Source organism: Nipponia nippon, unplaced genomic scaffold, assembly GCF_047370975.1.
Source record: "Nipponia nippon isolate SJK-2023a ecotype South Korea unplaced genomic scaffold, ASM4737097v1 scaffold_4, whole genome shotgun sequence".
Taxonomy (NCBI): Eukaryota; Metazoa; Chordata; class Aves; order Pelecaniformes; family Threskiornithidae; genus Nipponia; species Nipponia nippon.
Window position 1 is genome coordinate 49,737,884 of NW_028262358.1, and position 144,179 is coordinate 49,882,062.

Consider the following 144,179-nt stretch of genomic DNA (forward strand, 5'->3'; position numbering starts at 1 on the left):
CAGGTTGCCCGCGCCAGATGAGGGGAGAGGTGCTAATGAAAGTTGCAGCCTGGAGGGAGCCGGGGGAAAAAGGAGAGGGCCCAGTAGTGGGGAGAGAAGCACTGGGCAGTGCCTGAACACAGAAGAAGCCATAGGCTAGATGTAACCTGTCACTGGGGTATTTGAAATAAAATGCTCAGAAGTTGACAGGCAAAACACCTGTTTGTCACTTCATATACTTTGCCTAGCTAAACCAGTCCCTGAAGTTCTCCAACAAGTCCCTAACTATCTTTTCCTAATAACCTTCTCCCTTTTTATTATTATCTTTGAAGAAAGGTTCTGCATAGACCTTGATTGCCAAACTCATTATTGCAAGTTATCAGTTTCCCTCTGTATTTATGTGGAACAGTGAAAGCGTATTTGATGGGATTTTGCAGCCTTACAGGTTACTTTAGGAGTCTTGCTCCAGCCAAGTGAGGCATATACTTGCCTTGCTTTCTTCCTACAGCAGCAGCTGGAGTTTGCTTCCATGGAGCTTGGGTGAACTTTGGCTTGGGATAAGTAAATAATGCTATTGCTGTTGCAGTTTGCAAATGCCCAAATAAATTGTACATTTCTCTGATACCATATGTTTAACTGCAAAGGTAGTAGATATTTCCATGTAGTTTTATCTTGCCATGATATTTCCTTCTAAGTGGCAGAAGAATTAAAAATGATGAGCAGAGAGTATCTTGCTGGCTTTTGTCTTGTGTGCTTTACAGTTCTCTCTAAAGCATTACAAACTTCTCTGGCTATTTAGAAGGTGATGTGCTTGGTGTAACAACACAGAATTAAGCTTCAGAAAAACACATGACAGCTATTGTGAAATTGTGAGGCTGTAAAAATGCAGCTAGGCAGCTCCATTTATATTACTTATATGGCTTAAGATTAAAATTTCACATAGTTAATTAGGAAATTTAAATAAAATGGATGGTTTATTAAAGTGCTGAACATGGGACACTATTAGAAATTGAGGAATCCTAAGTTCAAATTGTTTTCATTCAGACATCTACATTTGGATATGACTCCTTAAAATGAGTTGCTCAATGCTTTAAAAATGTTGGTGCTTTGAAAACATTGTTAGCTGGCTTGATAGATGAGTAAGGAGGTTATTATTTCTATCATGTCCTCTGAGCAAAACCACCCCACTCTCTATTGACATCCTAGGGATAGAAGCACAGGCAGCTCATAAAGATATAACTGTTTGTATAATGCTTACCTGGAAAATAGTGACTATTCATTTTGGGTATTACTATGGTAAATTAAATTCTTTTCTTCAAGAAAGAAAAGAAAGTGAAATCACATTGTTCCTATAATAATGGGAAAGAAGATTCAAACCTGGTGACTGGTTTTGCAGGTCTGGGGAAAAAAATCTCAGCAGCCCAATAAATTGTATGTTTTATTATTTGGTATTCCTCACATAAAAAGAACACAAATGAAAAGGCCTGACCTTTTCACGGGCAGCAGCAGAGCTCTGACAATAGTCAATACTTAGAGCTAATAGTTGTGCAATTTAAGATCTGCTGTATAATGATATATTTGTAAACAATTTTTTTTTGTCTTTTCCTAGAGCAACGTGAGTAGCAAACTACTGGCAGTAGGTATAAAAATAAAGTATTGCTTTCCTGATGGTTGTTATGCTCAGTCTCATAATTAGAGTTGTGCGGAACTATCCAGGGAAGATGCTGATAAGGGAGCCAAGAAAATAACAGGCAGAAGAGGGGAGCAGACAGTCATTGCCTTCCTGGTGGCCTGAGCACTGCACTAAGCAACCCATGTGCCGCTCTTCGTTGATGCTCTTCTGACACAAAACATAATACGGAATTTTCGGAAAATGTGGTGGTGGTGGGAGACTATGGGAGACACTTTAAAAGCAAAAAAATATGGGAACTGAAATGAAACATTATGTGTTGATGTAACTAGGTATCTAGCAATGTCCAGATGGACTGTCAAGCCTGGAGAAATTCAAAACTGCATTTCAAAATAGAAATCTCCCCCTTCCTCCTGGTTAACCCACTTTTCAATGTTTCATTTTTTTTGAATGATCACAACGCAAACAAGTTTTCATTTTATTTTAGTTTAGTTTAGTTTTTAATTACGTGCCTTCCAGTTTCCCTATAGGTAGAAGTCGGCAGCAGCTATTTCAGTACCTGCACATCTGGTGCCTCATAAAGGGATGTGCCAGAACCATCAGAAATGTTTAAAACAGTGCTTAGACCAAACACCCGCTATCAATTCAGGTGTAGAGAGAGAAAGAACCCAATTAGAAATAACTATGGGACCAAAATCTAGCAGATGTTCAATTACCCTTGCTACCTACCTTGCAACAGACTGAAGGTGCAGTTGGTGTTGTATACATGCATCGTTTCAGGACTGGTGTTGAATTTCCATGTGTAGTGCCATCTGCGCTAACACTCAGTGGTCCTGCCACTCCCCTACAGCTATCCTGTTTGGGATGCCTTGTTGCATGGGGTATATTTTTGTGCAGTTTGCATATGCCTACAGCAACATGCTTCACAAATAAAATGTGGATTATGTTGGTAGGGCTGGGCGAAAGGTACTGTGCTCCTACCAGCATTTGTCAGCTGAGCAGAAATTTTTTTTTTTTCTCCTGTCCTCAGAAAGGCTTACATGTTACCAATTTAAGTTATCCTTAAACAGTGCAGAAACATGGCTTTGGCTGCTGACACCTGCAAAGTGCAGTGCTAGGTAAGGCTGTCTCTGGAATACCTGAAAGGTATGAGTGTCGCTCTACTAAAAATGAGGAGAGGAGCTCCAGCACAAGGCATCCATGCACCTCCCGCCTTCAGTTGGACTCTAGGTCATTCCAAGGAATGATTTCAGTACTTGGTCATTAACTTAATCTAGTGACAAATTAAAAAGCATGTTCTATCCTGCTAGGATAAAAAAATTACTTTTTTATCCCTGCATAGCTGCAACTGAGAGAAACAGAAATTAATATTGCTCCTAAATGGGGATCTAGGCTGGAGAGATGCCATACTCACAGGGTAAGGGTAAAAATTTGTTTGCTTTTGACAGGAGATAGGCTTTAAATTTACTTCCTAAGCTGATGGGTTATGAAATGGAGTTCTGCAAAGCTAGCAGACAGGAATTAATTTTTATTGCTAAAATTGTGTGCGTGATGTTGGAAAAACAACCAGTTTACAAGAGTGCCCTGTCAGCGGAGTGGAACATTTGGCAACGAACTAGTTACAGCTTTTTCCTCCTCAAAAGGCTAAAGAAAAGATGACTCTTGCCTCCTGGAGAAAAGTTGTAGAATGACGAATAAGTGAAACAAATGAGAGTCCACAGTGTCTCTTTTAGGAGATGTAATATTTTTAAGTAATTTTGAAAGAAAATGCTTCATTTTTGTCATATTTTAATATTCCTGAGCCCAGGGTGATAAGACACATCAATCTCAGCTCTAACTATCATAACCTTGGAAAAGTTTCCTTTTAGTTTGGGAGAGTTGAGGAGAATTGTAAAAGCACCTTGAGGGAGTGCAAAAGTCTCTTAGAAGCTGGGAAGGATGGCAGGTTTCTCCTATTCATGAAAGAGTCAATGTTCAATGATGATGGCTGTCGGTAAGATGTCATTCTTCTGGGCTGCCCTTTTCATTGCCCACCATCGTCTGAGTCCCTTGGAGAACTGGTGTGTGAAAAGAAGTGATTCAACTTCACAAAAGGATGAGGAAACTCGTTCAGTTTTAATACAAACGGTACCAAATCTTCCCTTGACCTTGGTGTTGTCCTAGCTATGTGGCTTGTCACAAATTCAGTTGTATATCAATGCATCTGTTTCTCTGCTCTGTATGTTTAGATCCCCCAGAATTCATGTGTGGGTTCAGAGGGGCAACCACGTGGCACAGCTTCTAAGGTATGGCCATCATTTGACCTTACATCTCATTATTTTTGCTGTGTTCAGTTTTGCTCAGAATAGGGTGGTGTGTTGTGCGCTCTCACATCAGTTTTTGCATTCTTCCTTGCTTTGCCATGACTTTATATGGGCAGCAACTAGAAAAACATATTAATATGAGAAAAAACACAGCTCTTCAAAAGGAAAAGTTTCTTCACATGCAGAAACAAACATCAGTGAAAAGAGTTGCAAACCTGGTGTTTCCAGATTAATTAGTGGCAAAGATGCCCTCAGAAGGGACGAGTGGGAAGGTAAGGGCTTGCTAGTGAAACTTCTGATACAATTTTGCTACCGTTCATCAGTGCTTTCTTTAATTTGATGAGCTTTTCCAAGAAAAAATACCAAAATTTAGCACTTTGCATATGGTGTTTTGCAGATGAACTTGAAATGTGCCGAGTAACCACAGCTGAAGGTGGTGGGAGTTGTACAAGCTCAGCATCTTTTGGGATCTGGCTCTGTGTACACATTCACTGTGCAAACAGCTAATCAAGTTTCAAGAGTGATAGAAAAGTTTATTCTCCTTCTTCCAAAAGCAGTTTATTTCCTAGGATCTATTGAGTCAAATGCTGTATTTATGATGTTCAGTTCCTCACTTAATCAAAACTAAACACTTAATTTTACACTTTATACCTCCAAAAAGGAGGGTGAATAATTTATAACGAATAATTTTATGAATTTGGCCTTTTTCTGTTCATGAATTATCCACAAGAGATCATGACTTCTCAGAGGTACTTCCACTCAGAATGATTCACTGAATGATTCTTGGTCTGCAGCAGTTTGTTGTGAGGTTTGATATTTAACGTTCCAGCTGTTCTGATTGGACTCATTGACACATAATTGCCAACTCAATGTGTATATGTCCTAAAAGGATGCTTCCAGGCTGACTCATTGCAAACTACTTCAGCACTTTTTATAACTTGATTTTTTTTTTGTTTGCTGTTTTTCAGAAAACTACTGTCAGCAAGCTTATTTTTGGAGTCATTGAATGCAAAAGAACCATAACTTAGATGAAATCATCTGTTAGTGATCTTGATGGCATGCATAATAAGGCTGGGAAATAGCTAATGCTTTAAAAGCTTGCGTGCCTCTCAGTAGGACAGTGCATCGTAGCAAAGTCCTTTGGCAACGTTTGAAGCCGAGGCAGAGCAGACCTTTCAGCATCTTTAATACAGCACTTGTGACCATCTAGGTCAATATCTAGAAGGTCAATGAGTGTTCTCATCAAAGCTGTTCTTTAAATGAGTCTTCTTCCTATAGGCGTCTGCATACTTAGGATTGCCTGTGTTTACTATGTTAGCTCCTTTTAGTTACTAGTTATGACATCGTAATCCAAACATCAATATATAGTGTTTGGCCGTCTTTGAGGGACTAATAAGGGCTTTGGCAGATGTCAAACTTTCAAGATAAATGGATAGCTGTTAATCCACGTATTTTGGCTTTTTATAATAAGAACAGTATAGACAGTATATTCAGGAGCATGTAAACGTATTTGTATTTTTACTGGCATTCTTTAAGTCTTACCCTGTAACAAACCATTGATATAAACCAGGTTGCTCAGTTATATAGACAGATTTCTTCTTCGCTCCTCAATCCTGTTTGTGATATGAGAATATGTCTTAACAAGACTGCCAGAGCAGCACAGTTGGTGATACGGAGAGCAGTTAATATAAGAGTCTTAATTTGTTGATAAGCTCCGGAGAAACAGATAATCACCCATGTAGTTGTTGAAGATGTAATTACATATAATTTATATCCCTTATGGAAATGGGAAGGTTTGCTTCCCTTTACATAAACAAAGTTTATGTCAGACATTTTCTTTTTAGAGTCTCAGCGTGTACCTGGACTATGTGTATGTAAGCAAGTAGCATGAAAACTAGAAAATTATGCAGGTACCTCAGTGTCTCACGACTTGAGGCCAAAGATTTTGACAGATCCTATAGGACCCATTTGGATTTAGATATATTGTGTACATGCCTTCATTTATTGGTTAGCCTTTTGATAGGCTATATGTTTGAGCACTATACAAAGATTCTGTTATGTACTCCATATTAATCCTAAACTGTATTCCAGATCATGATGTTGGCAGGCTTTCTGTCCTCTCTTTTTATACACATGTAAAGTACTATCAGGAAAACCTGTGGATATAGATTTATGCAAAACAGCTGAGCAGGGTAGGGGATATTGGGGGAGGTGTGGACCAGACAACCTCCTGCAGCCCATTACTTTATGATTCAGTTAAACTAATCCAATTTAAGTAGAAAGTTGAAAACAAGGAATCAGATCCTCCATTGGTACAAGGCATCATGGTTCCCAATTCCTCTCCATTCTGGAAAAGCAGGAAAGGTTTTTAGCTCATATGCAAGAGAAAATGTCACAGCTCTGATGATAGTTTTGTCATTGCAGATATCAACTGTTGGACCAAAAGCCTCCTTCTAAACTCTAAATGTACTGTGACTGTTTTAGTGTGATTGTCCGTGTTTAGAGCATAGGATTTCCTGGGATGGGAGCTATTTGAAAGCACTGAGGTGTGCGCATGTTTTTGCGTATGACTGCATGCATGTAAATGAGGAGGTCAGAGAGAATGAATTTGTTGTGTCCACAGGGCAAAACAGACACCTTTGAAATTGAAGACCAAGGAGCTTTTAACCAGTATTAGAGAACAACTGATGTGTGACAAAGTTAATATATCTTATTTAAGATGGGAAGATATATTATTATTAAAACATTATCTTCAATAGACAGCTAATGGAAAGTAACATGTACAGACTTTCAATCAACCCCCTGTCACTCCCAATACACGCGCTCATATGCATAGATGTGTGCACACACATCAAAGGAAAGCCTGAAGACTAAGACCATGACTGTAACTAGTGGGCTTTGGGTTGCACACAGGGAAATAATGAAACTTGGCTATTTTATGTAAAAAAATCAAAGTTTTTCCAAAGCATATGAATGGAATAGACCAGTCTGCCAAAACATCTAAGAGAACCATCTCTACAGAGCTATTATTTCTCCTTTTTATTATCTGCAGACAATTTCCACTGTGCATAAAATAGCCTGACTCAGGAGCATCAGATCAGAGATCACCTTTTTTGCACCCAGCTGCTGAAGCTGTTGTAGTACTCTGGAGGCATACATTTAACCAAAGTAACAGGGCAGTGATCACTGCAGAGATCTGGGACTTCCTTCTTTCTTCATTCAAAGAACTAAAGTTGCTATTGTTATAGTGACATTGAACTAATTCTTTGCTACAGAAAGAACACTAAGTAAGATAAAAAAGTCATTTCTCCTTTTATGGAAGGGTCTGATCCAAAGCAGTTCAGTAAATTTTTTAAGTGGCTATGACTTCAACAAACTTGAAGGGTCTGAGAGTGCCCGAGTCATCTCATGGAAGTGTATAATAGGGCCTGGCAGCAGTAGTTTTTTATTGTTTATAAGCTCTAATAAAATCTGGAAAGCAAATGTCAGAAGCATAAATAAAATCATATGCAAATGTACTGGTGATAATATCAGGACTTTAAGAATAACACTGTAAATATTCAAGTAGTTAGATACTAACTTATCCTCATAACACATCTGTGCATTGGGTGGGAAACATTTGTTGCAGTTTAACTCCAGCCAGCAACAAAGCACCACACAGTCATTCATTCAGTTCCCCCTGCACTCCACGGTGGGATGGGAGAGAGAATCGGAAGGGTAAAAGTCAGAAAACTTGTGGGTTGAGATAAAGACAGTTTAATAGGCAAAGTAAAAGCTGTGCATGCAAGCAAAGCAAAACAAGGAATTCATTCCCTACTTCCCATCAGCAGGCAGGTGTTCAGCCATCTTCAGGAAAGCAGGCCTCCATCATGCGTAACAGTTACTTAGGAAGACAAATGCCATCACTCCAAATGTCCCCCCCCTTCCTTCTTCTTCCTCCAGCTTTATACGCTGAGCATGACATCATATGGTGTGGACTATCCCTTTGGTCAGTTGGGGTCAGCTGTCCTGGCTGTGTCCCCTCCCAGCTTCTTGTGCACCCCCAGCCTGCTCGCTGGTGGGGTGGTGTGAGAGGCAGAAAAGGCCTTGACTCTGTGTAAGCCCTGCTCAGCAGTAATGAAAACACCCTTGTGTTATCAATACTGTTTTCAGCACAAATCCCAAACATAGCCCCACACAAGTTACTATGGAAAAAATTAACTCTATCCCAGCCAAAATGAGCACAACATTACATCTGTTAGGGATGGGGACACTGGAGGAGAAACCAGAGGTGATTGGCGCAGAGGGTGGGTTGTGAAGTTTTTCTGTTACTAACCCTTCGTTAGTTCTGGGTCACTTTGCCTACAGCTGTGGAGTGTGTATGTTCACTATGTTCTGGCATTCAGACTTTATGTAGGAAAGTTACCTTGACAAAGGCAGGTTTTTCAAGCTGCTATAAAAGCCCAGGTTCTGGTGGGTGAGTTGTAAGGTGATATTCCAGGATGTAATTGCTCAAATTATGTTTTCGTTGCTCTCACAAGTAACCACAAGCTGTTCTAGTATGGACTTCTGGCTGTCGCTACTACTTTTAGTATCCTGCCATGTATGGAAAGGATTATGAAGTAGAAGTACTTACTAAATATTTTCTGCCCTTCTTACTTAACAAAGTTACTTTGGTTTAAATTGATTGATGCAATTAAATTGTACTTTGGGCCTATACTGGATTAGAAATCAAGAAAATTGGTTGAAAAAACAGAGTGAGGAGGGAGAACCCACTTAAAAATCAACTTCTTGCATTTCCCCCAGCAGGGCTAGCAGCTGTCAGAGGCTGCAGGATCTGCATGGAGTGGATGTGCTCTGTGTACAGAAGTGACCACCATGTCGGAGGGGGCCCTGAAACGCTCTGGCTACCGTTTGGCCCCACTCTCTTGCTGAATGTGACCATATTCTTTGCTTAGGTAGAGTTTGGGTCAACTTCTGTGAAAGGTCAGGCATGAGATGCTTTTGGTCTGTGTTTGAAGCTTAGGCAATTCCATAAAAATGAAGAAGGAAGCTAGGGTTACTTTCCATCCTTAAAGTCTTGCTGCAGAATTGGAAATTAAATGATGTGCTGAGGCATTCCTAGCTGCAAATATTTGAAAGACCTTTGGAGGAAGATAGGTATTCAGTTAGCTTGGGCAAGAATCACAGAGGCTCATGGACTTGAAGGTTCATACATATTTTCTGACTGAATGCTGGCACTTAGCAAGCATGGACCATTCTCATATAATAGCTGCCATTTTTGAATTCTCAGTGAAAAACCTGTTATTACTACTTTTGTCCACGGAATACCTTGGAAGAGCAGTGAAAGACTTGTATTGTAGACAGGTATGTATTTCTAAGCCTTTCAAGTTGGGAAGCCTGTGGTTGGAGCGTTGTGTCTCAAGAGCCAAGGCCAAGAGCCTGAAAACCTTGTCCAGGGAGAAATCTTTAGATTTGTTAAAGAACTGGAAGAGAAATGGTGCTTATTTATGTATTCTTATTATTTTTGACATTGTTAGGAGAAAACAAACTGCTGAGTAGCAATTTAGAGATGTAAAGGACATTTAGTACTTATACACATGAAGTCCTGAGTTGGAGTAGCTTTGAAATACATTTTAATGTGTGGGTTTTTTTAAAATATTATAATGATTTCTGGTAAACTTCTCACAGACAAGTCCATTAAAGAAGGATTTAGATGAAGACACTGTGGGTTTTGATCAGCACAGGTAATGATTAGGGAATGGCCTATCCACGAAACAACGTGAGTATGTGGCAGAAGACATAGGAGGAAGGCTGAAGCACTAGGAAGTGTTGTGTAGTGCCTCCAGAGTTGAGACAAGGCTTCTGGACTCTGTGTAAAGTGGAACTTAACCAGTGCAGGTTGAAGTGGCAGCAGTTTCCAAGAAGAGAAAAAATGCAGTGGGGCCTGCAAGAAGGAAACTGTAATGATCAAGATGAGAGAATTACAAATGAACAAATATTCCAGTGGAAAGAAAAGAACAGAAAAAAATATTTTCAGGGTTGCAAGGAAGAACAACATCATTTGACTGAATAAACCTTTTCTGAACAATGATGTGCCCTGAGATTGCGGGTTTATTTTGCATGAAGTCCATGCTCAAGAGAGCCCAGCCGCATTTCTGCCTCTTCAGTATTTACCATAAATGCCTACTCAAATCATCTCCCAGAATGTTCCAGCAAAACTTTTTTTTATTCCCTGTTTTTCCTGTATTTCTTCCCCAAAACTCTTGTTGTCCAATTTATACTAGTAGATAAGAAGTGTTTCCCTGTCTCTTCAGGTATCTCTGCCTCCTAGTTACTGGGTTTTAAAATATATCACAAAACAGTTTGTGAGAAGTAGGGGTAGATGTTGCATGGGACTAACTGATATGTTTTTCCTAGTCGAATGATTCTGGAGCTTGCATCTAGAGTACAGGCAGAAATAATAGTTTGATGAACTCTACTCCTCTTGTCAGTGGACACTGACTTTTTTTTTTCCTTCATCTGTTGTAATGTTTCATCAAAATAGCAGTTGGCAAAATCTGCTGCACTATTTGCAAGAAATAAAAAAAGATGTCAAAGCTTGTTAAGGTCATTGAGCAAAACTGTGTAGATTTTAGGATTATATAGCTCTAAGTATTATGGAATTATTAATTTAAAAATCTATATATGAATAAAGCATCTGGTGAATGAATAAGAGTAATTTCTCTCACATGGATAATTTAAATACCAGCTGTCTCCATCCTAAACCATATTTTCTCATAAAAGCTTTTAAAGAGTCTGTCTGATGGTTGTGAAATTCCAGGATTTATGGACAGTGTAGGGTCTGCCTATACAAGGATCTGAATCTTGGCTCATAATTGAAAGCCACCTCCAATGAATGGTTCAAAACAAGTGCAAAAGACCCCCAGGAGAAAACAAACAATTAACTTTACAGACTGACTTCTCTTAAATGTCTTGTCAAAACTGTAAAAGCTGCATTTTAATGTGGGGGATAAGCTTGAAAGGGATAAAACAAAATGTGAAAATATTCCTTTAATTATCTGCTGGACAGGTGGGAGAATCTGCCAGTCTCTGAGATCATATCCTTAAAATAAATCAATATACTTGATAAATTGCTGTCTTCTTTTATGATCGCTTTACCTGTACTCTTCATCCTTACAGATTTTCTTTCTGATATTAGTGACAGTCTAGACAACTGACCACGAGCTACTTTTGAATAGTACTCCAACCTTCCTTAGCTACTTTTTAACACACTTCAGTGGTGCTCTCTTCTTTATTCTAACACACAAAGTTTCACTTTCCATATTGGCTGTTTTTCCCAATTTGGCTGTTTTCAGAAAATGTACTTAAAAGAGAAGGAAAATCTTCAGCTAAAACCAGGGCTCTTTGTGGATGTGGCCTTTCTGAGATCCTTGTTGGATGATGTAAGCTGGCAGTCTCTGAGAGCTTCTTCATTCAGCTCCTGGGGCATGACTTTCTTGCAGTGCTTTCTGAATGCAAGAAAATACAGCTGGTCAGAAAACAAAATTCTCTTTGTCTGGGAAGTCCCATCAACATTTAGAAAATTTGTTTGGAAATATGGTGGAATTTGAGTTCTACAAAACCTCCTCTTCTATTTTTTTTTAGGTGAGTATACTGACGCAATATAAAAATAAACCGTGTTATTCAGTATTTACCATAGCAGTAACAGTGACTATGACTGTGATATGACTATGTTGCATCAGTAAAAGCCACTGTATCAATTTATATCTATTATCATCACCAGTTAGGTTCCAACCTCTTCTCCTTCTGTTTCCTCAACTGCTTGATCTTTTCAGCTGAGAAGATCTCATGGCTGAGTTCATCATGCTTTGAACAATGTCAAGTTCACTGTTGCCATTTGAACCTAGAATTGTTAGGTCCATGCATGCAGTTTATCAAAACTGACACACTGCAAAATCAGGTGTGTTTCTAGTAAACTGAAAAAAAAAACCTTACAGATTTCCTGCTGAAATACCCTGTTTCAGGATTAACATTTTTTTCACTTTATCCCGCATATTTTTGTTTTATATTTTAAAGAAATAGCTAATACTAAAATTTTCAATGAAATGACTAATTGATGTATGCTTTTTCCCAGATTTTTTCTTTGCAGTACATGTAGAAAATTTCCATTCTCATTCAGAACAAAGCCAAATATTGCAATCACAAGAATCTACTTTCAAATTATAACTATTATATAACATTAGAAAAATGTAGTGAAATGTGATCAGAGACAGAATGTATTTTGGGATTTTCTGTCATGACTTGAAGATAATAGGCATCAGAGGTAGAGCCACTCACAAAATCTGTGGTTTCAATTCGGCCTGCTTCCAGCTACATGCAAATTTATGCTTTATTTCTCTTATTTCTCTTCTAATTCTGAATGGGGAACAGGAAAAAAATAATCCCAGAGGGGCTTCAAAAAGATTCTTAAGATTTTAGGAAAAGTAAAGTCCTGATTGATTCTCTTAACCACACTGAACACAGAACTTCCAACATATGCCTTTGTATTTGCAGATCATGTGTGTTACAGCAGCGTTGAGTTTCTGCCCTAAGATACTGATTTGATATTTTAGCATGTAGCTCAGCAGTACTTGTTACTCCAAGTGTGAGTATTCAACGTTAGGAAAGAAAATAAACTAATTTTCTTAAAATGTAGTGTTTTAATTGAATGCACCAAAATATTATGAACCGTAATTCCACTGAATTTTTCTAAGTGCTTTCTGCAAAATGGTATGACGACATTTGCATTTTACAAGGAAAGTGCATTAGCTACTTTTATATGGGAAAGAGAGGTTAATTCAATTCCGGACCGTAATGGAGGTTAAATGTAAAGCTTTAATGTTCTGGAGTTCATCCCAAAATAATAATTCTGCTAATGAAATAACTCATTTGTAATTCAACCAGACAAAATGGAAGCATTTTTGAAGCTGTGTCTACAAGAATTGATTGTTTAACACTTATGAGCCAGCTTAAATCTCAGCACTCTTTGGACAATGAAGCATATTTTAGAATTGTGAGGGTGTTTAGATATCCTCCTAAACAGCATATATTTAAAAGCATGTCCTCAAATTACTTTCTAGTGCTGAATTATCATTTTTTGATGGACCACTTACAGATCTAATATGTTCCCTAAAAGTACATGGTATGATGACTAGCTAAAGCTGAACAATCTTTCCTGAAGTAATTCTGATTGAATGGGTTATTACAAAAAATATGCATTGCAGATTTAGCTCTTTTTTCTGTTCACAAATCATTTGTGAACAATTTCTGAGCACAGAAGCATGTACATTATTCACAAATTCTTATTGGATAGTTTGGATTGAAAAATAGTCAGACTATAGATTGTGATCCTTTGAGGTATTCAATAGCTAGATTGTTTTGTGTCACGTAGTTTTTGATAGCATATCTAAATTGTGGAAGGCAGCTAGTAGGTAGCAAATCCTGTCGTTCATGTATGCAAGCCCTGGCTCTCATGTTACGGGTATTTGGTTGAAAAACTCTCCTTCCTCAAAAATGTGAAAAAAATGTTGTCCACAAAGTTGCAAACAACTGCTGGTTTATGGCGGAAGTATAAGCATACCGGAATTTGACAGTTTTTTAATATAAAAAAGAATACATGTATCTGCAATGTCTGTCCTCAAGGCAAACCCCAAATCCCCAAATTTGGCATAATAAGTCTTTTTCTTCCTCCCTCTACTCACCTCCACATGTCAAAAAACCCTCAAACCAAGACCAGTGAAACAAAACCAAAACAAACAGAGGCCAATGCAGGTTATAAATCGAAGGTCTAGACTGATGTCTCTAGAAAAAAAAATATTTTTGGACAAATCTCAAGACAATGGTGGTTTCATCAATGAAAAATGCTCACCATCTTAATAAATGTCAGGTGCACCTCAAGGGAAACAATTTATTGCATAGGCAAATCTGGGATCGTAATATATACACCACCCAGGCCACAGCACTCCTTGCCCGCGTTGCTGGTGGTGTTCCAGGGAAGCAGGAGTCAAGCTGGGATTTTGGAGGGGAGCATATGTCCGTGCCCTGCTCTCATGGCTGCAGCTTATCCTGGGTGAGTAACTGGGGGTCAGACACTGGTAGCTGACTTCCCAATTTCTGTTCTCTGGTTTGTGAAAGATTAAAGAAATATGGGGATTTAAAACAAATTGCCTGCAAATGTTCAGCTGCTCTTCTAAATTTTCTGCAGCCTGGGGTTTTTTTTCCTTCCTGTAGCCTGTCAGATATTTCTTTGACCAAACACTATTTCTTTGCTTCCAAATCCCAGCTCTCCCTCTGTTCTTAGTCCTTTCAATAGTAGTATTAGTGGTGATATATAGCTGTGATACATCACTTGGTCTAGTAAAACACAGAACTTCTCCCTATAAGCCTTGCCTCACTTGAATGATATTCAGAGTCTTAGGTTTTAAAGGCAGAAGAACTCCTTAGATGGTTCAGCCTCCAAAGGAGATTTCATGTACCTGAACTGGATCTAACTTGTGCCTACACATTTTAGAGTGCCTGATTAATCACCTTTCCAATGTTTAAGTCTAAACACTCTGCCTAGTCAACAGAGAGCAATGGAGGCTTCTTTCCAGAAGTGGGTCCCCTCTGCCTAGCTGTAGGCATCTGAGTTAGGTGGACAACCTCTTTCCAAGAGCCTTTCAAAGATGATTAGATTTTTTTTTTCTTTGATAGAGGATGTGTCCACCTTTCCTATATTAGGAAGACTGATTTATTAGGCTTGATTTTATACATAAATTTAGGCATGAACTAAAATACTTATGCTAGATGAACCACTTTGTACCTTGATGAAATGAGCAGCTTTCTGTACTTCTCATCATTCAAAATTCAATAACCTACTAGAGGTAAAGCAAGGAGGTCTGATCTTAGTAGCTGTCCCGATCCAATGTTGGGGGAGGTTTCGATACGATCCCAAGGATGAGATTAAGACGCTGGAATCGGTCAGATGTCATACAACCTTTTACTTTTATTTGAGGGGAGAAGAGAACGGAGGGAGGAGGGAGGGCAAGGGAAGAGGGGAAAAGAATAGGGGAGAGAGAAAGAAAGAGGAGGAGGAGTTTATCGCCACGACCTCGAGTCCTGATGATCTTTTGCTGGGTCTCCGGTGGCCTCAGGCTTCGTCAGGGACCGAAGGGGGTCGGGGGTGGGGTGGGGGGAAGGAGGCTTCAGGGTGCACCAACAGAAGATGGGGTCACTCACGCGCCGCTGCGCGGCACGTGTGCTCCTTATATAGGGGCTCACGCATGCGCGGATCACAAATGCGTACGTGCGGCTCGCCACGGATGTGCTGTCCCTGCCTCTGCTCTTTTCGCGCCTTTTTTGTCCCCGCCTCGGCTCTTTTCGCGCCTTTAGTCTGTGCGCAGGCGCACGAGGTTGTTTTCCTCACAGCTGTGGAGAAGATGGTTTTTTCGAAGCGCGACGCTGGATGGCGCTATAGCGGCAATGTCGAGACAAAACCCACGTTTTTCTATCGGTCCTTTACAGTAGCCGTGGGGCTAGAGCAGGTTTCAAGCCTCTTCTTCTTCCTGACAGCAGCACAGGATCTCTGTTCCCCCCAAACAGTGGCTGATCAACTGGCACCCTCCATGGGCAGCAGCAGATGGCAGAAATCTCCCTCCTGCAGAAACAAAGCAGAGCTGGGCATTTGCCATTGGAGAAGCAGGGGAGCGAGGATGGGAAGGCTGCTGCCCAAGCCAGAGAGCCGGCCTTTTTTAAGAAAAGAGCTGCAGACCAAATAGAAATTTCCTATGGATCTAATTCCCAGGTTGGCTATTAGCTGAACACACTGATTTAAAAAATAACTTCTCTGTCAGAGCAATGTGTTCCACAAAGGCATCTACTCATGATCTGACGACATCAAAAGATGAAGATGGACTTTCTTTTATATTTTTCCCAGTGTCTAATTGCTCTTGCAATTATTAATTGGTGCATGATTTCATATTTGGCTTAATTTCTAACTTTGCTTCTTGTTATATCTGTCTTTGTTAGATTAAAGAACCCTTTAGCACTTCCTATTTTCTCCCTTTGAAAGTATTTAGACACTGCAATCAAGTATCTCTCAGCCTGCCCTCTCAAAAGCTAAACAGCTTGGGCTGTTAAAGTTTTTCACTTTAACACATTTTCTTCAGCTCTCAAAGTCAATTTTTTTATGACCTTTTTCTTCACCTTCTTCTGTTTTCTAATGTCCTTCTCAAAATTTGGCCACTAAAGCTGTTGGCAGCATGCCAATACCAGTCCTACTTCTGCTGCTAACATGTCCAGAGATTATAATAGCCCATTTTCCTACAACATTGCCCAAGGCACATGTATTGAATTGCTTATCAGCTATCCCTGCAAAAGCCATTTTGGAGTGACTTCTTTTCCTGATGCTGATCCTCACCACTCTGGGGTGGCACATGCAGTATTCCTTTTAGCCATATTATTTTGTGCTTAATATTTAAGCACGTTTTGTTTGAGTAATTTCAAGTCCTCTTGTGATTGCTATTAATGATTCCACCAATCTTTGTCTTAGATAAAGACTTAATCGAGTGTCACTGATTTTATTTTTATTCCAGTTCATTAATGAAAATGTGGAATAGAATCAGACCTATTTCTAGTCATAGCAAGACTCCTTTGAAAAAACTCCCATCAGCAAATATCCACCATCTGACAAATACTTCTTAGCCCAACCTAGCACTTACCTCATCTAATGCGTGCCATATTCCATAGTGTCAATTTTAATCTGAATGTTCTATAGTGCTACAACAAATCCTACAAAAAAATCCAAGAATCTTGGTCTCTGAACCTATCTTTATTGATCAAACAAACTCCCCTCAAAGGAGGAAATCAGGTTTCTTTGGTGTGATTTTCTATAAAGTGATTTTTATTGTCGTTAATTCTTTATTTCTCTATCCTAATTCTGTATCAGTTGAATCGAATTTCATTTTTTCTGTAATTTTACTTGGGGTTGATGTCTGGCTAGTCAGTCTACCCAGCTCACCACTGCTGAATGGTTTTCTTGTACAGATTTCATCAAGCTGAAAGTAATACCAAGAAAATTTAGGGGGTTTTTTTTATTTATTTAATTTTTTTAGTATGTACTCTTTAACACTCCTCTTGGTGACCAGTATCTTGCAGAGTACTGCTTTAGTCCCCTTCTTTCCAAATACAGAACAGGAATATTTTGAACACTCCGAGTTTCTAATGGTCAATGCTACCATTTTCACCTAGGAAATACTACCACCTCTTTGTGGTGCTTCTCTTTGTTTTCAACAAGCACAGACTGTGGGGAGCTGCCAAATCCATTTGCTTGACAGAGGCGATGCTGCCACAGACCCAGGTCCCCAGGGCCAGCTGGGGGATGCTGAGCACATATTCCTGACGGGCACGCGCACAGGTCCTGTTCCCTCTGGCCGATTGGGATGAAAGCTCCTTACCAGAAAAAACCCTACGCGTATGCAAGCATGAGTACAAGGTGGATCCCTCCAGTGGCTCGTATCAGACACTCAGCCTGTCCACTGCTTTCCCCTTGCCACACACACACACATGCACAGAAGGGTCTTTCCAGCAGCTGGCTTGGACGTCCTGGCCCATCCAGTAGCCGATGTGCAGACTCAGTGGTCTCTCCCATGTCCAGCCCAGGCTCACGGCCACCTCCCATCCTGGTGACTGGCTGGCCCAGGTGGAGGTGGGCAGCACTGGCACAGGCACAGCACATAGGCCCTTTGGTCTTTCCAGCTGCTAGCCCTAGGCATGCGGGCCCCTCTGGCCCCTGGTCCCACTCCAGTTGCTGCACTCAGACTCCATCCACATGCACAGAAAAGCTCCCTCTCCCAAGAGAAAAGCTGGAAACAGTGCTCAGGGAGGAGATGGAACAGACGGCTCAGAGGCAGGCACAGCTGGACAAGCTGCTGACCAGCAGCCTGTTTGCACACAACCAGCCCCTTTTGTCCCCTTTTCCCTCTGTTTGCCCACACTTGTTCCCCCAAACCACAGTGATCCTTCCCTCTTTCCCTTTTAGGTCCTTGCCCTAAACATCCCAAAACAGGACTTATGCACTCCCCAAATGGTCCTCCCCAGCATCCTACCATAAGTCCATGCATCTGTAGGTCCCTCAGCCAATAAGGTGACCCGGGGAGAGCCTCACCTGATGGTTCATCAGGGGGATCGTGGGCTGGTGCCTCTCCCGGGACAGCCTCAGGAGGAGACAGGGCAGGAGGCTCTGGTTTGGTATTGGGGCCCCCAAGCCATTGCTCCTCTGTGCTTTTGGAGCTGAGCCTTAATCCCATAACCTAGCACAAAATACTTCTGATTGCATTAGTGTTGATAGATATGGTTTCAGTACTGTCTCTTTATTCTTCTTCACCTACTTTCTGGAGTTGCTAGCGTGATTTATACCAACTGGTATCTATTTACATGTGTGCTGTCATTTGCTATCTATTTGCTAGGTATCTTTTCATACATGTAGTGTCCCAAGTTTTTGGTCAAGTTTTCTTTACTGTGGAAGTGACGTTTTTGACTAATTATTTGTCAGGAGCTTAGATTTTCACTTGTGTTGTTGGAAGGCCCTTTTAGTTGTGTTTGTACTTTTCCTCAGCTTTTGGAAATTAATGCTTTGCAAGTACTGCCTGTCTATCCATCTGCCTGTCTACAAAGCCCTTTGAGACTGTCCTCTCGTTGCCCATGTTGAATGTAATTGGATTGCTACCATTGATCTTTAGATAACTGCCAACTTCCAGTCTAATGATTCAGTCATCTGCTTTGTTATAAAATAGTTGCCTCATGTTGGGCAGAGCATGCTTTGGTTTTAGAATAGAGATAAGCGTTATATCAGAAGCTCTAATGATGATTTACTATTAGCTGATTGAAACCTACAGCATGCATCAGCCAAGCTGAAGCCTCCAAAAAGATATCACTTTCTCTACATTACTGACAAGTATTTAAGGATTAGTTCATCCTGTTCTGTGGTTTGATTTGGTGGTCTGCAACAACCTCTCATCAGAATCCCCTCTTGGGTTTTGTTAGTGAACTCATTGATCCATGTATGTTCAAGGTCCTGCTGTTCTGAGTTATCAATAACTCTAAAGCAAGTAATTGCCTGCTAAAATGAGCACCCTTCCAACCTGTTTTTCTTACATAGCCTTTCCCAAACAGGTTATAGGTTGTGATTTTAGCATTCTAGACATGAAAATAGTCCCACCAGGTTTCAATAATGTCAATTGTATTGAATTTCTTCTCATCAACAACAATTTTCAATTATTTTTCTTACTATCTGGATTTCTAGTGATGGTATAAAAGTAAGAGAAATTTTTATTTATTTTCATTTTCTTTGCCACATTACTTCAAAATGTTTGGAATATATTGGATTTAGATTGTATGAATTATTTTCTGAACATCTTTCTTTGCTGTCTAGTCTTCAGACGTTTTTGAATCTTCCAGATAGTATCTAACAAGCAAATTATTTACCTTACCTATGTGAAACAGGCCATTTCCTTAATATGGCTTTTTCTTCCAGGGGAATGCATCCTGCTACTCCACGAAATCCAGACTGTCTGCTTCATACTTCCTGTGCACCTAACAATCTTCTCAAGCATTTTCTACCTTTTTTCACTCCTATGATTAGAAATATCTCAGAAAAGATCACTTGAGCCTATCTCTTTATGACCTTTTTTCCAAGACATGGACAACTTTCCTAATAATATGTGTAATTGGACTGATGCCAACAAATTTCCTCCTTCTAGTCCTCCTTACCTTTGAATCAACATGTCACTTTTCTCAATATGATGATGCTGATGAGATCTGTTTTCATTTCAGAGTTGATAGCGCAATACAAGTACAGTCAAGTACAAACGTTCCCATGTTCTGTCTCTTCATCAAGATGCCTAGATAGTTTGATTCAGAGCATTTGATAAGCTTACAATATCTATGAATTAGGTTGAGTGCTTCCAGGGAATCTTTCTTTTTCTTGATAAAAGAACTAATAGACGTGCTCTTGCTTTCTATAGTATGCCCTAAAAATATTAAATGTCTTTTATGAGATAATAGCTGATTTGAAAAGAACAAGAAGACATGTGCAGTTAAGAGGACCACAAGAAATTTCACAACACAGAAGATAAAAGAAGGCAGAGGAACTAAATGGGAGAGGGAGCGTGGTTTCTCCTGTGAAACTGGGAAAAAAACAAACAAACAAGCAAAGGTCTGAGATAGTTATTTATCTACAATTATATTAATTAATCAGTGGAGATATGATTAATATGACCCCATGCAGATTGCTGTATTGGAGATATTGGCATCCAGATCAGACATCCTAGGCTCCCTCTATGATCAGTGGAGATAAATAGGTACTTCTAGTACTTGATTCCTGTTGTCTTAAAGCAAAAGTCTGTATTTCATGAGGTGAGCTGAGCCTTAAAAACACCCATTTCTCTTCACAACTACCTTAGTTGTAAACACAGGGGTTCTAAAAGTAGATGAGATTAATCCTACCCTAGCTGATTAATGTCAAAACACTCAATTTTGGGAAACAGTCGTGCTAGCTAAACACCTCTTCCTTAAACATTTAAGTTGCCTGGGACTTTCCCCAACAGCCTCACAAAAGTACAGGTTGCTCAGCTGCTGAGAAGATTTATTAGTGCTATGGTATATCTTTGCCTGTTTTCCAAATGATCATAAAGTTACTGATTTAAAATAATGAATTGCATGGTTATCTCATGCATAACTTATATTTTATTGATTTGTCATAATGCAAATTGCAGATTTAGATTATTAACAAATTTCTGGTTTGTATTGACTACATTTATTTTTCTAAGCGAACAAAAATGTCCATAGGAAAGCCTTCAGACTTAAATTCTTCTAAAGAATTTATAGTCCCTAATTTTACTGTAATTTAAATTTTAGTTTCTGGATTTTACCTGTTTCTAGCCCATAGGTGAACCATGTTCTGTGCCAGCTTACTTATTAATTTATAAACATGAAGCAGGCAATGTAGCAGAGACAAAGAATGCACATTAAAGTAATATCTCAGAGCAGTATCACTTCTAGCTGGGGAATTCAGTGTTCGAGTTGTTACAACTTCTTTCTGCAAAACTCTCAGAGCTCTTTCTCTTCAAGCAGCTTTTTCCACCTGGTACTGCATGAAGGGTTGCTTCTGTTTTGAGTCAGTGAGTTCCTCTTCTTTCTTGAGAGTTAAAAAAGAACCCTTAGCCTGGCTTAGGCAACTCAGTTTAAATACAGGACAAATTAGATTGCCTGTGGAGACCGGTCACTCAGTTTTCTAAAGCATCTCATGGGGAAGAGAACACAGCATCTGTCAGCAGCCTGAAATGCCGTAAGCATGGGTTGAGAAAAGGCTCTTGGAAAGACTGTGAGAATGAAAAGAACATTATAACATGCCAGCAAAGCTGGTTCATTCTATTAGGCTTGCCTCAAGCTAACCATGCTCTGTTGACTTTCAATGTGTTTATGTTACTCTGTTGGACCACCCTTGGGGGCTACCGTGGTGACAATGCTTCAAGCATCTGCTTCAGGGAAACCTTTTAGGTACTTCCTGAACACCTGAGCTAAGGCCATCCTAGTCATTACAGGGGACACTTGTGCTTATAACTGTAGGCTCACCAACTCTTGTTCATCTCCCAGATTCACCTGTACCTGCCAGCCCACACAGGGCTGGGAAGCTCATATGCACAGCTTTAGCCTCCTGAATGACTTTATGGGGTACAGTGTGCCTCCTTTTGTCCTTCTGGATTTCTGGATCCAAGCCCACCAGCAGGACCCAAAGATGGCTTGGTTTACTCCTGAAAAAAGCAAGACAAAGGAAAGAAATAACAGAGTAAGGGTTGGGACAAACAAAGGTGGAGGGAGAGAGGGGTCTTGGAACAGGTACCAGCCACACTAATAATGCTCTCTTCTTTTCCTTTTCAGCTCTTCTCCTCCTCCATCCTTAAGAATTAATCCTCATCCAGAAATTATGGAAGCACTGAAGAGGAACCAGTGTCTGGGATCCAATACAAGGGATGAAGAGAACATCAAGTTTATTGCGAACTTTCTATATGAAGAGTACCCTGCTCCAGTACTGGCTCAAATGGGGCTCTGCATGTCTCTAACATTTTGCCCCACTGCATGATACTGTGATTAAACAGAAGAGGCCATGAAGGGCCTGTTTTGCAGATAACCCTGCACGGAAGTGGCAGGTTCATCCCACCATCTTAAGAGCAGCATGATGCCAGAGAGCCCTGAGTTAGGGACCTGCTGGACTTTAGTCTGACTCTAGCCTGTGATGATGGTGGAGCGGGCAGACAGACTTTCTCATTATTCATTAGCCCTGTCTTGAGACTCCTCTTCCTTGCTTGGCTATCATTTTCCTGCATGACACTATAATGACACAGCAAGTGTCAATCAGAAACACCCTCTATGGCCAGACAGTGTGACCTTAGCTGCCCTGTCCTTCCTGGAAGGAATTCCTAGTAGGAATTACTCAGTTAGACACTTCTCTGCTTGATTGTGGGAAATGTTTTAGGATAAAGAAACTTGGTTACAGCATGCAGACTGCTAGGATAGGTGTTGATTGACTGGGTTACACATATTTGCAGTGTGTGTCATCTTGACTAACTAAATAGTTGAGTCAGGTCTGAGGACGTGCATCCAGTCTATCAGATGGAGCATCTGCCGAGCATCCTGTGACTGCTCCTGAGCCAGCAGGCCTGGGAGGTGCTTTCTGACAGGACAAGGTAAATGCTATTACAGTAGATTGAGAAAGACTGTGCATATATAAATATAGACTTTAGAGATTGTGGGGGGGGGCGGTGTGTGTGTGTACGTACCCACTAGTGTCTTCAGTCTGCGCATGATTTTTTCAGGTTTTTTAGCTGTGTGGCTCTCCTCCTGGCTGGCAGAGAACCTTTGGACAGTGAATATTCTTTCCTGGGTTTTAGTAGGGAACCTTAACTGATAAGAGCAGAAGGAGAAACACTCTCCCTGAGAGAGGTGAAATATGAATTAGGTATCCATCAGACAAGAGTTCAAGGTGAGCTGAGCACGTGCAGACTGTAGTACTGAGGACTGGAAGGGACTCACTGATTGCAGTCCACTGTAATCATGTAACAGCTCTGAAATGGTCATTCTGCCTTATACTAGAGACCACAGTTTTCTCTAACACACTTGAAAACTTCAGAAGACCACTAACTGCTGTAGGATCCATATTCCTCACACAACATGTGAAAGAAAAACACTCATTTCCGCTGTCCTTGGCCCTTCCAGTAGTGGGAAACTTGTTTTCTTTGAATTTTCCTCTTCATCCTTGCCTTCACCTTCCTGCCTCCCTCCCTCTGCCCCACAAACAACAGTGTTTCCTCACTGTGGTTCCTTGGCTGTTATCTTTATGATGTATGTAAAGAGAAGTGCTGCCAGTACAGTGAAATGGAAGCTGCACCTTGCCATAGAAGGGACATGTTTGGGTCACTTTTGAACAGGAAAAATGCAGATTCAGTTGCTTGTGGAGAGCAGTGTTAAGATTCTTACCTCCAAACGTGACTTCCTCTGCTCTGCACTGTGTTGAAGTGTTTGGGAGGAAGATGAGGCTCCATTACTTTTTTCTTCTCCATCTGTAAGCCTATCAGCTCTGTAACAAGGTAGAAAGGAAAGAGATGGACAACATTGTGATTTGGGGATGTGGTTACAAGCAATTAGTTATCACTGTGGATGCACTAATTGTGGATTGGCGCACAAGGATCTGCACAGTTAAGAACCTTCCAACTCCGTTTCCTCAGATGTCTGAGATTCAGGCTTGAGGTGTGTTAGGCTAACCTAACACAACACAAAATGCGTGAAGTTGATGTACAGGAATGAACATAAATAACTCCACTTTCTAGAGAACTGCCACTCCAGTGAGAGATGCCTCTTTGTGCTCACTTAAGTGCAATGGATTTTCAGCCCTGTTCCATTTATTCCTTGTCATCCCATTGTGCAGACTGCAGCCAACAAGCTGACTTTGGGATGGGAAAGCAAATCCTACCCATTTTTCAGCTTGCTCCCATTTGCTTCCTCAATGTATACTATGCGTGCAGAAGAGTGAAGCTTTTACGCGATTGGCCAAATTCTGCTATAGACGGCCACAGAAGTCACTGGAGGCTTACTTATCTCTGCGTAGCTGAGACTAGAATTTGAGCTATTGGATATGTTTTTTACTAGGACCAATTAACTAAGTTGAACCTTTCTGAAGTAGAGTGATTTTACAATACAGGGTTTACCTAGTAGTGAAGAGCCGTTCTTTTGTTAAGAGGTTCTGTTCATATTGAATTTTTGAGTTATATGTCTCACAAGATTAGTAACACAAGAATGACACCTTTGGCGTTCACACATAACTAGCTCAAATCTAGTTCTTGTTAACTACCAGGTGTTTTACTGTAGGTTGTTACTAGATAAAAACTGTTCAGAGGGCAATGTGGGAAAAAAAATAATAATAAAAAGGTGGATCTCTATTTGTCTCATTCCTTCAAGGACAGATGCCTGCGTTGTATGACCCAGCATTACAAGTGCATTCATTAGAAGACAAAGCCAGATTTAATAAGCATAGAAACTCCTGTGGCTGGAGATAACCTCCTAGATCAGGACTTAGGAGCATATGAAAATCAATGAAAGGGACAGTGTTTTTTATTGTTAGAAAAAAGGTAAAACACCAACAGTGCTCTGAATTCTGCTGTTGTGTGATTTTCCTGCTGCTGAGGAGTGAAATAGAAGCAATATCCCACTTCTGGAACAGCCTGTACAAGAACTCTCCAGCCCCACCAACTAGAAGGTCAAACACTAATGTTCCCTGGCTGACGGACGCAGAATTACTCCACAGAAAGGAATTGGTGCTGTCACTACCCGTGTTTTCCTGCTTGGTCAGTGATCTGACTCTCACAAATGCTACATTCATTTAAGTGAGACTGTGCAGGAAGGTGTCTTTCCCTTCGGGTGAGCTGTTCTTGCACTTAACAGATGAGGCTTCTCTGGGGTGAGTTTCCCTGAGAATGGAATGTCCCTGGCTTCTCCCAGGCAAGAGGCCAGGACTCAGGATAAGATAGGTGTGAAGCTCAGGGGAGCATCTTCTGGAGTAGTGTGCAAGGCATGGGGAAGAGCTCATATTGCAGGGATGGTGTTTAGCTGAGCTTTTCTTAGGTGTTGGGTGAGGTCTGGGAGAGGGTTTGTGTCTGCCTGCACACTCTGAAGCAGTGTGTGGACAGGAGTTTGAAAGAAGCCCAAAACGGCTCTTAGAAGGATCAGTGTTACCTGCATGTCTGAGGGCACTGATGTCTTTGCTGAGAAGAATTAACATGAGGTGTTACCTGAAAAGGTGCTAACTGCAGGTCTTGGAGCTTAGCACAAAATGTGCTGGCTACCCGTGTATAGCTTTTCTGTGCCGTACATAAATACTTTGCTAAGGAAGTTTTAGTTTCTGACTAATATTCCCCTTTGATCTCTGACTAATATTCTGCATACAGATCTATTCTTTCTTCATCAAATTTTATCATTACCAGAGGCAGGTACTGATTATGCTGTGTCTGTTTTTATCTCCACACTTAATTCATCATATACTGTATTAGTTTCTTATATTTGCCATTTATATTCCATTGTGCGTGGTAATTCAGGCTTTCTTTTATATAACATGAATAGCTGTGAATGTAGGCTCTATGGACTTTTGCAGTGCAAGAGTAAAACCTAATTTCTTTTCTATATAGCATGCCCTTTCTGAATTTCACATGAGAAATACTTGCTCCTGAGCTATCCAAATGAGAATACTTTGGCCTGGGCCGCTGTGGCAGGTCACTTATTCATGCTACTTGTCAGCAACACATTGATGAAAGCCGAAATGCATTGCCTTCTCATTTGTTTTTAACCTTAATGAAAACTTGTGTAGAAAAGGTATGCTAGCATAGCAATGAGGAATGAGTCACTACCATCCTCTGCTATCCAGAAACGAAATGTCAGTGCAGCTGCTCAATCTTCATTTCTTTACATAACCAAAGGCCAGTCAGGTCTTAAAATTTTCTTTTCTATAGAACCTCTACCTCTCCAGAGCCTCCTTTTTATATGCATGGGTGTGTTGGGATTATGTGGCTTGAATTTCAGCAGAACTGCACGAAACTTTAATTCTTGCTCCCCTTTCCGCCGCTTACTTCCTCTCTGAGTCACACAGGCTAATTTATTATTGTGAAGGTAAATGGGTTGTTTTCACCTGACTATTCATAAAGGCATATTATGCCAAAAGGAGCAAAGTCAGTCACATAAGAAATAACCAGCTTTTCCATTTCTGCATAAATACAGGTATTCATGTTGAAGCAAAGAGGGCATAAGTCATTCTGGCAGCTGAGACATGCAATATACTGTGTGTGCTTATTGACAAAAGTATTTAAAAAAAAACCAAAAACCTAGTTTCCATAGCAACTGCCACACTACATAATTCTAAAGTTAAAGGGACCTGGGTTTACCAAGACAGGACAGCTGAGGTACCTCGGGTACTTTTAGTGAAAGTGGTGTGGATACACAGCTCCCCTTTCCAACTGTGGATCTTAAAGTACTGCACAAACCTGGTGTCAGACTTGAGTTGTGGTTGTCACACTGGCAACCTCAACTTCCTCTGCCCAGGGCTGTGGAGTGGGTATGACAGCATCCCCGTAAGCATTTTCTTACTTAGATTAACCGTCCTGATCTTCAGAGCACCGCAATGAAGATCTCTGGCTTCTTTATGTCTTTCTTAAATCTCTTAAAGTCTAAGTGTGAGGGTTTTTGCAGGGCTGGTGACACTTTTTAATTTTTTTATTCTAGTTATACATTAATTTGTGGGAGGAGGAAAAAGGTCTGTGTGTTTAGAGACTATGTGTATTTTTATAAATTGTAAAAACAATTAAGCTGCAGCTCCCACCTTCTCAGATTCCCAGCACAGGTAACATATTAATTTGTTTTACCAATGAAGTAGGCTGCAGCAGAGGTGTTAATTGCTCCTTGTCATACAGTGGATCACCAATGGCAATAAAGTCTTCTTGAGTGCTGAAGCAAAGTTGTCTGCTCTAACTTTTGAATACCTCATGCTTATTATAAATTTTCCAACTTTTTCCTTCAATATCTTGGACCTCCAGACATCAGGGCTTTACAACAGCATTAGTCATGGTAAGCATAAGTCAACCAACCTGGGTTTTATAATTCAAAAATCTTCCGCAGTTTCTTTTCAGTTCTATTTCATCTTTGGTATTTCATGCAAAATATAAATATCTTATACAATAGGGGAAAAGAAAGTAGATTTTGATAACAAAAAGATGTTTCCTACCTGTTCAGAATAATTCCAGTATTGTGAACTGGCATTAAAGAAGTTTATTTAAAAAAAAAAAAAAAAAAAAAAAAAAAAAGAGGAGAAAAGTACTCTAAACAAACAAAAACCTGATTTAAGGTCTGTTACAACTCAAAAAAAATTACTTCAAAGGGTTGAATTAGGCCCATGCAATTCTTTTTTTCCTCAAAAGTTGCATGTGAAATGTCTAACTGAAGACGTGACCCAGGGCTTTGAGTAGCTTTTATTTTATTCTTAAGCAAAAGAGGCTGTAGGTATTGCAAGTCAGATGCTGTACGCCTCTTGAAGATTGTGCTACTTTTCTGCATATAGGAAAAAATATGCATATATCTGTGCAGAAGTGTTTTTTCATATTAAAACAGATCCTGCAGGCCAAATCGTTTCAAGCTTTTTGGAATAAATCTTTAAATATTTCTTCTCTCTCCCTTAATATTGTAGGATTCATTTATTTATTTATTTTCTAGTGTTATCATTGCTTGTGAGAAATAAACCTGCAGACAGTATCCTTAATTTAGAAAATATTTAAATGCTAGCAATCACCGCTTATGCAATAAGGTTAAATAATGAAATAAAACTCATAAATATAATGATGTACTTAGGTTTTCAAATGTTTTCGAATGAAGTTATCTAGTGGGTGTCAGAGCAAGGGGACCAGCAAATGACCACTGCCAGCAATGGAATGAGGTTAATAACAGAACTGGGTGGGGAAACTTTTTGGAAAAATCCATCTAGTCAGAAAATAAGGATGTATTGAAACTGAATATATTTTCAGGAAGTTACTAGTTTTGGTGAAAACTGTGCTGGGAAAGAATTAACCCTGGGTTTACTAAACTTTCTGCTTGGAGAGAATCAGTCAGTTGGCCCTCAAATGGGACGGGGGAAACCCAGGTTTCAAGGCCTTTCATGTCACTAAGACATTTTGGATGGTTTCTTTCCAGTTCTTCACAGAAGAAACCCACCTCCTTAAAATCATTTCAGAGGCTTCAGTGTTTTGCCAACATTAAAATGAAAATACTTGTCACCCTAACATTTTTTTGAGGATGCCAAACTCTTTCCCTGTAAGTACTAGGATAACACTGGGGGTGTTCCTGAGGTCAATGGCAGTACTGGTTGGGTTAAGGACCCAGAGGATGGGGTTACTACTGACTGACCAGCGCATCATCACTAGGAATTTCAGTACCCGGAGGAAATATACCCCATGCCTCTGTATAAATACCTTCTTTCTAAATACCTGATAACTTACATTCATCTTGATGAGACAATGACATTTGTAGAGCAGCTTCCATCTTGGTATTTCAAACAGGGGCCAAATATTCCCCACTGTCACCAGAGAGATGAGGGAATTACTCCTGCCTTCCCTTTTATCTAGAACAATATAGGGGACTGATGATGTCTGAAATATAACATTGACCTATGGCCTCATGCTTACTAGAAACAAGGTTTTGAAATGTCTGACTTTAGTTTTGCTGGGAAAAAATACAACCATGTAGCAGTCTATAACCATAAACCAACTTCGATATGATATTGCAGCAACAGTGTACTCCGAAGTGAGGGCTGGCTGGAAGGGGAAATTAAATTGCACATGAATGTACAAATTTGCATCTGGATAGATAGAAGCTGGGAGAATTGTGATGGGTGGTAGTTATGGGAAGATTGTTCAGGTGGGTGTGTGGCTGTGGTGGGACAGGAAGGAGGAAATGAAGACCAGTTGAATGAGCTAATCACATGAAGCAGAATTGGTGGGAACTCAGCTGGTAAATATTCTGGGGCTGCATTACACTGTTCCAGAGGGGCCAAAAAGAGTCAAAACATTTTTTTCTGATTTTTCTAGAAAAATTGCATTTAAATGAAAAATGGCTTATTCCTGCTACTTTGATGAGAAAATAGTAGAAATAGGAAGTTGTGGTGTTGTCTGTCTTACTGCAGGAAATATTTAGTCTTACAAGCATGCACATTGTTAGACAAAAGTTATGTTAAAATAGTGTTTAAGGAGAATGTATGAAATATTTCAAATAAACATATATTACAGATACACTCTAATTATTCTCAAATCAAGTATTCAAAATTCAAGACATTTTTAAGAATGAGATTAACCTTAAAAAGAAATCCAAATGTGTGAAGGTGAAGTACCCAAATAGCTTTAATGATGCTACAAAGGAAGATTGTGTTCATGTTGTCAAGGGAAAGAAAAGGATCATAAATTGAGCTGGAGAAAAAGTGAAATAATGTCTTTAAAACATCATTTTTCTCCTATCTGGGTCTTAAGCACTTAACTGTCACAATTATATTCATGCTTGTTTCATGATGTCACAACCTTGCCATATGCACACATTCGCACATGTCTGAAGAATATGGAACAGCAAATAAACACCAATTAACAAGTGAGTTAATTAGTAGTGAATAGGTAATTGTCCAATTTAACTCCTGCTGCTTATAAATCATCAGAATGTATTTTGAACACAATTTTTACTTGGAAACACTTGGAAACTTACTTAATAAAGCACATTTCAGCCTACGGGGTGTTTCTGGGCTATTTCTGTGGACTGTCATCAACCATTTGCTCATGAGTAATTGACCTTTTAAAATTGTATCCTATTCTTTTTCCTTCATGATTAAATGACAAGAGAGCTCAAAAAGGGAAGGCAAATAAGATTTCACTGTGACCCTTCCTTGGGTTTGGCATATACCTTTTTGTAAGCAAATATTTATTGCAAGCGTACGAGACCTGTTCCTGTGAATGCATCAGTTATACAAGGTATTTGTTAAAGTCAGTGAATATCTAGTTTTTATTTTAAGGACAATTAGGAGAAATCTCTCAAAACATCTTTACACTTATGAATAGTAGTTCAAGAAAGCTTTGATATGTTACTTTCAAGCTCTCCAAGAAAATAGTATGTAATTTAGAGAATTTATTTTAGTGGGAGGGGGCACGTATCTATATTTTTAAGGGAGTAATGTTCAATGTTGGATATAAAATGTGAGTTAACATCTTGGGACTTGCAGTGGTTCCATTTATCAGAGACACTGTCCTCAAATATTTAAGCATGTGCCTCTGCTTGAGGAGGGACTGGAGGGAAAAACAGAAAATTGCCAATTAGAGATCATTTTGGGGGAAGTGAAAGACTCCTGAGGTTACAGAAAGCCTGATGGAGAGCTGGAGTCTGGGAAAACAAGACTGAGGACTTAGGAGAAAAGCCTGAACTCTGATTAGGAAGGAATCTGAAGAGGAAAAAGATTTCCTTCACCTGACAATGTGAAAAGGGCACTTTTAGGTGAAAAAAAAAAATTGGGCTTTTAATTCCAGTAATAAACTAAGAAGTCATTAACCAAGCATGCATGGGAACTGGTTTATACAGAAGCCTTGCAAATGCATCCATCATAATTACCCTTGGGGTTGCTGAGAGAAAGAATAAGGGAGCAGAGGAAGGGGAGGCCCGATATGAGTGTTGCCAATGGGCTCAAGAAGAGCAATAGAGAGACCTGAGAGAGTAACACTCCTGTAGATGTTGATAGGAACCAGTGCTGAGATAAGGTAAGCTTTCAGGGGTTGTACTTAAACTGGGCTATCAGCAACATTTTACATGGCATAAAGGATCTGTCTGTGTGCCTGATATGACAAGATAAAAGGGCAGCAGGCTGATTTAATTTCTCTATTTTTAGTTGGGAAAATACCCCAAGAGATGCCTTATCTTCAAATAAGGAGTGCAGTTAAGTTTATATGTGAGTATACGGGTGCATTTAAGGTACTGTTTTTAAATGAGCACTGTCCTCACCGCAGGCTTGTGATTCTGAGCAGGCCAAAACTTCCACGTGGGATACCCGTGCACAGACCACACAGTTTGGTCTCACCAGGGTTTGTCTCATCATTTTGTGTCCGAAAGGATGCAGATACTTCTCAGACACCCATGCTTTCTGTCAGAATCAGACCCACTGTCCTCTACTGCATTTTAACCTCCCTATCACAATTGTTGGCATGGAGGAGGCTTTCATCTTTATAAAGCAGGCATGTGTTGGAAGTAGGAAAACAATTCTTTGGCAAAATTGAAAGCAGGACACTGAATACTCTGGCTGATGTGAGTGTACACAGGTATAATGGCTAATCCAAAAGCAGTATTAAGCCTATGAAGTGGTGAAGCCAGCAGTGCCAGTATGAAATTGCACAGCACACTTCTCAATATTGGAATTGATCTTTAATGTAATTAAAGCTGCTGTTATAGGAACTCAGTGAATGAGCTGGTTTTTTGTTATTTCTTTGGTAACGCCTCACATTATTTAATTGTCAGGTATGACTGACAACAAGGAGGATAAATGTTACATTTTTTTATAACTATCTATTTGTATTGTATTGAGGAAACAAAGATATGACCTTTTTAACTGATCTAAGTGAAACCCAGCTCATCATTCTTCTGGACAGAGGGGAATGAAATATCATCCTTGCTCAGTTTCATAAAAGGTACAGACTATCACCAACGTTCCCATATTGAAATGTGACATTTGTTTGGAAGTAATGAAGATTAGGTCACATTTTTCCATAGCAAAATCAAGGAATTTTAATGTGACCCTTTAGAGATCACTTTTCCTCTAGAAAAATCACAGCTGCTGTGGAGTTATGAGGTTGCAATGTGACATGGTACATGGGCAGCACAGCTATATCTCAGTAGTACAACTGTGCATAAACAAATGTTTTACAATAAGCAGACACTAATGGATGCCGGTTTTAAATACTACCGAAATTCCTATGGAAAGGCTCATTATGTCTATGTGAATGGCAAAAGAATTCCTAGTGATGGATGGCAGAACTATGAATGTTAAGGAAACAATGGTGTTTTGCTCCTATTTTGTAAAGTACTGGGCAACAGTCACAAGTGTTCACTGTGTCAGCTTTTTCTAGATACCTGTTCCTGAACAGCAGCAATTTGTTATGACAGCCTTTGCTATTCAGCGGGACTACAAAGAATCAGTCATTTGTCAATATGCATTCATACAATTACATACTGATGCATTCACTTAAAGTAAATTGTGTGGTGCAGCTGACAATTAATCTGCTACTTGATACACTAAGTACTCCACACAGAGCCTATTGCTGCAGCTCCCTGGATGTTAAAAGAAACATTATCTTTTGGACTAATACACATACACTTTGCTTCCCACTGTGGCATGTATTTCAGAAAATGGTATTGAAAATAATTGGTGTTCCCATACAGATGCATGTTACTCTGTCACAAAGCTGCTGCTTTGGTAGGACTGTTTGTAAGAAGATGGCCAATCTGGGAAAGAAGATACAGAAACAGTCTCTACTCTTTACTGTTACTCATTGAGATAACTTGACCTCAGGGCTCACAAGAGTTTGTTCTATTTGGTGTGTTTCCTCCTCAAAAAGAGCTGCTTTTTTTTCAGGGAACAAAAGGTTTGTGCACAGTGTTCTTGCTTCAACAAGTTCAGGACAGGGCTTACAAATGAACAGCTTGACACAACACATGTGCCTGGTTAGACGTAAATACAAAATTCTGAGACTAGCAGAGCCTACAAGCAAGGTGTAAAAAGCAATTTGCTGACCTGTGAGTTTCTCAGTCCATTTGGATCCTTTTTTGCCTTCTTGGCATAAGGACACAGCTATAGAGACGTGTAACCTCTGCTAATTTAGACATCTTCTAGAAAAAGACCAGATCTTAGATATATGTTTGCCTTGTGGACGCTTGAATGTTTTGTACAATCCTAACACAAGTACAGTGACCAGGAAAGGTGTAGTGGAGCATCAGGTAAACCTTTCATTTTTTCATTCATTACTGTAATATAGTTTTAATGGAAAAACTTCACCTTTAAATAACTGATGCCTTTACAGTTGACTTTAATGGTGCCACTGGAATGTCATTTCTGTGCTGTGTCATTAATACTGCAGGTTAAATAGAGTGGGCCTTCCACAGCTGGCTTTGCAGTTGCACTTAAAATAAAAACACATTATATATGTAATTACAAATGCTCAGCATTATTACAGGTTACTAGAAGCATGCATCTGTGGAATGCAGAGGGACAGCTTTATATAGGAAGGATTACAGGTAGAGTTGCAGCATATGTACAGTATTAATAAAAATTCTTCAAAGGCAGAGGCTCTGCAAAGGTTATAGAAAGTTATCACACTATCTTTAATAGCACTTTGTGGTAAAGCTTCTGTACAATCAAAGGGATGGCTATAGCAAAACTGTAGCACTATATAATAATGAAAAGCATACAATAGGAGCAAGGAAGAACTGTGTGCCACAGCCAGTGCCATAAATCCCTTTTTGATAGGGTTCTTAAGGTAGGCGAGAGCAGAGATGTTCATTCAGAAAATGCATGTCATGAAGTTCTTGTCGCTTCATCCATCCACAAGATCTTAGAAGCAAGTTTAAGTTTTCTATGGCGTAAAAAAGGTACACAAAAAGGGGGAGATGATGCCAAATTTGTGAAGCACAGAGGTAATGCCAGAAGTACACAAATACACCATGCTGCCAACTGTTCACTAAAGCTGAACTTAAAGAAATACAGCATAGTGTATTGTGGCCTACCAATCTCTAGCTGATATCCAAGAGCTTATCAAGTTTACAGTTGGACTTGATATCTTAAAGGTCTTTTCCAACCTAAATGATTCTATGATTCTATGATTCTAAGTTGTAGTGGTGACTATATCAAATGACAGCCTATAGTGAAATGACCCATTTTTTTAAAATATATCTATGGTTGGGCTTTGCTCTTGATGCTTTCTCTGTGGACCTAGATCGAGGCAGAAGTTTGTTTTTTTCACTGTGCACTGGTTCATAGTCTCATTCCCTATTTAGTTAGATGAGGAGTTGTCATTTATAATATTCCTAGAAACTGAGTTAAGAGGAAAACAGCTAATAATAGCTAGGAACAGAAGACTGGCAGGGCCACATCAGGGAGATACTGTGTCTCCGTAGTGTCTTGTTTTAAGCAGACTGCAAGCATATGTGAATTCTGAGGGTTTAATGCTCTGCTGTCCTGTGGAATTGGGGAAATGGAAATGTGAAGAGTGTATATGTACTCTTATGAGGGTTTTAAACCTTAATCTCCAGTCAAATAATAAGGAACAACGTGATTCTGGAGATTCCTGATTTGTGTGAGGCTTCCCATGTGTAAGAGGAAGAAACTATTACAGCAGAGGGGAGAAAACAGCTGAAGGGGTAAAAAGGACATTGCTCCCCTGATCCTCCGAGAGTTCAGTTTGCAGATTTGAATCTATTAGAAATATTAAAAATAGGTATGCTGTACAATCTGTTAAGAAAGATAACATTAGAGCACTTTAACTGCAGCAAGTATACGGGTCACACATCGATGTGCTTTCTTGTTTCTTTATTTTTATAGAATCACTGGTTCATCACTGAGAGGAATTAATGCTAAACTAGACCCTATTGCAAGGTTTCCTATAATAGGTGGGCATTTTACAGATTCAGTAAGACCTCGTCTGTGTCCTGGTACACCTGCAGATCTTTATAATGTGTTTTTCAGGCTCTGTTGATTATTTCCAGGTTATATTCAGTAATAAGCACTGACTGAGTGTCTTTTTTCAAAAGAAATAGGCTCCTATGTAAAGGAAGGAGGATTTATTTCAGATGCCAGGTAATAACATTATTCCAGAAGAAAAAAAATTTTTTTTTTTACAAGGTTTCCTCATGAATGAAAACAGCGAAATAGTAAACATTGAAGCACTCTATGACATTTTAACTGTCTGTATTATACCGACATCAGTAACAGTCTACTTTAGTTAAGATCACAAAACAGTTTCCCTTCTAAGCCTTTGTGATTCAGTGGGTTTCTTTCACCCTATTGTAGCTTATCAGAAAGTTGCTTCTTTTTGTGTAACTTTGTTCATGTGTTGCAAGAGCTTCCAATGAGTCTCTCAGCACAAGCCATACTGAATGCTGAATTATTCACTTCGCTCCTCAGAACCCTGAGCACCTCCAGCTTGGTCAGGATATCTGTCAAAATGTTACAGGGAAACCTGTGAGCTGGGAAGAGGGACATTCTTTATTCTTCCAGCAAAATGTTCTGTTAAAGTGTGTGTAGAAGGGATAAAAAGCACACAGTTATCTTCTGAATTTTGTTCGTTGCTCTCTACTGAATGGCTGTGAAGACATCTACTGACCTCGGAATGCTTTGTGAAGCTAAGGTACACTGCCTTCAGAAGAAAAAGCAAGAACCAAACTGAAGAAACCATCTGCCTTCAAATTAAAGTTAGCAAATGTTTTTTTGTTAAGCAAACAAAAGGCCTCCCCAAGCAAAGAAAAAAGAAAAAAAATAACACAACCCCAACAAAAACCAAACAATCAAGCAATCAAAAATATAAATGGAAAATATCCTCAAAATGTTTAGTTTATTTAAGGATTTCAAATAAATAAATAACTTTTTTTTGAGTAAATTTCAAAACAATGTTAAGAATACCATGGGGATAAGGGAAATCTGTTTTCTGCTATTTTCATTTGAAACTTTTTCTAATATGAACTGGAAAAGAGTTTAATTTCTGACGTGTCACTTGCTATTTTAGGTTTCTAAACTTTTAGATGTCAGAGATGTACCATGTCATGGATTCTGTGTCAAATTCCTATTTGGACTGTTAGAATTGAAATTTTATTTCCCTAAAACTCCTGCAAACATTTGATTGCTTTTATCAAACAAAATTTAGTTTCCTTTGTACAGTAGCATAACAGGTTGAGGTATATAATGCAATAATGATATTATTTCTTTTTTATTATTCTTTCTTATGGAGGAAACTCCAGCACCAGTTACTTGAGCCATATATCAACTTCGGAATGATGGCAGGGTGAGCTGCATTTATGCTCGTTTTAGTTGCAGCTGTGGATAATGATTATGGGCCCCATTTCTCTTTGATTTAATTCCCCCTAGTTCAATGGCTTTATGTCAGGTGTTCATGGATTTACTGTCGGACTCTGCATATTTATGTGACTCATATTAGAAGGGTCCATTGTGCCAGAAAGTAGTGATTTTGCCAAATCTTAGAAAAATATGACGTCATTTTTCTTATGATTATATAACATTATATTAAGGGCTACGGGTTTTATATATGCAAGTGTATACCAAAACATTTCCCTGCTGAAGACAAAAATTTTTAGAAGTCAGTGGAAGATCATGTAAGATTGTTATCAGAACAACTTTACCAAAGGAGAAAAGGTACATTATTGAATAATAAGATTCTGCCAAATATGATAGAAACAGAATAGGAAAAATGTTATCCCCCTTGCAATGCAAGTAGGAGATGTTTCTTCTTATTCAATGACTTTCTGATCATCTATATGAATAGTAAAACTATGGCAGTAAGTGATGATTCTTGAACTTCTGGCATTATTTATGGTTTGGCTGGGGTCTTGAAATGACATGTGATAATCTAAAAGCTGGTGAAAAAAATAACTTTGATGTTTTGAGAGTAGATGTTAATTGTGGGCACAAATCTGAGTGCTTCTTTTTGATATAATAGTAGCTATGAGCCAATAAACTAAGAAAAGGGTAAGCTCCCCCGTATTACCAATTGCTGATTATGATTCCATAATTTATGGTGCTGAATCATTTCTGTAGCATAGTGAATAGAAAGCACAACCACCTGCAATAGATTATGTTGATCCATTTTGCTGACAGATGTGAGAGAGCATCATTGCTCATTAGATGGTAAGCTTAATTGGTTTTCTCCAGAATTACATAGACAATATTCTCTTAATCTTTCCACACACAGGGTACTTAATTTCAAAATTCCTGAATTATTGTTTAATTGTTAACATTTTTTTCAGATAGTGGTTATTCTCTGGGGTTGATTTATAATAAAAATGTGGCTTTGTCCTTTATGTGGGAGGGAATTATGGATGAAAAGGTCGTATGGGACATACCCACCGTGACCTTCCTCCTCCACTTGGAGTCAGTACACTTTTTGCCTGAGAACTGAAATTTTGAAGACAAGCAGTTGATGAGAAAACTCCAGGCAGGAGGAGGGAGATGGAGAGAAGGATCAAACCTGGGTCCAGAGCATTCAATGACAGGCAACTAGAATCAGTGACCTGAGATTTCCCATCTCAATTGCACAGGTTTCTGAAGTGTTAAACCCCATGTTTTCCCCCCTTTTGGTGTTAGGTTCCTAGGTCTTCTAGGCTCCAGGATGAGCAGAGACTCTTTTAATGCTCAGGTCCTTCTCTTCCCCTCTGAAATGTTGGCCCATGGTGAATGGGTTCCACTTGCTGCTGACTGGAGGCAGGAAGGAAAATCCCTGTCGATGTGCTGTAGAAGATGCCAGATGGCCAAGGTCACAGCTGTAGGGCTCACAATTGCAATCGTCCAGGGCTGCCTGTGAGCCTCTGGCCCTGCCCACCTCTCTGCTTAGCTGATGTAGCAGCACATCACCTACATGCTTCACATCCCACTCCATGGAGCAGCTCAGAAGTGGCAGTGCTCAGGGCTGTGCTGGGATGATGTCCCTCAAGGTCAGTGTGAGGGAAGAAAGGGACTTACAGGTAGGATATGCCTTCCTGTCTTGACCCTGTGGTGACAATAAGAACATGGAACTCGAAGGGACATCCTGAACCATCAAAGCCGTTCTCCTGACACCAAAAGCACTGCATTAGATCGGCTATAACAAATGGATTCAGCTACTTCTTAAAACCAGTGATGCAAGTTGCTCTTGCTCTGCTTAATGGGAAGCTTTTGCAGAACCTCACAAACTGAGCCAAATAGTCCCTGAAATGCCAGTTGAAGTGTATTCTATACTATTGGGAAATTGCGTAGTCTATGTCTCTGCTGTTAGTGATGACTGATCTTACTGCTGCTCTTTCTTTTTCAAAGGACCCTGGGATCCTTTTAGAAGACCATTTTCTCAAGAAACACATCCTGTGCCATGTTTCTCAGGGAGACATGTCCACCCCATGAGCCTGTTTCTTACTTTTGCAAGTGGGGTGTTACAACAGTATCGTTTGCACCTGGTGGTATTTTATTCCTACTTTATAGAGGTCCCAGTGAAGATCCATTGTAGTAGGAGTCAGTTTCTTCTGCAGTATTTTCTGGAGCAATAGGTGTAGTGTATGTAAAATGACATGAATTTCCTGATGACTCTTTAACAGTTTGAATTAATTCCATATCACTATGGAAGCTTCTATAAAAGATGATTTTCTGAAAAGAATTCCTTGGCTGTGCTTCCAAAGCAAGTCCTGAGAAATTTCAGCTCTCTTGTGTGCTGGTCACCAGTTAACTTCAATGGAAGATTTGCTTTTAAATCCTCAAGGCTGCTTTGAACATGCACCTTCTACCTCCCCTGTCTTCTCCTCTCCACATCCAACCCATGTTTCTCTGTCAAGAAAAAAGTAGCTCCAATTTAGACAATAAGTCTGTACTTGTCATGGAATTAGTTCCTTGAGTTCTTTGACACCAAGTTGGGAAAAATCCTTCCAAGCTGTAGAAAGATGTGAAAAAAAATTGTTAGAGAGAGCGCGTTTCCAAATAGAAATGGGTAATTGCTGCAATGCAAATGAACTGACACTGTAGTTAGCTTTTTGAAGCAGGGAATGGTTTAGTCTCTTCCAGGCTTCTCTCTGGATGTTGAATTTGGCAATGGCCGAAATGCAGGAAGAGGAAACAGGAAAAGGAGGAACATTTATGCTTTCTTAAAAAATCAGGATAAGAGATTTGGATCATATATAAAAACACTTATCAGTGCTTTTCCCCAGTTTATTGTTACATGATCTGACTAGATCAGAGACTATTTTGGTGGGCAGATTAGGAAATACATAGATAGTGTTATCAGGAATAAAGGAGACAAATAATTTAAAATATCACAGTCCTCAGGAGAAGTAATCATGGAAAAAGCCCAGTTGGTGTGCACTGGAGAGAGAGAGGTGTCTTGGGCTTTTTTCAAAGCTTCATACCTGGGCCCACCCTGACTGAGCTCTAGCAAAATGCCAGGAGTTTGCCATAATAAGAGTCCAAGGTTGCCTTTAAAAAAGGAAAATGAAACAGAACAGCCAAATGAGAAATGTTCCATTACTATAAAAGGATATTGGCTATAAATACAGTTCAAGCTGATCCTCCAAATAGTGATGGATAAATCTCAGAACAGGGGAGGCCTCACATTTTAGGCGAGCAAAACCAAGCCCTTCAGCTTATCAGGATCTTATAAGTCATGACTGTCTCAAAAAGAAAGGGCAGTCCAAAGAGCCCCAGAAAGCCTTGTTAATTTTTTTACATTACAAGCCTGCAAACAAGGATTGGTACTAGAAAATGCCTGAGTAATTGAATTGGTTAGACTAGTACCTTTCCGCCAGCTGGCCTGGCAGGATACAGAATTTTGCGGAACAGCTTGCCATGCCATTTGCAGGCCTGCTCTCTACAGATGTCAACACCTTAGGTGAAATCAATGTATCAGCTTAGAAACTGTGTAATATGTATCCATAGTGTCTGGCCATAAAGGTATCTGAAGGAAATCTAAAACTTTTCAAAATGACCATACTTCCCACATGAAGGACTGTCCAGGGGACCAGACTAAAGTTAGTATGAGATAAAATCCCCAAACTGCTTTTAATGAGGGGCCTTAGCACCAATTGCTTTGATTTATGGATCAATCCTATTATACCAAGTTATTTGATAATGTATGTAGACGTAGCCAGAGCTGATAGGTGCAGTTCATATGGAACATCAATATTAGGTTCCGCTAGTCACCCACTGGCAGGAAAACAGATTTCTGAGGTCACATGCTCATTTCCCTTGTTCTAAGAGACTACACTGTCTTGATGTTATTAATGGTTGAATTTGAGGACAAGTGTTAATTATTTGGATAAAATCCATGCCTGTATAACTGAAGCTGACTTTTGAGTGTTGGTGAGTAAACCTTGCAAAATGACTGACAACACCTTTTTCCTGAACAAACATCTGAACAGAGTACTGTAGCTCACTACGATGAATCTTGTTAATTAGTATCAGGAAAAAAAAAATCACAGCCATATAATGGACATAACACTGCCAGCCTGAAATACGAGGTTTTTTAGGTACATTAAAATATAAAATTAATTGAAAACAGTAAAACATCTTGGGATCTTGATACTTTTTTTCCTGCTTCCAAGTCATTAGGGTCCATTTACTTCACAGTTACTATCTTTTCTCTACAGTTATGGGGCTTAAAATTATTGTTATCTTTTTTTTATTTTTTTTTTAAAAAGGTGATGTTCTATCATTTGTGTTTTCAAAACAAATGCTGAGGAAAAGGCCAAAATCCTGACAACACTGGAGCCAACTCAGCAGCATCATATGGTCTCCCAGTGACTCAGACTGGACCAGCGCCCTGACCTCATATCCCAGCTACAGCAAGCTATGGTAAGCAAAAACCCCTCTCCAGTGTAAGTAAGTTTGTTCAAGCCAGTGACTCCCACTGGTTACTTGAGAAGGAAAAGGGGCAGATTGTGTAAATAGCCCTCTTGAGATAAAGGCTGGAAAACTTCTTTGTGTGGGAGCAGTCTGCACAGACTGAAGTCAAGAGCAGCACTTGCAGTAGGCATGAGCAAGAACACCTATTGGAAAGGCAGGCTGCAGTCACAAAGCTAGAATGTGAAGATTTCTCAGGATGAAGGATTAGTTTTAATGTAGAATAATTTCTATTACCACCCAGCTGCTGAACATGAAACCTCCTGCTGCCTCTTTCCTACACAAAGGTTCAGGCAGAATTATCCTGGCCATTTTCAAACCCCCAGAGGTGCCTGCAGGGCTTTGGTGAGGATGCTGGTGCTATTTGTGTCAGCACAGGAGAGACAAAGGCTGCCCCACTACCCCAGAAGGCTCTATTAAGCCCATTTACTTGCCAGGATACTTGAATTAGGTATAAGTGCTAGATGACTTGCTGGTGAGCAGACCCAGGGTCCCCAATCATTCTCCCTGATAGGGAGATGGGGGACAGTTGACATCTCATCAGTCAGCTCTCAAAGCTGGGATTTGGAGAAGCAGGTCACTGGCCCACTATATCCCACTTCTGCAGCTTTACCAGGGAGCTTGGTGGCCAGGAGACGTGGTCTGCACAGCTGAGGGTAGTTCGAGGATTTACACCCTGGAGGACACACCTTCCTTTTTCTGTAGAAATATGTGTGGGAAAGGGCTAGTATTTTTTTGGGAGAAGAGAGTCAGCTAGGGGTTGTGTAGTAAGTAATTCATGTTGACTTGTGTCCTTATATGTGTGTACTATATGTTGTATTTATTTTAACTGGAAGAGTTGTGTTCCCCCTAAAGTTGAGCTGTGATTTTGCTCAACAGCAAAATAGGGGGAAAAAGTATCACTTCAGGTTTAAGGGTATTAAAACCCTGGAATTACCTGAAATAACCATGGTAACAAGCTCTGAAGTAATGGCAGTTGCTCTTATTACCATAGAAACAGGACTTAAAAAGTGGAAATTACCTATAATTTATCTCTGTTGCTTACAGTGACAATAATATAACATGTATTTTGTGAAAAATACACACATGTTTTGCCTATAGTAACTGTCAAGAAGTTATTCAAAAATTATTTAAAGATATTCAAAAGGTTCCATTTATTACTTTGTTGCCATGGTTATTTCTTGTTATTAGTCCCCACAAGAGTGAGATACCAAAAAAATGGACAATTTGAATAAAATGTAAAATTTTGTAGGTATTAATATAACACAAACAAAAGATAAAGTCAGGTTGTGTTAGTCTTAAATAGGCCAAAAATGTCTGTTGTAGTTCTTTATAAATAATAATTTTATATCTGACCAGCTGCGTATTTGTACTGTGCATCTGTTGAAATGGCAGTAGGTGTAGCAGACCACAAATTGCTGGTACAAGCCCCAGAGAGGTACAGGCCCTTTGCTTGGCCCTTGGACACTTGTGGGTAGAGATGGGAAGAGAGTGGAGTGTGTGGTAAAGTGGAGAAGTGAAAGTGAAGTACAAAGCCAGGGTAAGATGTGGCATTTCCTTGTTCCTATGCTTTTTGGGGTAGTTGGTGAAAGCTGAAAAGGAAGATGTTGCGGTGATTCATCTGGCAGCTTGAAGTCATGCTTCATACCTCTCTCTTCGGCTTGTGATGGCAGAAGAAGCTAGGACCCCAAGAGCCACAGTCATTCAGACATTAGGCTGATTTAGAAAACTGAAAGAATAATTTAACCTATTATTCTGTTCCCTTTGTCTGTCTTACCTGCTTCAGAATGCAGACTCTTGCTTCTTGGTAGTCTGAGATGCTAGAGCCAAGTTCTCAGAGTTGTTTGACTTGGGTTAGGTGCTCTGCTTGTGTCATGGTTTAACCCCAGCCAGCAGCAAAGCACCACACAGCCACTCTCTCACTCCGCCCTGTCACCCCCCTTCCCCCCGCCCGGATGGGGGAGAGAATCAGAAGGGTAAAAGTGAGGAAAACTCGTGGGTTGAGATAAAGACAGTTTAATAGGTAAAGCAAAAGCCACATACACAAGGAAAGCAAAGCAAGGAGTTCATTCCCTACTTCCCATCAGCAGGCAGGTGTTCAGCCATGCTGGCTCCATCATGTGTAACAGTTACTTGGGAAGACAAAATGCCATTGCTCCAAACGTCCCACCCCTTTCCTTCTTCCTCCAGTTTTATATGCTGAGTATGACATCATATGGTATGGAATATCTCTTTGGTCAGCTGGGATCAGCTGTCCTGGCTGTGTCCCCTCTCAACTTCTTGTGCACCCCCAGCCTACTTGCTGGTGGGGTGGTGCGAGAGGCAGAAAAGGCCTTGACTCTGTGTAAGCACTGCTCAGTAATAACGAAAACACCCTTGTGTTATCAACACTGTTTTCAGTACAAATCCAAAACATAGCCCCATACTAGCTACTATGAAGAAAATTAACTCTACCCCAGCCAAAACCAGCACAGCATGGCTGGGAAGGTTTAAATCAGAAACACATTTTCTTCCTAAGCTTTTATGCATGTGGATTATCAATTTTAGTAATGTGTATTTAGTTTCATTTACAGTAGGGATGGTGAGATCCGCTATTTATATCAGCAGAGGGTAAATTTGGCACTCTCCTTGCCTTTGTTGGCTGAAGTAAGAGCAAGGTGAGTGTGTGCAAATCTGGCAAGGCTGCATGGCAATAGAACATGTGGGCAGAGGTTGGTGCGGACAGTGAGGAAGGAGGACCACTGTGTGTGCACATCCTTGTAAGATGGGGAAGTTTCAGCTTCAGAAACTGATGACTTGTTTCTCTATCAGCAGAGCCCTGTTCTACAGGGGAACTCTTAACTGAAAAAGCTGAACGTAGCCAATGCCTCTGGACTGCTGTAACAGCAGGGATTGAGGTGGAGTAGTGAATGAAGAAAGCCTATTCTTGTTGTGCAGTCTTGGGCATAAGGAATCAGACTTGATAGAGGTCATGTTGTACACAAGGTCTCTATAGTATGGATAGCTCTTCTTCAAAAGAAACAAAACCCAGACCACAACCCACCCCCCCCAACCAAAACAAAACCACCAACCAAACAACACCACCTGCCCCAACCATTTAATGTCATTGGGTATTAAGCAGGAATTTATAGTCATGACATACAAGGTGCTTGTTAGCTATGCTAGTGCTGAGCTTACATTACTGAATAATAAGGGACTACTGATAATTAACACTATATAAATCTTAATAACAATAGATGGTTCGAACAGCAAGATTTCACTCTTTCTATTAATGTCTACAGATCTGGGGCTAGATTTAATTGAACTGCTAAGGGAAGGAGCATTGGCAATTATTAAAATTATTTAAACACAATTAAACAATGCCATTAAATAACTATACAGCAGCAAACAGTAGGAAAAAAATAGTGACCAAAACACATTTTCATGTCAGAATGAAAGATTCAGCTTTGATAATTCCGCTAGCATTTTATAAACTGCTTGTATTTATGTAGTAATGAAAAAATATAAACCTGCACGTATTTCATTGCAGAGGAAATAAATGAAGCCGAGTCTGAGAAGGCTTGTGTTTAATCAAGAAATGTGTAACATTTGGCTGTAGTGAATTAGCCATTTGTCTTACTAATGCAAAGCCTCAAGAGAGCTAGAGAGACAGTGGACAAATTCAGTGGCTTTGCGTGTGTGACCTCTAGGGACCTTGGTAAAAATTCTGCACGGATACAAAAAGATCTGGTTTCAGTTAGCGTGATCCTGAGGTTGCAACCACACCTCCCTTAACCCTCTGTATCATTAGCATATCAGTCAAAGACCAATGTATGATTTGGGTCAGAAGAAAATGAATAAAGCACAATGAGGTTTTGTTGTAGGGTGATTTGTCGTATGGCTTCCGCAGATAAGAAATCCACGTTAGCACTTATCAGAGTTGCAGCATATCTCATAATCCCTAGTCTCTCCTCTGCGTGTTTAGCAGGGCTTGCTTTGCTGTAGGGCTTGTCTTTGTGTAAAAAGGTGGGGTAAGGGAAGGGAATATTTGCTGGGATTCAGTATCTGAACACTCAGAAAACTTTTTTTTCTTCCAAAAGTGAATATTTTGATTAACTCATTTCTTCTTTCATTAACACAAATTGTATTGATTAAATCACTTTTGAAAAGGGCATTAATATTTGAAGTCTTCTTAGATAGGAAGGCTGCAGTGATATTAATCTTTTCATTTATATAATGCCTGTTAAATTATCAGTATTCCACTCCATCAAGCTTTCTAGAAATCCATGTGTGCTGTTCATGTGTTCTGGCAGTATCAGTTCTTTTTTGACTGAATTAAGAGCCTGTGAATTCAGTCTTGTGAATTCTGCCTACCTGATTTTGGTAGGAAGGGCATTTCTACCCAGATGTGTATCCTTGTCTTTGCTGCTGCAGCTGGCACAGCTCTGGTCAGAGGTTGCCTTTTGATTTAAATTAACAAGTTACTTTAGCAACCGTATATCTTTAGGATGGAAATGCAGCTATTACTGTGCCTTTACTGCAGCCAGTGAGAATAAAGAGATCTGGAGACCAGGTAAAATTTGGATGATGGACTTGTTAATGTTTCAAGTGTACGAGCCACGAAATGCTCAAGCTTTTGTCTATGAAGCTTCTGGCTGTGTGTAGAGTGGAATTACTGAAGAGTTGTGAGTTTTGAGGACTGTGGGAAGGTGTTGGATATAAAGGAGTGTCCTGTTTGTGAGGTTGCTGGCATTGTGGGGAATAATTACAGGACCATGGATACAAGATACACTTTTGCCTTCCTTGAATGGCGCATTCTGTAGCATGGCTGCAGAATTGCTAGATGCTTCAGGTCCTGGAATAAACTATAAGATTCATTGCCTCTTCATGTTTGTATTAAAGAGACTACCTGCTAAATTCATAAAAGGTCTGCTGGCACATTGGGGAGCACTTCTAAATTGTGTGTGTTGTAGCCATGTGGTGCTGGAATACAGCATTGCCATTGATAGTAGCAAGACATAAGCTCTGTACTGAATTTGCATGGCCACAGGACTGACCTTTGGCAGACTTGCTTGACTTTCTTGACTTGCCTGCAGCTTTGTTGTACTTGGTTTAGCTGTGGCAGTAGTTTCTTTAACTGACCAGGTGTCTGGATAACTTTTTTAACTTTTGTTATCTTTCTATGGTACAAGCTTTTATATAAATAGCATTAACAAGCAGTTATTCTGAGTAGAATCAGAAATTTATGACTCTAATGTAATGATGTAGTGTAAAGAAGAGGCCTTGACAATTGGAGATGCAGGATGTGCTGTAGAGGAGTACCACCATGGAATAATAAGAGATGTACCTTGACTAGGGAGACCCAACAGATATTAACAACTTGCCAATCATTGGTGAAAAAATGCAGTCCTGGAGCTGGACAAAACTGACTTTAAGGGTAACAAAGAGAACAAAGAAGTAGTATCTAACATATGTAAAAGGTATCATATATAGTAAACTTAGAGGTGACGTGGAGCTGCAGACTGATGAAGAAGGAGTAAAGGCATAAAACTGTGTTACCAGGCATATAAAAAGGACCCCAAGTGAATCCTAGAGTGATGAAGAAAAAAACCACCAACATAAACATTATATTCCTCCTGGTGAAAGACTCCAGATGCTCATAGGTTGCTGTAACCCCTTTTTCCCCACTTCTGTCAACCCTAGGGTGAAAACACCAACTTTAAGACTCAGAGAAGCAGTGGAGGGTTAGCATAACACTAGGAAATGGGGTACAGACTAAGAACTTTGTGTAAAACAGTGTTAAGAATGTTACAACTATTATTGAGGCTTTTTCTGTGTGATAACGGTATCCTTTCCTTTTTTGTAGCAACCAGTTCTGGACTGACAGTGTTCAGACTTAAAATTTCAATTACATTAACAATGAATTCTTGGCTTTAAACATAGGATGTGTTTCCTCGTTATCCAAAAACATGAATTTGAGTATGACAGTATGTCCTTCCTGCTCTCAGAAGTATGGACAAAAAGCTTAGTTTTAAACCTGTGGACAGATTTTTCAAATACCTGGGGGTGCTCCTTTCTAACTGTGGCTATCCAGAACCTCAGTTCCCCATTTAGCCTGCAGAAGGTGACTTTAATTACTTCTCTTCAGACCCTGCTGCCATCAAACTAGTTTCCTTACTTAAGTGCCTTAAATAATGTGAATATGCCCTTTAGGAGGCACAAAGCTGCACAATGGAAGCCTGCATGAATCTCTGTGTGGAAAATTAAGTCTTTAATCTGTGAGTGTATTTTTCATGTTATCTGCTTAAAATTTATTTCCTTGGGGCAAAGACTTAGAGTACTAGTTTGCATTATTTCTAGTACTGCTGACTGATAGGAGTCTTAAGCACAATCACCATGCAAATATGTTAATCTGAATGGGGGTGACTTTTGTTTGTTGGAAGGAAAAGACACAGTGACTACAACTTGTTAGTACTGTCTCAGAGCTAATGATACTGATCTTTGTTACAAAATAATCTCTTAAAAAGTACTGTAATTAAAACTGAGTGGGTATTTGAAATAATCTACTCTAAGTAGAGTTCTGTTAAAATACCAGTGATTACGAGAATAATTAATAAAAAAAAAAGGGATTTTCTATTGGCACCTTTGAGAAGCTGCAGTAATCTGTTGTACAAATCTTGTTCTCATGGGAGGCCAGGAAGCAAAGAAAACAAGCTCTTTACAGATGGAGGAAATAACAGGCTGACTAACCTCATTCAGATGCTGTGACCTGACTGGTACCCACAGTGATCTCCGAAACAGTATCCCAGTGTTCAACATAGGTTTCCAAACCTTTTGACCCTTTGGTGACTCCCATCTTCTGAGTAACCTCCAGAAGACCATGGTCTGTCAAAACTCTTGGACTGATATTTGGGTTGCTAAGAACAAGCTTTAGAAAAACCTGAATGAAGCCTGGAGGTTTGTGGCTCCTTAGCTGACTGGGGCCAAGACTCGGGTCTGAGCCAGCCTTCAGCATCAATGCCCTGGGGGGGGATGGGGGTGTCAGTGCCAGAACATTTTACGCGGATAGAGAGACCAGTGCAGAGCTTTTAATCCTGTGCTACTAGAAACTGAGGGCCTGCACACCACAAAAAAAGTAAAACTGAAACACAGCAATTGAAAGGAGATTCCCAGAAAGCTCATGATAAAAGGAAAGGGGCAAAGAAAATCAAAGACGATGAGAACTGAAAGCAAAACAAGAACTTAAAATGTGAAGATCTGGGCCCATTCTTATATACAGTGATAAAGCAGCAGCACAGCTGTTCTGGTAATGAACCTTATTCAAATTCAAAATTTGGATCATCCTAAAATGATGTGTCTCAGATGGACATATCTTCCTTGCCTCGGTTTGATCTTCTCATTTAACTCCTATTGCTTTGCATAAAGGAAAAAAAAAAAATCTGGAGGAGAGTTAAAATCGCAGGAGGAAGGAGAAGAGGAAACACACTACTGTGAACAAATCCTTACTTCTGTAATAAAGCCTCTTTTCAGGCAAGCAGCAAATGTGGTACAGATGGATACACAGCAGTATAGTGGAGGTCTGTGGCCCTGGTGAAAGGCAAGATAGGTGTTTGAATTATATACTTGCTTGATATAACCATTTTCACTCCTATTCTGTAAAGAAGTATTGAGAAGAGGAAAGTTCCTCTTGGACAAAACAAACATTGCCTGCAAGGGATGTTTTCACGTGTGCTTACATATGTCTGGCCCCCACAGGCTGCGTAGTGAAAACCGGAATGGCATAATGTAGAATAACCTCAAATGTTTTCTATATTCTGTGTTTTTCTGGCTCTACCAGAATCTTGCTAAAAACAAGTGTCTCACTATTTGGTATTTCCAGGAACTGGAGATGCTTCTAACAGGTTTGGGAATTCCCAGGTGTCTTCAGTTCTGTCCTCAAGTTTAGGTCAATCCACAAGGTACAAAAGCATATACTGGACCTTAATATGGAGATAAGCAACTACCTCACACTGAAGTCATTGAGATTACTTTTGTGGCTAATGTGAAGCACGGGCATTGGCTTTTTTGACCACGCCCTCTGTCTCCATCTTTGCATGTAGTTGTGGATAAACCGAAGTCCTTGCAAGTTTCCCAAAATAAAATTGTGTCAATATTTTGAGTGTCACGTTGTAACATGCTGTTAAAACTTGTTAGCAACCTTAAAACAACACAAAACAACCCGCTGTGTTAAAAATGTAGTGTACTGGCCCTTCATGTGGCTAAAAATAAGCATTTTGAAAGAGATTATTCCATAGGACAAATAGTCATTACATATGATTTAATTATCCTTTTTTTTCCTAACTTCAAACATGGAAAAGAACAAAAAATGTTTATTGCATAATGTAGGGCCATGAAGATGAAGTGACTGGAGCATCTCTCCTATGAGGAAAGTCTGAGAGAGCTGGGAATGTTTAGCCTGGAGAAGAGAAGGCTCAGCAGGATCTGATCAAAGTATATAAATACCTGAAGGGAGGGTACAAAGAAGATGGAGCCAGGCTCTTTTCAGTGATGCCTAGTGACAGGGCAAGAGGCAATGGGCACAAACTGAAACACAGGAGGCTGTCTCTGAACATCAGGAAACACTTTTTTTACTGTGAGGGTGACTGAGCACAGAACAGGTTGCCTAGAGAGGTTGTGGAGTCTCCACCCTTGGAGATATTAAAAAAGCTGTCTAGACACAGTTCTGGGCAACTGGCTCTAGGTGGCCCTGCTTGAGCAGGGAGGTTGGACCAGATGACCTCCAGAGGTCCCTTCCAACCTCAGTCATCCTGTGATTCTGTGGTTCTCCTGTATTTACAATATTTTAGATGTGTTTGGAGAGCAAAGACAGGACATTCAGGTAGAAAAAACAATTTTTCTTCCAGTTCCTACTACTCAGGATTGTTCTGATTGAGTGCAAAAGCACTGCTTTGCCAGGAAGCGGCAGACTCTCACCAAGCATCTCTTCATATCACAAGTTAGGAGTGAAGGGTCTGAACTCTGAAGTTCCTCCTGCCTTGTTTGCATCAGGTTCCTTATCAACATAAAATTTTCCTCTAATGGGGCTTTTGTCTAGCAAGGAAAAAAGGGGAAGTGAAGATATGAAAGAGGCAAACCAGAAGTAGTGGGGGTGGCATTTATGTTTTCCGCAAACAGTATTTGCTTTTTCCAGTAACAAAGAATGAGGACTCTTGATGAAAAATGGTTGAAAGGAGATAGCTTCCTCTGCAAATGTCAAGTGAACATATTTCTGTAGGATTCTTTGGAGATGGAAGTTCTGCAGAGTACTTTAATTTTAAGATTGTGACATTTGGGAGTGGGGAGGGTGAGGGTTTTTGATGGTTTGTTTTGGGTTTTTATTGGTATGTGTGGTTGTGTTAGTGTAAGATGTTTCCCACTAGATTGGGGCTAGGCAAAATACCTGTAAAAAAATAAGATATCAGAAATTCCTGTCCCTTGTGAGTAAAACAAGGAAAACAATGGAAAAAAAAAACAAAAAACAAAAAACAACTGTTTCTAGATGTAAGCTCAATCAAATGGTCTCAGGCCAATATCTTGTTCAACATTTGTTTCATTTGCACAGATGAAAATTGGGTTAGTCTGTAGGAATCACGCATTGGGTCCCACTTTGGGGCAACCTGTTCTGTGTGTCTTCTCTTTTGTTACTGAACCTGAACAGCAACTCCTCTCCAGCCGCAGATCCTATAATCATTGTGTGGCTGTTGTGTCAACCTACAAGTTTACAATCTGGTTGCTAAATAAGTGCAGCAAAAAATACTTTCTGCCTCCATATGGAAAGGCATGCAATGTCATACACTTCTCTGAGAACTACCTTTGCCACCTGGACACAAAATATCAGCTTAAGTGGCTTGTTTGGTTGACTCCATTCCAGTGTTTTCTGTGAGAACAGAGAAAGCAGTGGTAGTTCTGCTGGGCATTGTTAGATAAAGCTAAAAGGGCAAATTTAAGTTAAAGGAGTTGATCCAGCTCTCTGTTCACTTTGGAAACAGAATCTGAACTTCAAAAATCTGAATAAAATCCCCTCTTTGATTCTGTTTTTGGGGCATTTAAATAATTTCACTCTTCCCATTGCATCTCTGAGCTCAAGTGCCTTCTCAGGTGTCCCTGGTGCCTGCATTGTCCCCTCTGATCCTCCACTGATGGACAGCATTTAGGTTATGCTGAACTAGAGCAAGTGATGTCCCGGGTGACAGGCTGACCCTAGAGGTGGTGGCAGCTCTGGGCTGAGCCCCAAGGACACTGCAAACCAGCAGCAGTTGTCGCCTTATGGCCCCTTCCTCATCCTTGCTTTGTTTTCAGAGATTGATTTGACCAGAGCTTGCCTTACCCTTAACGGGGTGACTCACTGCTGGTATCCCCATATGTCCATAGTCATTCTCTCAGCTGACTTTTTAAGCAGCAGATGGTTTACATAGTTGCTGCATCCGTATACCAGATTTTTTACTACCTTAATGTTGCACATTATCTGTGGAAATCTGGTAAGTGAGGATGATGATCTCTAGTGATAATTGAAATTGAACTTCTGTGACTCTTGCTGCAACTGTGGTATGTATCTAACTTCCAGGTTATTTTTGCCTTATGTTGTTTTCTGTCCCTGTTCTATTTCACCAGAAGCACAGGGCTTTAAAACCAGATTTTTCTCACTGCTATTTTCTGTGACTCCAGCAGGAGCAAGATCAAAATAAACAAGAACAGAATTATTTTCTTTGCAAAAACAAAAGAAAGCCCTTTATAGAATTCAAGTAATAAGCATCATAGTGCTGAAAACTTTGACATCTTATTGGTCACTCAATTTCCCATACTTTAGCTGTGGGTGCATTGTGCCTCAGGTTCTCTTTTCGGTTTATTACATGGCAGGGAACGTCACCTAGATCTCATGTCCCCTTTCTGATTAAATATCGTGAAGAATGGCCCATGCTTGTATTTAACTGTACTACAAGTCTGTTGCAATGAATACAAGATGGACGTGGACTTGTCTTGAAATCTTGAAACTTGAGGGTGTGCTATATCAGAATGTGAACACTATAATTTACTGTTTGTACGATACAATGTGAAACTCATCCAAAGCACTGATGGTCTTTTCAAAGAGCTCAGATCAGATTGTCCTTCTTGCCCTTACCATTCCAAATACCTCTGTTTAGAAAATCACTGTTTTCTTCCATGAGATTATCTTTTAGCAATGTAGGCTACTAGACAGATATGAATTCAAAATATGACTTCCATCTCCTGGAGCATTTTGAAGTAGTGTCCCCAGCTGGGTACTGGGAATAAATATAGAAATAAGATTATCTTTCACAACACATAGTTTTGGTCTTATGGAATTAGTCCGTTTAGAAGTCAGTGTGACTGATTCCAAAATTATGTAAAATATTTTTGTATTTAAAAATAAAATGTTTTGATAGGTTCCATTAGAAAGGTTCTGAGACTGGATATGTTTCTTAAACTTTTTAAATTCTGTGAATAAATATTTTCTGAAGTTCCCTTGGAAAAAGCTGCTTGGCTGGCATAGGTTTTTTTCTTTAACTCAAGTTTGGCTAATAGAGCTGTATGTGGCTTGCCAGTGTGTCAGATTCATGTCTGTGCTTGTTTACAAATTTATGAGATGCTGTAGCTATGTGTGGTTCTACTCATTGTTATAGAGTAACCTGTTTAAACAGCCACCTATTAAACCTTTTAATGTAAAAGCAAATTTGTTATAAAAGAGGCACATTAACTATAGAGCTATAGTTTCCTTTCAAATTGCAATATTTTAAGTGACCTTCTGTTTAGTATGTCTCTTCAGTACTTTTTTTAAAAAACCTGTATTTTAAAACACAATAAAATACTATTAAGTATTCTGAGCAACAGAATTACAGCAGAGCTTTTGCATTTTTAGTGAGGTTGAATTTGGCTTTACAGCAATAAGATTGAAGCCATCTGAAATTCAAACCAGGTTAAGTAGATAAGTGGGAGTCAATGTGACAATAGGTTGGAGCTGGTTGGGATCAAGTAGATGACTGAGACCCTTCTATCTCTGAGTTTCAACAAGTCGATGAATTTCTATAAGAGTGCTTTGAGGTGTGAGGAGAGGATGGAAGCTGGCAGAGATGAATCTATGAATACTATTTCTAGAATTTTGCTTGTCCCTGTGCAGTGTCTCTGAAATGGAGACCAGCATCCTCCAGTTTTCTCCCACTCCCCCAGGTAAACAGAAAAAACTGTTATCCAGTATAGGCTTCTGTCCATTTCTTGCAAAGTTTGAGCCAGTAAGAAGGCATGTGCAAGCAGGCATTAAGGACATTGTCCTACAAATACAGGATAACTGTGTGTTTTAACCTCTATATTACACAAAGGAGTTTTTACATCAGTGAAAAACAAAAAAACAAACAAATCAACCACCAAACCAAAAAAACAACAACAACAACAACAAAAAAACACCAAACCAAAAAAAACGCACAGCTGTTGATAGCACCAATTATGGAATAGTCTGTAACAAAGTGTTGGATTTTTGGATCAAAAGGAGTCATGTAAAGAGACAGAGTTTACTTGTTTGTTTTTCCCCTGGACCTTTGGGGAGAGGGTGTTGACCAATAATTGAGAGCATTTAATCAGTGAAATACATCTGAGAACAGGTTCATCTTGGACTCTGATCTGGTTGTTACAGTTTTATTTGGCATTTTCCCACCTGGCATCTAGATTCTAGAGGACCAAAATTGGGGCCTTTGTTCCACGTTAACTAGAGAGAGGTTACTGATGACTTTTTAATACTTTTTAAAAAGAAAACAGCAAGCCACAGACCAAAAATATTTCAGCTGTAGAAGTATATATCTGAAGGAGGTGAAATTTCCTTGTGAGTTGATTTTTAGGCTTGACTAATACTATTTGTACACTTTGGTGAAAATGGCTACATTTTCCAAAAAATGAACAGTATTTTATCTTGGACAATTACTCTTATGCTTTCAGTGCAAACTCACAAGAAACAATGTAATGTTATGAACACTCTTTCACTTAGCATATTTATTCATTCCTTAAATGCCCATGAAAAAGTCTACTTGAAAAAGCAAAGTTTTGAAGCTCTAGCCAGGTATAAACTGTGGCCAAAACAGGTTCTTAGATCTTAGAACTAAATAGCCATTATTTATCATAACTCAGCCGAAGTAGTTCTTGATTATTTTCTGGGATCTATTTTAGTCTAAATTTTTTCTGTTTTGGTTTTTTTGTTTTGTTTTGTTTTGTTTTGTTTTTTTTATCTACAGACTACCATGGCTAAGACCCATTAACTGTCTTGATTTTCTGCTCCTGGCATAGAAGTTGTCTGCTGTGCTCTTCAGATCAAGGAGTTACTGGAATCTCATTTTATGTAGTAAGTAGTCCATTTCATTTCCACTGGTGAAACTGAAATCTTGTTTATAAACTGATGTCATTCCATGAGTTTTTTTAAATTCATTTTGAAAAACTGACTTAAACAGGAGGAATTTTAGTATGGTTTATAGGAAATTTAAACAAACTGGATATGTAATATCAATTACAATATTCAGCATAATTCTGGTTTCAATAGTTTAGAGGTCTGGATTTTTTTAACTCCTAATTAATTAAGAAAAAATATTATTTATTTTATTTTTTTTTAAATAAAGAAAATCTTTAAAATGTGGGGTCTTTGAATCTAACAGATGTGGACAACTCTTGGCCTGTGTTAGCAATATGAGTTCTATGTTTATAACTTTTTAGAGTTGCTTTGTTACATTTAGGGAAATTTGTAGTGCATAAAATAAAATTTTTTTCTCTTTAGATGAATCTGGCTGTAGCTCTGTTTTCCAGGTAGGGCTTTGTGGAAGCATTACCATGCAATATATCATAACCTTCTTTCCATCCATCTTAATGTTCTCTTATAGTTGTTTATCAATGTGGAAATTCTTTGAAGCAGCACTACCTTAATGAAAAGAAATTTTAATATATAGAGAACTTATTTTTAAAGTATTCCTAGCCCAAACCTTGAATTTTTACTGTGGTTGTTTCAAAATGTTTAAAAGTTTGTCTCCTATTTCCATGCTTACTGCTTGAAAGGGTTCTAAATTCCTGATACTTTCAGGTCATCAGTCCTTACTTCCAGAAAGTGGCATAACAGGCCATAAGCAAGCATAACAGGCAGAAGTTATGCCCCTTCCCTGTGTTATTTTGAATTTGATATGTTTTCAATAAAATGTGTTAAGTTTTTTTTGTCCAGGCATATGTCGCTGTATGTGTATAGAAGTAGATGTTGCTTTAATGCAAATCTTGTTGCTTAATTCTTTAGGCAATTTTTTTCTTCCTTCCTTGTGTCTCAGCCTCAGTTTTGGCAAGCAAAACCCAGTCTAAGACAAGAGTGCTTAGTAGTAGCATGTTCTACCTTTGGCCACCTGCCTTGCACCTCTGAATTGCAGGAAGGGAAGAACTCAAGTGCCTTCTATAGAAAGCTGCTAGAGCTAAAGCCATGGGAAATTGAGGTACAAAGTGAACTCCGTATTGAAAGTTTATTCACCGCTGCCTCTCTAATGAGTGCTATGTTTTGGAAGTCTATAGAAATAAGAACTTTAGTCTGCTGCCATTGGCCTAATTAATCACAGAAGACTGCTAACAATGATGCAAAGAGTCATTGCTAGCAGGAAAAGCAGTCTGCACCAATTAGGAATTTGCCTAATTGAATTCTCGTAGTTGTAGAGAGAGTCTGAGTGGATGAAGAAGGTTGTGTGTTTGGCTTGTCAAGTCACTAACTTGTGCTGAAATGTATCAACAGATCCTGCTTGTGGTGGGCGCTGTTGAAGTATTTAATTTAAAGTGAAAAACAAACACAAAACCAGAGTAAATGTTTTTAATAGACTGAAATGATAGCATTGTATTAGCTTCCTATGATGACAGAGTAAAATGAAATCGGTGATTAACATGTGTAGATGGAATTCTTTATATAGGAAAAAAACCATCTCTCCCCACACCTGTTTCCTCCTTGCACCTTTCCCTAAAGAACAGGTCACTTTTTCCTAATGATGATGAATAAATTTTCCAAAATGACAACTGAATTGGTGTAGAGTAATCCAGGATATTACTTCTTATTTTTGTGTTTTTGTAATCTTCTATCTAGAGAAATGTCTCTGTGTGGGGTACCTACAGTAAGTTATAGAGAGTGACTGAAAATAAAGTGGAACATTATTTAGATAACCAGGCATGAAATATCAGTACTTCTAGCATCTCCAAAACTCCAAGCACACTGCAGTCCATTTCTCAAAGCAGAAAACCTTTACACCTCCCCACACAAATTCCTTTCTGTCTTTTGTTGATATGTATCTGTGTCTCTCCAAAGACCTTTCCCAATCCAAAAATTAATCTATGGGACAGCCTAGGATTTTCTCAGGGGATGCTGCTGCAGGCAGTCACCCTCCATTTGCAAGAGAAGGTGACTGAGCTTCCTCTTGTGGGGAGGAAGAGAAGACCTGGGATGTATCCCTAGGTAAAAATTTACGAGGAAAGAATTTGTTGATGCTTGAACTAAAATTTCCTATTAAAAATATGTGGGCTGACAAAAGTGGCAGAAGAAAGTTTAAAGCAGGAAAGGCATCTGTATTTTGTTCAGCAACTGAGAAACAGGTTGTCCTAATCAGAGAAGGAAATTTTGTAACCTCTCCTTTGGACCTCATTAGGAAACTAATTTTTGGGAGTTTTCTGAAGGGAATTTGTTGCAGATTTTGAGTGTTCAAACAAGTTCGCTAACACAGTGGGGATGAGGCTGCTTTATTTGCCCAATAAGGGAATGGAGTATTAATTTCTCATGTGCATTAAATCCTCCCACTGTATGATATTTGGGGCATAGGACACGGTCTTGCCAAGCTAGACTGTTCCCTCAGCAGAGAATAAGGCACCGGGAAGATGAGTCTTATATGCAAAAAGATGTGATGTTCTCTTTAGGCTAGCTAACGCAATTTTATTTGCTAAATTGTCACTCTTTGTCTGAAGGAAGACATAGCCCTGAGATAGAATGACTAGAGACTTTGTATAGGTTTAATTAGCGCTCTAAGCATAAAAAATATTAAGCACACCTGAATACTGATAACTGCAAATAAATAATTTGATCAATGAAAATGTCTAAAGGAGACTTGTTTCCTGCAGGATAAACCAGCTTCATCAGGGATCTCATGTATTTATACTGCCCACTAGGAGATACAGGTACTCTAATGTACCTTTTTTTTTTGTAGCAAATTTCTTTCTGTTTGGGTGGGGCTTTGTCTCTACTCTTGTGCCCTAAAACAGCTGGGGGACAAAACCTGCCCCTGTATTTTAAGATTGGGATCAGTGGGTACCCTTAAGTCTTCTGAGATGTATACTGCAGGACCGATACTGTCTTTCTGACAGTGTCCTCTGGTACAAATCCTTGGAAGTGAAGTGCATGGCAATAAATGGTTCAAAGGCAATAAAAGGCATATCCCATACTTGCGTAGGAAGGATAATTACAGCCATTTTAAGAACTGCCTGAATGTTTCAGAGTGGTGACTCATCCCTAGGTTCTCCTGCACAGCCAGTATATTTTTCTATCACAGCTATCTTGCAACCAGGACATTATAATTCTGTTTATATTTGTGTATGCCTATCCTCTGTATGGCTTAGCTTGCCTTAACTGTGTGTAAATACTGCTGAGTAAATAACAAATGAAAGGTGAGCCTGAAAAGACACTGTTCAATTAGTCATTAAAAAGCTCAGACATCTGGGGTAGAATTTTCATGAATCTCTTTTCCAAGAGACTTTCAGTGAAGGGTGAATGTCAGTCACCTAGCATGCTGATTTGATAATAGTTTGGATGCATTTCAGATACTTGTCTGTAAATTAGACTGGAAATGTTGAATTTGGAAGGAAGGGGAAATGGATTATTTCAGGATGTTTATGAGTACCTCTAGTTATGTTCTGGTTTAACGATAATGTAAATCAGTCTTTTCTTGTGACAATATGGTGACTCCTCTCCCCCCTGCCCCCCAAATATACTGGAGGTAACAAGAAAAAGGAATCCACTGAATATTTTGATCTTTCTGAAATGGATTTTGTTGCTTTTTGAAAAAAGGTTTTGTTGTAGAGAGAGGTGCAAGCACGTATATGTGTCTATTTCCCTCCACCCTTCTCTTTTCAAACAGTCCCAATAGCTTTCAACATACAACACTAGATTTATGCAGATATAATTCCTCTGACTCCCCAGTAATGTTCCTCCCAATATCTTCTGAGATGTCTGAGAAGAGGATTGAATGTTAGTATTCCTGAATTAAAGTAATTGCTTTGTTACTGGTTCTCGCTCAACATGAACTGGCTTTGCAGTCATGTGCATCTAATGCTAGTAATGCCTTCCCAGCATCTCCTTAAACTGCTTGTCTGATGCTTCTCCAGCAATGCTTTGCTATGCAGCATTTTCTGAGCAAGACACTTCTGTTGCTCCATTTTTACAGCCCCTGTACAGCAAACCCTGGATATTATTAACTTTTAGTCATTACAAATGCTCCAGAATAATCACAAAGATGGATCGGACCTTTCATTTGCCTGAACAAAACTGTAGCTACAGATGTTCCTAGATTATGTCAGTGTTGAAACATAGGTTTGATTATTTTTTTTTAATGTAAACATTGCAGCTTTGTTTAGTATCCAGTTACAAACTCAGGAGCTAATTAATGGTAGTAGAAGTCCTTTGGCATAGCAGTAGTGTTATCTGAGATTAGTTGGATCTGTTTATGCTTTCTTATTGTGGATTTTTCTTCTCCCTGTTTTTGGAGCAAAACTGAGGCTCCATAGCAAAGTGGTCTGGGAGGAATGGCTTGCTGCTACCACTGAAATCACTTGATAAATAGAGCGATAGAGGGCTTCAGGGGAGTACTCTGTCACTTTCAAGAGGAATAAAGTGTGTTTAATTAAAGTAATCTCTGTTTAGATTAAAATAAATCATTTTAATGCCAAGGGTGGGTTTTTTAATGACTATGGGATGCCATTCAAAGGAGAGGCAGGAAGCTGTTATAGTACTTGGAACTCTATTTCCTAGACTCTTATGATCGATCACTTAGAAGATGTGCTCTGCCAAGAAAATGATGTTTATTAAACAGTATTCCACAGCATACCAGTAATTAATAGGAGATGTGGCACTGGGGAAAGAGCAACAATTCTAGACAGAGAAGTTCAAAAAGACGGAAACTTTCCAATGCATCAGAGGATTGACTTTTTTAAAGTGACTACCCATGGACTGTAGGTTGCCAAGTCCAGTCAGCACTGTAATAGTTGCCAAGAAAAGTGTCCTGCAGTTAGACAGCCTCAAAATATTAGGTCTACAGATAACATTTAGGAGTATAACTGCTCTTAATGAGCTTGGAAAAGATTAATGATTCTGCCTCCAGTTGTGAGGGCAGTTTTACTGGTGCTTCAGTCTCTCACTTTTAATTTCCTTTCTTCTCTGCAATTTTTTTTTGACAGTAGCTTGTCTAACACATTCTGATATCCCCACTTATTTCTATGCCTTATCTTGTACAGGAGAACCTAAAACTATGAGCCCTGCAGTGGTGGGAGCATCTATTGTCTCAGAGCCTTCTCCCACGTACAGCTGAACATTTCCTGCACTGAAATGCAGCGGGGAAAACAGCTGAAGAGCTCCGCAGAGCTGATGAGGTGATAGGTGCTGCTGGGGATGGGAGAGATGTGGCACAATTTATAGCAGAAACAAGCTCTGAAGGACTGGTTTCTCCTGGAAAGGGTGTTGGTGCATGCTGTCATGTAATGAGGAGCTGGAACTTAAATTTCTACAGGGATACACAACTTGGAGTTAAGTGTCTTGGCTTCCCATGTTCAAGGAATGTAGGCAACAAAAGAAAAGGAGACTGGCACCTGATGATAATACTTATTAGGACTTGCCAGGAAGGCATGACTCTTGGTTTTGTGACTCGAGGTCTTTTGTTTGTTTGTTTTTTCTTCCCCCTCCACTCCAGGCAGGACTTAATCTGTTAACTTTTGTAGCATGTATATGCCCTAAAATGTTGCATCTAGCTGGTGAACTAGAAGGGTTTTTCATCCAGGTAATGTCCCTGTTGAGGCTGGGTCCTGCACAGTTCTGCACTGCTGTTGTGAAATAAACACAGAGATGCTGCTTCTTGTGTTCTATGAAGAGCTTTTAGGACAGGTACTGTTTTGTAAAGGTTTGGCAACTCTCATTGGCTTCATTTGGCACTGAAGAGGACATTTTCCTCTTGGCATGCAGCATCCCCTGGCAAAATGTTACAGTGAACAAAGCTGAACCACTGGGACAAATGTCTTCCACTCTGAGGTGCGCGTTCTGCTAATTTTCAATCCCTGATTTGGAGACACAACACCAAGCTGAGTTTGGCTGGGCTCCTAATGTGCTCACTATCTCTGAGAATTAGGTTATTACATGTCAAACAGCTGCACATGATTTGTCTCAAGTGCTCTGTGTCCAGGTGTGGGTTAGTTTTTGGTGGTAGTTGTAGCAAAAGTAAGTGGTTTTGGGTTTGGTTTTGTTTGGTTTTTTTTTAATAAAGAGGCTAGGGCAGTGGGGCTGGTGTGTAGATTATTTTTCATATGGCGACTTCCTTGGTTGTGCTCTTCCCTTTCTCCTGAGCATCCCAAGCTGCACAAGGGGTAAGATGCCGGAAACACAGAAGTACCTGAAAGAGTAATCAGTTACACTAATACCTGTGACTAGATCTCCTTCATGAAGGAGTGGCCTAACACACGTAATCTGAGGAACCACTGTAGTGCGGAGTCAGCTGGTATCCCCTTGAATTGTGGGTGAGAAGACTTAATGGTTAGAAGCCTCCAAGGAGATATGTATTGATATTTGGCAGGTTCTGCAGAACCACAAATTAAGAGTAGAGAAATCTGCTTATTGTCTCTTGCATAAGAATAATATGTGGATGGGTCCTTTCTCTTCTAGTGAAGAGCTGTGAAGTCTAGTGATCTCCCCACTAATTCTGATTGTATTAATCAGCTGCATATTTCACCACTCTTCCTCAGGCAGGAATAAATCTCTCATACATCTACAGTAAAATCATTCTTTATAGAGATATTGTAGGAAGAGCTTACATCCTGAAGGATAAGTTAGAGTTTAAAAAATTCACTCTTATTTAGTGGAAAACATTTGCAATTCTGACATTCCAGTGTTAAAGCCAAAATGGCAGATGTGGTGGCTGACCGCTTTCATCTGAAGCTCTCTCTGTTTTTGCCTTTACAGTCAAGCCCTCCAAGATGATCAATTCACAGTAATTTGTTTTCTACAGATTGGTCCCCTCTTTTCCAAAGCTTAAGCCAGTTTCATAGTTTTGGGCTTAAAAAGAATGTGTGCTGGACTTCTCTATATTAGTTCCCTCAGGGGGTTCCTTGGTAGCAGGAAACAAGTGTCATGGCAACTGAAAGGAAAGCCTCTCTTGAAGCTGCCAGCCCAGCATGCTTCTCCATACATGGCTCTTGCCATTCTGAACTGCCATTAAGAAAAGTGCTCCTTGGGTTTCTGTTTATTTGTTTTCTCCCCTGCAGCAGTCTTCAGAAGCTTTCTTCAATCACTGCTACTTGCTCACTCAAATTGTAAAAATCTTAAAGTTAAAAAATGGAGGTGAAATGAGAGATGTATGCAAATCTTAAAAGTTATGGTCATGGCCTGGTAGAAAAAATAGAAAGCAGGATTTTCTGGAAATCAGTAGGAAATATTGTTTTACTTCTCAATTCAACAAAAATATTAGCAACTTAGTCTAAAAACTTTTTATTTGCTCATGAACTTTCCCCATTTTGCTCAGGCAGAAGTTGAACCAGTATGAATTCTTTCAATTTCTTAAAAATTTTCTTTAATGTGAGTCCTTGTTTGAGTGCCAATCCATTCATCTTTGTTTCTTTAACTATTTTGCAAGAAAATGTTCAAACACTAGAGTTGAAAGCAAGACTGTAGAGCAAGTCAACACAGACAATCTTAACTAGGGCTTACAACAGTACAGAAATAATGGAATAATACCAAACTAACATGCTGACAACCATTTCTGTAGCTCTTTGTGTCAGTCTGCATCATGATGTTTGAGTTGCCTGTTAAACAACTGAGGTCCAGAGCAGAAGTGGGTTTGTGTGGGCTGTTTGCATCTGTTAGATTATAACTTGAAAAAATATCACCTTCAAAGCAACCTTGCTAATGTGCTGATGGTTCATAGAGCTAAGAGGAAGGCATAGCTGAAAAACTGATGTTAACCTAAGTGCAATGAATTCTGAGTCAAGTGAATAAACAATCAAGCAGGCTAGAAGCACAATGAAAAGTTGTTGCTTGATCATGCAGTTCTTCTGAGTTTAAAACCATGTTAGAGTGCTGTTTACAGTCACAGGAGACTGACAGAAAATTTGTTTTGTTCAGCATGGTTGGAAGCAGCTGTGAACACTTCACAGAATTGACTGCTGAGTTGGAGGGCCTTCGTCTTGTCAGCAAAATTTTTGGATGCTTCTACAACTTCAAGATCTGCCTGCTGCAATAAGCTGCAAATCTGCTCACTTTTGGTCAAATGCTTTTGTAATGGTGAGCAAGATTAGGATGAACTGAGCTTCTGTTTTGATATTCAGCAACTGGATGCATGCAGACCATCCCCTGTCTGCCCATCTTGTGGTTCTTCCCAGGGTGAACTACAGAATCACTGAGGTGGGAAGGCATTTCTGGAAATCATGTGGTCCACTCCCCCCACCCCACTGGCTTAGAGCGGGGTTAACTACAGGAGGTTGCTCAGGGCTATGTCCAGTTTGGTTTTGAATATCTCCAAGGATGGACATTCCACAACCTCTTTCCACAACTTGTTCTGGTGTTTGATCACTCTCAGAGTAAAAAAAGAGTTTTCTTAGGTTTAAACGGGATTTCCTGTATTTCAGTTTGTGCCCATTGCCTCTTCTCCTGTCACTGAGAACTACTGAGAAGAGTCTGGCTCTGTCTTCTTACTCCCACATCAGGTATTTATTATACATTGATCCCCCTGAGCCTTCTCTTCTCCAGGATGAACAGTCCTAGCTCTCTCAGGCTCTACTTGTATATCAGATGCTCCAAGCCTTTAACCATCTTCATGGCCATTCACTGGACTTCTTGCAGTATGTCCAGGTATCTCTTGCACTGGGGAGCCCAGAATCAGACCCAGTAATCCAAACATGTCTTATCCATGCTGAGTAGAGAGGAAGGATCACCTCCCTCAGCCTGCTGGTAATGATGTTTCCCTAATTCAGCTCAGGGTATTGTTGGCCTTCTTTACTGCAAGGGCACATTGCTGGTTCATGTCCCACTTGTCCTTTATTACACCTAGACCCTACCTGCAAAGCTGCTTTTCAGCTGTGCCATGTGCTGGTGCATGGGGTTGTTCCTCCCTAGGTGCAGGACTTCACTTTTTCATATGTTGAACTGCATGAGGTTTCTGTTGGCTTCCTTCTCCAGTCTGTTGACACCCTTCTGCATGGCAGCACAACAGCCCGATGTATCAACCACTCCTCCTAGTTTTGTATCATCTGAAAATTTGCTGAAGTTGCACTCTTTCCAATCATTAATGGGACATCTCATGAAGATGTTAAACTGTATTGTTCTCAGTATCTATCTCTGGGGAACACCAAGCGACTGCCTCCAACTGAACTTTGGTACCACTGATGACAATACTGTGAGCTCAGCAGTTCAGTCAGTTTTCTGTTCATTTATCTAGTCCCTAATTCACCAGTTTGTCTATGAGGATGTTATGGGAGATAATGTCAAAGCCTTACTAAATTTGATATAAGCAACATCCATTACATCCCATCCCCCCTGCCTCCTTATCCACCAAGCCAGTCACCTTGTTGTAGGTTGTTGGGTTGGTTAAGCATGATTTTTCCCTTTGTAAATCCTTGCTGACTACTCCTCATCACTTTCATGTGTTTGGAAATGGTTTCCAGGAGGATTTGCTCCATCACCTTGCCAGGACTGAGGTGAAACTGACTGGCCTGTAATTCCCTTCTTGTCCATAGCAGTGACACTTGTTTTTCTCCAGTCCTCGGGAACATTCCCCATTTCCCATGACCTTTTGAAGATATTTGGGGGTAGCCTCACAATGACGTTGGCCAGCTCCCTCAACACTCATGGGTACAGTCCATCAAGTCCCTTGGACTTGTGCACATCCAGCTTGTTTAAGTATTCACAAACCTAATCCTTGTCCACCAAGGGTAAGTCTTCTGTGTCCTCATAAATTTGTCGGTAAGACTGGCATTTCAGAGAAATTGATATCCTTTACCTTTTTACTGGTATCCAGTATCCAAGTTTGATGTCCATTAAGCTGATGAGACTTTCCATTTGGATCAAGCAGCATTCAGCTGGATGCTCTGAGATTTCAGAAACGCGTTTCGATGAGAGACGTAATGAATACATTCACACTTCTTCCTCACACCACTCCCCAGAAAGCTCTCCAGAGCAATGATTTTTAGGTGCCCTCCATTCAGTTTAGGTTTTCTGGGCAGGTGTGGTGGTTGTGGAGCATTGATGATTGAGTTTGAAGGCTGAAGGATTCTAAATAAAGCTAAACTAAGGCAGTAGAAGAATGGAATTTGGAGAAAAAAAATAAATTAAATAGGGGCGGGGTATGTGAAATCTAAGTATTGCCAGTTACAAAAAGGAGGACAGAGTACTCTGACACAAAGAATCTGTAGAAAAAGAAATGAAAATTCACTGGACAGGAAGGTTATCTACTTTTTAATTTTTTTTTTTTTTTTGCCATTACTGCTCAGTTGGTGAGCAAGAAGTTAACTTAAATGTGTGAGCTGGAAAGTCTTATTAAAGCTCTGTCTGCAGAATTAACAAAGTGTAATACTGTTAAATCTGTAGTTTACTGTGAAAAGTGGCACTTCTACATGCTAAACTCTAAATCCAGATTAGAAGCTGCTCATGAATAGTGAACAAATCCTTCTAAAAGCATCCTACCCTGTTTTACTTGTCTGGAATTAAGCGGGTAAATTAATCTTAAAATTTTACATAATTTCTGCTTCTGTGACTAGAGGGCAGATTGTATGATGGTAAACCATTGCAATTGCATTTTTGCATGTTTTTTCTAATGTGTTATTTTGGTAGTGATTGTATACCTCTATTCATCTATTATGATCTTGAGTTTGTTGCTGTCTGTGTTTATTTTTGGTTCTGTGTGTAGCAGTAGATCTCTACCAGTTTTATGAGTGGTTTTGTGTGAATCAAGGCTTATCAAAACTGCATCAGGACTTTGGTTTAGGCTTTGGTTTATAGTAGTAATAATAATAATAATATATTTCCTACTACTGATGCTATTAGTAAATCGTACCTACCAGATGGTCTGACTACGCTTGCCTCCTATTTACTTGTTCAATTTGCCATGTTTTGTCTGGAGCTGGGAATCCTCTTTGAGCTGCTGTTAAATTATTGAAACAACTGAACATAATGCAGCAGCAATAACAAGCTCAATGGTAATTCAGCAAGTGACAGGCTCTCTGTCCACATCTCCTGTGTTTAGTTAGTTTTTTCCCTCCTTTTTACTTTATTCTTTGGTCCAGCTGTCATGTGAGAAATAGTTTAGACTGGTGGTTGGAGCATGGACATGGAGTAACTGGACACAGACTCCTGACACTGCTGAAATCTTCTTGGTATGGCCTTGAGTCTACCATTTGACTCTGATTTTTCCACTTGGAAAAAAAAATTTTTAAAAAGTAGTATAGGTGTTTGCTTAGCATATAATAACTAGTGTAACTCATGTTCAGCTTGTACTACAGTCATGGAATTCTTTAAAAACCTACACTAAAATTTTTTTGGGGCAAAATTAATTTAGGATGAAAGGAGGTTAGTAGTCTATTCTTTAGGTAGACTTATGTAGAGTTATGCTTCCCTTCCCTTCCTTCAGGAGGCCAGTGAGGCTGCTGTGCTGTAATGTCAGTCAAGGAGCGGCACTTGGACCCCCAGACAAAGATGAGCATTTTCTTCTGTTTCTCTAGTATGCTGCTAAAGTAATCTTCATCTCTCACCTGAGTTAGCTGGTACTCTTTTCCTTCTCCCCTGCTGCTTCCCAAAGTCCTTCCCAGTCTCTGTTTAACAGTGTACTTTTAACCAGTTCAAGGGTGTTGCTCATGCTCTGACATAGCTTTCTACCTAAAATTATCTTCTTTGAAACAACCAAGGGTAAGAACACTTTGATTTATTATTTACAGGAGTGTGTATTTGTAGGTGTGCTGATGAAAAGCTCTTTTGAGATGATGGAAAAATGTTAACTTCCAAACTGAGTGTTGCCTTTGCTAATATAAGTACAAACACACACACAGAGCTTCAGAAAGTATACTTTTGTATTGTTTCATTAATTAAATGTGCAAAAAAAATTTTTTTTAAAATTCTCTTGGGGAAAAGAGATGTGGGTAGAGCCAGATAGGAGAGCTGCTTCACTTAGTGCACATCTAAATTATTCTTAGGTACCAAGGTGATGCCTGAATTTTACTTCATTTCTTATAGCGTATACGGCTTTATAATAATTACAGTAGCTGAGAGTATGGCAAATGCTGCATGTATTGTAAAGTGCAGAATACAAAAGTAATAACAAAATCTCCTCAAAATTAAAATATCCCCTTTTCATGAGCCATGTGAAATACTGTATTCAGCTGTGGTATTCCTCCATCTCAAAGTCTGTGTGGGGAAACAGACACATAATAATTTTTCAAAAATACTTAATGCTTACGTTGAGACAAATTGAATGTAGGCATATGGTGATGGGCCAAGGCATGCAACCGTCATGGGGGAGGGACAAAATCTGTTCCTCCATCATTTGACTCAAGTGAGGGCTACTTCTGCTGGTGTCAGTCTTGGGTGCTGCCACCCTCTTAGTTCTGTCTGCTCCATCTCTTTTCTTCTAATAATCTGCAATGATGCAGCCCGCTGGGCTGGGGCAAAAGGGCAGTCTCAAACTTCTGTCCCTCTGTTTTGTGCCTTAATGAGACAATCCTCTTCCCATGGTTGACAATGGAAATATGCAGTGGTTTAAGTGTGCGGCTTTGCTTTGTGGCTGTCTTTCTTTCCCTGTCAAATATTTGTTATTCGTAGCAGAGTTGCAGTCAACATAAAGTGCTCTGCATCATGAACAATTAAAACCATGTTATATTTGAACCACAAATCCTGACTGTGAAATTGTCCATGACAGGCTACAATGGGCATACCTCTTATGCAGTAGTAACTAATTAGGTCTACTTTCTTTTTTCTTTTTTTTTTTTTAAATGGTGACTGGAATGGCATTCTCTGAAAGTCAGAGATGCTGCTGTGAAGTGCTTCGCTTTACTCTCATAATCCACATCATCCTTTAATAAGATGGCTTCACATCTAATGAGAACTCTTGACTACAAATCTCATTAACCCCCTCTCTACCTCAGCTGCTTATTAGCATTCTCCTCCTGTATGTTTGCTTGTTGAAATACAGAAGTGATGGAAGACATTGCAAGGGAGTGGAAGATGGTGTAGAAATGCTGTAGTGAGCTTTTTTGGAAAGATCCTGACTGAGGGAGAAAAAAAATAACAGATGTCATATCTCACTGTATCTTTCAAAACAGAGGAGTTGTCAGTGCCCTGATTTATTTTAAAAGGCAGAAAATTACCTGAGCTACAGAAATGTGCTGCCGACACAAGCTACACTCAGAATAGACTATCATGGGATGGATTAATGAAAAAAATGTTACTGGACAACTTACAGTACAGCCACCAACCTGAAAAATAAAATTAGGCATGTAAGAACATGTGCAGGATGGAAGGGGACTATAAGTGACTTTATGTGGCTGGAGAAAAGAACAACCTCAAACATAATGTCCTGTGGTGGGGGAACAGGGGAGAACCAAAAGCTCTTGATCCCTGGGAAGACTGGATATCCGTATACCCCATGCTTGTATTCTTACTTATCGCATCTTTAACAAGGTATTATGCAATGATGATGGACCATTCAGGGCCTCATACATTATGTATCTGGCTCTAGTAAATGGTGAGTTGGGATGCTAAGTGATACTACAAACGTTTGAGCCCTGGAATTTGATATGCTACAGTGTGTTTCATCTGTTTTCTTTGGCTATCAAGGGCACTATCCGTTGTCCACTATATAAGTCTCTTTGGTGGTCTACCAAGGGCTCTCTGCATTAGCCAAATCAATTTTCCGTATTGCTTGGCAGAAAATCAAGGTGGAACTCTACCAGATCTGTGTGGGACAAATATATGAACTCTGAGGATGAAAAGAAAAATCCTTGTAGGAACAGAGTTGAAAGGTAAAGGTAAAGTGCTCCCTCCATTGGATTGTATAATGTCAGTGCTCCTCTTTAATATTAATCATTTTTTTTTCCCTTCTTATTGAAATCTGTGGTTTCTTGTATTATTGATATGGCTGATGGGGGCTATGCAGTAGCTTGTATGGCCTGTGAGGAGACAGACTGCTCTCCTGAACAGAGAGTCTCAAGGAAGCGGGTCTGTTCCCAGATGTGGTGCAGATGTATAGCACATGTAATCATGTACAACATCTTAATAGGTCTGTGTTTGCCCACCTGTGAAATGGGCACAATATTCCTTAACAAGAGCTCTTTGGAAGTAAATGTAAAAAAACCTTGCAGTATACTAGTAAGAGGAGAGAAATGATGAGCCCTGAGTGGCAGTACTTATAAAAATATTTTCTTAGCTTTGTAGCTATCCTTAATTGTTGCACAAGTTTTCCTCGACCAGCCTTTATTTTTTTTATTATGTCTTTCTTCATTTATTTATAAGCATTTCTTTATGCTCATCACCATTAATTAAATAGCAACTATCTGTTGCCAAGAATCAATTTATCCAGCAGCAATTTATCCTGACTAAAGCAGAAAAAAAAATTAGGAGTGGAAGTTGTATTTTTAAGCACCAGATGATTTAGTTTCAGAGGTCTTGATCAAATTAAATGGAGGATCAAATTAAGTGCCAACTGGTGACTAAATTATACTGAAGACACTGTACTTGCAACAACTAGTTTTCCCCATGCAAATGCTTATGAAGTGAAAATGGATAGTTATTCACAGCTGTAGCAGCTGTGTCCCATATTTTTGACTCTTTCATCTGACTCTCAGTCACTTTAGAGGAAATATTGCTTCTCCAGGAGACATATTCAAACTGCATGTTCCCCTAGTGCAGCAATTCGGTCTCCTTCCAAGAAACGCCATACAAGTAATGCAGTCACCCTGATTCCTAACCATGAGGCAGTAACTTAAAGAAAACAAGCACAGCAGAACTGCCTATGAATGGGGACACAAGCTATACAACTGTCAGGACACAAAACACAAACAGCTCAGCAGAAGCATTGTATAGTTCTTCCTATGAAATACTGCAAGAACCTCTTGTTTACATTCTTAATATACATGGTTTTAAAGCAATGCAATTTTTTTTGTCAAATAGCTCAACATTCTTCATTCAAAAATGTAATTGATTTAAGTATTGTATGGAGTTCTGTACCTTTGCTAAGAGAGGGAATAAGCAGGAGATAATGAAGTGTCGTCTCATAATGTGAGATATTAAAACCAAAGCTACAAATGGAGAATAAAACATTTTATTGAGAAGTACATTAATGTTGACACTGTTGCTTTTCTGCTCGAGTTGCCCATGAGGCACCTCAGGCTAAATGCCATCCTTGGTGCACCTCCATTTCCTTTGTGCAGTTATATAGGGTCAGGCATAGCTAGTAATTAGCAGTTTCTGGGATGAAGTCTAATCAATAAGTCCTGACAGCCATTTTGCGCCAATCACTTTAGACAACTCTAGTTTATGCTCTATAAACCCTTACTGAAGAAAACAGCCACAGCCTACTCTAAATCCTCTCCTTTTGGAGGGCTGCAAGCAGCACTTCTCTGTGAGTCTAGTGGCAGATTTGTATCTTCAAAGATGTGAGGAGTGTGAAAGCTCCCTTCTAGTCTCCCATGCCTTCTCATCTGTCTGTGCAAGCAGCAAGTCTTTCTATTAATCCTGTGAATCAGCTGGGTCAGTGTTTTCAGTCTCCAAAGGTATCTTTTGTGCTTTGATCTGCTGATTACTCAAGGAAGAGTATCTTGCTTGTAAAATGGCTGGGATGGAAATTCTTTTGCAGTGTTAGTGTGCCCCTTGTTTTTAACTGTCTCTTAGAAAGTCAAAGATAACATGTTTATCAGGAGAGAGCATGCCATTTCTACAAAGAAACCTTGAGTAACTCAGCATTGGTTTGAGGGCTTAAGCCTAAGATATGCTAGAGTGAGATTGACCCAGAAGTTTGCCTACCAGATGAGTCCAATGCCCAGTGGGATTGGAGATTTGGGTCTAACATGGTCAGAGTCCACACTGGGAGTTCATCCAGTGATCACGAAGTTTTCTTCCTCTTCACCCACTCTTTCTTGGCTGTCCTGGCATGCATACAGTGCTATTAGAACAAGCAGCCAGCACATATAAGGTTGGTTGTTTGATCAAGGAGGTTTCAGATAGGAGCCACTGTTTCCTTCTGACATAATGTGTGTGCTGTTTGGACCCTACATGTGGTGTTTAACAAGAGCTCTGGTGAGAATGGCTATTAGGGTAAATAGAGAGTAAGGCTGAATCACTGCTTATTTGCAGTTGATGGTGTATTGATTTAAGGAAAAGAATGTTGAATTTATTGTACGAGATGACAGCATAAAAGCAGGATGGAAGATGAATGTTAGCAAAACTAATGGGATGTGTAATGGCTTAGGAAAGAAAACAGTGAGAAGAGGGAGGTGATAAGCTTTCAGGTACAGGGTAACTTGGTTATGTTCTCCCTTGGTTTACTGTGATAGTTAATCATAGTTTGGGATGTTCTTGGGCTATTTGTGATGGATCTTATAGTAATTGGTCATGAAAATTGTAAAATATAAAAGGGGTAACATTAAAAAAAATGATGGCAAGTCTGCTATTGTTACATCCTTCTGGATTTTGGATTCTAGTCTTTGTCCCAGCTTTTAAAAGAATATGTACTGTAGCAAGTAGACTTATTTAATGGAAAATTCTTTCTTTACTAAGCTGTTCTTATGCATTGCTTAGCTCTATAATGCAAGTTAGAACATGTAGTACCGATAACTACCACAGTGTGTTGCAGAGTTTTACTTTCTCAAGAGAGAGCAACAAGGGGATAACGCCTTTCACCTGTGGACAGCTGCTGTTTTATAGTAGCTTTCAGTGGCCTGTGTAGTACAGCTATGAAAAGGTTTCAGTCCTTTTCCTAGGAAGAGAGATCAAATGTTTAGGGGTTTTCATCTCCCTCACCAAAATTGTCTGACTGCAGCCATGAAAGGACAGTCAAATTTCATTCTTGTGCTGTCACACCCTTGCTGACTAAATGAATGTGATCACTCTCTCCAGGCACCTGGGATAGCCAGAGGGTTAAATCATAGCAAAGGCATTTTTTTTCCCCTAATTTCTTAGATTTTTTGGCCTTGCTTCTGAAATGTTGGCAATAGATAGCCTATGATTTTTCAAATTGCCCACTCTCAGCAGACATCCTGATTTAAGATGGCCAGCTGTTCATCATTACTCAGGGCACTCATTAAAGACCAAATCTGCTGGACTCATCATTACACTCGAGTTATGGAGTGCAATGTAAATCAGAGTTAATGCAAATGCTTAAACTTCTGTTAAAGGTCTTAGATTTGAATCTTTTTTTTTTCAGTTTAAATAATAAATTTTATAATGTGTTAAGATTTATACAAAGTAAACAATGATTTATTATGATTTTACTGAAGATTAGCATCAAATTAACTCTTAGTTTACAGTTATAGTAATTTTAACAGTTATTCAATTACAGTGACTTGAGGGATACTAGCAAAATGACGGTGTATTATGCTGCTTATATTATTATTGATTACAGATTTTTATAGTAAGAAATCAGCAAAAGCTTACCATATGGAATAATACCACTATATTAGTATATACATTACGGAAGTGCTGTTGTTATGTCTGTAATGTTAATGGTAAAGCTAAAGGTTGTGATTATTTGTCATGCAGTTGTGTGGTGTGTTGACCCTCGCTGGATGCCAGTGGCCCACCAAAGGCACTCTATCACTCCCCTCCTCCGCTGGACGGGGAGAGAAAAATATAACTAAAGGCTTGTGGGTCAAGATAAGGACAGGGAGAGATCACTCCCTGGTTAACGTCATGGGCAAAACAGACCTGACTTGGGGAAATTAGTTTAATTTGTTACTGACCCAATCAGAGTAAGGTAATGAGAAAATAAAAACTAAATCTCAAAACTCCTTCCCCCTACCTTTCCCTTCTTCTTGGACTTAACTTTACTCCCAATTTTTCTACCTCCTCCCCACTGGCGGCACAAGGGGACAAGGAATGGGGGTTGTGGTCAGTTCATCACATGTTGTTTCTGCCACTCCTTCCTCCTCAGGGGAAGGACTCCTCACACTCTTCCCCTGCTCCAGCGTGGGAGACAGTCCTCCACAAAATTCTCCAACATGGCTCCTTCCCACAAGCTGCAGTTCTTCACAAACTGCTCCAAGGTGGGCCCCTTCTACGGGTCCACAGGTCCTGCCAGGAGCCTGCTCCAGTGCGGGCTTCCCATGGGGTCACAGCCTAGCATTGGCTCAGCAGGGGAAGCTCCTAGCAGCTTCTCACAGAAGCCACCCCTATAGCCCCTCTGCTACCAAAACCTTGCCACGCAAACCCTATACAAGTTGCCATCTTGTTAAGTTTGCAGTAGTGGAACAAGGCAGTAGGCAACATCTTGGTGCTCCAGGGAGATCAGGGTATTTTTGTTAATGCTGGACTGCACAGAGAACAGTGGGCATGAAATGGTTCATCACTTCACACTGTTTTATGGCAGTGATACCAGGATGGTACAAATGTAAAAGGATGCTGTTAGATGAAACTTGGCCTGAATTTGCTGCTCGGATTTTGTGAAGTGTTAGAAAAACTTGTATTAGAAAACTGTATTTGACTGACATTTTGCATTAAAACAAAAAATCAGTAAGCTTTATTTTATGTGTTCCCAGACCAAGTACTACAAGTATAACACTTGTGCTGATGTGCCTGAATGCCACATTGTCAAAGATGCAGTCTGACTCTCTCTTTTTTTGTTCACACTGCATAAACTGTCAATGGGAAAAGGAATAGCAATAGGAGCAGTTTAATATTCTGGGTTTTTTTGTTTCTGTGTTAATTAAACTAACTGCTCAGTTATCTTCATTGTTCCCTGAATACATCCCTAATTCTAGTCTGAACATGACCAGACAAAGCTTCAAGATTCTGTGGATCTCATAATTTCTTTGCTAAATTAAAATGCCTTCTATCAAATTTCTATTCTGTGTATATGTTGGTATACAGTGAAACAAAGTTTAATATTCTCTCTGGTTAAATAGCCTGAGCTCCTTTGATTGTTCATTATAAAGCAAGTTTTCCAGGCCTTTAGTCATTCTTTAAGACATTTTTAAAACACTCTTATTTTGCCATTTTTCTTTTTGCTAAATAGATGCCAGATCTGAACTCTTCTATAGCGCTTATCACAATGGCACATAGGACGTGGCTCTTTCCTCTGTATTTCAGAGCAGATTAGCTAAAGTGGCTTCTTTCACAGCAAGTTTCATGGTAATGTTTCCTGGGATACCTCAGTCTCTTGAACTGCAGCAAAGGACTCTGGATGACTAACCCGGGAATAGAAGCTGCGTGTGGCTATACCCATTACCTGGCCCAGAAGTCTGTATTCTTAGAAATAATCCAATGCTTGGAGCATGTGGGAGGGGAACTGCTTGGGATGATCCAAATGGCTTGGGGTTCCTGTCTCATCTCCTTTTTTGGGGGTGTATAATCTGTAAATTTATTGGTTGTAATCCTGGATGTTTCTCTCCTCCTCTGAGCCTTTGATTTAATATTTAGAAAACAGCTTAGGTCTCAGAACACATCTCCAGAAATGCTGCTGTTCAATGGTGGCTCCACAAAAAAAAGAAAAAAAAAAAACCAAAAAACAAAACAAAAAAAAAAACAAAAAACAAAAAACAAACCAAAACAAAAAAAACCAAACCCCCCCAAAAAACAACAAAAAAACCAAAAAACATTTTAAGGTCTGTTACTTTGGGAGGCTTGAATTTGTGTAATGCGTGCCATGCTGATCTTGCATAATTATAATTCATTAAGGTCAAATCTAATACTTTACAGAAATCTATTACATTAACAAGTTTACCCTCCTATCAGCAAAAGCTTGTTTGAAAGCAAGATTTAGTTTTCATAAGTCCACGTTCATTGTCTTTGATTACATTGCATTCCTTTTAATGCCTAACTGTGCCATAAATTAGTCATTTCATTATTTTGTTGGGATTGGTGCCAGGTCTACTGATTGCTGATGTTAAACCAGTCAGCCCATTTGCCTTTGTGTAAAGTATTGTTCCATCACTACTTTATTTTCTTGTACTGCTGATCTTTTTTAGGGCTCCAGAAGCTGTTGAAAATCTACTTTAGTGGTTCAGGTTGCTTCTCAGCCAGCTCTTTTTGTATGATTGCAGGTGGTTTTTGAATTTTTTTGTTTTGTTTTCCTGAGGACTTTATTTTTGAAATGTTAAACTGGTATTTACGTTCCAACAGTAACTGAAGATGATGCAGAAAAGTACTTTGTTATCTTTAGAGGATGCAAACACTTTCCACTTTTCCTTCACAAAATTCAGGAGAATGATATTTAATATGTCTGCCCTTTTTTTATATTATCATACATAACTTGCTAGTAATCCATATGTACTATTACTGAGATCCATTTTTGTTCTTGCTGTGCTTAAAAACCTTCGAGTGCTAGTCAGAGAGTTACCTTTAAGTCTATTGTTTCCTGTATAAAATTTCTAGTCTTTCTAGTTTCTAATTCACATTCACTGTTATAATGCAGTCATCTTCTCTGTGTGATTGCATGTATTTATTGTCAGATTTTTCCTGTCTCTCTAAAAGAGACTCAGTACATACGACTTTCATTCATAACAGAAGGATTGTGACTTTCAGGGACATCTCGTAGTTGTTTTAAATGGTTCTTAACTATTTTAACTTAACTATAATTTGCATTTTTTTCCTTCTGTAAGATGACTAGACTCTGATGTTTTTCGGCTTGGCAAGTAGATATGTTTACAGCCATTATGCTTAGATTAGTAGTTTCACTTTTACACCTGTATACAACAGGATAGTGCCATCTGACTGTATATAAGCAATGGTTCATTCACTTGTTTTGGGAATGCTTCCTCTGTTCAGGTGACGGCTGATGTAGAATGACCATGTGTTGAATGTGGAATATTTGTGAGTCAAAATTTTTAATGTAAAACAAGTATAAACTGCAGAATATATTAGTACTGATATTCCGAGACCTCTGGTATTTGAGGCTAATGGTTCGACTTGTTTTCCTCTTTGCAACAGATAATTATCCCACAGGGAAAGGTTGTGCTACACTCCAGTATGCAATGATGGTCTGTAGCAGATCCCACCTAGTATCTTAGACGGTGATCATTAATCTGTAAAAGTTTGGGAGCTCTTGCTTCAGAGGTGCGATGGACTTGAAGAAAAGGGGTGCTCCCCATTTTTCTTTACCCAGCTGATTTCTACCGATTACCTTTAAATAATGAATTTTTTAGAACATTCCAGTCTTAATTCACTGATTTTTAATTCTAACTAGTCTGGGTCTATGTACACGAGGAACTCTCATTTCTGTAAATGGGTCCTTCACTGGTAGTATAGTCATAATTTCCTCATTTTCAGGCCATATCATGAGTGCAGTGTCCCACTGTGGGCAATTTCCAAAACATCTTGTGGCACTTGCTTTTCTTCCAAGAAGTTCCCTGATGTGTGTATCTGTATTTCTTGAGTAATACATAGTAACATAGGCTCAGAGAGGAAACAGTATTAATCCCAAAGGCAAAAGCCCCACTGATAGAGTGGGAAGAGTGGATTTATCGGCTTTCAATATGCTTTTAGTGTTTGTCCTTGCAGGTTTTCTGTGTGCAAACAATAAGAGGAAATCCAGGAGACTATATTTGTTCAAGTAGATGCTGATTCAGCCAAGGACTTAAGCATGTGCCTCATGCTCAGGATGCAAGAAGGCTCATCTCTATTCAAAAAAGCTTTTGTGTCACCACTTAAAGATAGGCACGTGCTCAAGTGCTTCACTGAAATAGAAATGTAATTATTTTCTGTGCATTGACTTAAACACTTTGCTTAGACTGGCATTTTTTCATGTCTTCAGTAATCTGTTCCCGATTCCTAAATAAACCCCTCTGTCCTTTTCAATAAAGGGCTTAATACTGAGTTTTACAATGCACATACCTGTGTTTCTGTGTTTGCAACAGTGAACTTCAATGACAGGTGGAGAGCTAGGGTGGGGGAATTGGTTAAAAACACCCTTGCTTGCCTTCCTTCTACCTGCTTAATCAAGTATAGTATTAGACTTGATGGATTTTCTATATCAATGCTAGAAAATACCTTTCTTATATTAAAAATGCTGCCTTTAGAAAATATTGTTTGTCTGGTTTGTTTGGTTGGGGGTTTTGTTTGTTTGGTTTTGTTTGTTTGGTTTTTATGGTTTGGTTTTTTTACTTTTTTTTTTTCCTTTTGCTAGTAGGGTTTGATACCATGTTTGTGTGGCTGTCCTCAGTGGATTATTTTGGGAGAAAGGAACTGTACTAACACAGTAGGAAGCCTTTGCTTACTTGCTGAGGCTTGTATGCAACAGGGCAGCACTTCTGTTTATTCGCATGGCAGACAAAAAAAATGAAAAATAGTATTTTTTCAAAGCCCACCTAAGGTGATGTGCGTGTGAAAATCCCATTAATATCTTTTTAGATGGATTTCAGAAATGCTAGGTGTTTTGGGGAAATAATTTGTAGGAAGTAATGGAAATGGAGTTTTGCAGTGAAGAAAATAGGAATATTTGGGGCTTTTTCTGATTTGCTATTATGTGAAGGGCAGTGTAATTGAAAAGAAAATATGTGGGAGTATCACTTGGACAGTTACAGTGGAGGGCATGGAAAAAATTTCTTTTTTTTTTTTTTAATCGATAAAGATACACCAGAAGTTCAAATCTTCCAGAGACCAGTAGAAATAAACAGAAGTAAACCCATCACTTATTGTGGGGTGTCTACCCAGTACCTCAGGATGCTATTACTGGGCTCTCCATTAATTGCTAATCTCTAATGCTCACTGCAATATAACACTTTTAAAATGTCCCATGCAGTGTGACATGAATCAAGTTAATCAAGAAAATGGCATTGCACAGTGAAAATATGTTTGCTTGGCAAGCAGGCATTTCACCAGGCTTGACAAACAAAGTGGTAAGTCTGTGACTACTGGCCAAGTGCTTCTGCTTTATGAGCTCCCTTCTGAGAGGCTTTTCCCCTGAAAGGTCCACATTCATTGGATTCTAGAAACAGTCCTTCTTGAATTTTTGAGGTGTTGTTCTGCCAAAAGTCACACCATTGTCCAAAACTTTCTGGGCTATGTTAACGGTATTGGCTCCTTGGACAAGGTTCTGCTGTTGAAAAATGATACGTGAGCTACAACCTCTTGTTTTAGTATAGAAATAGAGAGACAGTGTGGAAGACAGCTTTGTTCCTACAAGAGTCTTAAAAGAAAAATGTCAACTTCTTATGAAACATTTTCCCCAAGGACAATTTCAATGCTGAAGTTCATATGACATCTTAGAGAGTTAATGTGTTCTCTTTTTTTCTCCCCTCCTGCCCTCCCCACCCCCCCGGAGATTTTATGTGGGCAGATATAATATAGACACTTTTTATAGTTTAAGACTTCACAGAAGTGAAATGTTGTCTGGACACGTAGGGATTCGTTTTGTTTTTCTGGTTTTTAGCATGTAATCCATACTAGGTGCATAGCTCCCATTGTTGTTAGGAAGGGCTTATGGGCCTAATTCCTTGTGCTCTGCATGTGCTTCTGCTCCTTCACATTTTAAAACAGATAGGTTGACTCATTCTTTACCCACACATTCTGGTCTCAGCCCGTTTGATCCCTGTGTGTATCTGTGGTTCCTCATAGCCAAAAATACTACTAGCGCCCTCATGACTGAGTGGTAGCACACTCATAACCTTTGCTTGTGTCTAGGTACAGGCTCATCTAAAGGCAAGTTATTGTCTTTTCTCTCAACTGCTATTTGTTATGAGCCTATACCCTGAACTAAAGTGTATGCCTGTATCATCTCAAGTTGCTTTGCAGAGACATTCATATCTTCTTGACTTTCCACTAATTTCTGCATCTGCCCCTATAATATGTGGGCTTGCCTGTGCTAACACCACCACTGTGCGCAAGCAGCAGAAGCATCTAAATTTGAGGAACTTAGAGCTATGGGACTGGCCTGGGGGAAGGGAGAGGACAACAGTAAATCCATTAAATATTATCAGGGATGGATTGTATCTTGTCTTTGCCTTCCCCTGTGTTGATCTTCATTTAAATCTAGCAAGGAAAGATAGGCAGAGCTGTGACGCTGTTAGAGATGGCAGTGCCGCTATTGAAGATATCCTAACCCCATTTGACATAGTTTGGAGGGCTCAAAATATAACTAGAAAAACCAGACATAGACCATGAAATGTAATTTTGATTAGCAGTAACATTAAAATGATACTCCTTCTGAGGTATTAAGCCTATACATTCGGTTTCTGCTTCAAGGTGCTCCCTCATCTCCCTGCAAAAGTCTTGTGCTTGTTTTTTTCAATTACTTGTATTTTTTTGGTGTGTGCAAGGGACCACCCAGGAATATTCTGTTCTTCTGGGACAGGAACCCCTTCCAGCTCTGAGGAGAGATGACGAAGTCAGCTCTGATGCCACATTGGCTACCCTTTACCAATGAGAGGAAAAGAGGAGAAATAGCTAGAAGTGTGTTTTCTTTCCCAAACCTCCCTCCACCCCCCAACCTGCTGGAGTTCTGAAGGTATTTACTCATCAAACAACCTTGGATTGACTCAATTTCCACCATAGGGGAATGGAGGTCTTAAGGTACAGTGAGGTGGAGGTCAGACTCAGCCACCTGACTGCAAACACCTCAGTTCTCCTCACCTTGTTATTCCTGGTCTGAATAATTGCCAGCCTGCTTGTCAATAAGTGGTGATGCTTTATAAGGCATTTTAGGTGTGTAAGAGGGGGTGAAAGAGACTGAGGGCAAATGACACCTCCAATTCTTTCACTGGGAAGGAGCTGGGTTGATGAGAAGACTATTTCTTCTGATCCTGGTTACTGTGCTGCTTAGAGGCTGCATGTGTGCCTTAGCCTTTATGCTCACATCTCAGCATCCCACTAACTATGCAGAACCACAATGAAGAAAAATCCCCTTCTTTCTCCAGGACACGTTTCCTCTGAAAGGCCATGAGTAGTGGTTTTTGGTTTTGGTGTTATGTTGTTGCTTGGGGTTGTTTTTTTTTTTGTTTTTGGTTGGGGTTTTTTGTTTGTTTGGTTGTTTTTTTTTGGTGGTTTGTTGGTTTTGGGTTTTGGTTGTTTTTTTTGTTTGGTTGGTTTTTGTTGGGGTTTTTTGGGTTTTTTTTGTTTGGTTGGTTTTTTTTAGTTTGGGGCTGTGGGTTTTTTGACACTAAGGAAAGCTAAGAAAACCCAGCTTGAATTTGGGTTTCTCTGCCTAGGGCCCAAAACCTGTTCTCATTTATACCGGCAGAAGAGCACACACGAGTTTTGGAGTTCTTAACCTATTAGTCAGGTGTTCTGCTCCATGCCACAGCAGGTAAGGTTTGGACCTAGATTTTTGTTTTTGTTTGATGCATTATTTTTGCCAGCCAAGCTCGCTCTCTGCATCAGTCAGCGAGAAAATGAGGAGCTTGAATTTGTTGGGGCGGGAAAAATAATCTTTAGCATATCTTCTAATCAGGTAATGAGAAACCCATCAATTTTCACTGAATTCAGTTATATTCAGTTATATTTGTTCAGTTATATTTAATTATAAATATAACAATATTTATTATTAAATATAACAATATTTATTCAGTTATATTTGCAGCACACTGCAAAATTGTAATTTGGCCATGGACATTAAAAATTATTCCTCAATCATAAAAGACTAGAAAACAGCATGTGTTACATAGTGCCTTCCCTTTAACTCCATATAATAAGATTGTAGCTCTTTCTCACTGTGCAGGGCTTCTCTCTTGAGATCTCTGATTGAAGAGAAGGCATTCGACCATTTCCTTGTGAAATGTTGTCATTGCAACAGGTTCCAACTCAAGTCAGATTATTAGACTGGAGAGATAATCAGTATGTGCATTGTTATTTCACAGTCATCTGTCTGAGACTTAAAATACTGTGTAGTTTATAAATTAGTTGGGAGGGTGGGGGGAGTGTCTACCCATGCCAAAGCTAAGCTTATGTGGTTCTGCTAACACAGCACTTCACAAATTACACAGTGCAGGACACAAGGCTGGATGGACCATAAACTTTAAGGGCCCTCAGTGGGATATGTTTGTTTTAGACTCTTAATTATGGCAAATTTTTTCCCGACGATACAATGAGTTTAGAAATACAGATAGTTGTGTGCTTGGTGTTCTGGATGGGAGCACACTGTGTAGCTATCTAAAATGAGAGCTAGCTGGATGCTGAAATTGCAAAATAACAGATATTGTAGGCATTAGAGATGATCCAAATGAGAACTGATGTCTCCCAACTAAGCATGGACTAACAGGTAGGGTTAGGGCAATAAACATCTACAGATATCTGGAGGGTGTCCACACTAAGCAGAAAGGGAAGTGTTGTTTGGGTTGGTCCAAGAAATATAATGAATTGAAATTTGGCAAAGGAAAAGGCAAGCTGAATATTGCAGAGGATAAGGGGACAAAAATCCCTGAAACAACAAAATTCTCTTAAAGAAACTGGCATCAGTTTTCCCTTTATTTTGAGGTATCTGGCTGCTGGGCTATCTAGTTCATCAGAAAGAGCCTTTGTTTGGGTTCTGGCTTCTTCATTTAAGTCTAATTATTCTAACTGTAGAGTAATGTTTAGAGTAACTAATGCCATTGAATGTTTCCAAACAGTTATATATATATAAGCTTTCACTGTACCTATTTTTGGGGGGCCTGTAGTTAGTAGATGGGTGTCTAGTCACAGAAAAGATACCTCCTGAGGAGTGAATGGGAGGATGTTGCCAGTCCTTTACTGTTCCTTAAGCACTCCACAGAGTCCAATGTGGCTTGAAGAGTTTTTCTTTATAATGTCAAGCCCACCCCTGCTCCCCTTCTCTCTGGTTCTCAGCTTCTTGTCCAGGTAGTCTGCAGTGGATCTGAAGGCTGAGAACAGGTGCTGTGCTCAGAGAAAATACTGCTGCCCACTCCCTCCCTCTTGATAAATACCCTCTCCTAAAGGGTGTCTGCATGTAAGTGATGCATAAATAAAATTGTTGAAGCTTGGGCTGCAAGTTACCTGCTTGTTTTCATGTTCTGCTGAAGTCCTGTGGCTTCTCCTTGTTGTCTTTGCTCTCTCAGGATGGGAAAATCAACGCTTGAGGAGGTGAGGCTGTTGCTGCAGCTAGTTGTTGCTGTGCAAGTGAGGAAATATTGTTTCTGCCTTCTGTAGTTACTGCCCCACAGGTATTTTACTATTTCTGCTGCTGGAATAGGTGCTGGGTACTCCGCTGCCAGAGAAAGGTATATGCTGTTCTGTACTGCTTGTTTGAAGGCTCTCCTCAGGCACCAGATCCTGAATGAGACAGTCAAAGAGCCAAGAACATATATCTTGGGAGCTTGAGGTCAAGGGCTCCTCTGTGGGAAAAAAGTTGCAACAGATCGTGGGTGGGGTTTTTTTGCTTGGTTTTTTTTGTTTGTTTGTTTTTTTTCTGTGCATGGAGCAAAACTGAGGTGTATGCAATAAGCTCTGTTCGTCTGGAAAAAGTAAGGTCATTCTGGCTGCTCTTAAAGGTCAAGCAAGATAACACGGATAAGTATAAAGTGTTTAGCCTGACTTCAGTCTGGGACAAACCAATGAAACTATTGAAATGGGCTCCCTTTAATGAAGAATTAAATGTTGGAATATATGTTCTGTAAGCTGACATGCTGAGCTGGGAGTGCACGTAGAGGGAATTTCTTCTATTCTGGAAGTGGGAGACACAAAGAGGATGCTGGAGAGCTGGTCTTGTCAGGCAACAACAGACTTATCAAAATGAATTTATGAAATTTGACTGCTATTGCTAAGAGTGGGGAAGAGTGGGAGATAAGATTATTGAGCTGGTACCACATGGCAAATTATATAGGACCATAGAAATGCAGCTGTAAGTGACTTGTGAACTGATAAACTGACAGATATCAAAATCCCCAACAAGGGGGACCATCACCGAGTAGAGGCTTTTCAAATGAGGCTGTGAAAATGCCAGTACTCAGTCCAGACCTGCCTGTTTCAGCACTTTCATTGGCGGTCTTAGAAAGTAAACAAGAAACTGCTGCTGAACTGGGGAGCCATCAGAAATGCTCACTGGGAGAGAGAGAGATGAAAGACTTTGGTTTATCAGAAAATTGTCTTGGGAACACTTACAGTGTAGTACATAAAAACAGAGGGGAAAAAATGGGTTCTGAAATATATTTAACCTAGTGAGGGAAAAGGCAAAGACAGAACTAGTGGCTGAAAGTTTAAGGCCAGCAAATTTAAAATGGAAAATCAGTGTGTGCACAAAAAATGCTAGTGAGAGAGACTGACCACTGGAACAAATTACCGTGAGTGAAAAAGGACTTTCTGGCTCTGTCTTCACATCAAAACTGTCTGGAAGATATATTTTTAACCAAACAGAGTTTACTGGTCTTAGGGGTATGTGGGCAGACTATTGGTTTTAGATATGAAGGTGGCCAGAGTACATAATTTTAACAGTTTTCTTCTGGTTTTAACATCTTTGAAACTATAAACCTGAAAGTATAAACCACTGCCTGCAGTTGTTTAAATTCAGTACAAACCTCTGCTACCTGCTTTTTGCCTCTCCAAAGTGAAGGGGGAAGTGACTATGCTTTGCGGTAAAATCCCAGCAATTCAAATAGCACAATAGTGTTGTGCAACAAGCAGAAGTAGCACATAATATGGAGCTTTCTTACCAGTACTCTGGTGTCTGCATTGATACATGCAGCTACAAGGTTTGGTTTCATGTTAACAGTTCCCAGTTTCTGGGTTCAGAGTTTCTAACTCTGAGGATTCTGCTGTGTCTTTGGGGGGTCTGAAGAAGGTTTTTGCAGAATGTTCTCAGCTTTCCACAGGAAGAAGTGGAACAATAATGATGTGGTATTAATATGAGAAACTCTTTTTCTATTCTTTCTCCCGCCTGTTATCATTACAGACAAACCAAGTCTACTATAAGGCAATGTAGTTTTAATCACTGTGCTTATAATGATGCACCAGAAACTTGTTGAGTAGGTCACAGTATGCTTCCTTAGAATGAGGATTAACTGTTCTTCTAACAGTAAGGAGCTACAATGTCCTTTTCTACAGAAACCTTTTTCTTTTGGAGACACAGTGTAATAGGTAGGACATAGTTGGTATGAAATAGTATATCCCCAACAAAAACAAATGCCTCTCTTCCTCCATCTGTTTTTAGAGTATGGCTGTATTTTAAAAATAATTCAGCTTACAGCATGGTGTTGCTTGTAAATTGCAATAGTTTGTTTCTGAATATCTGCAAGAGAAGACAAACCTGTACAGCCTCTGTTTAGAAAACTGTCTTGACTCTTGTATACTAGAGAGTTTATTTGGTGTGTTCAAAATACCTTGCAAAAATAGGCTGCCTTCTGAGATTCAGAAAACACAAAATTCCAGGGCTGACTACAGATTTCTGGATTTTCCAATTAAAGTGTTCTCACAGCCTTGGGAAGAAAAAAAAAAAAGTACATGGGAACATATGCATTCACATGTCTCTCTTCCTGCCATCATAAAGGCTTTGACAGAATTAAGTGAACCATAGTGAAAGTATACCATGGAAGCATCTGGTCTGTGGTTTCAGCTGAATGCCCTTCATTTCATTGTCTGTTTGCTTGTGTGTGATGAATTTCATGGACTGGCTCAGGTTGTTCGCACTGCCTTGCAGGCAAAGGATGTTACCCTCAGCACAGCGCTCAATGTCCTTCACAACAGATTGACTTCCCTGGAGAAACACAAGTGTCATTCAAGCAGAGATGATACAATGAAAAGCACATTCTCATGGTTTTGTGAATTGAAAGAGATTGCCCCATTTCTAGTACAAATGAACATTTCAAATAAAAACATGGCATTGAGAGACCCAGCCAAGAATAGATTATGGATTCTTGGGTTATATGCAACTTTTAGGCAAATTAAAGTAAGCTGGCTAGAAATCTTTGTATGATCCTTGCAAGAATGAAAGTGAAACTAAATATCTGTTCTCTCTCTAATTAGCACATTATCTTTTGTATTTGAATGTCAAGAGAACAAAAAAATGCAAAACTTAATGGAAAGGAGGAATGAAAAAACTAGAAAAAACTTAAGATAAAATCCGGGACTTCTCCAAAATTTCAGATGTGTATAACACTGAACTTTCAACATTTCTCTGTGTGTGGTCAGTTCTCCAGTTATATTGAATGAAAACTCTGTGAAACTCTTGTTACTCTAAACATGTTTGTTTGGATCTTCTGTGAAAATGAGGATCACAAGCAGAACAAACATGAAACTAAAGGAAACAGAAATACCATTATGGCCCTATAAGAAATTGATCTGATGGCAGCTCTCCCTCTGAGGTTCTGTCTGGTCTTCCCTCTCTCTTCCTATCACTTAATAAGAGAAAATGCATATGTCTTGACAAATGAAATACTCTGCTCCTTCTATTTTGTGAAAGTAACAGAGAGAAAAAATTCTGAGGGCAGTGGAAAAGCAGTTGTAAAGCTGTCATTAACCCCTGGCAAAGGTATTTGTACCCTGGTGGGCCACTTCTTAACGTACCACAATTTATTGTAGAAGAGAAAGCCAATGTGGAATATGGGAGCTGCAAATAAAGGAAGGTGAGTTTGTGTATGCAAGTGGGTTCAGCCAAAGCAATTAGACAGAAGACATCTGTGATTGTGACAGGGAAGTATAAACATTTAAACAATTAAAGATAAAGAAGCTATGAGCTTTTGTTGTTTTGTGTAACTAAGCAAGAATGCCTTATCTATTAAGTCTACGTGTGTAAAACTTAAATTCAAGGAAGGGTTTTTATTCTTTACATTCTACTGTCCTTTATAAGACAAAACAATTTTCCCCCCTCAAAATAAATAATTCTTTATTAGAAAGCTCTGTTGCATGTGTGTTCATTAAAGGAATACAAGTCGTCTTAACCTCTGAAAAGAAATACTGATGTTAATGTTTGTACGTTGTGGTCCATTTTAACTCAGCGTTAGACTTGAGAGACAGTCCTTCCCCAAGTAGTTGAGGGACCATCAAGATAGCCAGCCAGAAGGCTGGGTATAGAGGACCTGAAACATCAGAGAGGAGATTGCAACTGAAGGGAGCTGATGATCCAAAAAAAAGGCCAAAGAAACAAGATTTGTGCTTCTGTTTAGGAAATTCCAGATTCACTTTTTTCCTGATGCAGACCAAGGCGCAAAAAAAACCCAAACAAACCACAAAACAAACAAAAAAAACCACCCAAAACCTAAACAAACAACAAAACAAAAATCAAACAATCCATTGTACTCAGTTGCCATGTACTCAGTTGCCAGCTTGACAGCTAGAGAACTTGTAGGCTGAAGAACATGGCCATTGAGCAACCCATGTTATTGGGATGCTCTAGAAGCAGGATGTTCAGGCTGGTGTTTATTGCATCGGCACTTATAACAGTTGTGGTATCCAGGAAAGCTTAGACTTCACTGAATCAACACCTTCAAGTAGAAACTTGGCATTAGAGAATCTGAACCAGGGGTGACTGTTTGTTCCCATGAGCCAGGTAGATCCGATATGGGATGCAAGTAAGTATCCATCCATATTTGAATACACTGCAGATACTACCGCAGAGTAATTCTCCTAGTGGCTTCTTGTACACATCAAATATGAAAGATAATGGAGCATAATACAAATGATTAAATGAGCTATTCTATTTCTGTTTTGTGGTTTCTTTCCTGCCAGATAGTGGAAGCAAGAGGAAAAGTAGTCTTTGTTGAATCCAGGAAACAAGGTAAGACCAGTTGATTGGGTGCTTGGTGCTTGAGGTGTTTGGAATGTGATGATTTACAGTGAAGTCTATAACAAGTGAAGTCTGTCTTTGACCACACATGCTATGCATGCAAGGGCATGTATGTTCATGAACAAGGCTATGAAAATGTACCTACTTTTAATGCTTAGTTCAGATTAGATCTCCCTGTGAGGAAGGATGGGTTTCAGGTATCCATCCAGATCCTTCCTTCACCTTTACAAGAGCAATTTCCTTTTCATGGTGTCAGCAAGACACATCTTCCTCATCCATGTGGATTCTCCCTTTTGCAATCTGGGATGTGTGTCCTTTTCTTGATATGTGAAATCTTACTCTAAGTTTTGGACTAAATCCTTCTTGAAAGATTCTTGAGGCTCAAGTGGTCAGTTATCTTCCTCATCCTCTGCACAGATACTTTTTTTTTATTTCCAGGTAGGAGAGAGACAAAATGCTAAGTTCCCAAACCTTATTTTCTTTAGCTGGAAATATGGGGGACTCTGCAAAGAAAGGTGTTCATTTAAGAGAATTGCCCAAGTCTGCAGCCTCAAAGACTTGAATAAGCTTTCAAAATAGGTTTACATATACCAAGAAATATTAATGAATTTACTCTTCCTGGAGTCTTACATTAAAAGAAGTGCATACAAAGAATGCAAAATGTGTTTGATTGTGTTGAATAAGCATACGCATTAGGAGATGGTTTTTTTTGTAGTCTGCTAAATGTGGGTAGCAGCAGTAGTGAATGATAGATGAAATATCTATCCTTGGTGTACTTTAAAACTACAGAAAAACAGTGCTATATAAACTTTAGTTTGCTGTACTCATAAAAGCTCATTAACAATAAAGACATCATGAAGTGCAGCTTTACTTTTAGTGGAATGAAATGCCCATTTTCATAGATTTCATTACTGGGACTTCAAATAAGGAAAATAAAGTAAATTTCATTGTGAAAGTTCTTTCTGAAGTCATAATTCTGCAAGGAAGAGAGAAGCAAGAGTACAAATATTCAGATCAGATTTGTGTGATATAAAAGCTTATACTGTTTGGGTTTTTTTTACAGTTTGGAATGAAAGTTATTTTTATGTACGATAAGAAGAATGTCAGAAACAAGCTCCAAAAATGGAGACGGGTCAATATTTTAGTTCCATCTGTAAAAAAAGTTTAGAAAGAAATTATTCACAGTTAAGTCTGTATGCTGAAAGCATAGATTTTTTTTTTTTTTTTCTTTGTTATGAATGGAAAGATGCCTTCAGGGTAAGGTTTAGAATGGGACCTTTACTGCAGTCTTTATAATGGAAGTGTTATCAAGCACCTCTATTATAAAGCTGGAAATATATTTTCATAGTTAAAATGTCTGTTTTCATTATTCTCTTCCAGGCCTTAATATGAGATACTTAACTATATCTTCAGCACATAAGTATTTGAATACAAGGAGACCTTTGTCTTAAACTTTGATTTCAGTGCTTACAAACTGTTAGGCTATCTTTTTCTTCTTGAGTCCTTGTGGCAGATAAAGACTTTACCCTAAACAGAGGAGGGGCAGATTAGACAGATGTTCCGTGGTTGAGGTTTTAGGGCTTTTATTGCTTTTCTCCTTTCTGCATCCCCCCAACCCTGCAATCCTCAGGAGACTCCAATGATGTCTTTCCTTAGGGCTGTCTGAGTGTCAGCCAAGGCATACAGTGTGCCCTGGTAGGTAAATGCTCTGTGCTGGACTCCTAAGGCTTGAATATCTTGTGAGAAGAAATTGTGAGCGGCAAGTGGATTTCACCATCATAGTCACTAATCTTTATGCACTTAAGCAATTATCACTCCTTATAAGTGAGGCTTTAAGAAAGAAAGTCTTTAAGACAGAAATTGAATGCTCAGTTCAGAATTTGTGCTCTTCTGAACAGTTCACATCACAGATTGGGTTACTTGGTTAAAAATGCTCAGGAGCACTGCACATCCAACCTATGGCAATAAAATTTGCTGCTTCTTAATAGGCACAATGGTTTTCCTAAAAACTAATTTAAAATATGTGTATAAATGCAAGTCCTGTTGTTCATCTTTTAAAATGTTTTTATTGCAAATGACTATTATCTTTCGTAATTTTATATTTTGTGTACAAATGTTTCCATTTAAGACTTAAAGAAATATCAAACCTGTAATGTTGCAAACATGTTAAAACTATGAGTAGCCTCAGAAGTAAATATCACAGAATCATAGAAAGGTTTGGGTTGAAGAGACCTTTAAAGATCTGGTGCAAGTCCTGGTCCTGTCGTGACCAGGGACATCTTTCACTAGATCAGGTTGCTCAAAGTCCCAAGGCTTCCAGTGATGGGGCATACGCAATTTCTCTGGGCAACCCATTCCACTGTTTCACCACCCTCGTAGTAAAAAAAAAAAAAAAAAAAAACTTTATGTCCAATATAAATCTACCCTCTTTTATTTTAAAACCATTGCCCCTTGTCCTGTCACTACAGGTTTTGGTAGAAAATCTCTGCCTCTTTTATAAGCCCCCTTTATATAGGGGGCAAGGTAGAACAATTAATTAGAGGGTGAAACAATTGTTCTAAACTTCGGAGAAAAGAAAAAGTGGCAAACTCAAGCTGCCAGCTTTCCAGAAGAGAGGAAATGTTTAGCAAAACTGATTCCTGAAAAATAAGGCCTGTCTACACTAATGGGATATTCCTGCCACTGTTTCCTAGAAAGGTGTTAGTGGAATTTTTTGACTGCAGAAGACGGTATGCCAGAAGATTTTTATTATCAACAAATGTCTTTAGTTTTTGGTCAGGGGTTAGAATAGTCCATAAATTCATCTATTTAATTATATATAATGTTCATAATTGTCTTTATGCATATCTGAATATAGAGGGGAAAAATATCAAGAAAACTGATTAAAAGAATACTGCTTCTAGCAAAGTCACCTGGAAGCTCTTTTGACTTAATCTTATTCTGTTTCTGTCTAGTAATGTTGCCAGGGTACCGAACAAATGTCATACCATGGCATTACTAGTGGTTTATATTTCTAGCAGTCTTCATATTTTCGTCATTCTTTCATCTTCATCTTTCTGAGGACTTCAAGAAATAAAAGAAAATCTGTAATTGGTGTTGTGTCCATTAGCACATTTACAGAGCAGACTGGGGAGTAGTCATCTTAATATGCTGCCCATACTGTGTTCTGTACATCAGTGCTTCAACTTTAAAATGACTGCTCTGGTCTTTTAAACCTTTGATAAGAAGGAGTATAATTACTGAAGAATGCCTCTGTGATCTTTTCCCTCAGCTGTCTCTGTTCTTCAGGAGACAAGCTTAAGCTTCTTATATTGGAAGATGACCATATTTCTGTTATAATAGTCCCTCAAATGAAGACTTTGCTGTTTCTAGTATTTGTTTCAGATTATTCTTCCCCAAATATTTCACTTTTTAAAAAAGTTTGTTCTATCCAGCATTTGTGTCTTCAAGTATTAGTCCAAACTCTTTACTGCCTTTTGTACTGAGAATAGTCCAACAGTCTCATTTGCTTCTTATTGCACTGAGAGAGACAAGATTATAGATTTTGAAGTAAAAGGAGAAACGAAGGTGGTGTGACAACCAGCTGATGTGTCCTTGGGCGTGGGTATGGCAGCTAGTGTCCTGCATACTGGATAAGTAGGACCCAGACCAGGCAGCAAGGAAACGAGCTGTGCTCAGGGGGGATTCAGCCCCTCAACTGGGCTGCAGTTTGGTGGGATACAATTTGTTTCCCTCAGAAAATTTTGCCTAGACATGTTGTTGTGTTGGTTTCTTGTTTGTTGGGTTTTGTTGTTGTTGCAGTAATAGATGTAACTCCCAACAGTTGTAGTCCTTCTGGCCTGTGCACCCCAGTCTGGCTCCACAAATCATAGGTCTTTAATGTGACAGAGAAGCAGTGAGGGTTTTGGCTGCTATAGTCTGGTTTGTATTTTTATGTAAGTGTACATCACCATCCTTTTTTAATTTTTTTCTTTTTTTTTTTTTTTTTCAAAAAATAAAAGGTACCGTAAGAATCACGGGGGGTAGGGTGGGGGGGGTGGTATTATTTATTTAGGAGTGCAGTAAAGGACACCACCAAATAGATTACTATAACCTCACAGCTCTTGCAAAATTTAGCTGTGGAATACCTCTGGCATATTGCCAGAACTCTCTGAGAAGTTGGCCCAACAGTGGTTTTTGTCATATTTCCTGTACACTCCATATCTACTGCATTTCACAAGTTCCTAAAATGAACATAAGAGAATAGTACTTGCTGCAGCTAAATGAATGTTTTCCTCCATTAGTGTGTAAAGTTTGTAGGTTGCCATATCTGAATACAGATGGAGACAAATATGATAAAGCATCACTTCAGAACTGGGTTGTTTGGAAAACAAACCAGAGGAAATAAACTGCTAATTTGAGAAGATGTTGGCTGGTCGAAAGTGCTTTTAGCTGCTGAAATTGTCTCAGCTCTTATCTTAGGTGGGGAGACACTCAACTGCACTCTAATACCAGCTATAATGAATGGCTTCATCCTAGCACCAGTCATCTGTGGTACTTTGGTGATAACAGCAGTGTCTGGGTGATATACGATCTTTATCAGCTCTGTGCCTTTTCTAACATTAAGCTGTGTTCTCAAAAGTCATTTTGTGCTGTAATGTCATCACTATCACCAGCAGATCTTTATTTGTGAATGGACTGAAATTGGAGCAAACCTTATTTTTAGAATTCCGTATTTTTTCTACTTGCAGCTCACCTAGCTTTTTTTTATTCAGTAAATATTATGCCTTGTTTGGGTCAAATTTCATATCCCAAGTCTCTTGCTCACTGTGTTCCCCTTCAGGCAGCAGAATCTCATTCTGCAGTGGTGGGATCTGGTCTTGTATGAAGTTCTCTGAGCTTTGCAGGTTGCAGTGGTCCCTACATAAAACCAAAAATGTGTGCCTTTCCTACTTAGGCTTTCAGGATTCCGGTAGACTGTAACTCAAGGACTGATTCCCTAGAAAGAATCATAGAATCGTTAAGATTGGAACAGACCCTTAAGATCATCGAGTCCAACTGTTAACCTATCATTGCCAAGTCCACCACTAAACCATGTCCTCGAGCACCACGTCTACCCGCCTTTTAAATACCTCCAGGGATGGGGACTCAACCACTTCCCTGGGCAGCCTGTTCCAGTGCCTGACCACCCTTTCGGTGAAGAAGTTTTTCCTAATATCCAACCTAGACCTCTGTCTTGTAAGGAACTCTTTCTCTTGCTTGTTTCTTTGTATTCTGCATAGGCTTGATGCATTCCCATACTTGTTAACTCTTATTTCAGTAATTATGACACTAAATTAACGTGGTGTATTGCTGTTAATTCCAAAAATGTGTCATTAGTGACTGATAAAAGACATATTTTAATTCAGACACGGTACAATTGCAACACAAATGAGAAAGATATACAGCACTTGGCCAATCCTGTAACACCATTAGATCAATCGTTCTATGTTTCCTCCTAAATCTGTTGTTCTTTACCAACAACATTCTGAGAGAATCAGAGAATTCTGGCGTAAATAATGCACCCTCAGTGACTATTCCTTTATTTATACATTTAATAAATGATATTTTAAAAATCCTGTATTTATGCATTAAAAATTTTATTTTCATTACTGTATTGAGGAGATAAAATTACATTTTTGTAACAGAATAAAACAAGGACATATAAAATTAAGATCATCTGGAACTACAGTGGGTGATGAAGTATTATTTAACATTGGGGGATCAGAATAGTTTTCATAACAAGCTCATTTGCTGACCTTTTCTTGTAGAAGAGTTGTTTTGAAAAGTAGCTCTCTGCAGGAAAAAGAGTGATTTCTTCTTAAAGAAACTGATACTTGGAAAAAGATGGGTAATTTACTTGACTGTCCCTTTACTAGATGACTTGTTATATACTGGCTAGAAACTGTAAACTGTACATCCAACTTCAGTTCTTCCTCTATAAGTGGTTGGGTTTTTTTATCTGGGAATAGGCAGTAGTTGTAATAACATTTTAATGGGACATTTTGTCTGGACTACAAGATGACTTTTCTGACTTGCTTCACGAAGCTCCTTATTTTTGTGTGTGTTATTGATGCATTTTGTTAATTTGCTTGGTTATTTTCCATGTTGCACACAGAAAAGGAACTTTTTAGTTCCATGATGATGTTCCCAGCTAAAGCCTGAAAACTCCTAACGTGTTACCATTTATCACATCACTTAGTGTCACTTCCAATGTAACAGAAGAGTACGGTCCCTGAAGGACCTTCCCACACTTCATTAACACCCACTAAAAACCATCAAAAATATTAAGGAGAACTGATTTCTTCAATAAAAAGAATTATAAAGATTAAACGTGGATCATCAGATAAATGCCATAAACAACTAGCAGTATCAAGGATGAATCTGTGCAAAGTATCACCTTTGTGTCAGGTAGGAAGGCTTTGAGCTAGCCATGAATTTCAACCCAGATGAAAGCCAACACTTACAATTCAACTCAAGCAAAAGGGTAGGTTAACAGAGAGCAGGGGTAGCACTTACATTTCCAGCCTCAAAATTCCTGGCTTTAAGTTCTTTCTGCCTTTTTCTAGATTTATTGTTTGGGCTTTTTTTTTCCTAAAGTATTAGCATTTTACAGCTTTTTGTATTAAAAATCCAGAGTTTTCTACAGTGAAAGGTGAGGTCTTGCACCTTGTTCTTGTGGAGCCCCCCTCCTGACCTATCATTTTCTCTTCTCCATTGTCTATAAGAGAAGAGATAGTTGTAACATGAGCTTGTTGCTCCTGATTGAAAATGGAGATTGGATAGCACTAGATGAACTTAAGATGGCTGTTTTATTTCCTTGTTTTGGCTGTTGCTGTTCTTTAACCATTTGACTTGACACATTGCTCTATCAGTGATATCGAATCTTGATCCTTAAAAATCTTCAACAGAGATATTCTGTAAATCATTGTAAGTCTTGTTCATGTGCTAAATTAATATCTTCACTTTCACCCCCTATGTGGAGTATCTGGAAAATCCTATTCTCTCTCCTGTCATCAAGGTGTTACTTTCTCATGCAAGAGAAATGGAGGGAGAAAGACCTAGGGGGATTGGCTGTACTGTTCTTGGTGAAGCCGTTCACCTTTCAATTTGATGACCATCTGCTGAAGACTGTGGCTATTAACCACTGATCCTAATGTCTGCACTTTGTGTTTGATAACTTGGACAGAGTCGACCACTTCTTTTTCAAAGAGTATTGCAGACCCAAATGAAACAGAAAACCATACTGACCTGGGAGGGGCAGATCCCAAGATTCAGAAAGTGTGCCAACCCCTGCATTTTCCCCAAAAGTAGGAAATTCAGTAGTGTATGTGCTCTCTCCTGAAACAAAACAAAACAGCCCAGATCAGCTTTCACTGATGAGACTGTGAGCCTTGTTTCTGAGACACTCCTTTCCTCCTCTGTCCTGAGTAGCTCCTTGCTTCAGCATTGCTTCCAAATCTGTGAATGCTGATAACTGAAAAACAAGAAACCACCTAGTAAAGTGTCAGCACTCCATGATCAATTAATAATCGTTACTTATTCTTTTCAAAGTGGCAGCAGACTGTCCACCAGGGATCTGAATCAATGGCAAAGAAATCCTTCAATGCTACTTACAGTTTGAAAGCTTGATCCTGTTCATTTGTTAAACTCCCATCCCGGGTGCTTGTTCCTTTGCATTCCTCAAGTTTATAAGATTGCTTTAGTAAAACAGAAGAGCCTGGCTGAATTCCTGCATGGTGCTTATAATGGTATGTGTCCTATGCCTGATTCATACATGTAGAGTGCCTAGAGGGGTATGAATAATTATCATCTTACGTACAGGCCTCTCCAAGATTAGAAAATGCAGTCCTGTGTGATCCCAGTGCAAATCATTTCTAACATCTGTCTGCCCTGAACCTTCAACGGCCATGGCAGAGGCAGCACATGGGCTAGCCCAAGGAAACTAGGGCCAGTGGCAGGAACTTTAACAATATACAGTTTTGCCTGGGCTTTGAACAGCTTGCTGCAAACTACGGATGATTTTGATCTGGTACTAGCCTTAGCAAATTAATTGCTGCATTGCAGCTGTTTCTACTCATTATGTGTCCATGTGTTTTGTATTTAGAAGGTGACAACCTTAAAAAGACCTTGAAAAATTTCCTAGTTCATGCTTCTGCCCCTGAAGCAGAGCAGCTATGCCTGAATCTTCTTTAATGATGTTTGTTTGTCAGGCCTGTTGTCAAAAACCTCTCCAGTGGTGGTTCTGTCAGTGTCCCCAGGCAACCTCTTCAATGTTTTCCTCTCCCTACTGCTGGTAAGATTGTCCTGAATTTGACAGCAGGAGAGATTCAGGTTGATCAAAACTATTACTGTTCATTGACAATAGAAATTGGAAAATCATTTATTTTCTTCTTTGTAGCAATCTGTAATCTACTTGCAGCTATTAACCTTTCAGCCATCTATTTGTTACACTGGACAGCTGCAGCTCTTGTGGACTTTCCTTAGAAGGCAGGCTTTGCAGCTTACTGATCCTTTTTTGCTTCTCATGTGAACCGTCTTCACCTTCTTGAAATATGATACCCAAACACAGAAGAAGCCTTTTTAGCACTGAGAAAAAGGATGGTTTTCTGTTTTTCAGACTGTATTTCTGTTTGCAAGTCCAGCTGAATGCATTCTTTTTTCAGGAACAGAATGAGTGCTGTCCAGTTCAGCTTGAGTCTTGCTGTAATCCTCAGATCCCATGCTAGAGATCTGATGCATGGAGACAGTCGTTCTCCATCCCATATACTCCTTTGCGTAATACTTGTTTCAGCTGAATGACATTCTCTGTTTCCACTTTACTTTATCCACGTTGGCCAGATTACCTTGAGCTCTAATGCTGACTTTTGCAGCTTCTCCATCCTTGATGCTACTTGCTAAACTAAGTTCTGGAAGAGATTTAAAGAAGATAATGTGATTCAAAGCATGTGTCACAAAGAATCAAGGTGCTCTCATTGCAAATGACTTCAAATATTTGCAGTAGAGCCTGTTACTGATCTAGAAGCCCAAACACAGCAATCCAAAAGCTGAAGTTAATGTATTTTAGTGCCATGCTGAAACAGGACCCGAGAGAGCTCATTTCAACACTTTCCTGAAGCTCTTGATGGTAAATTGTGGGAAGCAATGATGGTCCTATTCCAGCATGAGAATTCCCCCATGTACCGTCTGTGACAGTAATGGGCTCCCCATGTGTGATGTATAAACTTGCGTCTTCTGGGAGGACAGTTTTATAAACGTATGGAAACCATAGTCATCCAGGGGCTGATTTCTCTAGTTTCTTGGTTAAACTCCTTCCTGTGCTCAGCTGTGCTTCTCACTCCCACTTCCATGAGGATAAGCTGGAAATGGAGGACTTACCTGAGAAAGGAAGGATGCAAAAGGAAAAAAATCTTAGGTCTGCATTGATACTTGGAGGAAGATATGTTTTTCTTTGAAATGAAGAATGAAAGGCACACATATAGCAGAATACCAGAAGTGCAAGGACTATTAGCTTTTTGTTTTTAACTGAATTATATGTTTTTAGTCATCAGAGGAAGAACTTTCATACAGATCTTGATTTTCTAAACCACAACTCTTACTGCAGTAAAATAATCCTGGCTTTGTAATCCAGGTGAGAGGCCCAGAGCTGAGTTGTAGGCATTTACTCTTGGCTTGCTTAAGAAGGTCTGTAAAATATGGCAGGCAATTGCTGTACTAAAGCATTTATTAAGTTTGTAATGCAATATCATTCTTTAGTTGAATAATGTTGTATATCTCAGATGGGTTATTTAAACTACTGGAGAGTAGATGAGTCCCATGCCCAGTCATGGCCTTTTAGATGACCAAAGAATGACATCTTGGCTGGAAGGTGTCTACTGTAAACAAGGAGAAAGGAGTGTTTCCAGAGAGTAATTCATGTGATCCATCTTGGTTGCTTCTACTGGGGGTAAATGTCTCGATATCTGAAGGTACCTGGGTTTTCCCTTTAGCTGTAAGTGGTTCTGTGTAACTCATACAGGCGCAAGATCCTAATGTTTTAGTGGCTGAAGTCCTCCTCAAAAATCCTCAGAAGAATGAAAGAGTACCTCTACAAAATACAGTGAGTTGCAAATTATTTTTTTAAAACTCTCCAGGATTTAACTCTCTCTTAGTGTAGTTTATACAGCTCCTCAAGTATTTAAGGCTGGAACCTGACAGGTAAGTACAGTCATTCGTTTAGTTACTTCTTGGAGATTAGGATGGGAAGAGAATGGCTAGTTGAAAGAATATAGTAGCAGGGTTCTGTGCTGTGTCTAAGCATTTTTATTTTTTTTCTTCTGCTCAGTATTAAAATTATTACTTATTGTAACTAGCTTCTGCTTCTTTACGTGGGCAGCAGGTAGGCCAAGGTAGCATTGAATAAACCTCTGAAAATGGTGGTAGGCAAGAGACAAAAGTGCTGGCTTGGAGTAGGCATGTACTATGACTCATTGTAACTGTCACTGGTGGGAAGAAAAATAAAAGGGTGTTCCCTCTGCAGAGTTAACTAAGTTGAAGAAATACATAGGAGTCTAGAAAGAAAGTTTTCAAGCTTCTTCCCTTTTCCCTCTTTCCTTGCTTCACTGAAGCAGTCTGATACAAGTGTCGTCTTTTTCTTGGTATTTGAGTTCACCTTAGAGAATTAAAGGAAATAAGGCAAACCTTGGTTTTAATAGACCTCTCCTTAATTCTACCTCATCATGTAGACTAATAGTACTTTAAAATAGTCACTTGGAATGTTAATGAGCTTAATAACCCATTAAAGAAAAAAGAAAGTGCTGAACTGCCTCCTGAGAAAGCTGAATTCTACTATAGGTATACAAAAATATTCATCTTCTGAAGAATTTTATTTGAAAAATTAAGGTCTTGGCTGGGCGGGTGCAAATTTTAGATACAGATATCTAGCTATGCTGATTAAAAAAACAACCAACCAAAACCTTTATTTTAAACAGTGTAGTCATATCTTAGGAATGAAAACCCACTGGTCTTGAGAATTTCAAAATGGACAAGATCTTCCTTTAAACTATATTCTTCCTTTCAGTGCAGATGTTGTGAAGTCACTCATTGCTGCTAGAAACTATAACTGTGCAGATGCTCTGTCTGTGATTAGCCCAAGATTAGTAGGGTCTGACTTAGCAGATGAGATTAATGTCCAATATCCTCCCTCTAGTAGCAGCCACTCTTCCTCTCTTCATGCCCATAAGAACTGGGCGTCCCTATCTGTTCTTCAACTTTGCCTCTGAGTCTTGAGAGCTCAGGTTTCTGTTTTGGATCCCTAAGGAGGTCACCGGGAGCTTTGCCACTGACTTAGCAAGACTTGTCTCTTACCTTGACAGTTCTGTGTTGCAGATGGAAGCAGTGGCTTGTGTCTGCAGCATTCAGTGGGCTGATAACTCACTGAGGCTCTTCCTGGCTTAGGAGTTTAACAGCTGCTGCAGATCGATTGCTGGACTATTTGTTTTAGTAAATTGTGCTTCTGTCTTTCATGTCATCCAATATCACAGAGAAACGCCACTTTATTATAGACTGACAGAAGACTGTGAAGCCAAGCATGGGAATGTGTGTGTATGTGGTTTCTTTGGTTTTCCGCAATAATAATTTTAAACAAGTGTGGAGAGAGCACAAAGGGGTTGCAGGCGGAAAGTCTGTAGTGGAGAAAATGGACAGAATGTGCTCATGACTCTGGAGGCAGCTTCGTTCTACTGGCTCCGTGCTTAGAGAAAACAACTCTTTATTGCTGTATTAACAGCATTAGCCATTATCCAGAGCAAATTTTTATTCCTGACACACCTGGCCAATGGCCTAAGCAATTTTTTTATACTTAGTCACAAAGAATGATGTGTTTACCCAAAAAAATCCTTTCTGTGTGTTTTTTTTTTTTTTTTTTGTCTTATACTCTTCCTTGGGTAAATAGTACATTTCTAAAAACAACAACAATATAAATATCTGTTTTTGTTTAGTCAGAGAAAATGTTAGATTGTAGATTCTTAGATTTCTGACCCTTCAGTTCTGACCCTTTTTTAGAGGTAAAATACAGAGGAGTGAAGTGAAAAAAAGCTCAAAACCTCAAACCCATGAATGTATTTTGCAAATTAAACAAAAAATACTGTGAAATCTATGATCCTTTTATAAAAACCACATGATTTTATCTAAAACTTATCTCAGACAACAGAGATGTTTTACCCAGCTATGCTAGCAGACAGAACAAAGACGAACTTACTGCATCTGGCTACAATACTGGCTAAAGGTGTTCCCATTGCCGTGGCCTGTTTCTGCCTCTGTCATGCCATGCTGATCCACTGGTGGCGCCATCAGCACTGTTTTGTGGCTTTGCAGTGTAGAAAAAAGTGTGAAGTTGTCACTGCCTCTGCTGCTGTGTTGGCTGATGAGATTTCTGGCCACGGTATTAACTGGCCCAAAGTATTCCAACATGAGGAAGCAATGGCCAGAAAAAACTGCCTCCCTGTCTGTCTTTAACTCTACTCTTCAGTGGTGGTGTTACAGAAACTCCTTTGACCTACTACGATATTTTATTATAGAATCATAAATTGTCTTTTAATATTCTTTGTGGTTTCTTTGCTTTTGACTTTGTGAGCACTTGTTTTCATACAGAGTGACAGAAGTGCTTTCTGGTAAGATAGGGACTTCTTCCCATCCAAACCGGTGTTATTGTCAAAGATGGAGGAATGCAACCACACAAGGATTGTGAAGGTGCTAGAAAGAAGAAAGGGGTGTGAATTCTGATTTGTTAAATGCTTAGGACTGATGATACCATCTGATTAGGGACTCCCTCCTGAATCTGCATATAAAAAGTGGTGAGCCCAAGGGTCCATTTGAAAACTGGAGCTTGGCTCTGTTACCTGTGTCAGGCTGGACTCTTGCTTCAGAATAAAAAATTTCTGGACTAGGGTTGATGGGGGAGGAGAAGCACAAGGAAAACTGTCACTGGAGAAGCGGGTTGGTTTTTTTACTTTTTCTATGTGAGAAGGTAAAGATAGTGGATATCATGCTATAATTTTACCTGGCAATCAAGGAAAAACAAAACAAAACCCCATACCCCTCAGTTTTGTTTTCAAAGGGACCTATTTCAACTTGGATTGTCTTTGAGTTATACAATGCAAAGAGGGTGAGCTGGGGACGTGCATGAAAGGAAGAATCGGCTGCTATATGATACAGTTGGCTGTTTCCTAATGTTTCTTAATGAACAAGAGAATGAGACTGGGCCTTAAAATAGAATTTGGGGGAGGGAGGAGAGAATAAAGTTCCCTAAAGCATAATTAACTAGAGAGACACTTTTCTATACTCATTTATATTAATCTTCAAAAGTGAGAATAAAAGTAGGAGAAAAAAATATAAAGGAACCACGGTGAAGTAATTTTCCTTACTTTCTTAACACTTACAAATTAAGTCTTGCTTAAAAAATAGGAAAAGAAAATAAAAGGTTGACTTCAAGTAAGGGCCTTCAGGGCAACAATATAAAATTATATGGATATTTAACTGCTCTGTATCATGGTGTTATAATTAAGACAAAGTACCTTACAATTATTCCACCAACTAGGTTAATACATACAGTGACTGTGAATTCCAAATTAATATATATTATTTTTAAAGAAGATTTAAAAAAAAAAAAAAAAAAAAAAACAAACCCTGAAATGGTATATATCATAAGTAGATTAGCAATATAAATTTAAAGATGAAGACTCTGCTAAACACTGCCTCATGCTATAAACAGTGAGACAATATGTTTGCATATCTACTTCTGTGAAGGCAGTTAGCAATATCATATTTGATTTTTTTTTTTTTTGCTAATATCAAATATTTTGCTAATATCAAATATTTGCTTGTATCAGAAATAGTGTGGCCAGCAGGACTAAGGAAGTGATCGTTCCCTTGTCTCGGCCCTGGTGAGGCCATGCCTCGAATACTGTGTTCAGTTTTGGGTCTCTCACTACAAGAAGGACATTGAGATGCTGGGGTATGTCCAAAGAAGGGCAATGAAGCTGGTGAAGGGTCTAGAGCACAAGTCTTGTGAGGAGCAGCTGAGGGAACTGGGGTTGTTTAGTCTGGAGAAAAGGAGGCTGAGGGGAGATCTTATTGCTCTCTACAACTACCTGAAAGGAGGTTGTAGCGAGGTGGGGGTCGGCCTCTTCTCCCCAGTAACAAGCGATAGGATGAGAGGAAATGGCCTCAAGCTGCGCCAGGGGAAGTTTAGGTTGGATATTAGGAAAAACTTCTTCACCAAAAGGGTAGTCAGGCACTGGAACAGGCTGCCCAGGGAGGCGGTTGAGTCCCCATCCCTGGAGGTATTTAAAAGCCATGTAGATGTGGTGCTTGAGGACATGGTTTAGTGGTGGACTTGGCAGTGCTAGGTTAACAGTTGGACTTGATGATCTTAAAGGTCTTTTCCAACCTAGATGATTCTATGATTCTGTATTTGTCGTCAAAGGGCTTTTACCAAAGCATTAAAATGCTTGCAAAACCATGAGCTGTCTGTATGGTTTTGTACAAATTTCTGAAATGAGGACACTGAGTGAGGTAAGGTAGAGCTTGCCATGGAATGATAGTTTTGTTATAACTATCTATCTAACTCTTTCTATATATATATATACATAAAGAAATAAGAATCTGAAGGCTCAGCATTAGGTTTCATCGTGAACCATGCACCTCTGAGCATGTGTCCTCGTAGTGTGATCCTGAGTTTCAGAGGGGTTACACCACTGGGTGTGACCACACCGTTTAGCCAGGTGTCTCTCCCCTGGGATGTATCTGAATTTTTGGGTGATCCTGGAGCTCTTGTGCAGGTGGGCTCCCCTCCCCAGTCTGTTAGTCCTTCTTGAGGAACTTTGGGGTCAAAATTTCAGCCAGCCTGTCACCGTGTATGTCTACAGCTAGCAAGGTGCAACACCAGTCAAACCAGTTCTGACAAAGCTGACTGGGGCCATTTAGGGTGTTACCCTCCCACCAGTTCATCTGTCCCTTTTTGGACACCCTACAGCAGAGTCAATAGGAGGAAAGTGTGTGCCTGTTTTGAAAGATTTAGTGCTAAGTATCTTCACTTAAATCCTCCTCTACTGGCAATAACCTCCTGCACTTGGGAGTTGGCTGGCATCACTCCCTCACTTCGTCATTTTTTTCACTAACTCATGCCTATGAACTTGGGGGCTGCTGGAACCAGACAACCTGTGGTGTTAGTTGGTAAATGATGACTTCTGAGGATGTCAGAAGAACCTGAATTGTGGAATTATACCTTTAAAGAAGTAGAGAAATGTGAAATATTTTGAGAATTTGGGCCAAGTGCTCTGCTAAATCAAAGCTTTGGCATGAATTTCATTTTAAACTTGTGCCTCCTAAGTTGTAAGTAAAGGATTGTGCCCTCCTGCCCCCAGCTTGACATCATCTTAAACTTGCAAACTGTGTCTAATGATCTAATGTATGCCTAAATGGACAAAATTAAAGTTCAGGGTGCAACTGGAGTATCTGCTCTCCTATACCTCAGTCCAGCCTGTCACACTGCCAATTAAAAACATCTAAAATAAAATTCCTGAAAGTATTTCTGTGCTGGAAGTTTGCTACTTCTGGAGACTCTGGTAACGCTGCCTTATATTGAAAATGACCCTGATGATATTCCAATGATAGATGGAAGGTAGAAGGGAAGAGAAGCGTTCTTCCCCTTATTGTGCCAGAAAGGTAAGCACTTGTTTTGGTGTGGATGAGCAGAGAACTTAGGGAAGTTGATGTCACTGCTATGCTCAGCAATGAATGACAGTCACTAAAAGTGTACTCTCTGAACAAAGTGAAGGGAATCAGCCCTACCATGACAAGACTCTGCTATAAGAATGTCAGCTAAAATGATAGTGAATATGTGCTAAATTTTTACTTTGAGGTAGCTAGTTGAGGTCAGTGCTCTCACCTTCATCTGTGAGGGATTTGATGCAGCTGGGCAAGTTAAACTCTGAGGTGAGAGAGATACAGGTGCAACATTTTGCTCTAGTTAGTGACACAAAAATGGGAAACTGAGGTATTCCTTTAATGAATCTTGATTTAGGGACCCTGGCTTAAAGAAAGAAAATGCTTGAAAAAGTGTGACTCTGGATGTGGTCCATACCTCCATTCCTTTGAAATACTGGTTGTCTCAGCTGGTGGGGAAGAAGAGCTGCTGCTTCTCTGCCTGTTTGATAGGTCTCTCTCACAGCTGTGAAACTGTTAAACACTGCCCCAGGGGGACTGCTATCTTGCTATGGAAATGATTTCAGAAATGTGACATTTTGCTGGCAGGGACAGGTGGTGCCTTTGAGATTCTGACTGACTGCCATCGGTTTGCCTGATGGATTGATTCCCATCACTGGTGAGCCAAAATTCATTGATTTTGCTCTTTCTCCTCCTCGGGATGACCTTCTCAAGAGGGAGACTGTGCCGATTCTTTAATTTTTTTTATCCCCTACCCTGCAACTCATCCCTGATCCCTTTTGTTTATTTTCTTTTCTAAAAAATAAGCTCCCTTAATCTTTGCTAATTATAGATTGAAGATAAGGGAGGTAAGTCAATGGGCTGAATAGAAGAGCAAATTGTACAAACAGATCTTTGAGTGAAGAGTCAGAGGTCGTTGCAGCTTCCCATGGCTGGGAACCGATGTATTGTCAGGACAATTGTGCCGTTGTCCCCCTAAAAAACCTTTTCATGAAGAGGAGAGAAGCAAGGGGAGACTGACAGGGTAGAGGTAAAAACTTTTAGAGTGAATTCAAGATCAGGTCACCTCAAAGGTTGGTGTGTGGTTCTAGGTGGCTGTTACTTCCACCAAAACCAGAAGTAAAACCAAAGGCTGCTCAGTGTAGAAAAAGGGTAGTGCCAAAAACATAGCTTGGAGTCTTTGACCACAGAAAGCTTTTGTCTTCTAGGATCACCTAGTGGGGATGGTACAAAGAGAGCTTTACTACCAGCTATGGCAGGGCAGTTTGAGTTGGAGGGCAGTTTCAAGTAAAACAATCGGTTAACTTGAACAGTTTTAGACTGGGGAGCTGAGATAACCTGACTTTTACTTAAAGCAAAGTAAGGAGTGCATCTGAAGGCAGGGAACATCTGGTCTCCACATGTTGATGGGACAGGAGCAGACACAGTGGGAACTGCAACTCTTTCTCAGATTTTTCTGATAGTAGTACATTCACTTCTATGATAGAGTTCACATCTTATCTTAGGCACAAACTGGTGCTTATAAGAAGAGAAGGTAAAAAACAAACTGTGGAATAAAAAAGAAATCTAGTTTGTCTTTTTTTCTGTCTCTTTAAAAACCACTCAAATTCAGGCAAGTTGTATCTTAAATTTTGCCATCTGTTAAATGAAAGTAGTGATACTTGCCAAATCAAGGCTTTAGGTCCTGCCTCTGATGGGGATCTAAGAGCTGACAATGTGCAACTATTATAGCTGTTATAGCTGCTCTACAAATAATTCTTAATGTAATTTTAAGCACTGCATAAAATGTGTTGAGTGTAAGTCCCCCCAGCCCCAGCTATTTTGTCACATGTCAGAATTTTTTGAGCAACTTCTCCCCAGAGCAAGAGGGGTAAGGGGGAAAGCCTGGTGTGGAGGTTGTGAGTGGGGAGAACCTGCTACATGGACAGGCTTGGCAGGGTCGCAGGGGAAGGGACTGTATGAGGAGGAAGGAAATGGGAGATGTAAAATAGAGAGAAGGGGAATTTTGCCCCAAATGGTGGGTTCCAAGTCCTTGACTTTGGTTAAAAAGAGTTTGTGGATCGCCTGTCATGGTGCATAGGGAAATATTCACAAGTCTGAGTGTGAAGAGCGCTGAAGGAGGGTGTGTGGGCAGGGAACTCAGGGGTGCTGGTACGAGGGAGAAGAGAGCAAACACACCTCCTATCATTGAGGGGTAATGGAGGATATGGGGGAAGGTAAATGCCTCAGATGTGAGCCCAGAGGAGACAGGCAGGGCAGTATGGAGCATCCCTTCAGCACAGTGTCAGGGAAAAGGCTTGGAAGTGGGCTGTAGGGGCATGGATAGAAGTGAGGAATCCTGAGGAGGCTGAAACACTGGAGGGGATGTGACCCGCAAGGGCCCTCTGCCTGTGCTGCTTGTTATTCTGATCACTGCCAGATGCAGAGGTGCTGAAATCCCCTGAGCTAGATTGTTCTCATGGGACTGCCAGTTTGGTGTTGCACAGTGAGGAGGTGTAAGATGAGCCATCTGCAGTTATGAGTGCTTTTCCTCGCTGAACATCCACTGACTGGTCATTTCTGTCAATACATATTTACATCCAATCACTGCTTCTCAGTTTGAGCCCAGAGTTAAAAGCTGTAGCTCATTTACCTAACCCTACCAACTTGCTCTGATACAGGGATGGTGTAGGGCCGGGAGACAGCCTGCTGTAAGCAACAACCTCATTCCAGCATGGGCTGGTAAGATTTCTCATGGCGGCAACAGTAGTTTCACAATCCAAACCCTGATGACAATGTACTTTTTTTCTTCTTTTTCTTTTGTCTCTCAGGTCTCTCTCTTCTTTCCTTTTCCTCCTCCCCTCCCTCTCCCCTTCTTCTCTCTTCTCTTCTTCTTCTTTCCTTTTTTTTCTCTTTTCTTCTTAAAGTAAGGGGCTGAGCCCTTTAGTTACACACCCTGGTGACAGGATGCTCAGTACAACACAGAAACAGATTCTTAGTGACCAGAGTGTAATTGGCCACCTCTTTCGTACGCATAGCATAGTTCAAGAGGAGTCTAATGTACTACTCAGTAAAATACATTGGCCACCTCAGTTTTACCTTCACTGGAAAACTGTAAATACCATATTGAAAATGTTACATTCAGTTCACCAGAGTCTGAAATGATTGACAGTATCTGCTTCAGAGAGGCCCAGGACTAAGCTAGCACGAACACTACACTACCTTGTGCTCAATGAAACTGCACCATATATTGGGGAAAGTCATTTGAAGGAGCCCATACTGTGTAGTGACTTTGATTGCATTGTAGCTGCCTTCATAATGTACTTCCTGTAGGTAAGGGACACAATATTTTCAGTCTTGAGGTTTCATCAGATTTCTTGAGCAGCCTGTCTCTTCCCAACCCAAATATAAAAAGTCCCTCTGACAGCAAAGTTGGAAAAACTGGAGAAAGTACATTAACTTTTGTGCATTGGAGATGGTGAAAGACTTGTAAGTAATTTATAATTTATGGTACTTTTGAAACAGAAGGAGAGAGAAACCTAACTTTTAATTAGAAACTTTCCAAGGAGAGAAATAGTTGTCTGTTTGCTGAAAGGAAAAAAAAAAAAATCTAACATTTTAACATGGACAATTGCTAGCAAACTTTTTTCTGTTCTGTGAGAAAAAGCAAAATAAAATCCCAACTAACAAGCTGATACGGCATTTCAGTATAATGAAATCCGATGGTTGATGTGCTTGGGTCATCTGTAACTGATACTGTTTTCTCCACTCCATACAAAAACATGGTTAACAAGTAATTTTTTTTGTTTGCGTGTGCAGTGGTGGGAAAGTTGAAAGGAGGTTTCCTACTTGGCACCTTGCTTCTGATGGGGAGGAAAAGGGAGACTGAATGCCCTAACTCAAGATAGCAGGGAAAGACATGGGAGCTGCTAGCAGCCTCCTCGTGGGAGAGGAGAGAAGCCTGGCTGCCCTGCACCTCATCCAACTGGGAGACTGGGGATGGAGGAGTGGATGGGAGAGGGGCTAGCTATTTATTTGGCAACTGGAGGAGATATTTCAAATAAAGTGTTATTGTATAGATGAGGTTGTTTTGTCTTAACAACAACAAAAAAAAATCCTGGACCTAGAGGGCTGTCTGCCTCCCTGGAAGTGAGAGTAGATGAGGATGGAGTGCTGCTGCTGGAGCCCTGCTGCAGAGCAGATTTGAAAGGACAGTCTAGCAGGTCCAGTGGATTTTTGTGAGTGATTCTGGGCTTTAAAGCAGAGCACCTACCTTGTGTTTATCTTGAATGCACAGTTCAGCTGAGAATGAATAGCCACAGCAAGCTATAAAGCAGCATGAGCAAGCTGGCTGAGCAGTATTTGCTGAATTTCCTAAGCAAGTGGAGTAGAAAGTGTTAGAGCTGTATGAGAACTGACCTGGAAATACATTAAATCTAGTAGGTGGAGATGAGTGGGGAAATGCGAGAGAAATTTAATACTTCACTGGGGAAAAAAGCACTCTAATTACCCAAGCTGTTTAGGTAGAAAACATGTTCCTAGAGGAAACAAAAGATTTAGGTCTCTAAAACTTCATAGCTGACACTGCTGTAAAAAAAACGTACAGCTGCAAGTTAAGGCATTGAAGGACCCTAAGGTCAGGTCCTTGGGATGCTCTGGGTGAAAGGGAGGGAGAAAATGCTCCAGGTCTGATCAGGTGCCTGCTGAAAGTTTTGGTGCTGACAGTCATGCTTTGATCCAGTTTTGAAGCCCAGCTCTGCTGCCGTAGGACTTCTGCAGTTCACGTGTGCTTCTGAGCACAATTTGGCCCTGCTGCCTGGGGTGCTGAGTGCTGATTCAGAGAGCTACCAACTGACCCTCTCACCTGGGCTACTGTGGGAGGGCAGCTAAAATGTGTCTGTTAGGACACAGAGGGGAAGGAGACCCATTAACAATACCAGTAGTGCTCCTCATGGGCATGCCTGTACAATGAAAGTACATGGTTATGCACATGCAGAGTTTCCTTGCAGTAGAGAAAAATACTGTGGAAGCCTCTGTATGGTTGCTGAAAGCAACGCTTTTCAGCACCCTGTGAAGATATAATATCTTCTCTGGGTCTCTGCTAGAAAAATGTCTTCAGCCGTCACTACTTGGGTGATGCATCTCCTCCTCCTCTCTCTCCATCACAGGGCATTTTGGCTTTTTAGAGCAGAGATTGCACTTCATGTCAGTTTGATGGAAAGCTGAGCTGTTTATCAGAGGAACTAATTCTCAAAATTTCATTCTGCCCTGTGTGAGTCAGTAAACTTGAGAGTGTAGAAATCAGCTAGGCTTTTGCTAAAGAAAGAATCCATAGTCTTAGCTCTGTATGTTGGGGTTTGTTTGTTTGTTTCCCCAGTGATCTTTACTGTGTTTAATGCATTGCCTTTATGAAATGCATGTATGGTCTCTGAGTGTGCAGGAGTGTCTGTGTGCGCTTGGTGCAAGATTCAAGGTAGTCTTTTTAGTCCTTTTAGGGTGCTCTGGTCATTAAGATCCATCTGAGGTGGTCAGGAATATGTTATTTGTCATTTGGACAAATCGTCCTCTGTGAAAAGTCACCTTGGTGGCTGGTGAGGTCACTGGAATCAATATATATCCCAGATTTCTTGCCTTTTTTCCCCTGAAAAATACACACTCTCTTAGTGACAGATAAATGCATTTTGCAACTTCAAAGACCTCATCTGGATAGTTAAACTCACTTTGGTTTACTTCATGGTGCTAAAGTAGGGAGTTTTACGTTGAGAATCTGTCCTGCAAAGTTTAAAATGAGTCTGAACTGCTCACAGGCTTAAATGTGCATGGACATCTATGCTTTTGCATACATAGACATGTTCAATAGGACTTCATGATAATATTTTGAGTGGCCTATGATATTGGGTAGATCATTGGAAGCTTGTGTAATACTTAAGTTTTTTGCTTTGTTTTTCTAACAGCAGTTTTCTGATTAAAAAAAGGACAAAACTAACCATGAAGATAATTTCAACTCTCAATTTACACATGTAAATTGAGGCTTTCCCCACCCACCTCTTCAGTTCCCCAAATATGCATACATACACATTCTCCTTGCCCCCAGCTGTGTTTGTCTGGAGGTACCAGTTGTGAACAAGCTATGGGAATCCATTTCTAATTCTGCCAGGCAGCAGGTGGAGAATTAGCATAGTGACTTTTATTACGGGAAGTAGGAGGCACCAAGGATCTGGATCCAGAATCAGACATTTCAGTCAACCTGTATCCCAAACGGAAGAATCCTGAGATTTATTACTATTTAGTGACAGATTGCTCTCCCAGTTTTTCTCTCAGTAGTTTTGGAATGTAATTCCATCTAACACAACAAAATAAGAAAGCTGGAGTCAGGTAGATGCTTTTAAGTCAGGCACTCAGAGATGTGGGAAGGGCTGCAGGAGCTGATAATTGGGCAGCATGTTCCCTGGACTGGCTGCAGCCACGGGTGCCTGCCCTGGGTGAGTGCTGAGCACAGGCAGCCATGACTGAGATAAGTGGAGCCTGCAAGTCCTTGGCACCTCCGCCAGCAAGATGAGGTAGTCTGGTAGAATGAGGGCTGGCTTGGGGAGTCTGGGGACCTGCAGCTCTAAACTTGTCTCTATTCCTGACTTCGCTCTGTGGTTGCAGGCAATTCCTGTGGTCTTTGTTCCCCTTTCTCCAACTGCAAAGCGAAGAAAGTATTATTAGCTTTTCTCACAGGGTTAGAACATAAATTCATTAATATTCGTGAAACATCAGATACCGTAGTGATGAGTGCCACGGAAAAGCCCATGAGGAAATTAATAATTAGGTATTCAGAGCAGGGTATGGAAGTTATGCTGTAAATAAGGTGAGACTACAGGTTGACTGATGAAGATAAAAAGAAATATTGAATAGCTAATTCAGTCCCAGAGCATCATCCAGCTTGTGCACCAATTCAAGGAAGGGTCACGTGGAAATTTCCTATGCAATTGCATTATTAAAGATTGTATTGTAACATAGGTACACCAGGGGTCTAAATTAAGGTCACCTGCACAGCATTAAATGTGATGTTTTCCTAACATTTGATAGTTTACTTTGTATCTAAACTTCATTTTAATGTATCTTTTAAGTTTCTAAAATAGTACTTCACTTGTAATATATTTTGGGATGAAAAACATGGTATGAGGGAGAAAAGATGTTGCCTTTTAACAGTCCTGAAAATTGATTTGAATACATACTGAGGTGAAAATTACCTCATCACACGCCCTTCCAATAACAGGGACAAGGTTGATCTGACGAAGCACTGATGTATTTAAACAGATGAGAGGTAAATTACCTGCTGGTAACTGCAACTTTGAATTTAACACTACAGGAGTTTAACTGTGGTAATCTGGGTGTCAAAAGTTGACATTTACTAGGCAAAGGACTAGTCCTACTATACTAGAGGAAAATTACCTATGCCTGCATAACATAAAGAAAAAAAAGGTTATATACTGTTTGCTGGGTATGGTAATCAATTGTAGTGCTGCCAGCCTCCAGTTGTTATTCCTATAGATAGGACCCATATGTACATCAGCTGCGAAGGGATAAACTCTCCTTGCCACAAATAACACTCATTCCAGTTAACAAATTTAACAACAGTGCAGCTTACTTTTGGAATGGGTGATATAACTAGAAAAATAGTAGCTGGATAGATTATTGAATTAATTTCCTTGACATTTGTTGAACAATATGTTTGCTGGAGAGTACTTGGCCAGCTATGGCAGCAAATAGTATTTGTTGAATAAATTTGACAAATACTAGTGGAATGTGTCTAATATTTGATGAATGTAGCTTGGCAGGCCCCTCATTCTCAGTTGCTTTTTAAAGCCTTTTAATTTTCTTGGCATGACTCCATTTTCTCTATTCTTTTCCGGTAAGTACGCGTATGGGTTTCCTGATCCTAATATTGCTCCTTTATCTTTATCGTAATTATCTTCAGGACCTGTTTCCTCTTCCCCACCCATACTTGACCCTCTGTACCCTTTTCTCTCTCGCCCTCATGTCATGTTTGCTCTCCCCTCTTGTGCATCTCATATTCTTCTTTTCTGCACTTTTCTCAAATTCTCCTTTTCTCTATAAAACCAGTGACTCTTAACTTTCATGTCCATGTCTTGGAAACATGCCACATTTCATAGTTGTGAACCATTAGGAAATAATGATGTTGGCACTAGTCAAAAGCTGTGTTTAGATGAGAAATCGCTCCTTTTACTATAGGCTTCTGGGAAAGAAGGGCACTGAGGTCTTTATGATGGTGATGAGCTTCTTGGTGCTACACATCACACTCCTGCCTTGACTGGGTGAAATCATCCCCAAATTCCCTATATTGATTTATACATGCAGGATATTTTCCTGTTTCTGCACCCATCTGCTTCAAAGCCATCTGCTGCTGAGAAGGTAGCTTCAAGTAGTTATCAGCTCATGCTCTAATGTGATGGCGCCAGCTGCAGTTTTACCTCCTCCCCATTTTTATGTGTGTGTCTCTGTTCCCCCATGTGCTCGGTGCTCCTTGCTCCTGCTCAGCAAGGAGCTTTCTCAGGCCACAGTGTCAGCCTTGTTTTGAACCCCATTGGCTTCCTTGCTGTTTGGTGTTCTGGAAAACACTGGTAGTGTGTAAACCTATGGTAAAACAGTGGTAAAACCTCAACAAGTGGTAAAACCTTGAGCGTGGTCTGCTTGGTGGCTTGAGAAACCTCTGAAGAGCAGCAGAAGTCACGGATCTTCCCTGCCAGAAATGCCGGAAAACAGGAACACTTTGTTTTCATGCCAGGATGGTTTTCTTGCCAATGATGAAGGCAGAAAGTTGGGGGTTATTTTGTTGGTTTGTTTTTAATTGGCAAACTTAAACTCTGCAGAAATCAGAAGCAATTGTCCAGGAAAGATGTGTAATTGTCTAATTTGCTACATGGGTCTTCAAGCTGTGTTGCTAATAGCTTGCCCTTTCCTTTAAGTCTGTTTTTAAAAGGTAGTTTTCAACTCTTGTGTCTCACTCTATCTTTTGCAGGTAATTAGCGATTGCTTTTATTTTCCATGGAGGTGAGGAAAGAGGGCAAAGCTGGGGCCATTGAGCTGACTAAATTCTCTCCCTGAGCCCAGGGCAGAGCTGAGGCCAGGCTGCTGTAACAACCTCTGCCACGGGGTCAGCGTTTCACTCAAGGCTTTGTTTTTCCCAGGGATGAGGCACTTCCATGAGTCAGGTGCATCTCTAAGATTTATTCTTAATGCTGGCAGCTCTTCAACCCCTTAAGCTGCTGCCAGTGTTGGGTGGGTATAAGAAGAGAGTGCTTCACTGCTGTCTCCTTCCTGGAAAACAGCAGCTGTAGAGATTTGGGAGACTCCAAAACCTCTCAGTGCCTCACCTTAAAAGCTTTGTGAGAGAACAAGTATGGGGTTTTTTTGTGAATTGACAAAAGTTTATGGATGGGGAAGTTGAATTCATTTTTTACTTCCTTAGCTGAGCTTGAGCCCAGCATGGTGCCCAGCACAGGGCAGATGACAGACACCCAACTAGTTATATTAATGATTTCCCTTTGCAGTGGGCAGGGATTTTTTTCAGTTGATTTTCTTTCATCGCTTAGTTGCTGTAGCGATTCTCCCAAGCTGGTGCATCGTTGTAACTTAAGAAAAAGCGAATAAGAAGGAAGGAAATCCTTTCTGTTGTCTCAAGACACATTGATCAGCTTGCTGCACACTGACTGACTCAAGTTTTAGCTGCAACCAAACGAAAAACTTATTATTTTGGTTTGATTTTTTTTTTAAAACTAAGGTTGCTTGTGAGCTTTAGGCACTGATCCTATTTTTATTGCATTGTAGCAATATGGCAAAGGCTTTTTTCTTTTTTTTTCTTTTCTTTTTTTTTTTTCCTCTCCCCTTTGCAAGACTGATAATGTTCCATGGAACAGGTGGGAAACTAGAGAAATATTTAGTTTGGTTACTTTAATACTTTCTACTGTCTGGAGTGATCAAGTGTTGATTTTGCACAGTTAGTGATGAACTGATGTGAAAAAAGTCACAATACTGTTAACACAAGTTTACACAAAGTAACAAGGAAAGGATATTTTTGCATTGATTTAATACTTGATATCTAGTTGAAGCAAGCTACTCATATCTGATATTTAATAATGCTGGGAGAAAAGTTACAGAGCCTGAAATCAGCAGAAATATATTTAAGATAAAAACTTCTTTTTTGCTAATCTCTATGGCCTGTAAAAAAAAAGGAGGATGGAATGGGTTATTTTTGTGGGTGAAACTAAAAATTTTCTAGGAATCTGAACCTGAAAAGAGCACACACAGTGGACTCTCTGTGAAACCTGAAGTTATGTGTATGTAGTTATTATAAATGTGTCATCTGTGAGTGTGATAAAGGTCCATAACATTTTGCAAAAGTGCCTATTATGCACCTGTTATGAATTTTCTGTTTATAGTGCTAATTCCTCACATGGTGCTTAGGTCTTTAATGCTAATAGTGGATCTATGGATGAAATCAGTGCTCTGTGTTGAAACATTCCCAATAACACCTAGTGTGACCTGCTAGGCACGGTCTCTATACAGAAAGGCACTCAAGCCATGAGTTCCTGAAGCAATGTATTTTTTTAAAATATTAGCATTTTATTTCAGTTCTGAAATCAATCTGCTGATTAATCTTTGTTAATAATTAAGTAGTCCAGAGTTTTTCTTGGTCAGGTTTTATTTCTGAAACTTTCATTACAATATAGCATACAGCACACAGACTGGGCTAACGCACAGAATTAGAAATCTGCTACAGCTCTACGTGTTGTAGCACCAACGTTTTAGGTGTTTTGCTGCTGCAGGGGAATCTACAACCTTACCAAGAGACATCAAGCTTCCCTATGCAACACATTGGGAAAGCCAGACATCTCAGAAATAGGGACTGACAATACCCACTAATCTCCAGACTGGTTTGAGCATTAGTCTCAGGATCAGCCAGTTTCCACCAAGTTGCCTCAAATCTGCCAATGTGGATTGGCTAGAGGCTATCCACTGGAGACAATGTTATTTTATACAACTCTGGGAGGTGGAAGAAAAAATCAAGTTGCCGTCTCTTGCTTTCAAGGAACTACTTTACCCTTTTTGGAATTCACGGTCTAGAATCGGTCCTCATAGTCCTCTCCTATGCCCTTTAAAAGAATTAAAACATAGTAGTGCAAAAGTCACTCCTTTCAAGAGAGAAAACCAACAGTAGACCCCCCACACACAGAGGCTGAAATGAATGTGGGGTCCTTTGCTTTGTACTTGAAGACAAGATCACTCATCAGTATGGGTGGGGAAGGGGCAAGTTCAGAGTCATGCTGTGCCTTGGGGCCTTGAACTTATGACCTGCACTCTTAAGAAAGTCTTAATCCCTAGACTGTAAATTATTCTGGGTCATTGTAATTTGCTGACAATATCTTCAGATTCTGTGGTCCAGAGAAGAGCTCTTCTCTCTCAAAGTGCTCTTTCTTTCATAGAGTCACCACCCTGTTCCATGGACATTGTTGCAGGTCACAAAGGTGAGATGCTTCCCAAGACCAGGGGTCCCAAGGGCAGTTTCTTGGTCCCTTGTGACTCGCAAAGCCTCAATAATGGTCCCTCAAAAGGGCTTTTTATCAGTGATTCTAAAATTAGCTGCAGGTACTAGGTTTTAGGTAACTGATTATACTCATTGTCCAGTCTGTTAAGTGTAAGTAGACAAAGAAGCATTGGGATTCACTAGCTTAGTGGGTGAGTACTCTTTTAATTGGAAGAAGGAAATGGCAGATGCATCTCCAAAACCCTGATTTGAAGTGCTTCAGCTATTGATTGAAGTAGAAAGAAAGGAGGTGCCTGAGTGCCATGCCTCTTCATTTTCCTTCCTCTTCTATCCTTTTCATTTTTAAGGAAGGTGGCAGCTGGCACTGTAAGTTTGCAAAGATCGATATGATGATGTTACCAAGACCATGTGTTCTCAACTGAGTCCCTCCATCCTCCATCTGCCTTCCCTGTTGATTGACTCCAGCATGGTGCAAGCATGAAGCAGATGCTGAGTCACTCGGCCTTGTTAACAGAGGAATCCTCCTCTATATGAAGAAATGCAAGTCTTAGGTGTCCAGGGAACTTTGACGTGGAAAAGGGGTGTACCTCTAAAGTTGGTGACAGCTAGGCAGGTGGACTGATAGTCTCAGTTCTGGGCTTGTAAATCCCACTTTAGTCCAACTTCTAAATATAGAATCCTTTTATGGATTTGGGCTTAAGTGATTGCTAGCAGGAAGGACAGTTAAAACACCGAAATGGATTTTATATAATAAGGTTGTATAATTTCAGTTATCGGATGTTTCTTAGCTTGTGTTAGACATCTGTCAGGACTGATTTATATACAGTGGACTCTGTCTTGGAGCAGGAAGTGGACTGGATGATATCTTGAGGTCCCTTCCAGCCCTACTTTCTGTGATCTACACTTAGAATAAAGCATTAGATGTTCGTCTGGTCTGCAAGGTGATGGTGGTCATTTTATTTGTGTGGGTTTTAATACAAAAAGTAGGTTGAAAATCAAGAAAATGTGCTGAGCATTGTTGTTCGCAGTCTCTCAAATTTTGGAGTCAGAAAGTGAACCTGCAAAAGTGTCATAAAATTGATCTGAAGTGTCTGTTTCACTGTTTACTGCAGGAGAAAAGTCCCTTCCTGATTTGTATGCTACGAAGTTATGTTAAGACATATACCATGCTCTGGAGCAAAGCCACAGAGACCAATTAAGTCCTCTGGATTAATGCTGGTACAACTGAGAGTGGAATTTGGCTCATTGACTTCTCTGGGACTGCATAAATATGAATTGGGACAAGATTTGTTCGTACAAGTGTAGTTGATTCCAATATTTAAATGCACATGTAGCTGATTACAAAAATACTGTGTCAGAGCACTAGATAGAAGTTATTTCTGTAGAATGAACAAAAACTACCCTAAGTGCACCCATTACAAGGATACAGCTCTCAGCAGATATTTTTGCTCTTCCTGCAATGTAGTCTTAACTAAATATTACTGAGTTAATTTCTGTTGTGTCTCACTCATCCTGCTTATCTACAATTCTATGAAAGAAAACCCTGTATTTAAAAAACAGCTTTGGTCCACAGGCTCTTTAGAGTAAGTGTGAAAGTGCAAAAAATTTGGCTACCTGACCTAAGGGTACAAGTGAAAGGCAAACTGCTGCTAGTGGTCCAGTTAGGATTAATTAGGTTGAAGCACTGCGTATTGTCCTTAAATGGTAACACTGCTGTTTTGTGTTTGTCATATATAATAAAACAGAAAGTATTAGCCAGGTCAACACTTGGTTTGATAGAGAAAGGCACATTTGTGACTTAGCAGGTGACACTGAGTTAGCAATATTCCAGCATGGGGTTTGGGTCATTTGAGGTCTGCTGCTGGTCTCTAATATGGGAAAAACTTGTCTGTGACCACTTTAATTGTTAGAAATTCATGGCAGTCTTGCCATGACTTGCCAAGACTTGTCAAAAAGTCTTTGAAGTTTCTTTGTTGTCTTGAAAATCTTGCATTTAGAGAAGCAATTAAAAATGAGTTCACACACACAAATACACAGATGTAAAAATGGGAGTTAGATGTCACTTTTTGTATGACAGAGAGCTAGCCTAAGTGTTTGTGTTGATGGGAGATATGCTTCTGCTTCCTTCCCTGTCTTGTGTAGTGCAAGATCAAGCCTATGAAAAACACTCTAAAACCTTCAGGATCCATTTCTTAGAGATGAATTCTTGAGATATGCTGAATATTACTGCCTTCCATCTTAATTGACTATAAAAAGTAATGGAATTATTTAAAAGTGGAACCATTTTTCTCCTACTGTGGAATTCAAATAGCTAAATATTCTTCCCATCCCTCTCCACCCCGAATCACGTTATATTTTTTTCCCCCATGTGTTGCTGAGATATTCAGCCTTCTTGTATTGTTGCTTTTTTTAAACAGCCCAATATTAAATTACTTTCTGCCTGAGAGCCTATTTGCTGAATTCCTTCCAAAGTTTGATTTAACAAAGAATGATGCCATGAGGGCAAATCCATCCACGGAGAGAGTGGAAATGGGAACTTTGCAAGCTGCAGTATTAGCTGAACACTGCTAGCAGAGATGAAAGAAAGCTGTATTTAGATTTTGAAGCTGTTTTTCTGCAGTTGCAATGAAATTCCTTGGGGTAGCACACTCCCTCTTTTCCACAGCACTGCATTATTATGTGAATGGACAAGGTCATGCTTTAACTAGATGGGTTTCACTTACAGCATGTCATGCTTGAACAGACAAAAGCCAACTAATGAAATAGCAAAATTTTGCATGCCAACTTTAGAGGCATGAGATTGCCTCCTAAATGGTATTTCTGTGATGCACAAGTTAATCTTCTAGTAAATCCTTCTCTCCCACCCCCCACTACTGTCTTAGCTGTTAATCTGTCCTAATGCTGATTGCAAATGCTGGTGTGCTCCTCTCAGGACCCTTACTGTCCTGCCTTGTACTTGCTGGATAACAGTTGTAACTAAAGGTGAGTACGATACCTTCCTGCTCAAGCAAATTGTATCCACTTCCCAAGACTGCTATCTCTCTTACCTGGTTACAAAGAAATGCTGCAGTATTCTTGGATAGAAATCTAACAGGAGTCTCAGAAGTTGGAGGAGGGGAATAGATTTATTAGTTAGGTCATCCAGAGAGTCTCCCAGCCAATGCAAGATAGTTCTCTCTTCATTTTCTCATGCTTTGTTTCATCTAATTTTAGCAGCCCCCCAAAGATGGGACTTCTGCCATTACGGTTGGGAGACTATAACAGGTTAATACATCTCACATTGAAGAAGTTTTTCATGATGTTCAGTGTAAATTATTTCACAGATGAAATATACCTTGCTGTCAGGGAGCAGCCTAAATTTTCACTTTCTTAATTTCATCCTATTACTCCTCGTTATATCCCTTGTACCAATCTAAATAATTCATCACCCTTCTTGATGTTTATACCCTTCAAATATTTATAGAGAGTTATCACATCTCCCTTTAGTCAGAGCTTAGCTAAGCTGTTCATATTTAGACCTTTTAATCTTTCTTCATAAGCAAATCCTTCTACATAAGATTGAGGGCCTGATCCTCAAAGGTATGTAGGTGCCTGTCATTGAGTTCAGTGGAATTGTGGCCTAGATATTACTACCATTAGGAAGCAGGGTTTTTTCTCCTCTCTGAATTACTACTAATTTGTCAGTTTTAGATACTGAGAAGCACAGAACTGAATGCAATATTCCAGGAGCATCTTGGCCAGTCTTCTCTGCTGTATTGTATATAACCTCAGTATGTGCACCCCCCAGATTGTGTTGCGCTTCTTCCTAGCATACAGCATTGAAAATTTGTTTCTAAGGTAGTGTTCACTGTTACCCTTACAGAGGTCCAGAAGACAAAGTATTCTAGATTTCTTACTAGTGAATATTTGACATTAGCTTCTCGTTTCCTAAGATGTACCATCTGTTTTCAGACTTTGGATCCCCTTATAGCATTGCTCTCTCTTCACTAGAAATTACAAGATCTCCCAGTTCATTATTCTGTGCGTGTGTGTGTGTGAGTACATGTATTTCTTATATATGCATATTAAAAAAAAGATACTTACTGCCCATCACCTGAACATAAATGAAAATTAAGAGAGTCTACTGAACACTAATCTCTATATCACTACACTATATGGTTTTCCAGCTTCATATGGTAACATTTATCACTACTCTTTGTTTACAGATTTTTTCAACCAATTTATTGTCCATGTAACTCTGCTCATATACAAGCCAATTTGAATTAAGTTTGTAAGGCAGAATCCCTATATCAAATGTTATACTAAAATCCAGCTACAGTAAATCTAGTGCAGTACACATTTCATTGTTCTCGGTGGCCTCCTAAGTCCTTCAGGTATGAGTTTTTCTTTGAATCTTCCATTTTTAGCTTGTGCAGTATCTATTATGACTGGTGCTTATGATTTCTGGACTACCACCACTGGAAAAAGTCTCTTGTTCCAGTCAGAAAGGGAAATAGTCATCTCATGTTTGGATTCAGGCTAGACTGAAATTTTGTGAAATAAAGCGTGAATTTCTACCATCTCAAAAAGTTTGGACACACGGGCCCAGGTCTGGAACCAGTCAGAGCTGGACAGATCAGCGTACCAGTGGTAATGGCTATGTTTTTGTGGACTTGTTAAGAAAGATTTTTCTATTTTCTTAAAGAAACAGGACAATATCTTTTGTAGCTGTCAAAAAAAAAAAAAAAAGAGAGAAACAATTTTTTAATGGTTGGACTCGATGATCTTAAGGGTCTTTTCCAACCTTAATGATTCTATGATTCTATAATTTTCCTTATATAAAATTACTTTTAGATATTATTCTTTTAGTCCTTTTTATTTAAGTTAAGGAAAGAGTTAAAACAAATATTTTGAAATTAAAATTAAGTACTATGTAAATTTGTAAAAGAAACTCTTTTTTTGAGTGGATAACTAAAATTAATAACTAGAGCTGAATGAACTATCTGATGGCTATATGAGAGCTTTTTCTGAGTAAATAGCTTTTGCACAGCTTTACTTCTATTTCACATCTGGCAAACATGAAATTGAATCCTGGCACTTAATACTGCTAGTTTAGGTGCCGCACTCCTGATGCAAAGTGATGCTACGTCACAGTCCGTATATCACCCACAAGCCTGCCAAACCAAACTGTCTCTCCTTTCCTTGTTTTTCTTTCAGTGTTTGGGTGGTGGATTGGGATTTTTGCCTGAAAGAGCTTGATGCTTGTCAGGTTTGTAAGATAACAATACAGACTTCAAAATATTACATGGTACTAGCACCAAATTTGAATCACTTTCCCAAGGCTGACTTAGCTCATCTATGCTATTTTGCTGTATGACCTTGTTTTATTACAGGGAGTGCATTTCTCTCTTACATTTTAGTATTCACTACAATGCATTTACCATCTTTCATATCTCACTATTTCACATTTGCTTATTCAAAATCTCATGATACAGATTGTCATCTACAGCAAAAGTATTTTACTGAAGACCCATTTAGATCTTCTACAGAGCTGCTGTGGGCTATTTTGGATCTTTTATGCCATTGCCTTCCAGAGGCATAGAATTTCAGCTTCAGCCTTGTAAAACTGGCTTGGGTTTTGTTTTTTGATTTTCTGGCATCACATGAATTCATCCTTTTTCCCTTATTTTATCTACTCCTCAAAGAGCTGTATGCCTAAGTGATGCAACTATGCATATATATGTCCTACTAAAGACACCCATACTCTGCCTTTTTTTTGTGACCAGTGCCATGCGAGGGACTCTTTTAAGTTACAATATCAAAAAAAAAGCTTTTGACAGTATAAAACCCAGTCTTCCCTGGCACTGTTGGCCCATATAGCTCTCCTGGGAAATCCTTTTAAATGTAGGCAAGCCAAGACTGTGTGACCTTTAGCTGAAGCAAAGTGAACAATACAGAAAGCAAAACTCAGACGCTTCTATGAGAGAGCGAGCACTTAGCTGGGCTGCATGCTGGCTTGAACCAAGCAGGATCATTCACACTTGGGGAATGAGGAATTTTTTTTTAAAAACAGCAAGCAAAATGAACAGTAAAAAAATAGCGCCTCCTAAAAATGGTGTACTACTACTTAACATCCACTTTTTTTCTATTGTAATTTTACGCCTCTGCAAATGTGCAGTGCTGGAGAATCAGGCCCATAGTGTTCCTCTGACAGTCTAATGAGTTAAAAAAATATCAGCTGAGAGAAAGTGCTCAGGAGCTAAAGGAAAGAGAAAGGTATCACACTCTTATAACTTCAAAGATCACTAAAATAAATTTATTGCAAAACCCAGTTTATTTCAATGTTGTATTTTAAACTCTGCAAAAGTACTATAGCTTTCCAATGTGTCATTAATCAAATGGTCATTTCTTTTCTATGTAGGAATAGAATGTTTGGGGTTTGATTTCATTGGGTTATTTTCTTTTACTGATTTGAGTTCAAAACTTCCAAATTTAATAAAATAGGAATGGCAGGACGTTGATATACTTTCTTTCTCTCTTATTAGAATAATAGTGTTAGTGTCTTTACTTCTAGAAAATGAATGATGACACCAATTATTGATCTTGTGACATGTTAAGAATAATATTATAATAATTCATACTAGTCAGCTTAACCTTTTATTGACTTGACTTTTAGTTTCTCTGAGAAAGAAAATTAAGATGCCTACATAACTTTGTGTTATGATGTTGAAACTCTGACATGGTTTGGATTACAGTTTGGATATTATTAAAATACAGTAATAATACAGTAATCTGTCAAATCATTAATCTGTATCAGTAACACAGGCAGATTGACAGAGTTGAGACAGACTTTGCTCAATAACTGATAAGAATATTGCTGTTGGGGGAGGGAAGTTATTGTTTTGTGGGTTTTATATTATTTTTGTTTGGGTTTGTGTTTTGTTTTGCTTTTTTAAGAAAAAGGTCCTCCAGAAGAGAGGACCTGAACACAGGAATGAACAAGCCTTCCAGTCCAACAAACAATGTAGACTGGTTAATATTGGCTGAATTTCAGTCCCCTCTCCCACTATGCCCAAACATACTTTTTCTTGCTCTCCTGTGGGAAAGCTAGTCTTGTTTGGGTTTTGTTGCAGCAAATCCTACTAAAAAAACAATTTAATAAAAATATGTTCTATATGAAGACAATCGAACTCTGCAAATGGCAGTGGATTAACTAGTGCAATGTGGAATATTTTCTCACAAAAAGATACCTTGGTCCTTCTTATCCAACAGCACCTGACCTCTCTGTGGGTCTTGTGGGAACACCAAAGTGTCTCTTCTATCTATCTCCACCTTTCTGCTATGAGAGGAGGAGTTAGACAAGAAAAGGAGGAAAAGTGGGGCAAGTAGCACATCTATGTGGGAAAGCATAGAGGGTTACTCAGGCAAGTGCGTGTGCCCTTGTGGGAAGGGCCACAGTTCCGTGAGATCAGCTGAAGGTGCCTTTTAGCAAGGGAATGACTACAGAACTGAAGTATGAAATTGCTCCAAAGGAACCTTGCCTAGAGTTGGGGAAAAACATTTTGGTCAAGACTGTTTTCCATGAAATACGTAGACTCTCTTCTACAATATTCAGAGCAGTCAGAAAAATAGTGCTAATCTTGTTGATCTCTAAACCTGATCTGTGTTAACAATGACAGGCTATTTCTGCTCTCCCCCTTTCACCTGAAACAGCAGAGGTTTGTGTGGCTGATGTGAAGGTTACAACCCTACTGATGACCAGTCTGATGCCTTGGGATAAATTCTCTCTTTTTTAGTTTGCCGTCTTAATGGCAACCATACACACACCCCACCAAGCAAATAAACAAATATACCCGTGTGAAAAGATAGTGAAGTTGCAAAAAAACCTCTAACTGTGCAAAAGCTAGGAAATGTCAGAATTAATTTGTTGTACAACTTTAGTGTGCTTCACTGCACACATGCTTAATATTATAGCCTACTTATGTGATCAGGTACTACCCTTTTCTCAGGATTTTTGACGTGTGTGCAGGATGGGCCTATCTAAAAGAGACGTAAGGAAAGTGTAACAAAGGAGATTATTCCCTATAAGTGCCTTGCCTTAATGTCTGCATTCTTTTAAATGTGCATAGTGAATCAGATAGGCAGCTGCAAGGAAAGAAATTGTAGTTTCTTGGGTCGTATCCTTCCTATCAGCCTATAGAGGTGGATTTTCTTCCCCTTTTTACCTTAGACATCCCAAGTGATGTTAGGCGAGGGATTTCAAATCATTCTTGTCACAGCTGGCAAGGAATTTCCTGCCATTGTTACCTGCATGCTGTTTACAGTGTCTAAGATGGGAGCTCTTTCAGCTGTAACTGAATTTCTTGGGGCTGTGCTATGAACATAAGTGATGGTGTGCAGGGCACACCAGGAAAAAAAGCCAGTGCCCAATTGTGAAGTCTAAAGTCAGAGAACTTTTGATCTTAATAAATTTGTGCCCCCGTTGCCCATCTGCAGAATGGAGGCAATGCTTCTGCCTCGCTTGCAGGTTGTGAATGTTAATTCCTGTTCAGGCACTGTCATGGGGAGTGCCAAAGAAAAGCCAAGGAAAAATTCATCATTCTGTTTCAGGAACAGAGTTTGTGTCATAAGTCACAGACCACATACTGTGAGGATACACCACAGTGATGAACAACTGCTCAGCCAGTCCCCACGTTGACCAAAATGTGGATCCTGCAGAAATATTAAAGGCCACTGTCATCGAGAACCGTAGCAGAAAAGTTAAGCAACAGGAAGCTGAATGAAGTTACATATAACCATATTTTTGCCACATAACTATATTTCATAACATTTTGGTGGGTTTCCTTGCAACCCTTGTCCTTATAATTTTTTAGAGATGATGGAGGAAGCCATGCTGCATTGGCTAAAGACCTGACTTCCCCGGGGCTTATTGTAAACTGTAACTGAGACCAGAATAACTTGAAGTTTTCTGTTTCTAGACATACAAATCAGATGCAGTGACAGAGTTAGAAAAATGAAACATTATGAATTAGCAGAGCCTAGTCCTCAGTACTCCAGAGGAATCATTGAAGGCCTACTGCTGCACTATTTCAGCGAACACTAGAAAAGCTTTTCATGGAAAAGTTCATTTTGGTATTCAGAGATGTTTTTCAGGCTTATTGTGAATAATGGATGGAAACCTAAGATTATTTTTTTACTTTTTTTTTTTTTTCTCACCTGCATAACCACAAATCCACCACTAAAATTACGTGATGAGCAAAAAGAACTTTTGGAGCTGCATGTGTAGCAGGGTTTAAGGCCTCATATGACCTGCTCACATAAGTGCTTTTCTGCATGGCTTTGTGTATCTCTGAGCACCCTACAATTTGTCTGAGAGAAAAATTAACATCATCCAGCACAGTCAGGAGCATTTCAGGACTTAATTAGTTCTCTTCCATGGTGAGAAATTTCAAACAGGCAAATTTCAGCCAGAAACAATTGGAATTCATTTCCTATGCAATGCAGTTGCTTCCATACTTGTTCGCTCTGCTCTAGGATCTTCCAACTGTGACAGCTTATCAGCAGGAGTATCCACCAACCCAGGCTAATTAAACACTGTATGGAATATTTCAGCTATACTGAGCCTGTAGCATCCTTACTCTTACGGAGCAACCTTTTACTCTGTGAGTGATGTTACTGAGTTTGGACAGCAACTGCAGACTCTGTAGGGTATTTCTGCTTTAGGTCAACAGAGGTACCATAGGATGGCTCTATCCTGATAAAGGCCAGAATACTCACTATTTCCTCCCATTATTTATACCTCATGCTTTGTTAAGCTGGGGAATTATTTAAACAGCAATAAAAAAAAAAAAGTTGAGTAGTGCATCTTTGCAGCAAATCATGCTTTTTAACTGTTCTAAGCTTTGCAAATGTGTTTTATTCATGGCATATTGCCAGAGAAAGTGAGAAAGTGCCAGAGGTACAACAACAAACTTAATGTAGTAGTATCTTTTGACATGGGTTTATATTCACTGGAGATTCAGTGCCTTGGAAAAGTGGGCTTTTGGGAGGTTGGTAATTAGACAAAACAAATTGATTTAGAATTGTGTTTCTCAAATGGCTTAAATTTCTATTAATTGGCATTGAAAGAAGGGAAGTGTTAACAAGCGAGAGTTTGTCCTGATCAAGTGTAGGGCCTGCCTATAACAAGGGTCTCTGATTCTACTCTTACCAGTAGGACAGGCAGGAGCTGGAGGAATAAGATCTTTGGTATCCTAAACAGATACTGCTGTACCAAGGGAGTTATGACAGAGAATTATCCTGAGCTGTTCTTGGCTTTTGGTGTCAGGAGCAAAGCAATATAAAAAGGATGGCTGTCAAGTAATATCAAATAAAGTCTCCTGTGGAAATATATACAAAACCTTTCATGTGGGGAACAGGCAGTGAGTATGTGCATGGTGGGAATGATGGAGGATAGATCTAATGGTCAGTTTTGTCAAGGCAGCTCACTTTTAACAGAGTTTGTGCAAAGATCTTCATCAGTATAGGTCTGCAGACTGGTATAATCCTGGTCTTGGCTCTTCAGTGGGATGCTGAGGAGGGTGAAAGTGCCAAGTGATGAATGGGGAAAGAATGTCAGTGTTTAGGAATATCCCAACTTTTGGAACATTTTGTATGGGAATTAGGTACCAAAGATAAGGGTTTGGTATCTATTCTCTTTAGTGGTTTATCTTCTGAAGTAATGAAACTCACAGCTAACCCTTTTGAGCACTCCTGTCTCATGACGCAGGCTCAGTGCTGCTCCTTTGATCCATGCCATTTTGGGTTTTGATCTCTTCTTCTTCCTCCCCTTTCCCCTCTACCCATCAGCAGCAGAGAGCTGCTTTGCTGAACTTAGAGGCACACTGAACTTTTGAGCTGCTATCTATTGTTGGTTATCTGATTTCCTAGGAGAGGAATTCCTATTTAAAAATATTCCTTTTGCTCCTTTTGGTGCCTTAGCCTAGACAAAGCAATAATTTAGTGGTGTGAATCTCTTTGGAACTTTCCTGTGTATGTATTGGGAAATACATATTAAATACATTACATCCACATGCGTAATATAAATTTAATCTCCAAGCCACTAACTCCCAGGTCTACCTCCTGCATCCCTTAGGGTGGGAAGCCTTGTAAGCTAATTAGTGATAGCACATAAGCCTCAGCCCTGAAGGATATTGTTCATTTTATTACTTGTGCTATGCAGATAAGGGAGGATGCTGCTGGATGATAAAATGCCTGGAAGAAGAAGAAACAATTGGCCACATCCTGCAGTCACATGTTACGTGCCTCTGGTCAACCTATAGCTGAATGGATCTGAGAAACAACTACAAGACAAACTTTAATATCTAGACAGGTAGATAGATATGTAAGAACTCTAACTGCCTCCATGGATCTCAGTGGAGTTCTCAAGGGCTCATGCTATGGCTGGCCCTGAGCCTAAGTGCTATGGTACATCGAAAAATGATATATATGATATATATGTCTCAGTAATCTAGGTAATAAAATATCAGTTGAACCTTTTCCTGAAAATGCATTCTTGAAAACACTTGGTGTAGTTATACAGATATTCATCATTTGTGTTGTTTCCTCAAAACATATAAGCAAGGATTAAAAAAAGAGTAACTTTTTTTCTCTCATGTATGTTGGCCTTTCAAATCTATCATGCTTATTTTTCCACTGGAATGCCATTTTGACTTTTTCTTTCCTTATATCTTCCTGGTATGGTTTCTTTCCTTTTGTTTTGTAAGGTTTGTTTTCCCAGATGCTCTCTGGGCAGTAAGATCTTGGAGAATAACCATTGTTTCAGATGTGAGTGCAAGAGACAAAGAGAAAGGCACTTATTACTGAGTTTCTCCTCTGTACCACCACAGAATTCTTTGGTGCGATTTCTCCACTGTCTTTAGAAAGATTATTCACAATGTGTGCCTGCCTTTGCAAACTGAGACATAAGAATGACTACTGCATTTTAACACTAGTCTTTGGCTACAATTGCATTTTTTCTTATACCCACTAAAAGATTTCACATTTTGATGGGATCCAAAATCACTTTGGAAAAGGTGACAGAGCAGGCATTTCATACCTAAACAAGGTAAGAATTTCCTTGTTTAGGTATGAAATATAAGTAATGCAGGAAAAATCATAACTGGTTACCACCTGTGTAACCTCACATTTTATTTGAAAGAGCAACTCTAACAGTGGAGAGGAAAGCTCAGTTCTCCATCACTCCTGGGCAAAGAGGCTCCAAAGTAATGTCCAGTACAAGGAATTGCCTGAAATCATCTCCTTGTTTGATCATCAACATGTTAATGGTAACACTTTTAAGCTATGAGCACTGGAGGCTAGAAATGAACAAGTGACTCAGAATAAAGATTTGATTGCATTGCCAGCTTCCTCAGATATTTGGCTTTTATTCTGTATATCTTTTCATTTGGTTAATCTCTGTATCTAGTGGTATTCTCCCTCTCCCACTCCTCCCCAAGATCCACATGGTTGCCCTGTTGTATACCTTTGCATTCTGCTGGGGCTTTAGCATTGTTGGAAGCTGGCTGCTGAAAGATTTTTCTTAGAATACAGTGGAGTAATAAAACATCATTTGTGAATGGGGAAGGGGGAAGTGGGATCCACAGCACAGAGAGATGTTCTAAAATGCAGAAATTAGAAATAAATTATTCAAAAGCAGTAGAATTTTTATGGCACTGTGACCTCTTCTCCTGCTGGGACTTCTTAGAGAAGCCTAGAAATAACAAAAGATGTGGGATACAAAATAACAAAGGCCAGATGAAATGTTCACTAGTGACATGAAAAACTAGGCTTGGAGATTAACTTGCTCTTTGAAACCTCTTTCTTCTTACAGAAATAACCAACAGCACAGGCTCAGTGGCCTTTACCCTTACTGAAACTGAGTGAGTTAGAACACATCAGGGAACCATAGTAACTTTCCAAGCACACCCGTGTCAATACAAATTAGTCACTAATTAGTACAAAACACTGACTTTCTATATCAAAAGGTGTGTGGGAGTTCAGTTTACTCATGCCCCTTGACCATGTAGTAATGATGGCTCACTTACATGTGTATGTGTGTTTGAGATGCATGGACACCCACTAATATGCCTGTGCACTTTACTTGTGTTTATATATAAACAGCATATGTTTATTCCAGTACTTGTCAGTGATTCATTTATTAGCTGGCCATTATACCTGCTCCTGTGTCAGTATTCAACTAGTATTCCAGCAGGGGCCTATGGGGTGTTGTTCTGTCTCGATTATGGATGTAAAGCCAAGAGCTTGGATATGTGAAATGCAGTGGGATTCTTCTGGTGCTACAAGAAATGCTGCTCTTGATATTTTACATTATTTACAGTAGGAAGGCTTCAAAGCCCAGTGTTGTGGGATGATTTCACTCTCTCTCAGGGCAGGATCTTTCGGTTGCCCTTGAATGAGTCAGTACAGTCACAGAATACATCCTCATTCTATCCACCCAGTGTAACAGCTAGTTACAAGTAGAAAGGTGGATGTGTGTTTGATGGAAAAAATAAGTGATGATGGGAGTGCTCTGGTTCACTTTCCCAGACTTCCAACCCTGCTTGCAGCACCAGCCTGTGATTAAGCACAGCCACATTTGTCCAGTCCCCAATCCCCTGAAGCTGATCTACACGTACTGGGGTTTGGAGTGTTTTCCCGGGCCCTGTATTACACCACATTGCTGCATGTATTTGAACACCCTCATGTTTAAAGGCTCCAGATGACGAGCTTTTGAAAGAGGATTTCTTAATGCAAAGTTGTATAAGAAGCTGAGCAGCCCAGATGAAGATGGTGAAACTGCAGATGTTGGGTATGACCTGATATGCTGTCCTGAGTAAGGAGCTAAGGAAGCTGGCTTGACTTTGACTTGAGAGATCACTGCAGGGACATTTTCAGTACTATGGGGCACTGCTTACATTTTCCCCTGAGAACTAAAGACATATTTTGACTCTCTTATTGCACACTGGAAGAGAAAATGCTGGTATTGTTATTGAGAAACGTACATAATAATTTAATCTTTTTCAGCAATAGAAGCAATAGTTTTGGTAGGATGTGGAAGAAGGTTGATGTCTGTGCTGTGCATAAGACAAACCTCTACTAAAATTACTGGGTTTCTATGGGTCTAAAATTTGCTTGGGCTTGGTTGCAAAATCTGACGCAAAGTCTGGATTGCTGAACAGCAACCACTTTGGAAATGAAAATACTAAGTTATTAAATGGAAAGCAATGTGCACATGTACAGGTGTTTTCATTTTCCTTAACTGCCATAGGACCTATGAAACTCTCTTAGTCCCATTTTGTAGTACATATGGGAGTAAAATAATTCTATATACTAAATACCAACTGGAACATGTTCCTCAAGTACAGTGATTATGTGAGAGAAATTAGTTTTTAATAGTTTTTAATAGTTTTAATAGTTTTTAATTAAAAATATATTTAAATTATTAATTTCAGATGAGTGATTGTACAGTGACAGACAGCTGGGGGGGTTCTGCACTTGGCTGTACTCCACTAAGACTGTATGATTTGTAATTAGAAATGAGCTAATGCCAAAGGTGATCTTTTCCAAAGTCTGAGTATGTTCAGAGAGGAAGACTGTGTTTTAATTAAGAATAGACTGGCCAGTAGCAAAGTTCATGGCTTCTACAAAGTGTAGCAACAGACAACTCAGCAAAACACATAAAATAGACTTAAGTTCCCCCAGCCTGACTACAGCAATTTATGTGACCTTAAGTAGGTTTTGAAATTAGTGGGTCCTAAAGATACTTAGAGTTTTAAAATTTAAAGATTTTTGCTGACTTTTGACATTAGATTTACAACTTTGGTTGTACTCATTTGTATTTAGCATAATTATAAATGAGGTGATGTCGAAACTTTTTTCCTAGGAATTAATAATGTTGCACGTTTTCACTAGGATTTAATAAAGTATCTGGAATTCTTCGTCCTCCCTCTTAAAATGTGAATCACTTGATATTTTTCCAGCAATGAATTTCATGGAGCAGTAAATAAGGCATGAGTTGTCCATTGTAAGACCATGAATTAGAACTTTTGTGATTTTTGAGTGCCTATGTGTAGTGGAAGTGGAAGACACCAAATCATTCTTATATCAAGGATTACAATGAGAGTAGAAGCTGGTAATGCTGATGAACTTCTTAAGGTCTCCTGAGTACATACTTATGCCTGTTTCTCTTCAGATGAATGCCATTACAATAAACCCTTTTGTTTACAACCTCTCTTCTAATCCAGGAAGTATTTGAATGTATTCAGCATACAGTAGAGGGGGACATGTTCATCTGACTGAAGTGCAGTCACCTCTGAGGTGAAATTTGGCAGCAGTTCTTACATTAAATTACTGTTGATAGTCCGATTGCCTTTTTTTTTTTTTTTAAACAAGATGAAGCCTCACCATAAATCAAAAACTACCGTTTCCCTTTCTCTCTCTTCCTATGACTTCTTACACTGGAACCAAAGTAGTTCTCTGTCCTTTGTCAGTGCTTATTTTTGAATGGAGACTTTGAGTTAATGGTGAACATGTTGTTCTGAACTTCAGCAAAGGATCTCATTCTGCCGTTAAATTTGTGCTACCAGGAGACAGAAAAGGGGAGCAAAGATGCCAGACAGTCCCAAGATTAATATGTTCCTCACAGCTGGTGGTGACATGACAGTCCTCTTGTCATTTGACAATGAATTTAAAAATATTTGTCTGGAGCCAAAAGCCACCGCCATACCAATTTCTCACTATGCTGCAAGATTTAGGCCACTGAGGCTATTATTTTATTAAGGTGTCTTAGAGGGAAACACTCCTTTGTAAACAGCCCTTGTCTTTGGAAAAGACCTTTCTCTACTCCTGTATTTTTTTTTTGTGCATCGATGACAGAGCAGGCATTAAATCTGGGCAGAGATAATGCCAGGTGATAAATTCTTTTATTCCTGACCTCATAAATCAATTGGCAGAACTGTACACTGCTTGGTGTAACAGTGTGCCATTTTTAATTTGTTACTACTGCAGTCCAAACTAATTTTAGCACCTTAATGCTTGCTCTGTGCTGCAGTTTGCAAAGCAACTCCAGATTAAAAGCAATACAATCAGGGGCTATTTTTATTGGCCTTATACCAACAACTGACAACAAGAAAATCACAACTGATGCTGGTATTAGTGTTGCTATATCTAGGTACTAGTGAAAAACCCAGTAGCATTTTTAGTGTGATTTGTATCAATTCATAGAATGCTATTAATATCTAGTTTGATTGTCAAAAGGCCCTAGCTGATGTTTAGGGAAGAGAGACAGAGAAATCTTGTGTTTTAGTAGACTCCAGTTTGCCCAGGGCAAGCAAATCTGATTTTCAACTGGCATAGTCATAGATCAGGTTTCCAGAGATTTATATGATCCCATTCTGTTGAGGAGTTTGAGGAATAAATCCTCAGTGATCTGTTTGCAGAATTCTTCCCTCATTTTTCCATTAGTATTTGGAAGGGGCCAATGACAGCGTCCAAAAGAGAGGAATGTCTTTTTCCTGTATTTAAGGAGCTCAAAAGATGCTGCTTTGTTGAGTTTGCCACCTTACCTCTGCCTCCTGAAAACATGTTATAATGCCTTTGTGTCTTCACAGTAACTCTTTTCTCCCAAGTCCTTGGCCTGTTGTGCTGGTGGTTGCATGGCCAGTAGTGTTAGATGTAAAAACGGATCAGGGGGGATATCCTGAAGTTCAGTGTGGGAGGACAGCCAAAGAAGTAGCGGTTAACAGGGGAGCCAGGCATCCATTGCAAGAAGGACTAGACATTTAATAAGATGAAAAGCCAAAAGCACAGAAAACCAGAAAGAATGGACATTAATTAATTAATGGACATTCTTACTGCAAGAAAACCAGAGCAGGAGGGAGGGAGAAATGAAGATGTCTGGGCAACAGTCTTCTGACAACAAAGAGTCAACAATATGTAACTACGAAAGAGTGCAGTTCAGCAGTATGAAGGTCCTTAAGAAGGGAATGTTCTTGTGGAGAAGCTGGCAAGATTATATGAATAAATAGATAAGTAATTCCCTTCAGATGAGCAGGGAAGGCACACAGAGAGTGATGGCCTTGAACTAAGCTGAAGAGAGTCAATTTTTAGGAGGGCAAATTGAGGCAAATCCCCAAATGACCCATCACTGTGAGACAAGAATATTCAATAAGCCCCCTGTGTCAAAACAAAAAAATTACTACATGAACAAACTTGTGTAAGCAGTTATATAGGTATTGTCATATCTGAAACTGATATTAGCTCTCATGTACTTACAGGCTGTGAATATCTTCCTATGGATTAATACTAAAGTGAATTAGCCATAAACCACAACCTGTTATGTTAACAAAAAGCTGAGTGATGTCCCACTTCTGGCTTTGGGGATATCTTTGTGCTTACAAAAAGATCAGGGTTGTGATATCACCTGTGAATGCACAGATAATTGTGACTTGGTTGTACAAGACTGAAAAAGTAGTGCCTTCATTAAGGCTTTGAGTGTTTAGCATTTGTAGGTGCTATATGATGAGCTCTAGATGTAAAGTGGCTGGGTTAACCAGAGCCTGTGGCTCCCTGCTGGGGCTGCAGGTGCGACTCAAGGGCTTTTAGTAAAGAGGCCAGAGCTCACCCTTTAGTGACTACAAGGTGAGTCCACACAGCACTCCAGGATTCTTGAGTCCTGCTATTGTCTGCACTTTATTGTATATCTCTATATGTAATATCTCTATATATTTATACATCATATTCTTGTTATATATTTATGTCTATATTGGGTATAGATATTTTAATATATAACTGGTATCTATATATATAATCTCTATGTAGTTTATCTATATATGGATTACACGTAAACTACCTTATCCTTTTTTGTAAACTACCTATCTTTTTCTACATATCATATGTGTATGTATAGATACATGCATATATAGTAGCTGGATATGGTCCTGGGCCACCTGCTTTAGGACACCCTGCCTGACCTCCAGAGGTCTCTTCTGACTCCAGCCTGTGATTCTGTGACTAAGGGAAACCTTTGTTTTTCACTCAGCAGTAGAGCAATGCCCTAAAGGAAGGAGCTGAATGTCAGCTAAAATGAAAAATCATTGTATTTTTGCATGTGCTTTTTAGAAAGAGGTAATTGTCTTATTACTTTGCCCCATCTTGCTATTCATTTTTCCAGTTTTGGACATGCCATTTCCTTTTGCTATCTGGCCGATCTTTTCACATCAGCAATCCTCTTCTCTTCTAACTTCTTAGAGATGGGCTGAAGAAGAGAAGCAGAAAACTGAACAGTTTGCTGTAGCATCACGGTCAGTGGATCTCTTTCCACACCCCATTTTGTAGGCTTCACAAGAAGTGTTTTGCTGTGCTGTGGCTTGCTTATGAGAACAGACAAAATGCAGCTAAAACATTGGTCAGCAGCAATTCAGGGAAAGTAGAATTGAGACAAGGTCATTTCTGGGCCAGTTATATAATTGCTCCATCATCTTCTTTCCCCGTTTATCCTTGTTCCCCAGGAACAATGAAGAACGGACATCCAACAATTTGTGTATTCTTCTGCAGACTCGGCAAAAACTGTTCCTCTGTACTCTCACTGCTTTAATACAAAAGGAAATATCTGTATTTTGCTAGATTTCCTTCCTTTTAGAGTAGGCTAAACTTCTGTTGTTGACTTAAATGCAAACAAAGTCTGGCTTTTAGAATAGAGGTTTGAGTTTGAAAGGCCATGGTCTGGCTTCACTGAGTGAGATCATAAAGCTCTTGAGTTACAGATTTTAATGGAAATGGCTCTCCAGGAAAGAAATAATAAACAAATGGAGATGGAGTGTAACAGTACTGTTGTTAGGTTAAGTATATGATTAGGGTTTTTTAAAAGTATTTCATAGGGGAAATACTGGGATGGTAAGCTGAGATAGTGGGTGGGTTGATGGCCATGAAGCCATTATAAACTCCAAAACTAGTAGTGTGGCTTAGGTACATTTACTGCAGGGTGGTACAGGTGAAGTCAAAGAGGCATTTCTGTAATTATGGCCCAAATTAGAGGTGTGTCCCATAAACCTCCTTGTTCTTTACCCCAATGGGTGTCTAATCGGTCATATTGGTGAAAGAAATGATCTGTCCTTAGCCTCTCTGGCAAGAGAGACAGGAGCTCCCTGTGGTGCAAGTGCTAATATTTTATTCCAATATGAACTTGTTTTCACAAGAAATAGATAGGGCCCACTGGGATGTTTTAGAGTATCAACATGTGTTCTGTTTTGTCAATTTAATTGTGCTTTCTCTGTTATTTTTAGTCTTCAACTTGAAATGAAATTCTAAAAGGTGTTGACACAGGGGAGCAACCAATGATGAGCAATTAAGGGTCATTAACATAGAGTGACTTTGTCTTTGTGATACCAGTTGTATCCTTACAGTTGTTGATAAAGTTCTGGAAACACTTTTCTTTTCCACCTTGGATTTCAGCCAGGTGGCAAACTGATTGGTTTCCTTGCGAATTTTGCTCTTGGCAACGTTTTCCATGTGACAAAGAGAGTTGTATGGGACAGAGGAGAGGAAATTTGGGAAGGACAAGATCTGTTCCAGATCACTTGCTCTGCAGCTGGAACAAGAAAGCAGGACTGAGGAAAACAATGAATGTGCTGAAGGAAACAATGGGGAAGTGAGAGTCCTGAGAGCACCAACATGCCCCATGCAGAAAGGAGGAAACTGCTCACCTGCTGCATTTTGTGCTTTGCCTTACAAGTGCTTTAACTCTGGAACAAATTTTGGGGATGCTTCCTAGAAATTATATCAATAGTAGTGTTTGTGTTCTGAGACAATGGATAAGAGTATATTTTACACCAAAGATTCTAAAAGCATATGGATCTGCTGTATTAGTCCCAACACAGTTGTCTGTACAGTTCCCAAATGAGAGATCACAGCCTATACCAGGACAAAATCACTGTCTGATTTTTATGTAGGAATCTCTTTAATGGCAGCAATTTACCATCAGCAACAAGTAGGAACAAATTTGCAGATAATCTCCTGAAACAGGCTCTTGCAGATGACACAGCTTCATATACAAAAGCTATTGCAATTTGTAAGAACATCCTCAAAATGTTCTGTAAAGTACCTTAGAATATCAGCATACATTGTAAGGTCTATTGCACATTTTCACAATGCTCTTATAAAAGCATTTATCTAATCTTCTTACTCCCTTACACAAACGATTTTAACTGTTAGCAGATGAGTACCCAGGGTTTTATCTCATTATCTGTTATAGCTGGCTTAAAAATACCCAATCAACAAAAAACCCTACCTTTGTTGTTGAGTAGCCATACCTATGTACAACATCCTTGTGTTGCAGCAACATTGCTAATTATCAGCCTGTGTTTTCCACAGATAAGTCCCTAAAAGAGGTCAGTGTGGGCTCTGATTCCTCTGCTCCTGTTACAATAATGAAATCTGGATTCAGTTTTTGGTCAAATAACATGAGTGTGGAGTTATGTGAGAAAAACATTCTCTTTTTCCTCTCAGATATCCCACTGGGTAGATAACCATTTTCTAAAATGGAGTCAATTGTTTACATTACTGTGTATCTTGTTAATAAGTAGTCCACATCAGCTTGAACAACAGTTTTTGTTGGAGGATATTGACTCATTGAAGCAAAAACTTTGGAGGAAAATTTTTTAAAAGAACAACAAAACCCTCCAACTTAGAAAGCATTCTCTGGGCCTGAAAATCCTTTCAGTACTTTGGTTTTATTTTAATGTAGTTTAAGTCAATATCCAGACCTTTTCTGCTTTGTGGGAAAAAACAAACAAACAAACAAACAAACTTTGTTTTCCAGCAAAAGCTACTATCACATTTATGGAGGGAGAAGTAGAGTTCCTCCTTATGTTATAGAACAATAACTGGGAATCCATTCTATTTCTGGTTTACTGTAAACTCCTTGATGAGAAGAGGAAGCATAGTCCTTTGGGCCAAGTTGCCTTACTGTTGATTTTTTAGCACTGGAGCAGCTGCGTGTGATTTACAGTGAAGTTGCAAGGTAGGCACTACAAATCTTTGCAGGTCAGATGGTGGTTTGTAACTTCACTGTCATCACGGGGAAACTGGACTGGACCCTTGTGTTGGTTTGGGTTCTGAAGCTGTATAGTCTAGCTAACACACACCCTTGCAATATGCCAGTATGCTAAGCATATTGAGGATGGTACAGTTTGGATTGAGGTGGTACAGTTATCAAGGGAATAAAGAACACCTGCATCAGTTAAGAATGAAATCCTATGAAAACACCTTGTTTTCACGACTAGGGAACTGGTAAATGGCTATAGATACAGTGAAAGAGAGGTGGCAAATGTAATATGAGAGAGACCAACACTGTATTTGGTATTTTCATCTAGGGTAACACTAGAAACAATATGGCCAGTCAATGCAAGCTTGAAATCAAAGGGCAATAAATAAATAGGCACTGATTGGGCTGACAGTGAGTTCATTCTAAAATACAAAAGGGGAATTTTAAATTAGTTAGAAGAGGGCTCAAAATAGCAAGTAGGATAAAATGGTTGTGTTTCATTTGAGGTCCCAGATCCTGCCAAGTCACAGAAAGAATGAACCAGCAAGGAAGTTTAGGGCATGTTCCTTTAAAACAAGAGTAGAAAACTTTACTAATGGCAGAAATAGAAGCTGCAGCTGTGAACATGTTCTAAGGAGTGTTAGATAAGCACTTGAGGGGAAAAACACTACAGGGTACAAATGCTAGACTTAATTGGCTACATGTCTTCCTTCCATCCTGAAATGTCACTATGCAACCAATGTCAGCTTCTCCACTTGTCTTCTCTCCAGGGGATAATAAACCCAACTTTTGTACATGTCAAAATTTTGTTCCTTACCATTACTGTTCAGAGTAAATCTTCACATGCCGTTTTGTTTTTCTTTCCCTTTTGTTTTTGTTTGAAAGGCTGAAGTTATCCCAAGCCCCTGTGCAACCCTTCTGTTCCTTCATGCTAATGTTGCTCTGCTGTGATTTTTTTAGACAGATCATATGTAAAATAAGGACGTTTTCAGGTAACATGAACATGCCTCCTGAACTCTGTCACCTGTCTCCTCCTCAAAAGAACAAGGCCAAGGGCATGCAGTTATCTCAGATCCACAGCACACACTTTATTTGCAGCATATGAGTACCATAATGACTATCATTGAGGTACCACAAGAGAAAAAAAACAAAAATGGGTGTAGCAAGACTCCTCAGCTCTGTGAGATGAAGCCACCAACCTGCATATAATCAATATTTTTATTTTAAAAACATTATGGGTAACCATAAAGGATAACAATGTTGGTGTTAAGTCCATGTCTAAATGTGATTTTTTTTGAGGCACTGGAAGTGAGATGCATGTGTATTCACTTCATGAACAATGGTAAATTAGAGCATTAGTTTACAAGAGAACACAAACTCACCCACATAATAACAAGTTTCCAGGGAGAATGCTCTTAGGTATGTGTGAGAGCCCTCGGAGAGAGAGTTTTTTTCTCAGGAAGAGTATGTCCAGCTAGGCAAGAAGTTTGAGTTGTTTTCCCAGTGGACTTGCACTGCTTTTGTCAGCAAGGAATAGCCTTCTCAGGGTGACTATATGTGCTGCAATTGCTTAGAGGACCAGCTAAGCTCATGATACCTTATGGTGTCTGTGAAATCATGCTTCACATGGGCAAGGTTCATTTTAAAAGAATAAATCTTTTCAGTATTACTGCTTCCTTCCTTCTGTCGTAATCGTGCTGGCACTTTGACCTCCTGCAAGGAGGAAAAAATGTAGGGGTTGAGGGGTAGGGACAGAAGATGGAAAGAGGAAGAACAGATCACAGTGTAACTTCCTAGTGATCAGAGAGGGGTGGGGGTAGAGAAAGTGATTATTTTAAGACAGACATTGAGGTCCAAGTTTTCTGATGGCGTATATGGCTGAACATGAATGCAGTCAGTCATGCCCAGACATCTACACACAGCAGGTTGTCCTTAAATCTGGTCTGGAGCAGTGCTGCCTTTCTGACCAGTGGATCTTTTGCAGGGTTCATCATGTTGACTTAATATTTTTCTCATATGAATACTTAAAATATTTATATTATTAGCTTTTGGAGCATCAAACTCTCATTCCCATAAAAATGTTGCCAGCAACACTTCTTAAGTATTTTAGCAGCTAGACTTCAGACCTCATCTTTAATCTGCGATTGCTGTGGTGGCAGCTCTAGACAGACTCTCTGTTCTCCTTGACCAAGCCCCAGAGTATTTGTGAAGGATCCTCTGTACCTGGGCTTTCTCAGATCCAGTTGTCAGCCTGGGGATGTGGTGGGTAACAGTTGTATCAGAGGTAACGATATCTTTACAAGGTCTTGTTTGCCTCATGTCCCAAATACTAATAACGTACATTTGAAAAGCCCTCATGTGCCATCTGTTATTATGCAACCTATACATTGAATTCTATTTTAAGGATCAGATGCTGCCTTTCATCTTCAAAGAGCTGGGTAAATACTGAGCTTTTTAAATATTGGTTGTGGTTGGGCCATAGCAGACATTACTAGGTTGGCAGTGTGCTGGGCATGTGGTCGTGAGGTTTCTGGGAGCAGAGTGATGCCCTGTGGGGGTTCCCATACCCACCTAATGCCAGGACTGCAGAGGGGAGAGTGGGCATAGTGGTTAAAGTCTCTTCTCTGAATCAGCATGGAGGATTTGGGAGTGCAGAGCTTCCTTTGCTCTGATCATCAGACCTTCTTCCTGGAGAGCCAAGCTACCCCTTCCCATCCCAGATGCACAGCCTTTGCAGTAGCCAAGCTCAGGTCGGCAACTGCACCCTCTGAGCACTGGCACTGCCCCTTCGGAGCCCCCCCTAGGTCTGCCTCTCCCCCTGCCTTACTGAAGCTTGCTGTGATGAACCTCATCATGGGAGTTGGGAGGGTACCCAAGCATCCCAGATGGAATGGAGGAGGGAGATACATGAGATACAGCCCTTCACTGCCCTTCTCTCAGGCCTATGCTTGTGACTTGCTAATAGCTTTTGGAGACTGATTTATAACCAAAGAATTTTCTAAATCTAAGGATGATTATTGCCCTTATTCTTCTGGAATAAAAGTTCCCTTTAAGGGTCTCAGAAATACTGGGTAATTCAAGTCAAACTGAATACTTACCATACCATAATAATTCAGAGCTAGGCTAAGGATGCGTGGCTGTGATAGTCATAGCAGTATAACTCTGCAGTGATTGCTATGGCGATGACAAAATGAGAATCTGGCTTCAATGTTGTATTTTTAATCCTCCTGGACCCTTGTCTACACAGCAGTTATTTAAGCATAATTCTCATTACTTATTTGTGTCCTTAATCTATTATTACATTAATTATACAATTTTTATGGTATATAAAAAAAAATGTTCTCAGTTAGGACATCTGAGTACCTGCTATTTCATTTACATGCATAGTTTTGTATTCACAGCCTTCTGTGGCTCTAACTGATCAAAAACAATAAAAAATTTATAAACTAAAAATACTCCCTTGGCCTTAACATACACTACTTTTAATTCAATTTTAATTATTAATGTTATAGTTGCTCTTCTCGTTTTTGCATTTTAGAGTGTGTAGAGGCCAGACTCTTGGCCTTGGTTTTCTGTCTTGGATCTAAATGTTTAGCATTTTCAGCCACTCCTTTACCCTTATTTCACCATTTTTCCTTGTGCTTGACTAGGAAATATCTTGCTGGCATTTCTTACAGATGTTGCTGTGTTGTTACCGTCTGTGATTAAGACATGGTGTCAAGAGCTTGAAAAATAGAATTCAGGAATGAGCCAGACAAAATCACAATGCCCAAGGGAGGTATTTTCTGTTATAAATTATCAAGTTGCTCTCTTTAGTTTTGAACTGCAATTTTACAGGGTGCACAGGACAGAGATGAGCCAAAGTTTTGTGTGTGTTTGTTTTGGTTTGGTTTGGTTTTGTTCATTTTTTTTTTTTGATCAGTCAGTTGTTGCCTTACCTATCATAAGCCTTACCTTGGCTTATGAGCAGGACATGCCTTTTGGGATGTGGTCATCACCTGTTGCACCTTACTGCTGAGTGGTCAAGGATCACATGCTAGTAATGCTTCTTAAGGCAAATGCCACCCAGTGAGTACTGAGTTTTTTTCAGTGGCTTAGAAGTCTTTCTTTCAATTTTTATTTGACTCCCTGACATTTTGAAATGAGCAGCCTTGCATATGGAAGGAGGGGAAAAAAATATGAGACAGAACAACAGATAACCATGAAAGATACAATACATGGATTTGCATTTTCTGTAGTAGTAGAGGTTCTATTTTTAACTGTACCATCCCTGTATTCATTGTGTATCCAAAATATAGAGTTTCATCCAATGCTTGTCTTCGTCAGGACGCTTAATGTAAACCCTTAACACACCCCTTTTTCTGACCCTGGTTGGGGGAGAGGTATAGGTACACAACCATATATACACACTGTGCACTTGCAGAGCTTCTGGTTATTCCTTTTGTCAAGTTATGGACAGATGCAGCAAGTTGCCTGAGGGAGAGAAACAGAATAAAAAGGAAGGAACACAGAAACGTACAAAAAATAATATATAGAGGCTTTTTTTTTTTTTTTTAAGGCTTAAAGTTGTCACTAGATCATGTAGTTTAAGCTTTGAAGTGCAGGCCAAAGAATTGCATTCAGTTTCTTTTGTATTGAGGCCAACAGCTCATGGTTGAGTGAGGTGGGTATGGACCAGAAAGGCTGGCCCTCATGCATCTTACAGATTTTTCTGTCTCTTTCCTGGGGGAAATGGGGTGAGGACAGTTCCTGAAGGTCTTTCCCTGGAGTACTAAGTGCTCTCCAGAAAGCTTGAATCTGCATAAGTGGATTCTGTTAAATTTAATGGGGTCTTCTGCTTTTCTGTCTTTCGTGCTAGTAATGTTTCGGTGTGGAAAATGTCTTCCTTCTTTGATTAGAAGCTGGTTATTGCAAAAAGAACTATAAAAATGGAGATTTTACTAAAAACATTGGGGGAAAAAATCTGATTAGTCTGACTCCCTTTCTTGGTCACCGTTTGTAGTGGTACTTTTCATGAAAAACAGTATCCTGCAGCAAGTATTCTGACAGCAGCTGAGTTCCACTGTGCCCCTTTGACAAGACAAGGGAATTATACCTTGATGTCTCTCTTTCGTAGTATGGAATAAGCTCACACGCACATAAATACAGAGAAGAAAGACTGCAGTAAAAAGTACTAATGTACCATGAATGAGGAAAAATAATAAGTATTAGCCATTCTGTGTGTGTTTTCTATAGCACATTCTTGCTGAAATTTCTGGCATCAAGGGTTTTCCTTAGGAGCTCAGTAGCCTGGGCAATATCTAGCCTTTGAAATTTTTCACTGCCTGTGTATTATAACCCATCTTTTTCCCTTGGGAAAGGAAGAGGATAGTGCAGTGAAACTCATCTTCTAGATAATTTTAAATCTATGTTAGTTTTAAGAACTGCAAGTAAATAGCAGTAAGTAATAAACACAATAAAAACAAGCAATGATGGCTTTTGGTCCTCTAATCTCTCCTTGTTTACTGATGGGCACCATGGTGAGTCCAGAGAAGGATGGGATACAAAACAGTCAAATATTATTTCTTCTTTTTTTGTGCTATATTCTATTCATATTAATAGTCTATTCCTATTTGGGTTACTGTTTAACTAGGGAAAGTAGAGGAAACAGAAGAATCACTCTCCATCTACTATACATGAAATTTCTCTGTTGCCGTGTCCTACAGAAAGCTGAAATGTCACTAGTACTCTAGGAAGTTCACTTGCTTTTTGCCAGTAGTAATCATGATCGTATATATTTGCTATAAAGAAGCTGTATTTTGCGATTTTACTGCTTTCTTCTGCTGTGTCATTTCTACACCAGCCTCTGTCTGTTCTCTATGTAGAGCAAAAAAATTGTATCTGTTTGCTGCCCATCACCTTCCCTTTAGAGGCATTAGGATACTGAGCTAAGCCCTCTTGGGGTTTTGTACTTCTCTGAGGACACTGATTACATGAAATAGCAATTTTTCTAAGGGGAGAGTGATAAGAAAAGATCTGATTCCCCCCCCCCCAAAAAAAAAATGCTTGATGAATGAGCTAATGAAAGCAAATACAACCTCTTAGTTCGTACATCACTTACTATTATCTCTCTGGTCTGGAAGGGAGCCTTTCTGTTGATTTCAGGTGGTTTGGGTGTAAGGTGATGGTTCCGGGCCCTTGAGGATTCACTGGAACCAGTCCCTGACATCAGCACTACTAATGACAGTGTCACGAATGTCCGTATTTGTGCTTACATTTTCAGCTCCTTTTATTAACGGTGTGACAAATGTTGGTTGTCTATGTGTGGTAAATGATGTCATATGCAATTACTAGCTCAACCAACTGATTGTTATGAAGTTCTTAAGAAGGCTTAAGATGGAAACATAGATGCAGTTAAAAAAAAAGAAGAAAAGGAGAGAGAGAAATAAAAGCTTTCTGCAATGTCAACAGCCACTAAAAGTATTTTATGTATCACAGCCATCTTGCCCAAGGTAGAGCAGGAGGCATTGACCCATTACCAATGAGATCCTGTGTACAGCATTCAAGCATTCATGATGTGAAATGTCTTTGCTTCCCTCATCCTGCTTTATTTCCTATTTTCTCCTTAAAAATGACACAAAACTAAAAAAGAAAACCCTCATGATTTTATAGCTTTTCTTTTTATTTTCATTTTTCTTTGTGACTCAGTCTTCTGTGGGCAGAAACTCATTTTATTTACTTTATTACCAGCCTTTATGTTAATCTGGGGCTCAGCAGTGCAAATATCCCAAAGGGTGAGCGAGTTGGAAATGCTCTTCTGAGGGCAGATCAGGAGAGTTTTCTTGCAGGAGGCAGAGCATCACCTGGAGGTTGCAGGCACAGTTTGTTTCCCTCCCGCAAGCCAGGCTGCGCTGATGGCTGCTACTCAGTGATAAGCCAGACTCCTCCCAGCCTTGTTCGGCATTATGTGTACTGCCAGGGCAATTAGCATTTAACTATTGAAAGTATTCTTAATTCTCCACTCTGTGGCTCAATGCTGCTGCCATTAAAATATTTGCTGGAGACAGGACTGGATCCCAGCGCTTGATTCTGCAAAGTGTTGAGCATCCTCATTTGCTTTGTTGTAACTCAGGTCCCCTCAGGGCAGACCCCAGAAAAGAAGTCCACTGGAGAGCATTCACAGCTTTAGAAGATCATCGAGTCCAATGGTTAACCTGTCACTGCCAAGTCCATCTATACCATGTCTTCAAGCACCGTATCTATCCATTCTTTAAATACCTCCAGGGATGGAGATTCAACCACTTCCCTGGGCAGCCTGTTCCAATGCTTGATCACCCTTTCGGTGAAGAAGTTTTTCCTAATGTCTAACCTAAACCTCCCCTGGCACAGCTTGAGGCTGTTTCCTCTCGTCCGATCACTCGTTACTAGGGAGAAGAGGCTGACCTCCACCTCGCTACAACCTCCTTTCAGGTAGTTGTAGAGAGCAATAAGGTCTCCCCTCAGCCTCTTCTTCTCCAGACTAAACAATCCCAGCTCCCTCAGCTGCTCCTCATGACTTGTGCTCCAGACCCTTCATCAGCTTTGTTGCCCTTTTTTGGACAGGCCTCAGCACCTTGATGTCCTTCCTGTAGTGAGGGGCCCAAAACTGAACACAGTACTCGAGGTGCGGCCTCAGCAGTGCTGAGTACAGGGGCACTATCACCTCCCTGGTCCTGCTGGACACACTGTTCTTGATACAGGCCAGGATGCCATTGGCCCTCTTGGCCACCTGAGCACAGTGCTGGCTCATGTTCAGGTGGCTGTCAACCAACACCCCCAGGTCCTTTTCTGCCAGGCAGCTCTCCAGCCACTCCTCCCCCAGCCTGTAGCATTGCATGGGGTTGTTGTGACCGAAGTGCAGGACTCGGCACTTAGCCTTGTTGAACCTCATACAGCTGGTCCCGGCCCAACGATCCAGCCTGTCCAGGTCCCTCTGCAGGGCCTTCCTACCCTCCAGCAGATTGACACTTCCACCCAACTTGGTGTCATCTGCAGACTTACTGAGGGTGCATTCGATCCCCTCATCCAGATCATCAGTGAAGATGTTGAACAGGACTGGCCCCAGTACTGAGCCCTGGGGAACACTACTCGTGACCGGCCGCCAACTGGATTTGGCTCCATTCACAACCACTCTCTGGGCTCGGCCGTCCAGCCAGTTTTTAACCCAGTGCAGAGTGCACCCATCCAAGCTGTGAGCAGCCAGCTTCTCCAGGAGAATGCTGTGTGAGAGAGTGTCAAAGGCCTTACTAAAGTCCAAGTAGAAAACATCCACAGCCTTCCCCTCATCCACTAAGCGGGTCACCTTGTCACCTTTGAAAGAGTTATTTGATGTTTGTTTTTACTAGGCCACAAACCTTAAAATTATGTAGCCTCTGCACATTTAGGCAGATAATGAAATTAGGCAGTGGGAGTCCAAGGTGGGAATAGCTCACATTGAATCTTCTACAAGAATTTGAACCCCATATTCTTTTAACAATTGCATGTTCTCTGTGTCCTTTCTTTCTATCAGCTTAAGACTTTCAAACGCTGTGAATCCACATGGAAAAATGGAAAAAAAAAAAAGAAAAAAAAAAAGAAGAAACTTGTTTTTCTGTAATATATTTGAAATGATAGTTCAATGTATATCCAATTGTTGCATATGAGCCTTGAAGAAAATGTAACAATTAAGAATCAGTTTTGCTGTGTGCTCCCAAACACTGCACTATTTAACCTTTCATTTAAGCAACGAGGAGTTCAAAATAACTTATACTTTTTATAGTGGTTAATTTCTTTCTAAATTCTTCCATCTTTTTTTATACTGTGCGTAAAGTCTTGCTCCTTAAACAACAGCCCTACTTCATTTGAACAGGTCAGTTCATCAAATAAAGTGCAAGGTGTTGAGCAAAGGTCATCAGAAACCAGCCACGTGGGTAATGGCTATCAGTATCTGGTCCTGATTTTCTATCAGCCAAATCGTTAAACAGGTAAAATGTTTACCTTGAAAAAAGCATATGTATATATGTAGAGTATAATCATGTTATCTAAGTTGTTTAAAATATAGCTCTCACACGTCCTGGCCTTTTAGGATTTCAGCTTCAGCCCAGCCTCCATAGAGATGGCTGTCAGTACCTGTGTAGCCCATCCACTGGGACTGCCCAGGCAGCTGTGTGCAGAACCAGGGCTGCTGCATCCTGCCTGGTGTTTTACCTGGGGGACTGATCACCAGGAGGCAGCACGCTCAGAAAGGCTCTTGGATGCCCCTGCTCTCCCTTGACAGCTATCCACCACCCTCTGTTTCTCCCCCTACTCAGACCCCAGCAGTCTGTCCCTGCCCAGACATTCCTGCAGTTCACAGCACATGAGCACAGGCTGCCACTGATTTCGGTTTTTGTTGAAAGGGCTGGGCTGTAACCCCTGGCTGCTGCTTGGGAGTGGAGGTAGACCCTTCCCACCATTCTACTCATTTGCCTTCTGCAGGGGCCTCCACACCCCTGGATTTGAGATTTGATTTCAGGCCCATTCAATAAAGCAATGATTTTCCTTGAGAAGGATATATCTGCTAATAACCTGAAAAATCCAATCAAAATCAGAAGTGGTCTGCAAAGGGATATGAGTAAATCCCCCAAACACCACAAATTGGCCAACCTTTACTGTAGCTATTTCTTGTTGGTTTTATAAGAACCTCTTGAAAATTCAGTCTCACCCATTTTTTTTGTTATATGAGTACTTTTTGTATATAAAATTGGGTGTCTCTTTGGAATTCTGGGCTATACATTTTTAATTTTCCAATTGATTTGGACTACGATTTGTCTAAAATAAAATTCTTACCATTAGTATTTTGTGTGATCACATTAGTGATGCTGGCTGCCTCCACTGGCAGTTTTACAAAATGCTCACCACTTGTGCAGTTAAAATATTTTCCTGTAGAAACCAGCTTGTGTGTTTTTGGAACATGGGAGCATTTTCAGTGGCACTTGTATAGCAGGTTGTATTCCTGATTAACCTGTGAAACACCGAAGGTGATGCTTCATCAGTGCTGAGTCAGGGACACTTGGGCAATGGCATGTCCACCACCCTCTGACCACTGATAGCCAATGAAGGTAGCAC

General features: G+C 39.7%; 1 long non-coding RNA gene across 1 annotated transcript; it reads left to right on the forward strand.

Moving 5' to 3' along the window:
- The first annotated feature begins 41,402 nt into the window (after nucleotides 1-41,402).
- On the forward strand, nucleotides 41,403-85,729 carry LOC148053294 (uncharacterized). The gene is made up of 3 exons (XR_015708266.1): nucleotides 41,403-41,421; nucleotides 53,908-54,014; nucleotides 85,701-85,729. It is a non-coding gene; the product is annotated as an uncharacterized LOC148053294 (long non-coding RNA).
- The last annotated feature ends 58,450 nt before the right edge of the window (nucleotides 85,730-144,179 follow it).